Source organism: Zootoca vivipara, chromosome 12, assembly GCF_965207765.1.
Source record: "Zootoca vivipara chromosome 12, rZooViv2.hap1.1, whole genome shotgun sequence".
Taxonomy (NCBI): domain Eukaryota; kingdom Metazoa; phylum Chordata; class Lepidosauria; order Squamata; family Lacertidae; genus Zootoca; species Zootoca vivipara.
The window spans coordinates 30,186,681-30,303,807 of record NC_142595.1 but is presented as its reverse complement, the minus strand read 5'-3'; the positions used below and the strand labels follow the sequence as shown (position 1 = coordinate 30,303,807).

The window sequence follows — 117,127 nt, the reverse complement described above, 5'->3', positions numbered from 1 at the left end:
CCCTGACCACTGGTCCTGTTAGCTAGGTATCATGGGAGTTGTAGGCCAAAACATCTGGAGGGCCACAGTTTGGGGATGCCTGGTGTACATCATTAAAGCTCACAGCCCTGGTGGGTCTTCCTTGTAGCTGCCCTGAATGTTACCCACAGCTGCTGATCTTCCTGCCTCTGCAAAATCTTGCATTGTGATTCTGGTGGGGAGAACAGACATATGAAGTGCCATCTTGCTCATTTATATCACACTCGCTCCAGTCTGCCCAAAAGCTGCTTGGGGAAAGTGGGAAGCATAATTTACATAAGCAGGAGGGGGTGCAGGGAAGGGTCTATTCACATGCTGCCTTGTATGTGTAAATTGCACTCTTACTAACCAGGTGTGTGTGTTGGAATCTAGACAATAACATGGCATATAAAAGACAAACACAACAACAACAACAACAACAACAACAACAACAACAACAATTTTATTTATACCCCGCCCTTCCCAGTCAAGACCGGGCTCAGGGTGGCTAACAACAGGAATATCAAAGCAAGCATAAAAGAAACAATTCAATTAAAATGCAGATTAAATACAATGTTAAAATTCAATTATAAAATTAGGAATCTACAAGTGCAACCGGATAAAGCCTTAGGGGAGGGTAACACAGGGGTCAGACTGAGTCAGTCCAAATGGCAAGCGGAACAGTCAGTTCTGTCTTGCAGGCCCTACGAAAAGATGACAGCTCCCGCTGGGCCCTAGTCTCCTGAGAGAGAGCATTCCACCAGGTCGGGGCTAGTATTGAGAAGGCCCTGGTCCTGGTCGAGGCCAGTCTAACCACCTTGTGACTCAGGATCTCCAGTATGTTATTATTTGTGGACCTTAATGTCCTCTGCAGGGAGAGGCGGTCCCGTAGGTACAAGGATCCTAAGCCGCATAAGGCTTTAAAGGTCAAAACCAGCACCTTAAACCTGACCCTGTACTCCACCGGGAGCCAGTGCAGCTGGTAAAGCACTGGATGAATGTGATCTCGCGGTGAGGACCCCGTAAGGAGTCTCGCCGCGGCATTCTGCACCTGCTTGAGTTTCTGGGTCAGTTTCAAGGGCAGTCCCGCGTAGAGCGAGTTACAATAATCAAGGGATTTTGAGCACTGTAGGAAAGATCTGAATATATCTGCCCAGACACTGAGGTCCAGTGCCGAGGGCCTTCTGGCGGTTCCCTCACTGCGAGAAGCAAAGCTACAGGGAACCAGGCAGAGGGCCTTCTTGGTAGTGGCACCTGCCCTGTGGAACACCCTCCCATCAGATGTCAAAGAGATAAATAACTACCTGACATTTAGAAGACATCTGAAGGCAGCCCTGTTCAGGGAACTTTTTAATGTGTAACATTTTAATGTATTTTAAATCTTTGTTGGAAGCTGCCCAGAGTGGCTGGTGAAACCCAGGCAGATGGACGGGGTACTAATAAATAAATAAATGAATAAATAAATGAATAAATAAATAAATAAATAATTTAAGATGATGAAAACGAAACAAGATGATGAAAACGAATCCCAACTTCAACCAGGTAGACATTTGAGCAGGAAAGCTTCAGTAATGATGGGATTTAACAGAAGAACTGATTAACAGCATTAGAACAGAAGGTGCTCCCAATATGTAACATGGTACATAAAAGACAAATAATCCTCACAATCACTACCATGCATATACAGGCTCCTTTGCACATAATTGACTGATATTGAAATAGTTTGCAAATAGCAACCTAGTAATCATATGCCACTAGGAGGCCAAATATGAAGTTCCAAATAACATAAAATCGAAATTGTTTCAAGGTCCACAATAGCATTTTTTGTGCAGCTGCTTTAGGTTCCTTGGGTCATCTGAGAGTCTTCTAGCTTCACCATTGTCCATACTATCTGGGGATAAAAGGAATGAGAGTCCAACAACATCTGCAGAGTTAACATTTCCCTATCCCTGCATTATGAATTCATCCCCAGAACTAATGCTTCTGGATATATTTTCTTTCTCAATTCCACCCTAAGTCCTAGTGTTGCACCTGACTCCATAAACAAAAACTATGAGATTACAACTAATAAATAAGTTTTCTTCAGCTGCTCTGTTCTCTATGAGCAGAATGCAATGGGGACCTAATTATGAACCCTGCAATTATCTAAAATTATCTAAAATTATGGCAATCTTCTTCCTTGCCAAGATGGCATGCATTTTCAGTGACCACTCTCATAAAAAGCAATCATGGTGAAAACAGGTATGAAATGTGCCTGTGTTTTTCAGACTGCAGGGTGACAGACTGGACAAGCAATGCTGCTGGGAGTTTTATAGGATGCAAAGTGTCGCCACTGACCAGTAGAATGTAGAGACATTGTGACTGTGTGCTCTAAAGGGGGGACATTGTATACTAAAGAAGTAGGTTGGAGCAGTGGATATTGTTACAGAAGAAAGAGATTCACACCTACAGTTGTAATGCTGATCTTGTTGGTGTGCCTACTGATTGTATGGCTGGTGTTTCTTCCCCTAACTGATTGCAAGGCGCCTCCCTTTACTTGCAACATGAGAGATCCCCTCCGGATCCCACATGAGTATTATCAGCAAGGTGACCTCATCATTGGCAGTATATTTTCACAATTCTTCTCCTTTTTTGACACTATATCCTTCAAGCAACACCCCAATTTAATGTTTATTGAAGATGTCCTGTAAGGAAATTATCATTTTACTCCCAAAAATGTTCATGGTCACACTCTAACAATCACAGGTAGATAACAGAAAGACGGTGTTATATCCAGGTTTGGTCATACTCAGATAAGAATCACTGGAATCAATGCATTTGAGAAACTTTAGTACACTAATTCCAGTGTGTCTACTGTGAGTATAAGCAGTTGTTTAGGAGTCTACCAATTTCTCTGCCTTTCACATTTCTCTACAGATTTCTAAATATCCACCTGACCTTCTTATCAGCTATACTCTGTTATATATCATATACTCTTCTCCTTTTGGTTTTTGCTTCCCAGGTGGCGCTGTGGTTAAACCACTGAGCCTAGGGCTCGCTGATCAGAAGGTCGGCGGTTCGAATCCCTGTGACGGGGTGAGCTCCCGTTGCTTGGTCCCAGCTCCTGCCAACCTAGCAGTTCGAAAGCACATCAAAATGCAAGTAGATAAATAGGAACCGCTACAGCGGGAAGGTAAACGGCGTTTCCATGTGCTGCTCTGGTTTGCCAGAAGCGGCTTTGTAATGCTGGCCACATGACCTGGAAGCTATACGCCGGCTCCCTCGACCAATAATGCGAGATGAGCGCGCAACCCCAGAGTTGGTCACGACTGGACCTAATGGTCAGGGGTCCCTTTACCTTTACCTTTATATTTCAAGAATATATGAAATGGCACAAAATTATTATTAGTTCTTTCCATTTCTGAATTTCCCACAAGTCTTTATTTCGTGATTTATTTCATTGTCTTCTCTACAATCTGATTTTGAAATATGAACATTGAGACAGAACTGATTGAAGGATGCTTTGACCCAATTCCATCTTCGCAAAAGGTTGAGAAGCTCTGTCTTGCAGGGCATTGTCTCTACCATCTCCACAATTCTATGAGTCTAAATGTGCTTCCTTTTATCAGCCAAACAAAGCATCTTGTAATACTAAAAACAATTTAAAACTATTAAAACACCCCAAATATTTTTGTTTAAATTTTTATCTTTTTGAAGCTGTGTGTATAGATTGATTCTAAAGCTTTATATTCTACTGATGGGCATGCCAGAAAACAGATGCCTGTGGAAGAACAATGTGAACATGGCAGGCAGTTCATGATATCTGGAACATTATTGTGATGTGATGTGGCCTATGCTTTCTTTACAGCGTAGTGACAAAATACTACCAGCATGTCCTGGCCTTGCTGTTTGCAGTGAAGGAGATTAACGAGGATTCCAAGATCTTACCAAATGCTACATTAGGATTACACATCTATGACAGCTACTTCAATGATAAGATGACCTACCAGACTACACTTAACCTTCTCTTTAAAGTGAAAGAAATGGTACCCAACTACAAGTGTGATACAAAGAAAAATATAATAGCTGTCATTGGGGGACTTGACTCTGAAACCTCCCTTTGCATGGCTACCATCTTAAGCACATATAAGCTTCCACAGGTATGTATGTGAGGCATGGAGAAGCCTGTGAAGGAAAATTGAGTGCGGGGGGTGGAATGAGTCATGGTGGTATATCTTGCCTAATGATACAGTCATACCTCAGTTTAAGTACACCTCGGTTTGAGTACCGTGTTTCTCATATTTTAAGGCATCCCTACAAAATAAGGCATGGCAGGATTTTCCTGAGGTGGAAAAATATAAGGCATACCTCGAAAATAAGCCATGCCGGGTGGTGGGAGCAGGTCTGTGGCAAAGAAGGGTTGCTGCTGCCGCGTTAACCCCCGGGACCTGGCTGCAGCTTTTGCTTGTCGCGCACGCAGCCCCAGGACCCGGCTGCAGCCTTTGCCTGCCGCGCGCGAAGACCCGGTGGGAGCAGGTCTGTGGTCTGTACAGATACCAGTACTTAATTAAAAAATAAGACATCCCTTGAAAATAAGCCATGGTGTGTTTTTTTCAGGAAAAAATAAATATAAGACGTGTCTTATAATATGAGAAACACGGTACTTTCAGTTTAAGTACTCCACAGACCTGTCTGGAACAGATTAATCCACTTTCCATTACTTTCAATGTGAAAGTTCGCTTCAGGTTAAGTACGCTTCAGGTTAAATACGGACTTCCAGAACCAATTACTCTCATACTTCAGGTTAAGTACGCTTCAGGTTGAGTACTCTGCAGACCCGTCTGGAACAGATTAATCCACGTTCCATTACTTTCAATGGGAAAGTTCGCTTCAGGTTAAGTATGCTTCAGGTTAAGTACAGACTTCCGGAACCAATGGTGTACTTAAACCGAGGTACCACTGTACTTGGAATACACAAGTACCACACACATATAAGGTGGTAGACAATTTTGTCTACCTGAGTTCTACCATAACCAGAAGCTTATATAGGATAATTTGAGTGTATTGGTGTGTGTGTGTGTATTTATTGTTGTATATCTTGCCTGATGAGACAGTTCTTTGAATTTAAGTCCATTAAACTTGTTCCAGTGCTCTTTTTGTGGTAATATGTAAGAGAAAGGGGCAGACCAAAAGTAGAATATATTAGAAATTTCTATCTCACTGACAGAGTCTTCCCTGAGTCACTATAGAACAGCAACCTTTTTCAGCCGTGGGCTGGTCCACTGTCCCTCAGACCATGTGGTGGCCGGATTATATTTTTGGGGAAAAAATGAACGAATTCCTATGCCTCACAAATAACCCAGAGATGCATTTTAAATAAAAGGAAGCATTCTGCTCATGTAAAAACACGCTGATTCCTGGACCATTCGTGGGCCAGATTGAGAAGGCGACTGGGCCGCATCTGGCCCATGGGCCTTAGGTTGCCTACCCCTGATTTAGAACTTAGAAGTTAACAATCAGCATGATTTTCTCACTATGTAAACTGCAGAAAAAATGCCGAAAGCACAGGTGCCTCTTTTACATTACCTTCATAAACCTAATGAATGCCCTTGGCCTTGTCAGCCGAAAGGGACTCTTTACACTGCTCAGCAAGATAGGGTTCCCATCTAAGTTTCACAAGATGATTGTGTCCTTCCATCACCAGCAATTTCTTAATCGATGCTGAACTGAACAAGCATAGTGGCAAGGCAGCTACGGCTCACCTCCCCAAAAGGGAGAATGTGATTCTAACTACCAATATCAAGATGAAGGTCTACCAGGATTGTGTGTTGCTTTATAGAAGTGAGTTGTGGGCAATTTAAAACTTCCAGGAGTGATGCTTCAATTCCTTCCACATGTGCTGCATCAGGGGACTTTTGTTTTGTTTTGGGCATCACATGGCAGGACAGAGTCACAAACAAAAAACAAAAAACAAAACAAAACAGCTCTCCCAAACCTTGCAGAAGGAGTTGTTGTAGAGGTTTGACATGTTCTCAAGCCCTATCTGGATAGGAACAGACTTACTGTTCTAACTGATTTTAATACTGCATTTTCACAATGTCGTGATTTACCCAGGGACCTTACAGTGAAGAGAGGGTAAGAATACCAATCAGTGAATGATTGTCCAGTGCGCCTACCAACAAGAAGTCACAAATCCTGTATCTTTTTCACAGTTGTGTATTGACTTAGCTCAAGAAAGGCCTTCTCAGCATTTCTGCTTTTCACATCCTAGAGACATTTCTGCCTTTACGAAATACTTTGGGGACTGCTTGAAGGATGAGTTAGAGTGTCCTGTCCAATATTTGCCCTAGGGCAGGCATCCCCAAACTTCGGCCCTCCAGATGTTTTGGACTTCAATTCCCATCTTTCCCGACCACTGGTCCTGTTAGCTAGGGATCATGGGAGTTGTAGGCCAAAACATCTGGAGGGCCACAGTTTGGGGGTGCCTGCTCTAGGACTATAGAATGGAATGGAACCAATAATTTTCAGGGTCCTCAGCATTGCAAGATGCAGAGTCTGCTATTAATAGTCATAATATTTTAGAATACCATGAAGCAATGTGGACAAATCAGTTTCAAAATTCTTAAAAATTGGGAGAAATTGATGTGGCAGAGAAAAATAATAATTTTTCTCCAGTATGCCCTCTCAGAAAGCATACTACACTTCCAATCTGTTTTCAGCAATATATTTTTATTTTATTTTATTGCAGGTCTCTTATTTTTTATTTGGTCCTTCTCAGAGTATGAAAACCCAGTTCCCTTTCATCTACCGTGTGGTTCCCAATGAAGAGAATCAGTACCATTTGATTGTCCAATTACTTCTGCATTTCCACTGGACATGGGTCGGGATCGTTACATCAGGCAATGATAAAGGAGAGAATTTTGTGCAGACCTTGGTTCCAAAGCTTTCCCAGAATGGCATCTGTTTGGCTTTCACAGAAACAATGCCATCCCCGACAGACTTTTCCAACTTGCTTAATGAGTACCATATAGCAGGAGATATAGCCTGCTTTGTTAAAGACCACAAAGCAAAAGCAGTGATTGTATTTGCAGAAACTGCAGCTACATTTCGTTTTATATTCTTACTGTATCAAATACAAACAGTAAATATGGTAGAGACATCTCTAGGAAGAGTATGGATCTTGACAGCTCAATGGGACTTCCCAGCACTACAGTTTAACAGAAACTGGAGTATAGAAGTCTTTCGGGGAGCCCTGTCTTTTGCAGTTCACACCAATCAGATAGAGGAATTTCAACATTTCCTTCAGCCTTTAAATCCTTACTCACTCAGTGGAGACAGTTTTATCAAGGACTTCTGGCAGCAGGCCTTTGACTGCTTACTTTCAGATTCCCAGGAGCCTGTAGAGAGCAATGGAACTTGCACAGGTCAGGAAAAGCTGGAGAGCCTTCCAGGACCATTTTTTGAAATGAGGATGACTCCCCAAAGCTACAGTATATACAACGCTGCCTACGTGTTAGCCCATGCTTTACATGCAATGTATGCATTGAACCTGAAGCACAAAGCAGTGGCAGAACTTCCAAACTCACAACCATGGCAGGTAATTTTTAATTAAGCAAAGGATTTTGACAGTGATGAGAAAATGTGTAATACGTGGCTGGCCTGAAGCAGCCAACTCAGGAGGATGAATCCTATGGGGCAGCAGCCCTGCGGGCACCATACCCACTTTTACCACTGCTGCAAGACCCCAGTAAGTGAGGCTTTGGTGGGCCATGTGGTTGGGCGCCACTTGCTCATTTTGCTTCAGATGGTAAAACGAGATGGGCTGACCCTGGCTAATATATATTTATTAGAATTTTATATACTGCCCTTCATCACAATATCTCAGGGTGCTTCACATAATAAAACACAAGATAAAAACAGAAGTAAATACATAAAACAAAAATAATGAAACAATAACTGAAGCCCATCCCACAGACTTATTTAAAAGGCTGTGGAATTTCAATTAGCCAAGGCCTGGTTGAATGGGAAAAATACAGGTGAAACTCGGAAAATTAGAATATCGTCGAAAAGTGCATTTATTTCAGTAATACAACTTATTATTTTTTTCTTTTTCTTTTAATTTTTACAAATGCTTTCTTTTGGAAATTCCACAGTAATAAAACAAACAGTTACAATAATACAAAAATAAACATTGCTATTGTTTGTTTAGTCGTTTAGTCGTGTCCGACTCTTCGTGACCCCATGGACCATAGCACGCATAGCACGCAATTAATGAAATGTAATAGCAATAACATTGCTATTACATTTCATTAATTTCATCCCATTTATAATAGACCTGCCTAACGAGAAATAATTACAATTACAACAAATAAAGGCTTGACATATCTTGCTTTGCATGTCATGCATCTATCTCATCTATTGGTTTGACCTTATAAGTTGCATTACTGAAATAAATGCACTTTTCGACGATATTCTGATTTCCCGTGTTTCACCTGTATATAATGAAGTCATTAGATAAACCTCCCTGGGGAGAGCATTCCACAAATGGGGAGCCACGACAGAAAAGGTCAATTTTCATGTTGTCACCCTCTGGACCTCTCGTGGTGGAGGAGACACATGAAGAAGGTTCTCAGATTATGAACACATGGCCCAGGGTGGTTTATATCTTGGGGTAGTAGAGTCCTGAGCCATTTAAGTCTTTATAAGTAAAAATCAGCACTTTGACTTGGGCCTGGAAGACAAGCGGCAGCCAGCAGTCAGGTCAGGATTGGTATAATATATGCTCAAAGCATCTTGTCCTTGTGAGCAACGTGGTTGCTGAATTCTGCACCAGCGGAAGCTTCGGCACCATCTTCAGAGGCAGCCCTATGTCTAATGTGTTGCAGTAATCTAGCCTAGAGGTTACTGGAGCATAGACAATAGAAGTTAGGCTGGGCCACAAGCTGAAGCTGATGGAAGGCACTCTGCAGCACCACCTGAGCCTCAAGCGACAGCAGAGGATCCAGGAGTACCTCCAAGCTACGTACCTGCTCCTTCAAAAGGAATGTAACCCCATCAAGAGCAGGCAGCCTCCCAGCCATCTGCCTTTATGTTTAAATACTCTGTTAAGCACAGCACTAGACACCCAGCTTTAATTCCCCAGTTTTTCCCCAGATAGATATGTGGTTGGAATGGCTGCATGTCAGAATTCCTTGTTGTGAAGCTGATCTCTACAGAAAGCAGGACTGAAGTCGCTACCCATCAGCTTTGAGCATGTTAGACCCGTTGTGTGACTGAGTTCCCATTGGGGAACTCAAACATACAGCCAGTCTCTGCAGAAAGCAGGTTCAACATCATAGCTGATAAGCTGATAAATAATAACTGTAAGCCTCAAGTGATCAACAGTCCTTAAAAGTGCCACACGGGGCTCTTTGAATCCAGATCAGTTCAGACTGAATCAAACTACATTGCAAAACACTGATTCAGGGTCTCAGCTGAATCTTCTCATTGACACATACCGTACTTTTGATTGTAACTATTGTTTTTATATTGTTGTTAAATTGTCTTGTATAGCCTGCTGGTTAGAAAAGTGGACTATAGGTATGACCAAAATAAGCAAAAAAGAAAAAGAAAAAGAATGATGTTATAAAAATATTTTTATGGTTGTCTCTCTTCTTTTTTCTTTCTTTCTTTTCTTTAAAAAAAACTTATTTCACCTCTTCAAATTCAGCTTCACCATTTCTTGAGGAGCATCTCTTTTAATAACAGCATTGGGGATCAGGTGTCTCTGAATGAAAAAGGTGAATTAGAAGGTGGATTTGATATTATAAACTGGATTACTTTCCCAAATAGATCTTTCATGAAGGTGAAAGTAGGGAGGATGGGTCCATGGGGAGGCAGACAGTTCACCATCAATGAGAAGATCATCACATGGCACAAAGTGTTTAACCAGGTAGGGTCTGGTATTTGGTTTCAGGTACAAAATATCAGTAGATATTCTAGTACAAATCCTCAATGTATTTATTTATTTCCAAGATTTATATCCAATCATCTAAGGTAGGTCTTTAAGGTGGTTTACAAATATATTTGAAAATACTAACATATGGAAAATTTTCACTTTAAAACACATGGAAACACTCATTCATAGTTCTTTTACTTGAGAGATTTCCAAATAAGTAACTTTAACAATTTAAAGTAGATCTCTGTGGAGAGTACAGTGCACCTGCCATCAACTCAGCATAGGAAATGTTGTGAACTATTAGTATGTAATAAAGTAATATTTTGCAAACTGTTATGTCCTTTATTTAAACACTGTGTTGAAGCCTAGTGAAGTTATGTAGGACATGGAATCAATAAGGTTTTGGCTTGTTGGGAGTGTTAAAGAACACTCTTGCCTTATGAGATTATTGGGCCAAACTGAGTATGATGTTAATTGTTAGAATGCAATTAATACAAAAATCCTAAAAAATGTAAATAGAAAACATACGTGTCCTGAAGAGCAATGGGGCAGGGAGTTCAGCACAGTGAGGATCGTTATCAGTCCAGAGCATGACTGCTTATTTGTTCTGGCTGTTTTGGATTAATTTGCAATGTTAAAAAGCTTAAGGAACACATTTAAATGCATTTTCTCTTAAAATAAAAAATGGAAATGTATTTCCTTTAAGATATTCATTTATGACACATATTTTAGTTTTTAGGGGTTTTTAAAGATGTGAACTGTATTGGAATATTTATTAAGTGTCAAATCTAGAGATAACTAGAAGGGGGATGTATAGAATAGTTCATGTTTAATTTGTCCCTTGTCATATAAGCCACTAGCCTTCTATAACGCCTCAATGGAGCAAGCATTAGGACAGTGAAACTTTGTGTAATGTACATTGTAGGAGAACACATCTCTTGACCCAGAAAAGATGAACTTATTTTGCATCGAACCTGTATCCTCTCTTATGCCAATACTTCAATACTTTCAATGTGATTGCTTCATGGAGATAAGAATATACAACAGGTGTGCACCAGTCACAAGATTCATCTAGTATCTGTATTTTGCAGATACAGCCTCTTTACCATGGAAAAAAGTTATTGCTTCACTGAATCCCATAGGGGAAGGGATGGTGGTCAAAAGAGGTCATTGATCCCCATGAAAGAGTTGGGTGGGGGAAATGTCATGGCCCAATGAAAATCCTGTTATTCCAAGAATCATTGACTCCTACCCCATGGAGTTTTGGGAATACAGCTACTTTTTGCTGGGATAGATCTCTCCATGAGGAAGAGCCATGGCTTATCGGTAGGACATCTGTTTTGTATGCAGGCAGAAGACAATACTGAGCTACGTAGATGGATCAATGTATCCATCTGTAAATGGCAGCTTCCCATGATTTTTTTCCTATGTCCCCCCTGCAAGGAGATAATGATGGTGGTAAAAACAAATGCAAAATATATCCATGTGAAAAACAATGCAGCCCTTGCTTTAGAAATGTGGCAATTTTTATGCAACCTAGTACAGTGGTACCTCGGTTCACAAACACAATTGGTTCCCGAAGTCTGTACTTAACATGAAGCGTACTTAACCTGAAGCGAAATTTCCCATTGAAAGTCATGGAAAGTGGATTAATCCGTTCCAGATGGGTCCGCGGAGTACTTAAACTGAAAATACTCAAACCGAGGTGTACTTAAACCGAGGTATGACTGTACCAGATTGACTCAGACCATGAGAGAGTTCATGATCCAGCTCAATACACCCTAATTTGGGGCATGAGAAAAACTCAAACCACTCCAATTTGCCTTGTAATCTAGGTAGCACACAACCAATTAATGCACACCCTCAGTATACTAGCCCTTTCCTTCATTGCATTTCTGAATAGATACCACCTTCTTCCGTGTGTAATAACATGTGTCATCCAGGTTTTGTGAGAAAAAAGAAGGAGGGAGAGCCATTCTGTTGCTACGATTGTGACCCATGTGCAGAAGGGAAGATTTCTAATCCAGAAGGCAAGTGTTAACCATGTTATCATATGAACATGATTCCACCCTCAGCACCAGTGGCTCTGTAAAGTTTGTGTGGATTTAGATGATAAAGCTTGCAGTGCTAAACTTTATTTATAGATATGGGAATTTTGTAGGCATATGTACATGTCGAAGTCTCTTTCTGCATGATTGTGAACATTGCTTACCCAGTACTCTGTATAGTTCAGACATTTGCCCATGTCCATTGACTGAGTTGTGATCATGTCTTTTCCTCTCCAGATATGGACAATTGTATAATGTGCTCAGAAGATCAGTATCCAAATGAAGACCAAGATGGATGTCTCCCCAAGATGTTACACTTTCTGTCCCATGATGAAAATTTGAGCATCACTTTAGTTTTCATGGCATTTTCATTTTCTGTGATCACTGCTTTCGTGCTTAAAATATTCATTAAATACAAGGAAACTCCCCTTGTTAAAGCCAACAATCGGGGTCTCACGTACACTCTGCTCATCGCCCTCTTGCTTTGCTTCCTCTGCTCTTTGCTGTTCTTTGGAAGACCTCAGAAAGTGACCTGCCTCCTAAGGCAAACAGCTTTTGGCATCGTCTTCACTGTGGCTGTTTCTTCCGTGTTGGCAAAAACCACCACAGTGATTTTGGCATTCATGGCCACAAGGCCAGGATCCAGGATCAGGAACTGGGTGGGGAAAAGACTGGCAGCTTCTATTGTTTTCTCCTGCACCATCATTCAAGGAGCTCTTTGTACTGTGTGGCTCCTTACTGCTCCTCCATTCCCACATTTGGACATGGACACTTTGGATAAAGAAATTGTGGTTGAATGTAATGAAGGGTCTGTCCCTATGTTTTATTCTGTTCTTGGGTACCTGGGGTTTCTGGCTCTTGTCAGCTTTGCTGTGGCTTTTCTTGCTAGGGAGTTGCCAAGCACTTTCAATGAAGCCAAGTTCATCACTTTTAGCATGTTAGTGTTTTGCAGTGTGTGGGTCTCTTTTGTGCCAACTTACCTGAGCACAAAGGGAAAATACATGGTGGCTGTGGAGATCTTCTCCATCTTAGCCTCTACTGCTGGTTTATTGGGCTGTATCTTTGCTCCTAAATGTTATATAATTGTCATGCGGCCTGAACTGAACAGCAGGAAGTACTTAGGAAGGACAATGAAGTAGAAGTTTGTAGCTTGGGCCATATATTTCTTCCGAGATATTGATGTGAGTTCTTCTTTACTGGTTTGGAATTCTAAGCTGATATCTTTCATTCATTGAGCGTTAAAAACAGATGATCAGTGCTCAAGGATTTAGGAACTCATTTACAGATGTTGTTTGGTCTCCACTTTTGGAGTGTAGAAATAAATAGAAGCTATCAGAGGTACAGCTGTCTTACACCAACCCATAGTACACCACAACTATATTTCTCTTTTGGAATGGATTTTTGTTTTCCCCCCCCCGACTAGACAAAGGGGTAATGGCCAATTCGGTAATGCAATAACTTCTGTTTCCAAAGTGCAGATTGGGAAAAAATAATACATGTAATTGGCTCATTCATTCTGTTACTCACATATGAGAGACTACTTGTGCCAACGTGGATCTGACATTAAATAATATGAATGCTGGGGAAAATTATAGGCTTCATTTTCACTTATGAAATATCAATATTGATCTATATGTTTAAATTAGGGTTAGTGGAATATTCTTATTGTTAATATCAGCTGAGTTGCTTTTGGTCATTTTCTATTGATGATCATCAGGTTTCAAAATAAGCTTCTTTTTTTGTTAGGAGAGTTCTGTAGGATCTTAATACAATGCATTTTAATGAACTAACTGTCCTGATAGAATAGTAATGAAGTTGGGGTATATTAATTAATCCCACAGGGCTAAAACAAATACTTTGGTGCTTTGAATGAATGCAGAAAATATTTGAGGTTGTAGATAATAATGTTGGAGCCTCACTACTCTCAAGGGAGCTAGGAGACCAAATATCATCAAAATGAACTAAAATAGGCTAATAATACATTAATGTTTGGCTCCAATAAGGAAATCTGAAGTGGGCCGTGTGTGTTTGTCCTCATTCTTCCTTCCTGTATATAAAGGCAAAATGGAATGGATTTAGAACTATTTTTAAAAGTAGTTTTAAATTTTAGATTTTAAATGGGTTTCTTTTTCCCTTCCCCTATGTTTGCATACACATTATAAAAAAGAAATTTGATGAGAGTCAATGTAATTTAAATGAAATTTAAATGAATAAATTTAAATGAAAAAGTATGAAACCCCTGAAGAAATCTGTGAATGTCAGCTATTAGTGGGTCATGTTGCAATGTCCATCACATGTTTTGCGACAGAAGCATTCCTGACATTTAGTTAGTGACTATAACTCATCCTCCTACCCAGAAATCACATAACATTTTACAAAGAAGCAGAGCTACCAATAATGAACTGTTTTTTCACACTTTTTGCATATCATTTTTGTCATCATTTAACAGAATTTGAATAAAATATATTTCATTGTCATATATATATGGCTTCAGGAGGGGAGATGAGTGAGATGAGTGCATAAAGGAGAAAGAAACCAGAACAAAGGAGGGAGGGAACTGAAGCAGGATGAAACCCACCAACATTCAACCCATAGAATCATAGAGTTGGAAGAGACCACAAGGGCCATCCAGTCCAACCCCCTGCCAAGCAGGAAACACCATCAAAGCATTCATGACAGATGGCTGTCAAGCCTCTGCTTAAAGACCTCCAAAGGAGGAGACTCCACCACACTCCTTGGCAGCACTGTCCAACAGCTCTTACTGTCAGGAAGTTCTTCCTAATGTTTAGGTGGAATCTTCTTTCTTGTAGTTTGAATCCATTGCTCCGTGTCTGCTTCTCTGGAGCAGCAGAAAACAACCTTTCTCCCTCCTCTATATGGCATCCTTTTATATATTTGAACATGGCTATCATATCTCCCCTTAACTTTCTCTTCTCCAGGCTAAACATACCAGCTCCCTAAGCCATTCTTCATAAGGCATCGTTTCCAGGCCTTTGACCATTTTGGTTGCCCTCCTCTGGACACGTTCCAGCTTGTCAGTATCCTTCTTGAACTGTGGTGCCCAGAACTGGTGAGGTCGGAGAAATTCATAGATTTCTTCAGCGGTTTAATACTTTTTCATTTAAATTTATTCATTTAAATTCCATTTAAATTGAATTGAATGGACTTTTAAACTAGGCGTACAAATAATTGAAAACAGCAGCAATTTATTACTTTTACCCCACCCATCTAACTGGATTGCCTCAGTCACTCTGGGTTACTTCCAACATAATAAAAACACAGCAAAACGAATACATTGGCAGTATGTCTGCACATCATTTAGTGTATCCATTTTTGTACATTATTGTCTTCCTGTAATCAATTCATGGTTCTTAAATGGGTTGTTATGGGAGAAGGCTCCTATCTCAGCTTAACAGAAAATGAGGTTGGTGCTTTATCAATCTGTGTGACAGTAAGTTATACAGAAGTCAGACTAGAACACCCTATACTCAGATTTGTAGCTGTCTGGAAGAAAAAGCTGAGAGGTGATGTATTAAAGTTGATGCTGTATGCTATTGGGAGACCTGATATTGTGTTATAACCTTGTGCCATCTGATTCAGGTAGACAAATAGATAAATTCCACAGCTTCCCAATCATATTTTTAGTGTACAGTCATTAAACTGTGGTTTTGAACTGCAATCTACTGTATCTGTAAAATCCTATTCAAACTTTTGTGATGTAGATGAATCTCCAATACAGTGGTTTACAAACAGTCCCATTTACGAACACCTCCATTTACGAACGCCACGGACCCAGAAGTGTTTACATCTGGGTTCCGTGGCGTCGGATGCACAGACGTGATCTGCACAGTGTGGGCGTGCACAGAAGCGCACTATCGGTGCTTCGCGCACGTGCAAAAGCATGCCTTCAGGGAGCGAATGCCTCCATTTACGAATGCCTCCGTGGAACGGATCACATTCGTAAACCGAGGTTCCACTGTATTAAAAGAAATGGAAGGCTGTAAAGAAGCTCCAATTTAGGATGGTGCTATTTTTCTAGAAAAAGAGGTGCCGGAACGCACAAAAAAACGTGTTAGAAACTGAGATACGAAAGCTAGGAGCTAATGACACCATAAACCAGTGATGGCGAACCTATGACACGCGTGTCAGACGTGACACACAGAGCCCTCACTGCTGGCACGCGCCCCATCAGCCCATTCACACTGTTGTCCCCCCCCCAATTTGTTCTCCCGTTCCTCCTCACGCTACAGCTTGTCTCCACTGTGTTAAAACCCGGATCCCTTTTTTGTGTGTCTTTTGTTGCTGGTAGCCAGAGATTGGTTTTTAACCCTTTCTGTGCTGTTGTTTCTGGTGCTTTGGCAGACGATGATTGGGTGTAACAGCGTTCATTTTTAACCCGTTCTGTGCAGGTTTTTTTGGCGCTTTGGCAGACTATGTCAGTGCTTCGTGTTAGTTCCAGCAAAGGTATTATTTGTCATTTATTTCTGTTCTCTCCCCCCCCCAAAAAAGCGCAGCAGCTTTGGGGCACCACCCCCCCAAAAGCAAAGCAACTTTTGCACCCCCCCAAAAAACCTCCCAAACTTTAGTCAGCAGCGCCTCCCAAAAAGCTCAACAACTCTGGGCACTTTGTGATAAATAAGGGGTTTTTGGTTTGGTTTGGTTAAATAATTAGTTTTTGATTTATTAAAGACAGTTATATATTACAATTATACATTTTTGTTATTTAAACTATAAATATCGCAAATTATGGTTTTTTTCTTGAAGTGACACACCACCCGAGTTATGCTCTGTTTTTTGGCGAATTTTGACACACCAAGCTCAAAAGGTTGCCCATCACTGCCTTAAACCTAGGCACCATAAACCATAAACAGAATGTCTAGGCACACTTTTTAATAAGAAGAATACAAAGCTGAAAATGAATGAACTGCAGCTAAAATATTATGTTCATTTTTCACATGGTCTAGTCCTTCCCCATATATTCTGAATAAGGTCTCTTCTCCAGTCTTCAGAGAGTAGCTGGAAGTGGGAAGGCAGAAAAAGGGTTCTCATTTCCTCCCACTCTGCAGTTTTAATCAGAAATCTTAGGTGCAGTACTGCATCCAGAGATCAGAAACTGCTCATTCTAATGAAATTCCCTGTAGCAAAATGTGAGGGACGAGGGATACAGGGAAGTCCCTCCCATCTTAAGTTCCAGCCCATCCCCAAGCGCGGGAGAGAGTAAGGAGAGCTCTGCCTCCAGCGGAGAGTCAGGAAGTGGTGTCCGAGGCTCAGGCAAGGTTGTGGAGCCCAGGCCGCAGGTGGGACAGGAAGTAGGACGCACAGGGGGGAGGCCAATTCCCCCAACTCCCGAATTGCGACGCAAACGTAGGGGGAAGAGGTTGGGTCTGCCAAAGCTGTGGTGCTGGAAGAAAACGCGCCAATCGCCATTCGGGAGTTCAGACACCTCACCTTAAGGATGCATTTTTACTGCTCTGAACACTGTAAATAATCAGCACTTAATAAAAACCTTAAAAGACCATGCTGGAGTCGTTACTCTAGAGTAGCCATATCAGGCCCTCTGACAGCAACTCCCGAATCTTTTTTTTGGCTACTTTGGAGTGCAGCGATGAGCGCTCAAGAGGCTGAGCATTGGAGGCTGGAGGCCGAAGCAGCGAAGCAGGAGCTGCAGAACCTCACAGCGCACGCACAGCAGCAATTGCATGCCGCTCAGGAGGAAGCGAGAGGGGCGCAGGAGGAGCTGAACAAGCTGGTGGACCAGGTGAGGACAAAAGAGGAGACTGAGAAACAGCTAAGGGTGATGGTTTTGGACCTACAGAAGAAGTTGGAAGAGGAGAAAGCCGCTAGAGGTGGGGGGGTGCCCCAGCCGCAGCTAGTCCAAGTGAGAAGGGGACAGAGCCTAGTCACCAAGTTTAGCGGCGACCCTAGGGAGTACCTAGGATTCGAGACAGAAATAAATTATGCGCTGGAATTGCATGCAGCAGAATTCCCAGATGACGCGCACAGAGTCTCCTTTATCATAGAGCATTTGACGGGGGCCGCCCGAGAATGGGTAAGACCGCTCATCGCGCAAAAAAATCCTTGCATGAAGAACGCAAAATTATTTCTAGAAGCTTTAAAAATAATGTACGCTAGTGACAGTGAAATGGAGGCCACTAAAGAGGAGCTTCATAACTTAACACAAGGAAAATCGACAGTTAGGGACTACTGGGCGAGATTCACCATGCTGGTGCACAAACTGGGGTGGGATCTGCAAAGTGAGCCAGTGAAATCAGCCTTCTACATGGGTTTGCACGCAGACGTTAAGGATGAGCTGGCAAGAGGTCCCAAACCGCGAACTATGGATGAGTTAAGCAAAGCGGCGCTAGCGGTGGGGGTGAGACAGGAATCCAGATGGAATGACAAACAAGCGACGCGCGCAGCAAAACCTGGGTTCCCACGCTCCCAGGACAGACCACATCACCAAACCCCACCCCAGGGCCCGCCCCCACACCCGCCCAGGCCAAGCCCAGAGCCGGAACCGATGGAGATCGGAGGAGCGCGCGCGCGGGCTTTTCAAACCCCGGCGGCGCCAAGACGCAAGGAGGGAAGAGGCGGGAATTGCTTTCTCTGCAACTCCCCCAGGCATCGCGTCAAAGACTGCCCTCATCGCAGAGAGTGGCAAGGAAAGGCGGGAACGGTTGTACCTTCCCCAGCTGACGCAGCACCACAGCAGGGAAACGAGACAGCCTGGCTGCAGGAGACAAGGGGGAGCGGCCAGGCACAGTCAGCAGACAACAGCCCCCGCCCGCCCACCCGCACAGAGAGGAGCACAGCCAGCCCACCCCTCCCAGAGCAGGAGTGGTTCTAGAAGTCACGCTCACGCTCCCAAATGGCTATCCCCTGACAGTCCTCGCCTTAATTGACAGTGGTGCCTCAGCCAACTTCTTCTCGAGAAACTTTGCGGAAGAGCACCAGATCCAACTTCTGCAGCTGGATTTTCCCCTGCACGTGGCCACCATTGACGGCAGAGAGCTGCTGGGAGGGGCCATCACGCATCAAACCCCCCCCATGAGAATGACGGTGGGAAGGCACTCAGAGACACTGGCTTTCAACGTCACAACCATCTCAGACCCCCCCATCGTCTTGGGCATGAGCTGGCTGACGCGCCACGACCCCTCCATAAGTTGGCACCAGAGATGCATCACTTTTGGATCGGACTTTTGTCTGGAACATTGCATGCAGCACCAACCAGGGGAGGGGCCTCCGATAGCCACGGTGGCCACCATGCACGTCAAGGGGGGTGAGGCAATACCCAAGCCGTACTGGGACCTGCAGGAGGTCTTCAGCGAAGCGGAGTCCGACCACCTACCCCCACACAGGCCTTTTGACTGCCAGATCAACCTGATGCCAGGGGCAACCATACCCCCAGCCAAGCTGTACGCCATGTCAGATCAGGAACTGGAGGATCTGCGCGCTTTCATCGACAAGAACCTCAAGCGGGGGTTCATCAGAGAAAGCAAGGCAGCAGGGGGCAGCCCGGTCTTCTGGGTGGACAAGAAAGACACGCAACAGCGCCGTCTGGTGGTGGATTTTAGACGGCTGAATTCGGTGACAGAGCCAATGGCTTTCCCCATGCCCAGAGTGGATGATCTCCTGACAGCGGCACGCAGGGGCAAGATCTTCACCAAGCTCGACCTAAGAGGGGCGTACAACTTGATTAGGATCCGGGAGGGTGATGAATGGAAAACCACGATGTTCACGCCTCTGGGCTCTTTTGAATATCTGGTGATGCCCTTCGGGTTGCAAGGGGGCTCAGCATGCTTCCAGGCCTTCATGCACCACGTCCCGGGGTCCCTCCTCTTCAAGAACTGCTTGGTCTTTCTGGATGACATCCTTATCTACTCCAATGACCCAGTGCAGCATGTGAAGGATGTCAGGGAGGTGTTGCAGCGCCTGAAGGACAACCACCTGTATGTGAAGCTGGAGAAGTGCAAGTTTCACACCAAAGAAGTGGACTTCCTAGGCTACAAGCTGTCAGACAAGGGGCTGGCGATGGACAAGGACAAGGTGCAGGCCATCCTGGACTGGCACAGCCCCAGGACGCGCAAAGATGCCCAACGCCTACTAGGCTTCGCGAACTTCTACAGGAAGTTCATCAAGAACTTCTCTCGCGTCACGGCTCCTATCACCGACTGCCTGAGAGGCAAGCAGAAGTTCCGGTGGACACCAGAGGCGCAAGCAGCGTTCGAAAGCCTCAAGAGGGTATTCGCTTCAGACCAGCACCTGTTCCACGTGGTGCAGGATGCGCCCCTACGCCTGGAGACAGATGCTTCGGACAAGGCTCTGGGAGCGATTCTGTTGCAACTGGACGCCAACAGAGAGTGGAGACCCTGTGCCTTCTTCTCCAGGAAGCTGACCCAGCCGGAACGCAACTACACAGTGTTTGACAGGGAACTTCTCGCGATCCACGCTGCGTTCCAGCACTGGCGACACTTCCTGGTGGGCGCCAAGCACCCCATCCAGGTGTGCACAGACCACAAGAACCTGGAGTTCTGGAGAACTGCCAGGGTGCTCAACCAGAGGCAGATACGGTGGGCAGAGTTCTTCTCGAACTTCAACTTCTCCATCCACTACATCCCGGGAGAGCAGAATGTCAGGGCGGATGCCCTCTCCCGCAAGCCAGAGTACATGGAGGAGGAGTTGCCACCGGCACCCAGGCATATTTCCCCCCCATCAGCATGGTCCTGCGGAGCAACAGTGGTGAGCGAGGCAGAACTCACAGCACTGACAGCAGCTGATGAATTTGCCACCCGCATCTTCAGAGAACTGAGAGGGGGGGGGAGCAGGCCAAAGACTTTGAGGAAAGGAGGGGTTTGCTTTTTTACAAGGGAGCCCTGTACCTGCCAACCAAACAGCTGAGAGGTAAGGCCCTCAAGCAGATGCACGACAACCCAACGGCGGGTCATTTTGGAAGGGACAAAACCACTCGCCTAGTCATGAGACACTTCTGGTGGCCAGGGGTGCGGGAGGATGTTCGGGATTATGTAAGGGGATGTGACACCTGCCAGCGAGCAAAGGTGGTCAGAGCGCCACCAGCTGGTTTGCTGGAGCCCTTAGCCACACCGCACAGGCCGTGGGAAGTAGTGTCCATGGACTTCATCACAGACCTGCCGTCGTCCAGGGGCAAGACCGCAGTGTTGGTGGTGGTGGACCTCATGTCCAAAATGTGCCATTTTATACCGTGTGCCAGGGCGGTCTCGGCAGAAGAGACGGCCAAACTGTTTGTTGACCACGTATTCAGACTGCATGGATTGCCTTTAAGGGTTATTTCGGATCGTGGCCGCCAATTTGTTTCCAGGTTCTGGCGGCGGCTCATGAACCTCCTGCAGGTGGAGGTCAGCTTGTCGACGGCTAGGCACCCGCAAACCAATGGACAGGCGGAGCGGATCAACGCCATTCTGCAGCAGTACCTGAGATGTTACGTCAGCCAGAGGCAAACGGACTGGGTGGATCGCCTGCCACTGGCAGAATTTGCCTACAACAATGCGGTGCACGTCTCCACAGGGGTGTCGCCCTTTAAGGCCAACTACGGGCGCGACCTCAGATCTTTCCCGGAGAGGGAGGGGGAGGAGGAGGAAGAGGGCCCACAGGCAGAGGATTGGGCAGAGGACCTGGAGACGGTGCACCAGCAGCTCAGAGAACACTTGGAGAGGGCCAAGGAAGCGTACAAGAAGGGGGCAGATCGCCACAGGCGACCGGGAGAGGTCATCAGGGTGGGGGACAAGGTTTGGTTATCCTCGGAAGGTCTTCCCACCAGGGGGCGATGCAAGAAGTTAGCACCCAGGAGGCTGGGCCCCTTCACGGTCACGCAACAGGTCAACCCGGTAGCCTTCAGGCTAGCACTGCCGGAGGACATGAGAGTGCACCCAGTGTTTCATAGATCGCTGCTGTCGCCGTACAGGGAAAGTACCAGGTTCAGGGACAGCGATCAGCCTCCAGAGGGAGGGGGGGAGACGGGAGACGCCCGACAGCTCAATGAGGCAACTGAGATTTTAGACTCAAGGAGAGGGGTGAGAGGACTGGAGTACCTGATAGCATGGGAGGACACTCCGCCGTCCCACAATGAGTGGATACCGGCCACAGAAGTACCTGAGGAATTTTTAGTGGAAGAGTTCCACGCCCTGTTCCCCCACAGGCCCAAGCCCTGGCACATGGAAAGGGAGGGAGAGGGGGAGGGGCAGGAGGAAGGGATAGCAGGCAGCAGCTCTCCATGGAGATGGGAAGCGGAATTTGAGGACACGGAAGAAGAGGTGTGGGTTTCACCGAGGTCAACGACGTCAGAGGCAGGAGAGGACTGGCAGAACATTTTTACTCCCACCAGCTCTGACGCCACTGACTTCTTGGGATTCCCGTCTTCTCAGGGGGAAGGAGAAAGATCGCAGGATTGGGGGGAAATTTTTACACCCACAGGCTCGGATGCCACAGACTTCTTGGGGTTTCACTCGTCCCCAGCAAGCGGAGAGCCACTAGGAAGGGGGGGAGAGGAGCCTGGGAGGGGGATGGATGTGAGGGACGAGGGATACAGGGAAGTCCCTCCCATCTTAAGTTCCAGCCCATCCCCAAGCGCGGGAGAGAGTAAGGAGAGCTCTGCCTCCAGCGGAGAGTCAGGAAGTGGTGTCCGAGGCTCAGGCAAGGTTGTGGAGCCCAGGCCGCAGGTGGGACAGGAAGTAGGACGCACAGGGGGGAGGCCAATTCCCCCAACTCCCGAATTGCGACGCAAACGTAGGGGGAAGAGGTTGGGTCTGCCAAAGCTGTGGTGCTGGAAGAAAACGCGCCAATCGCCATTCGGGAGTTCAGACACCTCACCTTAAGGATGCATTTTTACTGCTCTGAACACTGTAAATAATCAGCACTTAATAAAAACCTTAAAAGACCATGCTGGAGTCGTTACTCTAGAGTAGCCATATCAGGCCCTCTGACACAAAATGCACCTAGAACAATGGGAGTTTCAAACACTGACCATAAACACCTAGCTGAATGAATGAATGAATGAATGAAAGCTTGTTCTCTTATAATGGCAAGGGCACACCCTTGAGAGATGCCAGAATGGAGTTCTCATGAAAAAAAGGTGCTGAATTCTGGGCAGGGTGCCATTTTACGAAAGATTACAGAAGTCTGCCTCTGGGGTACAGTTTGTTCATCCCCTCCATCAATATTCCACCAAAACACTCCTGTTTCCCCTATCCTGTTGACCCTGCCTGCTCAGTTTACAAATGAATTACTCATACACATTTGAGTTCCTACACTGCAGCCTACTCATTTTGCTGGTGCAGAATCTCTGTCTGGTTGAACAAGAAGAGAGAACTGAAGAAAGCAGCTACTGAACATATGATATTTATTGTCCAAAGGTCTTATCAATCTCTTCTAGCTGAATGAATACTTGGGAAGGCATGACAATGGAGAAGGCAGATCAGAAAGGTTACTATATTAAGATCAAGGGTGCTAAGGGGTCACGAGTTCAATCCAAATGCTTAATCAACTGTTTTCCTGAATATTGCACCAATTTTCTTCACTGCATCTTTCAGCACATCCTTGACCACTTTATTTCTAAAGCTATAGATAATTGGATTAAGTAAAGGAGTAACCACAGTGTTAAGAACAGTGGCCGCCTTATTAAAATCCATAGAAGAGTTTCCAGCTGGCCTGACATAGATGAATATGGAGCTGCCATAATAGAGGGAGGCCACAGTGATATGAGAGCTGCAGGTGCTGAAGGCTTTCCTCCAACTTGGGCTGAGGGCATCCTGATCACAGTAACAATGATGCAGAGGTAGGAGACAGCTGTCACAGAGACGGAGCTCAGGAGCGTAAAACAAGAAGAGGCAAATTCTATATTTTCAACCAGGGTGGTGTCTGCACAGATTAACAGTGTCAACGGGGCTGTGTCGCAGAAGAAATGATCAATGACATTGGGGCCACAGTAAGGTAGTCCCGACTTGAAGATCAGACCAAGAGCTATACAAATGAAGCTTCCAAACCAACAGAAGAGCACCATCAGCATGCAGACCTGGCTACTCATTATGGCCGTGTAGCGCAGTGGGTTACAGATGGCTAAGTAGCGATCCACAGACATGGCCCCAAGCAGGAGAACTTCTGTGGTCCCACAAAGAAAGTACAGTGTTATCTGGACAGCACATCCAAAAAAGGAGATGGTTTTATTCTTTGTGATGAGAAGGCTTAGCATCTTCGGTGTGACTGTGGTGGTGATGATAATCTCCAGCCAGGAGAGTTTGCTCAGAAAATAGTACATGGGGCTGTGAAGGCGGAAGTCAAGGCGGATTATGAGGATGACCAGAGCATTGCCAAATAATGATAATGTATACATGACCAGAAAGATGCAGAACAGTGGCAGCTGCATCCCCTGAAGACTAGAGAAGCCAAGCAACACAAACTCTGTCACGGCTGTTCCCGAGATATTTTCTTTTCCATTCAGGATCATTGTGCCATGGAACTGTAACCAGAAATCCCCCACAAAAGTGTGATGTTACTAAGGATTGTGCATAAGAGGCTGGACACAATAAAGAGTGTGAAAGAAGAAGAATGATATAAGAAATCTGGGACCAACATTTCTGATAAAGTAGTTTTTGTAAGATTCCTCTTTCAGAAAACAGAACATTGAATCTTACTTCAATGCACACAATCACCAACTAACTAAAGACTTGCTGCATGGAGGCTGTTTTTTGTTTTATTTTTGTTAGAGTGTTCAAGATCTTAGGACAGCTTTTAGTTAAAAGAGAAAATGCAACAAATTGCATACAAAATCCATACAATTTATATTCAAACTTTATTGTTTTAATTTTGGTTCCTCTGTTTTGTTTTTGCTGGATTGGAGTTGATTAAATTTTGGGGTTGGTGGTTATTTTAACTTAAAGGTAAAGGTAAAGGGACCCCTGACCATTAGGTCCAGTCGTGACCGACTCTGGGGTTGCGTGCTCATCTCGCATTATTGGCCGAGGGAGCCGGCGTATAGCTTCCAGGTCATGTGGCCAGCATGACAAAGCCACTTCTGGCGAACCAGAGCAGCACATGGAAACGCCGTTTACCTTCCCACTGTAGCGGTTCCTATTTATCTACTTGCATTTTGACGTGCTTTCGAACTGCTAGGTTGGCAGGAGCTGGGACCAAGCAACAGGAGCTCACCCCGTCACAGGGATTCGAACCGCCGACCTTCTGATCAGCAAGCCCTAGGCTCAGTAGTTTAACCACAGTGCCACCTGGGTCCCTATTTTAACTTGGGTATAACTATAAACTGGTTGTTGTTGTTGCTGCTGCTGCTGCTGCTGTTTTCTATTGATTTATTGGATTATTTGTAGTCTGTATATTCTGTCTTTTAAAGACAGAAGTGGCTGGGGAAACCCAGACACATGGATGGGATGTAAATATAAATATAAATATTGCACTGTTTCAGAAAAAAAATGGGGTAGGGCATACCTATGATTAAATGTCAGCAAAACTGAAATATGACAGAAATAAGCTGCTTTGTCCCCTCCTATTAAATTGAAAATGTCTTTGGAAACCTTTATAATGCCTCATGCTTTGTTAATGCTGGGTAAACATGTGCCCGCTGATATTGTTTCAGAATTTTTATGTAAATGTCATGGCAGATATGGAAGTTTATTTTCACTCCCCCGCCCCAAAGCCATACAATAAACTTCCACGAACCCAACATTTGTGGCTACTATCATCGTGCCCATCAATCATTTGCCATAATTTTTTTTCTAATGCACAAATCAAAGTAAATATGAGGATTCATATAGAAATTTGAAAGAAGAACAAAAGATCAATGAAATGCATTTTATCATTGGTTGTGAACAACCCCATAGCCAGCTAACCCACAGACTGCTTTTACTGTTGCTGAGTTAAAGTCAGGAAGATCCAATTGGCATGGAACCCATTAATCAAACATGCTATAAACCAGATATGGGGAATATTTGGTCCTCCAAATATTGCTGAACTACAACTCCCAGCAGCCCCAGCATGCATGGTCAATGGCCAGTAATGATCCAAGTTGTATTTCAGTAACACCTGGAGGGTGAAAGGTTCCCAATACCGTACCTGCTTTAAACACCTCCCCCCCCCCCAAAGAAAGAGCTTACTAAAATATTATTGATCATGGAAACCATTGCTCACCCCCGCCTTCCCCCCTTCCCCCCCTTTTCATTCATTGTTGCTAACATACAAAACAGAGAAGAGGCAGGGAATTAGCCTCGTGTTCTGAATGAATTCTAAAATGGATGACTATATGAAACCATCAATACTTACAGCACTGCAGTGACACAAGGCAGTTGGAGTGGAGCAACACCTGAAGGCAAGAAAATGTGTTCCAGATTTTCTAGATGAGAACCTCAAAAGCTGATCAAATCAGAAACAGTTTAGCTTATCTTTGCTGTTTAGCAGCTCTTGCCATGTCCTTTTCTGTATGGCTCCAACTTCAATACCATAAACCGAAAGCTATAAACTATGTTGAGCTATCTCATCATCACTATTTGCCTTTCAAGTCATAGCCTACCAAAGAAAATCCTGATTTAATTAGTGGGAATTACAAAATTATATGCAGCAAAAAGAGGATATATCCATATACACCCTGAACTGTTAATTAATCGCCCACTAGAGCAGCTTTTAAACACAACATACTGTACTTGCTTATAGTAGCCTATTTCATTCTCTTTGTAGATCATTAAAGTGAGGACAATCACATGGGGATTCCTATCACAACCCTTGAGATTCAGCTGTGTGAAAACCTTGATGTCTTATCTCACTGCCATGACCAGGGATAGACTGGGCTTCCCAGAGCCTCCAGGTGCCAGTGTTTTCCATTCACCACCACAGAGGCAAAAGTCTAAAGAACATGTGGGCTACTCACAGGCCAGTTGGGGTTGACCTGAAGGTTACCCACAGCTGCTGAATTCCCCGCCATTGCAAAATTTTGCATTGTGGCTGCGGTGGGGACAACACACACAGGAAGTGCCATCTTGCTCATTTATATCACACTAGCCCCAGTATGCCCCAAAACTCCTTGGTGGGTAGAGGGGAGCATAATTTACATGAACATGAAGGAGTGCAGGTAATCCCCTGTCTATATAAATTGCACTCTTGTTGGCCAGGTTTGTGTGTGTGCTTGTAAATGCTCTGCTTAGCCCAGGCACCCCCTCTGGCAGGTACTGTAGGTGCTTACTGACTCACCACCCCATGATGCAAAATCCTTGGAGCAAATAGCATTTTCCCTTTCATGGAGAAGTCACTGGGAGGGCATGTGCTCTTCTGCTCCCCTTCCAATCCTTGGTTCCTGTGGCAAGGAAGCAACTAAGCTACTCTCCAGTTATGCAAAGAGATGCTTAACATATTTTACTTCACAAATAAAATGGAAACAGGTTTGAACATTGTACTAGCAGTCTCCTTTTTCTGTTTTCACCACATTATGTGGTTCTTACTACTGTATAAAATGGGGGTGCATAGGTGTAATTGTTTGTAAATTATGGTGTTTATGAGCACTTTATAGAAAAACAGTGTTCAGCATCAGAATATTCTGACATAGCATCATAGAATTGCAGAATTGTTTGAAGGGACCCTGAGGGTCATCTAGTCCAATCACTTGCAATGATTGATGGCCATCAAACCTCTGCTCAAAACCTCCCAATGAGGGAATGGAATCCATTCCACTGTCTGCAATGGGAAGTTTGAAGGTCAAATAAGTGCCTTGACTAGTGATACAATTTATTCTTCAAGCCCATTACGTGTTTATACAGGAGAACATCAATTGTGTCCAGGAGGAAAAGGTTGTTGTCATTAATACAAGGAGTAGATGCACCTTTTACAAAAATCCTGAAGCAAAATGGGTTTCAAGAAAGGACACTTGTTATGTGCAGAAATACCTCTCGTACATAGTACTGGAAAAGTACTTTAGAGAAGAGGCTGTGTTTGTTGTGGGGGAGCTATGTTATATCCTCATGGACAATGCTGGTATCCTTATGCCAAGTCAATCCATTTTTCTCACCATTGTCTAGGTGAGGCTCTAACAGAGGCTCCCCAGGGATCTTTCCCAGTAATATTCAGAGATTGTATCTGGGACTTGTCCTATGAAAAGCATACGCTATACAAGTGGTTGTTGCATGTTTTATATTTGTATTTTGCATCCCTCTCATGTTGGAACACCAGGCATCCTAAATTGAGCTTCCATACACATAACTGGTTAGCTGCAGTGAAAGGCTGCTGCACTGCAGTGTCATTTTAAGGGATAAAACATCATTTTTGCAAATTTCTTCAGTGAGGGGTCTTAAAAATATGTTTTAAGGAGCAAGGAATTCAAATCCGCTATTATTTCAGTGATTGCACATTTTGCTTGGCAAACCTATGTTTGATGAAGAAGCACATAAACTGCTTTTAGAAAACCAAAGAATTTCCATTTTACCTTCTGAAAAAGTCAGCTAATGCTGAATAACAACAACAACAACAACAACAACAACAACAACAACAAACTGCAAGTATTTGACAATCTTTTTTAATGATTCCTATAGAATGTTACACACATTTTGCTCACCAAGCAAAACTAAATTATATCAATTTAATAAAAATACCGTTTGTATTCCCAAGTCATGTTACAACCTTTTAGCACCCCTCCTTTTTGGAATATGAAAGTTGAAAAATTCAACATGCCCGACTGCTGCATCATTCCCCTTTAAACCCCTTGAAGACAATTACTCCAATTGTCTTTACCTACATTTCTCAAAAGAATTTGCAGTCAAGAGGGTTGTGGAAAATCTTAATGAATGTATAAAGCAATGCATTTTAATGAAAAGCAGCGATAGAATTGAAACGAAGTTGTAGTAAATTAATGATTCTCATGGGGAGGGGAAGCAAATAAGTTGGAATGAATACAGAATGCAGAAACTATCAGAGATTCTAGACAACATTGGAACTCCAAGGTTCCCAAGGGTATTAGGAGACCATAAGTATTTGAATTAAACTAAAACAAACTGATAATATGCTGGTTATTTCTAGTTATTCTGTAACATTTGTTAAAAAGAAATTAACAATCAACATCACGATAACATTTTATATTTAGGATGCTATTGTTGGTGTGGATACCGTATTTTAGAATCTGCTGTTTTAGATATTAGCCCAGTATATTTTAAATTATAGGCCCAACAATTATATAATTGGAATTATCAAGCTTCCAATTGTTTCTACTGCATTTGTTCCTTGATAATTGAAATCTAGAACTTTAATTATTGTATAGGGGTAGGAAATCTGAAGTGGATGATAAGTGTTTTTAGCCATTCTCCTTTCCTTTACAGAGAGCTATTGTTCATGAACGGTTCACAGCTCTTATTGTTTTTCCCACATGTGGGAAATGTCCAAATTTGATGAGGGTTGGTATCAACATTTACATGCAATTCCCCCCTCCCAATTTCTATGAATGTCAAGGTTTTGGCTGCACACTTCCCTACTTGTCAGATACAGTATATGAATGCTCATATAAATTTAAATTGCCCCAGAAAGTGTTGATCCAATTTTACAGAAGCATCATTGAAACTGTTCTCTGTAATTCTATTACTGCTTGGTATGGTACAGCCTCCAAGACAGACAAGAAAAGGCTCCAACAAGCTGTAAGAATTGCAGAAATGGTAATTGGTGCTAGCTTGCCTACAATAGAGTCAATCTATGCTACCAGAGTTAAGAAGAGAGCAGAGAGAATTGCAGCAGATCCTTTACATCCCGGTCATCATCTACTAGATTTACTCCCATCTGGACATTGCTACAGGTCTTCATATACAAAATCGGCCAGGCACAGGAACAGTTTTTCCCCCTTGTGCCATTAAATTGTTAAATTTGTAGATGTGTAGCTGAAGGGGAGGTCAATTATGGGTGGGATTCTTTGCTTATTTGTATTGTGAGTGGAACTGTGTGTGTATGTTTACATTGCAATGTAGCTGAAACAAATTCCAAGTACGTTGGAAAATGTACTTGGCCAATAAATTATTATTATTATTATTATTATTATTATTATTATTATTATTATTATTTACTATAAACATTTTTAAAGAAAACTAGTATGGGTGACATTCAGCAGATTTTGGATATTAATTGTTAACATGTCATAAACCCAGTGAATATTGGCATTTAACAATAATTCATACAGTTAAACCTCATGGCCATCAAAGTCCTGTGGGAATGCCTGCCTGATTTACATCATTTACCAGATTACTGTTGCCTGGGTGCAATGTCTATTGCAAGCCTTCTGACATGAGTAGTTCTTATATTTATTGGGAAACCAAGTGCATTCATTAAGATATTTCACCCCATCTCCAGAACTTATAGGAATTGAAAAGAAGCTGTGAAGAAATGAACTATTTCAACATTTTTACATGGTTTATGGCTTTATTTAAGACTAAAACACCATGCCCTGCTATTAAAGAATGTTTTGGTACTCTGGATATTAAAAGGTGCAGAAGAAAGCAATTACAGTGGTACCTCGGTTTATGAACACAATTGGTTCCGGAAGTCTGTTCATAAACTGAAGCGTTCATAAACTGAAGCGAACTTTCCCATTGAAAGTAATGGAAAATGGATTAATCCGTTCCAGATGGGTCCACAGAGTACTTAAACTGAAGCGTTCATAAACTGAAGCATGGGTGTAATTGGTTCCGGATGTCTGTTCATAAACTGAAGCGTTCATAAATTGAAGCGAACTTTCCCATTGAAAGTAATGGAAAATGCATTAATCCGTTCCAGATGGGTCTGCGGTGTTCATAAACCGAAAATTCATAAACCGAGGTGTTCATAAACCGAGGTTCCACTGTACTGAAGAATGACAATGTCCATGAGAATGATAACTCAATCATAAATATTGGGCTTTCTGATGAGGTGTTATTGATCACAGTTGGGACTAAAACTCCAGTCTTCTCATTTTGTGAGGGCTAGGTCTCTGTCTGATGGTGCTAGTGACCCCAGAAGTGAGAGTTGGCTTGTACATGATGTGCTGCCATCAAAATGGTGCTCTGTTCGCAGCAGCTAAGGAAGCAGACACTAAAAATCTGATATTTATTATCCAAAGCACTTTTGCAGTTCCTTCTCCTCTAACAAGTACTTAAGAAAGGATGACATTTGACAAGGAAGGTTCTAAGTTAAGTTAGGAACATGAGTGATAAAGAAGCAGGAGATGTCTAATCGACTGTTTTCCTAAATATTGCACCAATTTTCTTCACTGCCTCTTTCAGCACATCCTTCACCACTTTGTTTCTAAAGCTATAGATAAGTGGATTAAGGAATGGAGTTACCACAGAGTTGAACACAGTGGCCACCTTATTAAAATCCATAGAAGAGCTTCCTGGTGGTCTGACATAGATGAATATGGAGCTGCCATAATAGAGGGTGGCCACAGTGATGTGGGAGCTGAATGTGCTGAAGGCTTTCCTCCTGCCTTGCGCTGAAGGCATCCTGATCACTGTGAAAATGATGCTCAGGTATGAGACAGCTGTCACAGAAACAGAACTCAGGAGTGTGAAACAGGATGAGGAAAATTCTACCGTTTCAACCAGAGTGGTGTCTGCACAGACCAACTTTAACAAGGGGCCAGTATCACAGAAGAAATGATCAATGACATTGGGGCCACAGTAGGGGAGGCCTGTCTTGAAAATGGCACTAATTGCAACACAAAAGAAACTTCCAAACCAGCAGGAAAGCATCATCAGCATGCAGACCTGGTTACTCATGATGGCCGTGTAGCGGAGTGGGTTGCAGATGGCCAAGTAGCGATCCACAGACATGATTCCTAGTAGGAGAACTTCTGTGGTCCCACAAAGGAAGTACAGTGTTAGCTGAACAGCACATCCAAAGAAGGAGATGGTTTTTTTCTTTGTGATGAGAAGGCTGAGCATCTTAGGTGTGACTGTGCTGGAGATGATCATCTCCAACCAGGCAAGGTTGCTGAGAAAATAGTACATAGGGGTATGGAGGCGGGCGTCGAGGCGGATTATGAGGATGATCAGACCATTGCCAATTATTGACAACACATATATGACCAGGAAGAGGCAGAACAATGGCAGCTGCATCATCTGCAGACTAGAGAATCCAATCAGCACGAACTCTGTCACAACTGTTCCTGAGATATTTTCTTTTTCATACAGGATCATTGTGCCATCATTGAACTGTAACCAAAAGACCCCGATGAAAGAAACAACAATTTGACATTACTGCTACGCATTATGAACTTGAGACTAAACCATTGTATATATTGAATGTGTCAATTTTAGCCTTCTGGTCTGATTTATAATAATAGTTCTAGCGCTGCTTTAGCTAATTATATCCTTGTTGATGGGGAATTTTAAATTGTTTAAGCATTTTGTTTTTGAAAATTGCCTGTAGAGCTATAGTTATGATGTGACTTAGGAATAGAGAAATACAATAAAAACAAACAAACAAGTAGAAAGGAGAAAAATGATTTAAACAACCTGAGCCAAAAAGTTGTGCCTAAAATAAATAAATAAATAAATAAATAAATAAATAAAACAAAACATTTTCTATAACATTCCAGATTTTTTTTAAAAAAAATTCTTTCCAGTAGCACCTTAGAGACCAACTAAGTGGTGGCACTGTGGGTTAAACCACTGAGCCCAGGGCTTGCTGATCAGAAGGTCGGCGGTTCGAGTCCCTGCGACGGGGTGAGCTCCCATTGCTCAGTCCCAGCTCCTGCCAATCTAGCAGTTCGAAAGCACATCAAAGTGCAAGTAGATAAATAGGTACCACTACATCGGGAAGGAAAACAGCGTATCTGTGTGCTGCTCTGGTTCGCCAGAAGTGGCTTTGTCATGCTGGCCACATGACCTGGAAGCTGTACGCCGGCTCCCTCGGCCAATAAAGTGAGATGAGCGCCGCAACCCCAGAGTCAGTCACGACTGGACCTAATGGTCAGGGGTTCCTTTACCTTAACCTAAGTTTGTCATTGGTATGAGCTTTCGTGTGCATGCATACTTCTTCAGATAAGAAGTGTCATTTGTGGGAATCCCCGCCCTGGTCTAGACTAGCATGTGAGTGCTAAACCAGAAAAAGGATTGTGACAAACATCTAATGGGAGTCTCTATACTGGTTGAATGGGCAACAAAATAGCAAATATGGTTCACTGTTAATAAGGGAGAGGTGATGCACTTTGAGACAAGAAGCCCTGACTGCACACATATACCCAATGGGGTCATAGTAGGCAATGACTGACCAATAAAGATAAGGGTTAAGGACCCCTGGATTGTTAGGTCCAGTCAAAGGTGGCTACGGGGTTGCGCCGCTCATCTCACTTTCTGGCCAAGGGAGCCGGCATTTGTCCACAGACAGCTTTCCGGGTCATGTGGCCAGCATGACTAAACCGCTTCTGTCACAACGGAACACCAGGATGGAAACCAGAGCGCATGGAAATGCCATTTACCTTCCTACCTATTTATCTACTTGCACTGGCATGCTTAAAAACTGCTAGTTTGGCAGGAGCTGGTACAGAACAATGGAAGCTCACTCCGTCGCAGGGATTCGAACCGCCAACCTTTGGATCAGCAAGCCCAAGATAACCTGCACTCATCATGATAGCTCAATGGATATGTTGACTTAGTGAGCAGCAGCTGAGAAAAAGCCAAATCCCATATGAGGGATCAGTTAGGAAATGGATTAAAAATAAAACCACCAATTTTGTAATGGTTCAAAAATATTTATAGTGCAACCACTTTTAGAATAGTGTGTACAGCTGTGTTTGCCACACTTCAAAAAGTATATTGTAGAGTTCAGAAAGGGGTGAGGGGGGGCAACCAAAATGAACAGAGAGCAGGAGCAAATTCCCTTCAAGGAAAGGTTACACTGCTGTGGCTTTTTAGTCAGGAAATTGAATGTGATCATAATACTAGATCTTGAGGCCAACCAATGAATGGTGGGAGAATCGGGACAGCTAAAAAGCTTTCACACAGAAAATTGTTAGTAATCTATGGAAGTTTGCAACCACAAAATGTGGTGGTGGTCACCAATTTGGATGGCTTTAAGGTGGTTAGACAAACTTTATAAACCGCTATGGTATCCCTCCCTACTCTTTGCTATAAAAACATAAGGTTAATGGCATTTAGTCATATGTTACTCCAGTTTGAAAAGGATGAACCCTACAAAGCTAAAACATTTCACACAAGATAATATTATTCACAGATGATTGGAACAAAATGGCATTAAATTCATACCATGCACACAGATGCCATGAACGGGTAACAAGAAAATGAAATCTTTTTTTTTTTGCTTGTACCTGATTTAAAGATGGAGAAAACGTTGATTCCCTCATTTGACAGCACTTATCTAGGTAGCCACTTTTGCAGTGTGTGTGTGTGTGTGTGTGTGTGAAGGAAACAAAAACAATTGTCTGAGTTTTAGGATTTTAAGCAGTTAATTAAATAGCACACTCTTAACTCCAGGCTATCAAGCTTCAGAAGATGTGATATGGGAGTTAGTAGGAATGTTGGTATTCATTTGGAGACTCCATCGAAGCAGAAATCTTTGAAGATTATAAAACCAAGGGAAAAGAGAAAGCAAAGGGGGAGAGAGAAATCTAAGTATTTCAGTCCTCATGTTCTCTTCTAGAGGAATAAATTTTGTCTATACAATTGTTATTTTGTGTGTGTGTGTGTGTGTGTGTGTGTGTGTGTGTGTGTGTGTGTTTTGGGGATGTCTGCAGTGTTTAGTATTATCTATAGAGGTAGAGCTTGGGGATAAGCACTCTTGGGGCATTGCTCCTTGCAACATAAGAAAACACAAGAATTCCAAAATAGAAAGTTACATTGTCTCATCAATATAATTTGGTTTCCACTGTGGTTTTCATTGTGAAACTGGCATTCTCCTTATTCACACACAGTTTACAACTAATTACATTGTGACAAATGCGTTTGTTTTTTTCCGGGGGGGGGGGGGTTTCAGCTCAGCACGACGAATTACCTTTGTAGTGCATATTGTCTTTTTGCTATTTGGGGGGGAAAGCATGCCCTCTCCAGCTAACTTCTTTAACAATTTAAATTAACTTCTGTTCCTCAAAATCACTGATACATTGCAAACTGAAGGAGGCACTGTGGGATTGCTAAACAACTTAAGTTATTTGAGTTCAGAAATAGTTACTGTTGGCAATATTCTGTGAGCTGTACGTGTTAAGTGTATGGCAATGTATATTTTGCAGTCAGTTGCTTTATTTTATTGTTCTACTCTTGTCACTTATCTTGTGGTGCAATTCAAATGTTTGATGCACATTTGTGTCTCCTGTACAAGGGGAAGCAGGTGAGCTTTTTCAAAAAGTTGAGTACTACTCATACTCTTCATCAAGTACTCTTCATCAAGAGCAAAAGAATGGAATTGTGTGCCAAGGCACCTGAACCACAAAGTTCCCAGGAGAACAATAAAGCAAACAGACACGAAGTATTTGGGCTTATGGGTTCAAATAGGACACAACTTTATTGGTTACAAATGTGAGTGGCTTAGGCCAGCGATGGAGAGAAAGAGAGGATGCCAGCCAGCCATGCTACAGTTAAATCACCTGTGGCCGCACCCACACAGAGTTCTGATTGGCTGGGGCTGTCCAACAAGAGCAGAACCCCAATGATGACAACACGGCTGGCATGACACAGGATGGAGGCAGCAACCCTCTGCCCCCTAAGCAGGCACACATTTGTGACCCAGCTGCCTGGTTACAAAGCTGCCCACCATGAAATGTGATCAGACTTGTGAGACATCACTCTGGGCAGTTCACAGTTACACAGCTTTTAAAATGTTCCAAGGAAGCAAACGGACATCATAATAGCCAGTCTCTACCTGAAGGGACGCAGGTGGCATTGTGGGTTAAACCACAGAGCCTAGGGCTTGCCGATCAAAAGGTCAGCGGTTCGAATCCCTGCGATGGGGTGATCTCCCGTTGCTCGGACCCAGCTCCTGCCAACCTAGCAGTTTGAAAGCATGCCAGTGCAATTAGATAAATAGGCACCGCTACAGCGGGAAGGTAAACGGTGTTTCCGTGTGCTGCTCTGCTTCGCCAGAAGTGGCTTTGTCATGCTGGCCACATGACCCAGAGGCTGTATGCTGGCTCCCTCGGCCAATAACGCGAGATGAGCACCGGAACCCCAGAGTTGGTCACGACTGGACCTAATGGTCAGGGGTCCCTTTACCTTTACCTTTACCTGAAGAAAGATGGCTGCCTACATTCATATGTATCTATAACTGATTGTTATGACATGTGGCCACTGGAAGCACTTTATATGACTTTTTTATCCACATGACAGTCACCTTACTATCTGCTTTGAACATTTTAAAAGAAATAAGTCAGACTCTGCATCATCTTATCAATACATAAATGTTTAGATATGCAAAGCAGATTCATCTCCATATCTCTGTTGCATTCTGCACATGGGACCCAGAGGGACAAAACGTTTCAGCTCACTCCAAAATGTAGAGTGAACCAAAATTTGGACACATGGGAGCAATTTGTCAAAGTACCAAGTGCACATCCAATTAACCTCCTTTCTACATGCACATCTTTAAAAACCAGTTTAGAAAGGAGCTGCTACACAATATTCAGTCAAATGTGAAAAGAAGATGAAAGACTCTCAGATGACCCAAAGGATGCATTGACCAGTCAGAACCTAAAGCAGCTACCCCCCAAAATGCAATTTATGCACATTGAGAGCCAACTGATCTTAAAGGGGCTAGGTAAGTTTTATTTTTATTTTTTTTAAAGTAAATTTAATAAAAGTCTGACACTTTTTCCCTCCTTATTCCTTGGCACACCATCCGCATTTCTCTCTTACACAGCAACACATTCCCTTTGAAATTTCCCATTCACTGAAGTCAATGTCATTAGAGTGGAATAACACAAGCACTATGCCTTGACTGGGGGCGGGGGCAGCACTATGTCTGTGGGAAACATCAAAGTGAGACTTCCAAGATGTGGAAGTAACATGTAAGCATCTTTGTACAGCTAACTGAGAAATCTGTCCAAAAGAAAAATAATGAAATTGCAAGCAATTGTTGTTGTTTCAGTTAGGGAAAAAGTGGTCTTACAACCAATTCAGCCTCCTACTTCTCCCTTGAGTAGACACTGATGTGATAAATTATTTGTTTGCATAAGCTGACGGCACCAGAACACAAATCCAGAGTAGGCTAGCAGGAGGACCAGCAAGTCAATTGGGGCTGATCCAAGGCATTTTTCTGGCTGAAGCAACAGATAAGTCGGCACTCAATTCCCTACTTAAAGACCAAGAATGAAGCAGCATCTAGTTTAGGCACCACAAAGCAGCTCACATGACACACACTTGGTTTATCCTCCAATAGTGTTTGCTCACTCTCCCAATTAGCAGCTATTTTTCTTATTTTCAAGCAAGTCACCTCCTCACCAAGGGGCTAACATTGGGTAAGACAGTACCATAATGATATCTTAACTACTAAGGCAGCTAAATAATAAAGGGGTACATGAAGTGTTAGGGGAGGGGCAGTATCTCTGGTGAGGGATATGTCATGCTCCTTTGTCAACCTTTGGCCCCCACCCTGCACTCAGCTCTCGCCTGTGGCTCCTAAGAGCTGTCAGCATGTGACAGTGGCCACAAACTGGGAAGAGCTTGGCCTGGCCAGCTAAACCAGGTGAGGGTAGCCAATGGGTCTCAATCCCTTGGTGAATTAAGGACTTTGCCTGCATGCAAAAATTTAGTGGATCTCAATCTGGTGGATTGAGCAAACAAGACCAATGGTGGGGTCAATGGTCAAGAAGGTGGTTTCTGCAGGTGCTGTAGAGGGAAGTGGGGCAGGTGGGGCTTGTCAACCTGGGAAGGTAGCCCATTCAGAAGAATAAAAACTCGAATCCTAAACCTCTGCTGCCTTGCAGGATTTCTTTGGGAGATGAAAAGGCTTAGAAGTAAACACTACACAAATCTGGAGTGCAGGCCCTCCGACAATTGGGTGGTGGCTTGTACGCTATTAATAATTGTGTGTACAGTGATATAGTGAGCCCCTGTATTAGTCTTCAGATATGTTTATGTGGGGCTATGATACTGTGGTGCTGCATTCATCTGAGGGTCCTCCATCTTCTAACGGGACCTGACAGAATATTGAGTAGCAGTTCCTTCTTTATTGGGGGGGGGGGCTGCTAACTGTGAAAAGGACCTGCTGTTATGGTGACTTTTCTGGGGCGGGCAGAGGAACTGGGGAAAATGTGTCCACACAGTTTGTGGGAAGGAAATGTATCTGTATCTGCATCACCAATGAAAATAGTTGACCCACCCTGTCTTCTCAGGATGCATTAAATTTCACATTCCTTTGCACATCCAGCCAAACACCCAAAATGAAGGCTATATTATATGCAGGCTATATTGTATGCAAATAGTCTGGTAGTTTAACTGTGAACCCTGAATCATTGGGACCTATAGCTTGGTGGTGAACTCCTATGACATAGATGTTCCTGCATGCTGGCTTCTCTTTCTGATGTCCCTCTGAATGCATAGATGTCATAGATGTCAGGCGAAGAGATTATTGATATAGTCAGACCTTGCCCTGAACACATTTGCAACAGATATAGAGGCTCAATGAGTGGACAAGAATACTCTCATGACAATACAGAGGGGTCAGACAGCCTTTCATACTATGTCTTCATTAAATATTTCAGCAAAGAAATATCAGCTTCATTGGATTATTGGAGTCCTGCTTAAATTAAACTGCTTACTCAACATTTCTTCTTCTCTTATTCTGGTATAGGTAATATGTGAATATTCCCAGTGGAAAAAATGAGCAATCTTACCTCTATGTCTACATTTCTGCTGCTGGGATTCTCGGACATCCGAGAACTGCAGATCTTGCACTTCTTTGTGTTCCTAGCATTGTACATTATAGCAATCATAGGGAATCTCCTCATTGTTGTTGCAATTGTCCTTGATCACCACCTTCAAACACCCATGTACTTCTTTCTACTGAATTTGGCTATGCTGGACATTGGAACACTTTCCGTCATTGTACCCAAATCAATAGTTCTTTCCTTCCTAAACAGCAGGTTTATTTCTTATTTTGGATGTGTTGCTCAAGTTTTCTTTTTTATTTTATTTGCAACATCAAGTTTTGCTCTCCTAACTATAATGGCACATGATCGCTATGTTGCTATTTGCAACCCACTCCACTATGAGACAATAATGCACAAAGCAGCCTGTATTCGTATGGTAGCGATTGTGTGGACTATTTGTATTTTATATGCTGTGTTGCATACTGGGAGCACCTTTGCAAATACCTTCTGTTCTAATGTTGTTAATCAGTTCTTCTGTGAAATCCCACCACTACTGAAGCTCTCCTGCTCTAACTTCTACCTGGTTGAAGTTGGGCTTCTTGTGCTAAGCTCTGGTATAGCACTAGGTTGTTTTGTTTTCATCATCTTAACATATATGCAGATCTTTTCAACAGTGCTAAAAATCCCCTCTGTTCGTGGAAAGAAAAAAGCCCTCTCCACTTGCCTTCCTCACCTCACTGTTGTCTCTCTTTTTCTTTTAAGTGGGGTGTTTGCCTATGTAATGCCTCCTAGTGATTCTTCATCTGATCTGGATATAGTTGTATCTGTGATGTACTCCATAATTCCTCCCACATTGAATCCATTCATCTACAGCATGAGAAACAAAGAAATCAAAACTGCTTTGAGCAAACTCTTAAATTTTGGGAGATCTTCTAAAGTTTTCTCCTGAGTTGTTCTGTGAAAATGGGATTCTGTGCTCTTCTGTATGTGAATGGTTTCCTATAAATAAAGTGCCATAAACATTTCATTAACCAGCATAGAATCATAGAATCATAGAGTTGGAAGAGACCACAAGGGCCATCCAGTCCAACCCCCTGTCAAGCAGGAAACACCACCAAAGCATTCCTGACAGGTGGCTGTCAAGCCTCCGCTTAAAGTCCTCCAAAGAAGGAGACTTCACCTTGACAGCAAATTCCACTGTTGAACAGCTCTTACTGTCAGGAAGTTCTTCCTAATGTTTAAGTGAAATCTGCTTTCTTGTGGCTTGAATCCATTGCTCCGTGTTTGCTTCTCTGGAGCAGCAGAAAACAACCTTTCACCCTCTTCTATATGACATCCTTTTATATATTTGAACATGGCTATCATATCACCGCTTAACCTTCTCTTCTCCAGGCTAAACATACCCAGCTCCCTAAGCCGTTCCTCATAAGGCATTGTTTCCAGGCCTTTGACCATTTTGGCTGCCCTCCTCTGGACATGTTCCAGCTTGTCAGCATCCTTCTTGAACTGTGGTGACCAGAACTGGACACAGTATTCCAGGTGAGGTCTGACCGGAGCGGAATACAGTGGTTCTATTACTTCCCTTGATCTAGATGCTATACTCCTATTGATGCAGCCCAGAATTGCATTGCCTTTTTAAGCTGCTGCATCACAATGTTGACTCATGTCAAGTTTGTGGTCTACCAAGACCCCTAGATCCTTTTCACATGTACTGCTCTCAAGCCAGGTATCTCCCATCCTGTATTTGTGCCTTTCATTTTCATTTTTGCCCAAGTGTAGTACTTTACATTTCTCCCTGTTAAAGTTCATCTTGTTTGCTTTGGCCCAGTTGTCTAATCTGTTAAGGTCATTTTGAAGTGTGATCCTGTCCTCTGGGGTATTAGCCACCCCTCCCAATTTGGTGTCATCTGCAAACTTGCTCAGGATGCCCTCAAGCCCATCATCCAAGTCATTGATAAAGATGTTGAATAAGACTGGGCCCAAGACAGAACCCGGTGGCACCCCACTAGTCACTTCTCTCCAGGATGAAGAGGAGCCATTGATGAGCACACATTACTTCTATCCTCTAGCTTACATTGAGTTTTTTCATCCATTATTTTTCATATCCATAGCTCAGCTACATTCGATCTAATATCAGCTGAGTTCTAATCTATACAGAAATCAACATGGCATTCTAATATTGTCTAAACTTTATTGATTGGTTTCCTTTTCTAAACACTGTTGTAGGCCTTGTCCCTTGCTACTACCAATAGCAATGGGTGAGAATTTCACCTCAACTCTCAATTTCATCTGAATCTATCAAATTCACACTTTCAATATGTGAACTTAACCACAAATTCAGTTCTCTGAATTTTCCTATGAAGTTTGCCCATAAACCAATGTTTAGAAAAATCCATATATTCAGGGAATTTATGTAAATAAATGGATATATTAGGGAAACTAACACAAAAATGCTTGAAAAATGTGTGCATTAGTAAAAACTGCACATAAAACATATTTATTAGAAGGTATGCACACTAAAATGCTGATGAAATGTCATGAGATGTTTATTTTTAATAGCAAATTGCTGCAAAAAATATATATGGAGAAGTAAATTTATGGTTAGAAAAATGCACAACTGAGATAGGATTTTTCTCTGGGACCAGAGCGAGAATGGTTTTTGGACAATGTCAAGGTTTTAAAGAAGTCTGTAATTTATTGCTAGTTTGTTTAGAGAAATGTGTTACTTTGCATTTTGTAACGTTTTATTTTGTAACTAGTTTTAAACAGTTTTGCAGTAAAACTTTTTGGAATTCATTCTTGCGGTGGAGCTTATTCACTTCTAATGTTGCACAAGATCCAGATCAGGGAATTCCACTCTAATAGCTCTAACAAGAGGTGCTGAGGAAAAGGGAAGGCACATTCCTTTCTGTTTGTGGAGCTTTCTGAATGCCAGCAATTGCAGTGTGGAACAGCAGGAAGGCCATGCTTTGACTTGGGAAGCATCATACAGATCCCATGTCAACTTGAGGAAGTCCAGAACCCACCCTGCTGCCTCCCTCAAGACACCCTACTTTGGCTCAGGATGACTTTGATATTTGTCTGAATTCACTGCACACATCTTTAATATGAAGTAATCCATGCTCTGTTACAAGACAAATATCACATAAATTGCAGGTCTCCAGGAGGATGGAGGACCCAGAGTGTTTCTACATAATATGGTGGGATTTTATTTCTTATTTCTTGGACAATAGCACAATTGGAGGTTACCAGAGTGTGAGTGATGGTAGCCAAGCTATCCCTGTCCATTAAAGACAATAGTTGTGCACCAGTTGAAGCTTGGCATAAGTTGTGCACCAGTTGAAGCTTGGTTATGAACCTGCTCATTTAAGGAGAGTGGAACACTAGACAGGACATATTGTTCTTCCAACTCCCAGACTTAGGAACCACATGCCCAGAACAACTCCATCTTGCCTTGATTTCATTTCATTGTCTGGGCCCACATCAAGAGTCTGGACACCAGTTCAGTACTTTACATGCCTCTCCTTGTACCAATGGAGCAGAGAGCATTATGTGTCATCACTACATATTATCTGGGGGCTATTTACGGTGGGCCAGGAGCTGGCAATACCTGTTTTGCCTCAATAACCCCCATATCAATACAGCCTTAGTTCCTTTAACCCAACTCCAATCATAATAGTACAGTGTGGTGTTGGGGGGGTTGTGCGGGGGGGGGGGCAGGGATAGATCCAGCCATCCCAGCCAGAAACTCCCCCCCCATCTCTAAACAAGGGGCCCTGACAAATTTATGACATAATCTCTTATAGAAGTTTTTTGCATTAATTTAATTGCAACATATTGTTTAAAAATATCAGCACATCCTTTGCTGAATTTTTGACATTAATGAGATCAGATAAAATCTCAAGATCTTTCCCAAGATGTCCCTCTGAAGTGCCATATCTATGACAACATGTTTTGATTCAAGGAGCACACGGAACAGCCTGCTGGACCTACCATGGAGGAATGTACAGTGGTACCTCGGGTTACAGACACTTCAGGTTACAGACTCTGCAAACCCAGAAATAGTACCTGGGGTTAAGAACTTTGGTTCAGGATGAGAGCAGAAATGGTGTGGTGGTGGCACGGTGGCAGTGGGAGTCACCATTAGCTAAAGTGGTGCCTCAGGTTAAGAACAGTTTCAGGTTAGGAACGGGCCTCCGGAACAAATTAAGTTCTTAACCAGAGGGACCACTGTACTTAATTACAGTCACATAAGGCAGGCGCACGCACGCATGCACACGCGCGCGCACACACACACGCACACACATCTTGACTGCATTCTTATCTGCCTGTTGTTGTTTTAATGTCCTGGAACCTGTGAGCTGAGAGGGTTAATAGCTCAGCAGTCGTCCTGGATCATGGGGTCTGTGACGTGTCATGTAAACAGGATACAGGAAGTATCTGTATGATTGCTGTCGTGTTCTGTAATATATGACATTGTCTGTTTCTGTTTCTGTTCTGTTCGTTCGTGTCGCAGTTTCCAGTCGAGATGGACCTGAACTCCCCCGGCTGGAGGTAGCCTTAATAAATCTTCTTTGTTTTAATGAACAAGGAGTTGACGTCAGTTATTTTTCACAGGCACGAAGAGGCACAGAAAGCTAGATAAAAGTTTCCGCTACTACAGACTGTTATCTGAACTCAGGAGGAAAAGTTTCTAGGCGTTTAGAAACAAGGCTTGATATTTGGAAGCGTACTGGGCTGAGTTTAAGCAACGCTTCTACAACACAGCTAATAGTTGTTGTAGGCAGATCAATTTCTCTGCTATCCTTCTGCCTCACAAAGTTGTGTTTATTGTTGTTTCCCAATTGGATAAATGGACAACATTCTACAGGTATAGAACTACAGGTATAGAACACCCTAGTGACTTCAGCTTTGTCTTTACAGGCAGAGACACAATGAGTACTACTCACATAATGATATTTTTCTTTGTTTTAAATATTTATAGTGCAACCACATTTAGAATAGTGTGTACAGTTCTGTTTGCCACACTTCAAAAAGTATATTGTAGAGTTCAGAAAGGGATGAGGGGGGGGGGCAACCAAAATGAACAGAGAGCAGGAGCAAATTCCCTTCAAGGAAAGGTTACACTGCTGTGGCTTTTTTGTCAGGAAATGGGGTAAAAAAGAGAATTCTTCTCCCTCCCTCATAATACTAGATCTTGAGGCCAACCAATGAATGGTGGGAGAATCGGGACAGCTAAAAAGCTTTCACACAGAAAATTGTTAGTAATCTATGGAAGTTTGCAATCACAAAATGTGGTGGTGGTCACCAATTTGGATGGCTTTAAGGTGGTTAGACAAACTTTATAAACCGCTAGTGTATCCCTCCCTACTCTTTGCTCATAAAAACATAAGGTTAATGGCATTTAGACATATGTTACTCCAGTTTGAAAAGGATGAACCCTACAAAACTAAAACATTTCACACAAGATAATATTATTCACAAAATGGCATTAAATTCATACCATGCACACAGATGCCATGAACGGATAACAAGAAAATGAAATCTTTTTGTTGTTGTTGCTTGTACCTGATTTAAAGATGGAGAAAACGTTGATTCCCTCATTTGACAGCACTTATCTAGGTAGCCACTTTTGCGCAGCCAGGCGGAGTCCCCCCCCCCCCAGTCCCCGGGGCAGCCCTGAGCGGAATAATGACACAGGACAACGTATTTATGGGATTAAAATTGGCCACAACTTTATTAAAATTCAGATGTAGGAAGACCTTGGCACAGGCATTGGGCATATATCCCTCTCAGCCTCCAGCCAGGGGTGGGGTTATCTTCAGGGTTGTCCAGCATGAGTGGGGGTTGGGCTAACTCTGGAGAACATATGTTCAAGCAGATAGCCCGCCCCCCCCGATTGCCGCCGCTGGAAGGGGAGGGCAATAATCAGCCAAGTGGCATCGCCAAATGCCCCCCCCTTGAGGCCCGTTTACGGGAACCCTGTTATCGCCGCCGCAATAGGGCGGGGGTCACTGCCCCCACGCCCCTCCCCTTTATGTAAATGACTAAAGGATTCCGCCCAAGGCCTGCATCCACCAAACTTGTGACGAATTGCTACGGGAAAGGCGAAACCTGCCAATGCAGGGAAAGTCCTTTCCAGCCCTTTAACAGCGACCGGTCGTAGCAGCGCCTGCGTGTGTGTACGCCTGTGGAAGAAAAACCTGAAAAGCAAGAAGCCTGTGGAAGTAAATAACCTATAAAGGAAGCATAAAGTTAGGGAGTGGAGGGTGGGAAAGCTCTGAATCCGTCGGCTGCTTCCGAAGAATGGCTCCTCTTCTTTGTGTGCAGGTAAGCCTACCTGATCCTACCTGGCCGATCCCCCTGGCACGCCTCCCCTCGGCTGGATTGGTCGGCTGACTGAGTGGGCGGTGACTCCAGCCTCCAGCCTCAGGTAGGCAGTGCCAGCCTCCAAACTTCCAGGTCTGCCTCAGGGATCCGGGGGGGGGGGGGGCTGCACGCGGCTGCGCAAAATGCGCCTCCCCTTTATGTTGGGGAAGCGGTCATTGCAGTATGTGTGTTTGGAGGAAACAAAAAGAATTGTCTGAGTTTTAGGATTTTAAGCAGTTATTTAAATAGCAGAATCTTAACTCCGGGCTATCAGGCTTCAGAAGATGTGATATGGGAGTTGGTAGGAATGTTGGTATTCATTTGGAGACTCCATCGAAGCAGAAATCTTTGAAGATTATAAAACCAAGGAAAAAGAGAAAGCAAAGGGGGGGGGAGAGAGAAATCTAAGTATTTCAGTCCTCATGTTCTCTTCTAGAGGAATAAATTTTGTCTGTACAATTGTTATTTTGTGTGTGTGTGTGTGTGTGTGTGTGTGTGTGTGTGTGTGTGTGTGTGTGTGTTTTGGGGATGTCTGCAGTGTTTAGTATTATCTATAGAGGTAGAACTTGGGGATAAGCACTCTTGGAGCATTGCTCCTTGCAACATAAGAAAACACAAGAATTCCAAAATAGAAAGTTATCAGCCAGGGGTCCTAGCAGCTTGGAGTGTAGCAGCAAGGCTTGTTACAAAGTAACAGCCAGCTGCTAACAGCCAGATGTAGCAGCAAAGGGTATAGCACCGAGGCTTATTACAAGTGGTAGGCTCTCGTGAAGGAAGACAGACAACTGATAGAATCAACCAGCCGTGGGACGAGAGCCCCGAGCTCTCTCGTGACCACATATTTATTAGGTATAGTAAATGCATATGCAATAGTCATAAACCAATCATTACAGCACACCTATCTAGCATTATCCAATAATATCAGCAGAATACACTTATGCCCATTCATGCTCAGACCTATTGTTCTCCATAGTATGCATGTTTCCCATGGGAAGTTTGAGCTCCTGGGGAATGAATAACTAAAGATGGATGAAGACGTTCCCCAGGACTGGCATGACCTGAGGAATGGATAACTTGTGATGTATGTGAGATGTTCCTCATGGCTGGCTTGGCCTCCTAGGACCATCTATCTTGTGGTATGGGGAGAAGTACAGACTCTACATCCGACTCGTTACACCTAGCCGATGTTGCCATGGTGCCCACATACCTCTTGAGAGAGGACCGTGGAGGCACCATTTCATGGCTTTGGGATGTGGCTGCATTATTCCCACACATTGTCTCATCAATATACAGTAATTTGGTTTTTACTGTGGCTTTCACTGTGAATCAGGCATTCTCCTTATTCACACACAGTTTATAACTAATTACATTGTGACAAATGCGTTTGATTTTTCCCGGTTCAGCTCAGCACTACTAATTACCTTTGTAGTGCATATTGTCTTTTTGCTATTTAGGGGGGAAAGCATGCCCTCTCCAGCTAACTTCTTTAAGAATTTAAATTAACTTCTGTTCCTTAAAATCACTGATACATTGCAAACTGAAGGAGGCACTGTGGGATTGCTAAGCAACTTAAGTTATTTGAGTTCAGAAATAGCTACTGTTGGCAATATTCTGTGAGCTGTACGTGTTAAGTGTATGGCAATGTATATTTTGCAGTCAGTTGCTTTATTTTATTGTTCTACACTTGTCACTTATCTTGTGGTGGAATTCAAATGTTTGGATGCACATTTGTGTCTCCTGTACAAGGGGAAGCAGGTGAGCTTTGTGTGGAGAAACCCCGACCAAATAAAAACTCAGGACACAATGACATAAGGTTAATGGGCATGAAAAGGCCACAGCTTTATTGATTACGGATTGTAGAGAGGTATTGGCATTAGGCATTGGATTTAACCGACTATATCCGACTCCAGCCCGTTGTGCTGGCAGTCTGAGAAGGGTTAACCACCGTTGGGTGAGACCTGTGATGCGGATCCACTAGGAACTCACCCTGGGGTCACCGGCATTTTGGGGGAAGTGATGGCAACAAACACCCCCACCTGAGACCTTTCTGAGATAATCCAATGCCTAACCGCCAAAACCAAAGTTGTGACGGGTTGCTACGAGGTAGGCGAAAACCACAAGGCCAGAGCCAATTTGCCAGGTGGAAAAAGTCCTACCAGGCCCCTCAACGGCGACCAACTGAAGTCCATAGCAAAGTCAACAGAGAAGCCTGCCTAAAGGGAGGGTGGGCGGGAGAAGATCCAAAGCGGCTGGTGGCAGGAACAAAGAGACTGAGCCCCGGCCGTGCGCTTGCATTTAAGGACGCAAGCCACGCCCCCGACGCGTCCGGATTGGATGCGCCGGGGGTGACGCGTCCGGGACTCGGCCTATAGCCGGAGGGATGGCAACCATCCCCCTGGCATGTGAAAGGGTCGTGGCGCCTGCAACCTCCCTCTCCGGTGATGCCGGAAGGGCTCTTTTCAAAAAGTTGAGTACTACTCATACTCTTCATCAAGTACTCTTCATCAAGAGCAAAATAATGGAATTGCGTACCAAGGCACCTAAACCACAAAGTTCCCAGGAGAACAATAAAGCACACAGAAACAAAGTATTTTGGCTTATGGGTTCAAATAGGACACAACTTTATTGGTTACAATTGTGAGTGGCTTAGGCCAGCGATGGAGAGAAAGTGAGGATGCCAGCCAGCCAGCCAGCCATGCCACAGTTAAATCACCTGTGGCCGCACCCACACAGAGTTCTGATTGGCTGGGACTGCCCAACAAGGGCAGAACCCCAATGATGACAACACGGCTGGCATGACACAGGGTGGAGGCAGCAACCCTCTGCCCCCTAAGCAGGCACACATTTGTGACCCAGCTGCCTGGTTACAAAGCTGCCCACCATGAAATGTGATCAGACTTGTGAGACATCACTCTGGGCAGTTCACAGTTACACAGCTTTTAAAATGTTCCAAGGAAGCAAACGGACATCATAATAGCTAGTCTCTACCTGAAGGATCGCGGGTGGCATTGTGGGTTAAACCACAGAGCCTAGGGCTTGCCGATCAGAAGGTCGTTGGTTCGAATCCCTGCGATGGAGTGAGCTCCCGTTGCTCGGTCCCAGCTCCTGCCAACCTAGCAGTTTGAAAGCATGCCAGTGCAAGTAGATAAATAGGTACCGCTACAGCGGGAAGGTAAACGGTGTTTCCGTGTGCTGCTCTGCTTCGCCAGAAGTGGCTTTGTCATGCTGGCCACATGACCCGGAAGCTGTATGCTGGCTCCCTCAGCCAATAACGCGAGATGAGCAGCGGAAACCCAAAGTTGGTCACGACTGGACCTAATGGTCAGGGGTCCCTTTACCATTACCTGAAGAAAGATGGCTGCCTACATTCATATGTATCTATAACTTATTGTTATGACATGTGGCCACTGGAAGCATTTTATATGACTTTTTTATCCACATGACAGTCACCTTACTATCAGCTTTGAACATTTTAAAAGAAATAAGACAGACTCTGCATCATCTTATCAATACATAAATGTTTAGATATGCAAAGCAGATTCATCTCCATATCTCTGTTGCATTCTGCACATGGGACCCAGAGGGACAAAATGTTTAAGCTCCCTCCAAAATGTAGAGTGAACCAAAATTCTCTGCCATTGCTAATTCAGACAAAATGTGCTTGTAATATTTATTTGATTACATTTCTGACAAAATCAGAAGAAGCAATAATGAGGGTGAAACTTATTGTTATGAAAGTTATTGTTTGGACACATGGGAGCAATTTGTCAAAGTACCAAGTGCACATCCAATTAACCTCCTTTCTACATGCACATCTTTAAAAACCAGTTTAGAAAGGAGCTGCTACACAATATTCAGTCAAATGTGAAAAGAAGACTCTCAGATGACCCAAAGGATGCATGACCAAAATGCAATTTATGCACATTGAGAGCCAACTGCTCTTAAAGGGGCTAGGTAAGTTTTATTTTTATTTTTTAAAAAGTAAATTTAATAAAAGTCTGACACTTTCCCCCTCCTTATTCCTTGGCACACCATCCGCATTTCTCTCTTACACAGCAACACATTCCCTTTGAAATTTCCCATTCACTGAAGTCAATGTCATTAGAGTGGAATAACACAAGCACTATGCCTTGACTGGGGGTGGGGGCACAACTATGTCTGTGGGAAACATCAAAGTGAGACTTCCAAGATGTGGAAGTAACATGTAAGCATCTTTGTACAGCTAACTGAGAAATCTGTCCAAAAGAAAAATAATGAAATTGCAAGCAATTGTTGTTGTTTCAGTTAGGGAAAAAGTGGTCTTACATCCAATTCAGCCTCCCACCATTATACTTCTCCCTTGAGTAGACACTGATGTGTTAAATTATTTGTTTGCATAAGCTGACTGCACCAGAACACAAATCCAGAGTAGGCTAGCAGGAGGACCAGCAAGTCAATTGGGGCTGATCCAAGGCATTTTTCTGGCTGAAGCAACAGATAAGTCGGCACTCCCTGCCCCACTCAATTCCCGACTTAAAGACCAAGAACGAGGCAGCATCTTATGCCACACCAAAGGCTAGTTAAGGCACCACAAAGCAGGTCACACGACACACACTTGGTTTATCCTCCAATAGTGTTTGCTCACTCTCCCAATTAGCAGCTATTTTTCTTATTTTCAAGCAAGTCACCTCCTCACCAAGGGGCTAACATTGGGTAAGACAGTACCATAATGATTTCTTAACTACTAAGGCAGCTAAATACTAATGGGGTGCATGAGGTGTTAGGGGAGGGGCAGTATCTCTGGTGAGGGACATGTCATGCTCCTTTGTCAACCTTTGGCCCCCACCCTGCACTCAGCTCTCGCGTGTGGCTCCTAGGAGCTGTCAGCATGTCACAGTGGCCACAAAGTGGGAAGAGCTTAGCCTGGCCAGCTAAACCAGGTGAGGGTAGCCAATGGGTCTCAAACCCTTGGTGAATTAAGGACTTTGCCTGCATGCAAAAATTTAGTGGATCTCAATCTGGTGGATTGAGCAAACAAGACCAATGGTGGGGTCAATGGTCAAGAAGGTGGTTTCTGCAGGTGCTGTAGAGGGAAGTGGGGCAGGTGGGGCTTGTCAACCTGGGAAGGTAGCCCATTCAGAAGAATAAAAACTCGAATCCTAAACCTCTGCTGCCTTGCAGGATTTCTTTGGGAGATGAAAAGGCTTAGAAGTAAACACTACACAAATCTGGAGTGCAGGCCCTCCGACAATTGGGTGGTGGCTTGTACGCTATTAATAATTGTGTGTACAGTGATATAGTGAGCCCCTGTATTAGTCTTCAGATATGTTTATGTGGGGCTATGATACTGTGGTGCTGCATTCATCTGAGGGTCCTCCATCTTCTAACGGGACCTGACAGAATATTGAGTAGCAGTTCCTTCTTTATTGGGGGGGGGGGCTGCTAACTGTGAAAAGGACCTGCTGTTATGGTGACTTTTCTGGGGCGGGCAGAGGAACTGGGGAAAATGTGTCCACACAGTTTGTGGGAAGGAAATGTATCTGTATCTGCATCACCAATGAAAATAGTTGACCCACCCTGTCTTCTCAGGATGCATTAAATTTCACATTCCTTTGCACATCCAGCCAAACACCCCAAATGAAGGCTATATTATATGCAGGCTATATTGTATGCAAATAGTCTGGTAGTTTAACTGTGAACCCTGAATCATTGGGACCTATAGCTTGTTGGTGAACTCCTATGTAATGGATGTTCCTGCATGCTGGCTTCTCTTTCTGATGTCCCTCTGAATGCATAGATGTCATAGATGTCAGGCGAAGAGATTATTGATATAGTCAGACCTTGCCCTGAACACATTTGCAACAGATATAGAGGCTCAATGAGTGGACAAGAATACTCTCATGACAATACAGAGGCGTCAGACAGCCTATCATCCTATGTCTTCATTACATATTTCAGCAAAGAAATATCAGCTTCATTTGATTATTACACAGAAGGAGTCCTGCTTAAATTAAACTGCTTACTCAACATTTCTTCTTCTCTTATTCTGGTATAGGTAATATGTGAATATTCCCAGTGGAAAAAATGCACAATCTTACCTCTATGTCTACATTTCTGCTGCTGGGATTCTCAGACATCCGAGAACTGCAGATCTTGCACTTCTTTGTGTTCCTAGCATTGTACATCATAGCAATCATAGGGAATCTCCTCATTGTTGTTGCAATTGTCCTTGATCACCACCTTCAAACACCCATGTACTTCTTTCTACTGAATTTGGCTATGCTGGACATTGGAACAATTTCCGTCATTGTACCCAAATCAATAGCTCTTTCCTTCCTAAACAGCAGGTTTATTTCTTATTTTGGATGTGTTGCTCAAGTTTTCTTTTTTATGTTATTTGGAACATCAAGTTTTGCTCTCCTAACTATAATGGCCTATGATCGCTATGTTGCTATTTGCAACCCACTCTACTATGAGACAATAATGCACAAAGCAGCCTGTATTCGTATGGTAGTGATTGTGTGGACTATTTGTATTTTATATGCTGTGTTACATACTGGGAGCACCTTTGCGAATACCTTCTGTTCTAATGCTGTTAATCAGTTCTTCTGTGAAATCCCACCACTACTGAAGCTCTCCTGCTCTAACTTCTACCTGGTTGAAGTTGGGCTTCTTGTGCTAAGCTCTGGTATAGCACTAGGTTGTTTTGTTTTCATCATCTTAACATATATGCAGATCTTTTCTACAGTGCTAAAAACCCCCTCTGTTCGTGGAAAGAAAAAAGCCCTCTCCACTTGCCTTCCTCACCTCACTGTTGTCTCTTTTTTTCTTTTAAGTGGGGTGTTTGCCTATGGAAGGCCTCCTAGTGATTCTTCATCTGATCTGGATATAGTTGTATCTGTGATGTACTCCATAATTCCTGCCACACTGAATCCATTCATCTACAGCATGAGAAACAAAGAAATCAAAACTGCTTTGAGGAAACTCTTAAATTTTGGGAAATATTCTAAAGTTTTCTCCTGAGTTGTTCTGTGAAAATGGGATTCTGTGCTCTTCTGTATGTGAATGGTTTCCTATAAATAAAGTGCCATAAACATTTCATTAACCAGCATAGAATCATAGAATCATAGAGTTGGAAGAGACCACAAGGGCCATCCAGTCCAACCCCCTGTCAAGCAGGAAACACCATCAAAGCATTCCTGACAGGTGGCTGTCAAGCTTCCACTTAAAGTCCTCCAAAGAAGGAGACTCCACCTTGGCAGCAAATTCCACTGTTGAACAGCTCTTACTGTCAGGAAGTTCTTCCTAATGTTTAGGCGAAATATGCTTTCTTGTGGCTTGAATCCATTGCTCCGTGTCCACTTCTCTGGAGCAGCAGAAAACAAACTTTCACCCTCTTCTATATGACATCCTTTTATATATTTGAACATGGCTATCATATCACCGCTTAACCTTCTCTTCTCCAGGCTAAACATACCCAGCTCCCTAAGCCGTTCTTCATAAGGCATTGTTTCCAGGCCTTTGACCATTTTGGTTGCCCTCCTCTGGACACGTTCCAGCTTGTCAGTATCCTTCTTGAACTGTGGTGCCCAGAACTGGACACAGTATTCCAGGTGAGGTCTGACCAGAGCGGAATACAGTGGTTCTATTACTTCCCTTGATCTAGATGCTATACTCCTATTGATGCAGCCCAGAATTGCATTGCCTTTTTTAGCTGCTGCATCACACTGTTGACTCATGTCAAGTTTGTGGTCTACCAAGACTCCTAGATCCTTTTCACATGTACTGCTCTCGAGCCAGGTGTCACCCATCCTGTATTTGTGCCTTTCATTTTTTATTTTATTTTTGCCCAAGTGTAGTACTTTACATTTCTCCCTGTTAAAATTCATCTTGTTTGCTTTGACCCCGTTGTCTAATCTGTTAAGGTCATTTTGAAGTGTGATCCTGTCCTCTGGACAGGATCCTCCCAATTTGGTGTCATCTGCAAACTTGCTCAGGATGCCACCCCTCCCAATTTGGTGTCATCTGCAAACTTGCTCAGGATGCCCTCAAGCCCATCATCCAAGTCATTGATAAAGATGTTGAATAAGACTGGGCCCAAGACAGAACCCGGTGGCACCCCACTAGTCACTTCTCTCCAGGATGAAGAGGAGCCATTGATGAGCACACATTACTTCTATCCTCTAGCTTACATTGAGTTTTTTCATCCATTATTTTTCATATCCATAGCTCAGCTACATTCGATCTAATATCAGCTGAGTTCTAATCTATACAGAAATCAACATGGCATTCTAATATTGTCTAAACTTTATTGATTGGTTTCCTTTTCTAAACACTGTTGTAGGCCTTGTCCCTTGCTACTACCAATAGCAATGGGTGAGAATTTCACCTCAACTCTCAATTTCATCTGAAGTATCAAATTCACACTTTCAATATGTGAACTTAACCACAAATTCAGTTCTCTGAATTTTCCTATGAAGTTTGCCCATAAACCAATGTTTAGAAAAATCCATATATTCAGGGAATTTATGTAAATAAATGGATATATTAGGGAAACTAACACAAAAATGCTTGAAAAATGTGTACATTAGTAAAAACTGCACATAAAACATATTTATTAGAAGGTATGCACAATAAAATGCTGATGAAATGTCATGAGATGTTTATTTTTAATAGCAAATTGCTGCAAAAAATATATATGGAGAAGTAAATTTATGGTTAGAAAAATGCACAACTGAGATAGGATTTTTCTCTGGGACCAGAGCGAGAATGGTTTTTGGACAATGTCAAGGTTTTAAAGAAGACTGTAACTTATTGCTAGTTTGTTTAGAGAAATGTGTTACTTTGCATTTTGTAACGTTTTATTTTGTAACTAGTTTTAAACAGTGTTGCAGTAAAACTTTTTGGAATTCATTCTTGCGGTGGAGCTTATTCACTTCTAATGTTGCACAAGATCCAGATCAGGGAATTCCACTCTAATAGCTCTAACAAGAGGTGCTGAGGAAACGGGAAGGCACATTCCTTTCTGTTTGTGGAGCTTTCTGACTGCCAGCAATTGCAGTGTGGAACAGCAGGAAGGCCATGCTTTGACTTGGGAAGCATCATACAGATCCCATGTCAACTTGAGGAAGTCCAGAACCCATCCTGCTGCCTCCCTCAAGACACCCTACTTTGGCTCAGGATGACTTTGATATTTGTCTGAATTCACTGCACACATCTTTAATATGAAGTAATCCATGCTCTGTTACAAGACAAATATCACATAAATTGCAGGTCTCCAGGAGGATGGAGGACCCAGAGTGTTTCTACATAATATGGTGGGATTTTATTTCTTATTTCTTGGACAATAGCACAATTGGAGGTTACCAGAGTGTGAGTGATGGTAGCCAAGCTATCCCTGTCCATTAAGGACAATAGTTGTGCACCAGTTGAAGCTTGGCATAAGTTGTGCACCAGTTGAAGCTTGGTTATGAACCTGCTCATTTAAGGAGAGTGGAACACTAGACAGGACATATTGTTTTTCCAACTCCCAGACTTAGGAACCACATGCCCAGAACAACTCCATCTTGCCTTGATTTCATTTCATTGTCTGGGCCCACATCAAGAGTCTGGACACCACTTCAGTACTTTACATGCCTCTCCTTGTACCAATGGAGCAGAGAGCATTATGTGTCATCACTACATATTATCTGGGGGCTATTCACGGTGGGCCAGGAGCTGGCAATACCTGTTTTGCCTCAATAACCCCCATATCAATACAGCCTTAGTTCCTTTAACCCAACTCCAATCATAATAGTACAGTGTGGTGTTGGGGGGGTTGTGCGGGGGGGGGGCAGGGATAGATCCAGCCATCCCAGCCAGAAACTCCCCCCCCCATCTCTAAACAAGGGGCACTGACAAATTTATGACATAATCTCTTATAGACGTTTTTTGCGTTAATGTAATTGCAACATATTGTTTAAAAATATCAGCACATCCTTTGCTGAATTTTTTGACATTAATGAGATCAGATAGAATCTCAAGATCTTTCCCAAGATGTCCCTCTGAAGTGCCAGATCTATGACAACATGTTTTGATTCAAGGAGCACACGGAACAGCCTGCTGGACCTACTATGGAGGAATGTACAGTGGTACCTCGGGTTACAGACGCTTCAGGTTACAGACTCTGCAAACCCAGAAATAGTACTTGGGGTTAAGAACTTTGGTTCAGGATGAGAACAGAAATTGTGTGGCGGTGGCACGGTGGTAGCGGGAGTCCCCAATTAGCTAAAGTGGTACCTCAGGTTAAGAACAGTTTCAGGTTAAGAACGGACCTCCGGAACAAGTTAAGTTCTTACCCAGAGGTACCACTGCACTTAATTGCAGGCACATAAGGCGCACGCACGCACGCACACACATGCTTAAGTCTTGACTGCATTCTTATCTGCCTGATTTAATGTCCTGGAAACATCTACAGGTATAGAACACCCTAGTGACTTCAGCTTTGTCTTTACAGGCAGAGACACTTCTCTTTATTATTATTAACACTGCATTTTGCAAGGAGAAAACAACCAACATTGCAGTCAGCTAGGGGACCTTTCAATCAAATACACTCACAGTTCAATCCTGTGCGTGTCTTATTGGAAGCCAACCCTACTGACCTCAAAGAGATTGCCTCCAAAGTAAGTATATATAAAATTGCAAACTTCAGATGAACTGTGTCTTAGACTTGCAGCAACATAAAATTTATGAGGGCATAATAGACTAAATTATGTAGTTTGACTTTAAAGACTTATGTGCGGTCCTTCTCTGGGTACTTGGATACACTACATAGCTTTTAGACACTTTCCAAGTATAAATCAAAATGCTGAATGCATAGAGTAGATATATTTTAAACCCTGTATTATAATAATAATAATAATAATAATAATAATAATAATAATAATAATATATTATTTTTACCCCACCCATCTGACTGGGTTTCCCCAGCCACTCTGGGCGGCTTCCAACCGAAAAATAAAATAAAATAATCTATTAAACATTAAAAGCCTCCCTAAACAGGGCTGCCTTCAGATTTCTTCTAAAAATCTGGTAGCTGTTTTTCTCTTTGACATCTGATGGGAGCACGTTCCACAGGTATGGGGGGTCGGGAGCTTAAATGTGCATTTATTCCAAGCACAGCCAAGCAGGACTGGATCTTCCATTATCCAACTTCAATTGACCCTCTGGGGAGCAGCGGGCTCCTTTGTCATTGTGCTCCTTTGCTTGTAAAGATGTCCTGCATAATCCAAACTCTGACCCCTAGCTTTCTCACAGCCCATTTCCAAGGCACAATTGACACGGGAACCACCTGGTCCTACCAACAGACATTGCTCTACTGCAGGTGGCCAGCCGGTCAGATGATGACTGAAAGCACGCTGGGAGCCACAGCTAGCAGAGTCCTTCTGTAGAGAGTGTACTATGCCTGGATGTAAGCCTGGGTGGTTTCCATGGCAATGGGACTCAGGGAATTGGTCATGAGGAGGTCTGCTTGCGAGATATTTGGGATTCATTTCTGTGGGACGCTCCTTTGCAAACACATTCCCTGGAGGGAAGACACTTGCATGAGAATGCCTTGTATCGCACAGGAATGAACCCTCCTCCAGTGGAGTTCCTAGCCCAGCTGGTACCGGGTGTGGCACCTGTGCGGCACCCCGTACGGACTGTGCTCATGCGGCATTCCACGCGTGTGCAGTCTGCACGGGGCACCGCATAGACGCAGTCCGTACGGACCACCAATGGCACACGGCAGCCCGTAACGGGGTACTGTGCAAGAGCGGCAGCCCTTAATGGGGTGCTGCTCGCGTGGCACCCTGCAAACTACCACGCGCCAGTGGCAGCTTGTACGGACTGCGCCTGTGTGGGCGGAAGCCAGGGGCAAGCCAGGGGAGGGGTGCGCCGAGTGTCACCCCCCAGGGTGGCACCCGGGGCGGACCGCCCCCATCGCCCCCCTTGCTACGCCCCTGCCCTGCTCCTCTCATTCTCAGTGCGCCCATATTAGTTATTTGTTTATGTTTGTGACACAGATTAAGTAATAATTGAGGTGAGGGAGTTCTGGGTCTGATAAGTTGTTTTGGACTCATGGGAGCAATTTGCCAAAATGCCAAAGTAGATATACAATTAACTTCCTTTCTACACAGAGAGCTTGAAAAATCAGTTTGGATATAAAACTGCTAGACAATATTCTGGAAAGTGCTTGTGCAGCAGCTAAATGAAATACTTCATTTACCCACACTGAAACCCAACTGCTTTCAAAGGAGCAAGGTAAATTTTATTTTATTTTTTAAATTGTGAATCTAACACTACCCATGATGGGGGGGGGGGAACAACTATGACTATTTTTTCTTTCTTCTCATCAATCCCTTTCTCTCAGCTTACAACCCTCTCTGACTGTTACTCTTACACTACATTTCTCCGTTAGAAATTTTTCTCGCAGTGAAGTCAATGAATTGAAAGTATAATAATAAACAGCATGTTGCATTAACTGGGACATTATTATATCTGTGGAAAACACCAGGATTAGAATTCCAAGATGTGGAAGTACACCTGACCAAGAAACATGACAAACAGAAGAAGAAAAAAGAAAGGTAAGAAGTCACCTCACATTACATTCAGTCCTGCTCACAGGAGTAGACACTCTGGTAATGAATTATTTTGGGGACTTAATTGACTGAAGAAATGTTATTGGATCAGTTTATTTCTGTTGTATTTGAGGGACACAAATCCAGATCAGGCTACAATTGCAACCCATCCAACCAGGGTTGATCCAAAACATTTTGATGGCTGAGGTGAAAGCTGAGTTGTCCCCATCCCCATTAACCACTTAAAGTGCGGATGGGACAGCTTCTTACAACAAACATGAAAGTGGAAAGGGAAAATGAAAGAACAGTAGTACTCTCGTGACAATACCAAGGGAACAAAGAGCCCATAATAACATTTGCCTATCTGGTATATGTGACTGCTAGATTAAAGGAATCTTGGTTAAATTAAACCATGAATCAAACATTTGTATATTAATAGTGATTTCCTTCTTATTTGCACAGCAAGCATCTGAACGCATCCTGTGAGCATAATGCACAATCTTACCTCCATGCCTGCATTTCTCCTGCTAGGATTCTCGGACATTCGAGAACTGCAGATCTTGCACTTCTTTGTGTTCCTAGCCTTGTACTTGATGGCAATAATAGGAAATCTTCTCATTGTCATTGCATTTGTCCTTGATTACCACCTTCACACACCCATGTACTTCTTTCTGATGAATTTAGCCATGATGGACATTGGAACAATTTCAGTCGTCGTACCCAAATCTATGGCTATTTCCCTCCTAAACAGCAGGTCAATTTCTTACTCCGGGTGTGTTGCTCAAGTTTTCTTTTATTTCTTATTTGGAACGTCAGATTTTTTTCTCCTAACAATAATGGCACATGACCGCAATGTTGCTATTTGCAACCCACTCCACTATGAGACAATTATGCACAAAGGAGCCTGTATTCAGATGGTAGCCATTCTGTGGATTGCGAGCCTTCTTTTTGCCATGTTACATACAGGTAGCATCTTTGCAAACACTTTCTGTTCTAATGCTGTCAATCAGTTCTTTTGTGAAGTCCCAACATTACTGAAGCTCTCCTGCTCTGATTACTACTTAGTTGAAGTTGGATTCCTGGTACTAAGCTGGAGTATGGGACTAGGTTGTTTCATTTTCATCATCATAACATACATTCAGATTTTTTCTACAGTGCTCAGAATCCCTTCAGTTCATGGTCAGAAAAAAGCCCTCTCCACTTGCCTTCCCCACCTCACTGTTGTCTCTGTGGTTCTGTTCAGTGGAGTCTTTGCCTATTCAAGGCCTCCCAGTGATGCTTCTTCTTATACAGATATCTCTTTTGCTGTGATATATACCATCATTCCTCCCACATTGAATCCATTCATCTACAGTATGAGAAACAAGGAAATCAAGGCTGCTTTGTGGAAACTCTTAGATCTTGGACATTCCTTTAAAACGTTTTCCAGAGTTATTATTTAAAAGTAAGTTTGCATGCTTTTATGTATGTGGATGTACTTTTTAACATAGTGCTATACACAGTTCACTTTTCAGCAAACATTTTTATAAATGAATTTCTCTCTGTTCTCCTTCAGTGTCGTTTGTTGCTTTCCTGTGCATCTTGAGTATTTTGACTACATAAAACCTAAAATTATTCAATCCCAATTTCTAATGCAGAAATAGAATCTTTTTTCCTTATTTCCCCCCTTTTAAGAACAATAATATTTCAATGATTTATTGATTAGCATCATTTTTGTACCGCTGAAAATGATCCTGGTAAAGCTTTCCCCATAGTGCCTTATTCCAGCATTGTGAAGTCTCATAGCTCACCTGCAAATTCCAGCCATGCACACTTCCCACAATATTAATGTGGAGGACGGTTGCATGAATTACTGCTGCTCTTTAAATTCATTGTAGCAGATCTTTCAACTAGGCTGTTAAACTGAGAATGGTGAAGGTATAATGAGCAGGAGAAGAAGGAATGAATTTTGCAAGCAAACCTGACATGTAAATGGTGCCAGACCCATCTTCTCAGAGGGAATTCATGAGAAACATATGATCATGGAAAAGAAGAGGAATAACATGTTGACTAGAATGATTCCTTATCACTTGGCTTTCATTCCAAGGTTACAGGTATGCATAGAAATAAAATGACCCTAAACAAAAAAAAGTGTATTGCTATTCATACAATGCTGTTCCCACCATTTTTGGAAGGGGCATATTTGCGAGTCAAGGCCCTGCCTCCTGCTTCCTGATGAAATAAGACATGTGGACACCAGTAATTTCGGTTAATGGGCTAAAAATGGCCACAACTTTATTGGTTACAGAATGTGAATAGTATTGGTATTGGCATAGGCATAGGCACTGGATCCGAACCAACTATATCTGACTCCTGCCTGCCATGCAGGGAGTCTCACAAGGGTTAACCACCTATAGGGGGAGCTTGTTGATGCACATGAATGGAAGCTCCCCCTAGAGTCATCAGATGGTTGTGCTATGGCCCTAGCCACCACCTGGGCTTCAGACAGGAACCACAACCACCAGATTCCTTTAACGGAATACACTTCAAGGGGAGGGGTAGGTGATGGCCACAACCTCCCCTCCAACACACAATGCATTTTCCAATGCCTAACTGCCAAATCTTATAAAGTTGTGATGATTTGCTATGAAGTAGGAGAAAAACTAATCTGCCAAGTGGAAAAAAATCCTACCAGGCCCCTTCAGAGACCAACTGAGGTCCATAGCAAGGTCAGGTGATGAATGCATGAAAATAGAGGGGGGGGAGGGAGGGAGATCCATGTGTGCAGGAAGCAAACAGGCTGAGTGCCGGTCCCGTGGCCGCTTAAATGTGGCAAACCACACACCCCCAGCCAGCCCAATTGGCTGGCTGAAGGCGTGATGCGGGACCGAGATCCCTATGATGCAGGGGGCCTAACCGCGCCTCCCCCTGTGAACTGCGGGAAAGTGAGTCTCGCTCATTACCCCTCCCTCCAGGGAAGAGGAGAGGCTTTGCCACACCCCTCCTCCCCTGGAAGAAGAGGAGAGGTTCTATCTGCCTAGGGGAGAATGTTATGGCCTGATGGGCGATTTTGTCCAATGGGGTGAGGTGGTGACAGGCTATTTAAGTTTGCTCTGCCCTGCACTATTACCTCTTCTTTATTCAGCACTCATCCTCCTGCCCTTTTGCAGTGTGGGCCGACAGGCTAGTCGTCTGTTTTCCCGAGGCTGAGATGGTGATGGACTATTCTTCATTGGAGGCGAGGTTGGATGGCTCCCTGTCAGGGATTTGCAAGAAGTTGGGCTATGTGGCCATTGGGGGTCCTTCCAACTATTCAATTCTATGTATAATTCAATGCAACAATCCAAGCAAGAGGTAACCAGAACATGGATTGCTATGAAAGGCTATCTCTATACATAAATGGCCAGAGCTGAGGAATCAGTCAAAGCTGGAAGAATACATTCCATGTCACCAAGTGACATTGGTGAATCAAAGATCGCCTTCAAAGTTGCGCAGTTGGCCCTTTGTGTGGGGGCATCAGACTGTAAAAATAAAAGGTTGAACCCCATGGTTGGAAGCTTCATAATGACGATGAAGATGATTTTACTGAACTTTTCTCAGTGAGGTCAGGAAAAGCTGTGTGTAGTGGACAGTCCTTTGATCACCCTCCTGGGTACCCTCCAGGAGCCAATCACAGCTACGTGAAGTGTCAGACAATCAGGAGGGAGTGGAAAGGTAAAGAGTAAAACCAGGCTTGGATGGGAGATTAGCTGGCCAGCTAGGGGTTTGCTAGGCAGGGTAAACCAGATTATTTCATAAAACAATTATAACATATTATATCATATAAGGGGGGTGAATGTGTTTTATTACATGGTAGGACAAAGAGCCATTCTAGGATAAATCAGTTTATTTAGGAACACTGTTAAAGTCATAAGTAAAGTTCTTAAACTCATCAAGCTTGTACTTTACTGAAATGATCATTAGGTTGTAACTGTCATTGGGTGTGTATAAATAAAATACCAGTTTTGTTTAAAACATGTCTTGAATTTAATTTATTCCCACTTTAAGGGATAAGTGGTCACAGATCCTGAGTGAATGCCTGGAATCGCATGGGCTCCTGCCACCGCTCAGCAGAGATAGAGAGGGAGGCACCCAACTTTTCTAACAATAAGTTTTATCTGTATGGTGGGTAATTTACTAGGCAATCCAATAAACTTTTTAAAAAAACATGGAAAGAAAGAAGGCAGTCCTCTGACATCTTCCTAAGTACTGTTGTGGAACCCATGTATGGATTGATTCATAGATATGCAGATAACTCCACATATTCATGTTCCAATGTGCACATAGGTCTGCAAGGGGCAAAATGGAAAAAATTTCTGTAAACGCAGTGCGATCTGGAATCCTCTGCAAGACAGTGAACATATATTAGTTGCTTATGTTTGTGACAGAGACAGAGAAAACAATAATTGGGGAGTTCTGGTTCTGATAAACTGTTTTGGACTCATGGGAGCAATTTGCCACGCCAAAGCACATATCCAATTAAGTTCCTTCTAACTCACACATCTTTTAAAAACCGGTTTATAAATACATCTGTTATACAATATTCTGGCATGTGCCAGAAGAAGAAGAAATCATCTCAGATGTCTCAATGAATGTCTGACCAGTCATGGCCTATAGTAGTGAAATGAAAAACTTCACTTAGCCAAGCTGAAACTGTTTTAAAAGGAATAGGTAAGTGGTTGGGCTTTTTTTTAAGCTGTGAACTTAACGGTACCTGTGGTGAGAAAACTGTAACTCCTTATTTCTTCTCATCATTATTCATCACCACACCTATATATTTCTGCATGTTACTCTTACACTCCATGCTTTTGGGGGGGGTCGGGGGTACGCATACCCCTAAACATTTTGCGAATCTAAGTTTGGCCTCATTGAGGGACAGTATTTCAATATGAGCAGGAAAATGAGAGTACCCAAACATTTTTTTTAAGAAAAATGCACTGCTTACACTGCATTTTGACCTAAACAATTTCTCAGACATTGAGGTTAATAAATTGAAAAGGGGAAAAAAACAAAGCATGTTACATTAACCGGCATTTCTATATCTGTGGAACGTATCAGAATCAGACTCGGAAGATAAGGTGGTAACACTAAAGTATCTTTGTACATTTAAACTGGAAACATGACAAATCTAAGAATACTGCAAATTGTTATTCCACCTACCCACCCAGGGAAGAAGTGGTCTCAGATTAACTTCAGTCTCCCAACAGTATATTGCTCACAGGGCATAGGCAGATTTGTGGAAATTAGCTGGCTGGAGAAATGTTTGCACCAGTTGTTGTTTTTTTAATCCAGATTAAACTAGGACTTCCACCCAGTCAAAATATATTGTGTACATTGTGTGTCTTTAGTCTGTCCACCTTATCTGGCACCCTGCATAATTGGGGCCAGCAACAGATTGTTGAGCTCCTATGTACATATAAATGTAACTCCCCTTTCTGGTGCTTCACCAAATACATAGATGCCAGGGGAAGAATTTTAGGGAGCATAGACTCACCACACCTTGCCCACATTTGCAAGAGGTGTAGGGAGCACAAGTGGACAGGGATTATCTGATGAGAAAACAGAGGGGACAAAGAGCTCATCACAAGATTGCTGACTATGCAAAGGAATATTTGGTGGATTTGTGTGGAGCCAGTGTGGTGTAGTGGTTAAGAGCTGTAGACTCGTAATCTAGGGAACCAGGTTCGCGTCTCCGCTCCTCCACTTGCAGCTGCTGGGTGACCTTGGGCTAGTCACACTCAGGCCCAGCTCTAGGCGGGGCCGGCAGGGTGGGCACTGTGCGGCAAAGCCGTGCGGAAGCCATGCGGTAGCGATCTCTGCGCCTCGGCACCAGGGCGCCTGACCTGCTTGAGACGGCCCTGGTCACACTTCTTTGAAGTCTCTCAGCCCCACTCACCTCACAGAGTGTTTGTTGCTCCTCTTCTCTCTTCTTCCTCTTCTTCCTCTTCTTCTTCTTCTTCTTCTTCTTCTTCTTCTTCTTCTTCTTCTTCTTCTTCTTCTTCTTCTTCTTCTTCTTCTTGATTTCTAGATCAAAGGAGCTCAGTTGAAATTAAATTGATGAATCAATAATTGTACACTAATGCTCATTTTCTCTTACTTGTACAGGTAACATGTGGATAAGTGCAGTGACCATAATGCACAATCTTACCTCCATGCCTGCATTTCTGCTGCTGGGATTCTCAGATATTCGAGAACTACAGATCTTGCACTTCTTTGTGTTCCTAACCTTGTACTTGATGGCAATAATAGGGAATCTTCTAATTGTCATTGTGATTGTCTTTGATCACCACCTTCACACCCCTATGTATCTCTTTCTAATGAATTTGGCCATCATGGATCTTGGAACAGTTTCAGTGATGGTGCCCAAGTCAATGGCTATTTCCCTTTACAACAACAGGTTAATTTCTTATTTTGGATGTGTTGCTCAGGTTTTCTTTTTACATTTCTTTGGAATATCAGATTTTGCTCTCCTAACTATAATGGCACATGACCGTTATGTTGCTATTTGCAGACCACTGCAATATGAGACAATTATGCACAAAGGAGCGTGTATAAGGATGGTAGCCATTGGGTGGATCACAGGCTTTCTTGCTGCCGTGGTACATACTGGGAGCACCTTTGGCAATACCTTCTGTGCTAATTCTGTCAATCAGTTCTTCTGTGAAATCTCAAAATTACTGAAGATCTCTTGCTCTGACTTTTACTTAGTTGAAGTTCGGGTTCTTGTGATAGCCTTTATTATATCAGTAGGATGCTTTGTTTTCATCATCATAACATACATGCAGATCTTTTCTACAGTGCTCAGAATACCTTCTTTAGATGGTCAGAAAAAAGCCCTCTCCACTTGCATTCCCCACCTCACTGTTGTCTCTTTGCTTATGTTCACTGGTGCCTTTGCCTACGCGAGGCCTCCCACTGATTCTTCTTCTGATCTAGATATAGTTTTTGCTGTGATTTATACCATAATTCCTCCCACATTAAATCCATTTATTTACAGTATGAGAAACAAAGAAATTAAGACTGCTTTGTGGAAACTGTTCTATAAAAATTGTGTTGTATACTCTTCTATATGTTAAAGTTTGGCAATGCCATTTTTAACCCAGCAACATAACTTTTTGTAGACCATCTGCTTTCCATACAGGAGGTTCCTGCCTTTACCCTTGGCATCTCCTGGCTGGGGGAGAATGATTCCATGTCTGAAGTCATAGAGGGTTACTGCCAGTCAGTGCTGACAATACTGAACTAAATGGATCCAGTGAAATAAGTGTGACCCAGCTTGTTCTGTTCCTGAATTTGGGATACAAATCATTCCATAATTCCTCAACCTTATTTTTCATATCATTCATCGTGATCATGCATTGATTTCACCATCTTTTCAAGGCAGTGTATTTCACTTACAAACGATACATTTATACAACAATGTATGTAACCATATTAACAAATATTCGATGGAAACATTTGCTTAGAAAAAGGAAGTTGAAGAACATAAAATGTATCATTTTCCCCAAATGTTCTGAACAGAACATGACATTGTGGGGCATTTTGTACTTGATCATTCTACAAAATTATAAAACTTGTGCGGAGCAAATTTTCACACATCACAGCGCAGGACTGGGAGGAGATTAATCTTGCACTACTTTGAAATTGGGATGGCATGTGGCAATGTGATAAAATTTATACATTCAGAAATTACTAAGCATAATATTATATTATTATAGGCTATTATGACAGAGATATGCATAACATTTACAACCAACCAGAACATTAACACAACAATTCTTTAGCATCTCCACTCTTTTCATTTATACATTTAAATTTATACATTTATAGCCATTCCACATGTACTATAGTCCAGGGGTCAGCAAACCTTTTCAGCAGGGGGCCGGTCCACTGTCCCTCAGACCTTGTGAGGGGCCGGACTATATTTTGGAAAAAAATATGAACGAATTCCTATGCCCCACAAATAACCCAGAGATGCATTTTAAAGAAAAGCACACATTCCACTCATGTAAAAACACGCTGATTCCTGGACTATCCACAGGCCAGATTTAGAAGGCGATTTGGCCGGATCCAGCCCCTGGGGCTTAGTTTGCCTACCCATGGACTATACTGTGAAGGCAGTTTACTTGTAGGCTTGGTATACCCCTTTTATGCCCATCTGACTGTTTTTGTCTGTGGAACTGGCAATGTTACAGGTGCCACATAATTTAGGACTTAAAAACTTAAAACTTAAAAAAAGAGAGCTCAATTGTTTTAAACTGTTTTTATTTTATTAATATTTATATATTTCTTGTTAGCCGTGTGGAGGCTTTATTACAATCAAGTGGTATATAAACTTTGTTAAATGAAACCAATAAACAGAGGTTATTCCCACAGCAACCGTGTCAGATAGGACAGTCTGGGAGACAATGACTATCCCAAAGACACACAGTATGTTTTATGACTGATTTTAACCATGGTCTCTCAGGTCCTACTCCACTTAATATTCCTCCATTTCCCCCACATTCTGTAATGGAAACAATCTTTTCTGATAGGTCTGGGAATGTACTGCAGATAGAGGCACGTGACCCTTTAAAACATGAGGGCAAACAAACAAACAAACAAACAAACAATAAAAATGGAATGGTAGTTAGAATTCTCTTCAGTTAGAATGATTGCAGCCAGGTTCTGCACTAAAGGAGTCATATTGAAGGGCACCATGTACAGTGGACGCTCGGGTTGCGAAAGTGATCTGTGCAGAAGGCACGCTCACACCCACAGTGTTCACAACCCACGTCTGCGCACGCGTGGGTCATGATTCGGCACTTCTGCGCATGTGCAAAGCATGATTTAGCACTTCTGTGCATGTGTGCGCACCGAAACCTGGAAATACTTCCAAGTTCAGCCGGGAGCGCAACCCGAAAAGACACAACCTGAAGCGGCTGTAACCCAAGGCATGACTGTATAATATAGGAATTCAGCCAGGATCTTACCAGGAAATGGATAGTTTGTGAGAGCCAGTGTGGTGTAGTGGTTAAGAGCTGTGGATTTGTAATCTGGGGAACCGGGTTCGTGTCTCCGCTCCTCCACATGCAGCTGCTGGGTGACCTTGGGCTAGTCACACTTCTTTGAAGTCTCTCGGCCTCACTCACCTCACAGAGTGTTTGTTGTGGGGGAGGAAGGGAAAGGAGAATGTTAGCCGCTTTGAGACTCCTTAGGGCAGGGATAAAGTGGGATATCAAATCCAAACTATTCTTCTGTCTCTATCTTGAAATGGCTGCAGTATTTGGATATAACTAAATAAATAGCCATATAGTGATCATTTTTCATTTACTGAAGCACATGTTGTATCTGTTGTTGTTGTTGTTCATTTCTGCTACCAAAGTCGAAGCAGCAAAATTGCCTTGAGGATTCAGTTCAGCTCTGCTGCATTCTTGGGAGTAGGATCCCAAGATGCCTATACAGAATTAACTAACACTTCCTCCCTTGCCTGCTGGCACTAACAAGCTGATGCTACATTTAGTGACTATTTCCTTTAAATATGCTATCTTTTAAAAGGGGGGGAAATTACTCGGTTACATGTTTGGGCATGAGTGCAAAGGTAAGGTTGAACGTGCTTGGCTGAGAAGGTGCATGGGATTTCGCATCTGAAGCATATCATCTGCTATGAATCTTACAATTGAAGGTATTTCAATTGCTTGCCAGCTTTTCCTAACTGGATTATAATTTCTAACTGGATTATAATTTTGTTCGATTAAATCCAGACTTGGTGATGCTATTAGTAGACCCATTGATTGCAGAGGGTCTGTTGCAAGTATATGCCTAAATGTGAGTCCAGCCCAAGCCCAATATGTTTGATCATAGTTGTATCATTGCGAAATCTGGTACACCACATTGAAAGGGAAATTATGACAAAAATGGAAGTGCACAAACCAAGTTATAAAAGTTGATATAAGTATTTTATTATTCATGTGGCAGTAATAACAGCAAAACCAATACTGTGTGGTGAGTTCTTATGTACATGTAAAGTATGTGCATATAGGCTTCTTCTTTGGATGTTCCATCAAATGCACAGATGTTAGAAGGATTGTGGGGATATAGCCTATACCCTCCAAAATTCCTCACATGAAAATAGGGACATTCTATTCTACATCAGTGTCATTCCTCCCTACCCCACATGCCCATTAGGCCAAGTCAAGTGACCATAGGGTTGCCAGACTCAATAGAGGACAGGACTTCTGTGCCTTTAATTGCCCTGCTCTCTTTTGAGTCTGGAAACCTTAAAGAGAAACCAGCAGACCCTTTGTTTAATTTCCAAGCAAAGGGTCTGCTGGTTTCTCTTTAAGGTTTCCAGACTCAAAAGAGAGCAGGGCAATTAAAGGCACAGAAGTCCTGTCATCTATTGAGCCTGGAAACCCTAAGTGACCACCTCAGGCAGCAAATGCTGGGGGTTGGGGAAGTGGCAGTGAGGTTGGGAGGTTAGGGCTGTGTGTACAAGGTGCCTTGCCCTCTATTAATTTGTTGTATTCTTAGAAGCTGTTTAGGACCATGCCCTCAAAATATGACATACAAACAAGAGCAAGGCAAGATATGAAGGTAGAATAGCTACCGGTACATAAGCAAATATACAACATACTTTAAGAAGAAGTAAAACCCAATTATGATCTCAGTTAAAGGTAGCATTAAACACAACGGTCTTCACTGCTTGCATAAATGACTGTACACACAGGACAAGGCACAAGTCAATAGAAAGGGAGGGTATGAGCTCATGGATATAATAAGCCAGAAAATTAACAGTGAAATATTTGAGTTTCCCACCCATTATTTTTGCAGTCCCAAGCAGAAACCGGCCTACAAAACCTTTAGGGAGCCTCTGTTCATACTAAGTGTGCTGTCTTCAATTTACTGAGGTTACCCAACTTGTGCAGGCCTGCTGCAAATTATCCCAAATTAAAAGCATGTGCATGTGTGCATAGTGATAACAGTCAGTTTATACGACCTCCAGTTCCAGCATAGAATGTATGGCGGATTTGATTGTTTAAAGGAACTGTGTTTAAATTAAGCTGATTGATCAATATTGGTACACAAACAATCCTATCTTCTTCCTTGTACAGTTACCGTAATGTGTGAAGACGTCCTGTGAATAAAATGTCCAATCTTACCTCCATGTCTACATTTCTGCTGTTGGGATTCTCAGACATCCGAGAACTACAGATCTTGCATTTTGTTGTTTTCCTGGTGTTGTACTTGATGGCAATAATGGGGAATTTTCTCATTATTGTAGTAGTTGTCTGCGATCACCACCTCCACACCCCCATGTACTTCTTTCTCATGAATTTGGCCATGATGGACCTTGGAACAATTTCTGTCATGGTACCCAAATCGATGGCCGTTTCCCTTTTAAACAGTAGGTTCATGTCTTATTCTGGATGCGTTGCTCAAGTCTTTTTTTCATATTTTTTTGGAACATCAGATCTTGCCCTCCTAACTATAATGGCACATGACCGCTATGTTGCTATTTGCAACCCACTCCAATATGAGTTAATTATGAACAGAGGAGCCTGTATGCGGATGGTAGCCATTGTATGGATTATCAGCCTCCTTAATGCCACTTTACATGCTGGTTGCACCTTTGCAAACACCTTCTGTTCAAATGCTGTCAATCAATTCTTCTGTGAAATCCCAAGGTTACTGAAGCTTTCCTGCACAGACTTTTACTTAGTTGAAGTTGGGTTTCTTGTGCTAGGATGGAGTATAGGGCTTGGTTGTTTCATTTTCATCATCATAACATACGTTCAAATCTTTTCTACAGTGCGTAGAATCCCTTCTGTTCATGGTCAGAAAAAGGCCCTTTCTACTTGCCTTCCCCACCTCATGGTTGTCTCTGTGTTTATGTTCACTGGAGTATTTGCTTATGCAAAGCCCCCCACAGATGCTGCTTCTAATGTGGACATAGCTTTTGCTGTGGTCTATACCATCATTCCTCCCACACTGAATCCATTCATCTACAGTATGAGAAACAAAGAAATAAAAACTGCTATGTGGAAACTATTAGATTATGGGCATTATTCTAAAAATGTATTTTGAGATTTTTAAAAATGGGATTGTATTTTCAATGTGAATCTTTGGGTATACAATTTTTAACCTAGCACTAGAACCTTGGGGTGGACATTTGCTTTGCATGTAGGAAGTTCCTGCTGTAGAAGTTCCCTGGCATCTTCAGGTAGAGGAATGAAAGATTCCATATCTGAAGCTATAGGAAGCCACTACCAATCAGTGTCAACAATACTGAGTTAAATGGACCAATGGGCTGATTCAGTGTAAAGTAACTTCCTGTGATCCTCACTCTGCAATGCAAATAGTCTTACAATTTATTCACCTTATTCTTCATACTATTCATTGCCATTTATTCATCCTCTTCACCCATCTCCTCCCAAACAATGTGTTTTACTTGCTACTGATACAAGTAGAGTACAATTAGATATAACTGTATCAGCAAATACTATTTCCAATGCCTTTAGTGAGAAAATGAAAGTTCAAAAGCATAAAATGTATGACCCCAAAACAATTATCAATTTTATTATATTTTTGCTTGCCACTCCAATCTCTGGGTGGTGTGAGATTCCAGGGGTTCCAGAAATTTACTCAAGGTTTGTGTTTCCTTTGGAATGAGGGACAACAGAGACTGTGGTGTCTTTATGATATATGCTTTATTTACACATATATACAACTTGAGCCTACATTGGAGGGTTTCAAAGCATTAAGACTCCAAAAAGATTGGGGGTGTCACTATCCGTCATACCACTTCAGTTATAAATACTGCAGACAGTTTCTGCGCTAACTGAGGCTTCTGAAGGGCAGCCCTATGTATAATGCAATACCACAATTCAACATGGATTGCTATGGAAATCTATCTCTATCTAGAAATGGATACAGTATTTGAATATTGCGAAATAAATTAGCCATGGATTTCACCACATGTGTGATCATTTTTCATGCACTGAAGTACATGTTGTATCTGCTATTTCTTTGTGTCTGCTACCAAAGCACTACTAACATGTACCTGAGGAGTGTGATCAGTTGTGCTTACTCTGGGGAGTAAGATCTCAAGATGGCAAAACAGGCTTAAAATAACTCTCCCTGCCATGTCTGCTGGCACTAATACCTGATGCAACCTTTAGTGACCATTATTCTCACATATGCAACCTTTTTAAAATGGGGAAAACAGCTACATATTCAGTGGTAAGTTCCACAGAAAGATTGAAAGAAGATGCATGGGCTCTCACATATGAACTGTATCTTACCTTAAAACAGCTGGAGGGGAAACCGAATCTCCCAATTAAAGGTATTTCAAATTGATGTAAGGGGTTAAGTAGTGTCCTATTACTTTTATGCAATCTCTACGTGTTTGCCATTTTTTTTTGTCTTTTGGTCATCTATCAGTTTTCAAGGGGTCTCATCCATACATACTTGAAACAATGAAGCCATCATTACACTGCTCTACTTTTTAAAAAATGTCTAGTTTCTTTCTAACTGGATCATCATTTTGTGAGGCTGGGTCCAGACGGTGACATTTGGAATAGACCCATTGATTTCAGCAGGTCTCCTAAATATGGATCCAACCCAGTATGTTTCATATTTGTGAATTCTGGTGCACCATATTTAATGAGAACTGTGGCTAAAAAGGCAGTGCATAAACGAGGTTATAAATGATGGCTTAAATATTTTATCATTCCTGTAACAGCAACAACCAAAACGAAATCCCCTACCACGTTGAAACCCAACTCTATCCTCCACTAAATGACTGAGAATAGGACAGAATCTTACTACACAAGAGGGTGGTAGACTAGCTCTTAGGAGGTCCAGGGCAGATCACATAGCACAAAGCCCGCTCTGTGATCAGAGCAAGCAGCCCCAAGCATTGATTTTCACGATTACATATCTTTGGAAAACTGTTCATGAAAGGAGCCAATTGAAGTGGGGTTGTGGGAATAAAGGCTGCTTACTGAAAAGTCACCACCCAGCTGAAAAACAGCCCATTCATTTCCTTCACAACAAAAATGTGCTTAGGAGTTTCCACACCAGCATTGAAAGCAGATGCACAATGAGTTATTTTTTTTAGACCTTAGCGCAGATAATCCAGGTTAAAGGAAGAAAAAGTATAGGCTGGAATTTTGATGATGACAAAATTGTGTGGATGATGTGAGAACTTACTGAGTATGAGCAGCACCAAGACCACTATAAACTGCCATGTGGAAGCCCACCTTGTGATATGCATCAAACAAGGGTGTGAGTAGTTGTTTTGTTCCTCCTCCTGCACTACTGTTCCCTTACTCCTGTGTAGGTCTGAGCAAAAATGGTACAAATCTCTCTCTCTCTCTCTCTCTCTCTCTCTCTCTCTCTCTCTCCCCCCCCCCCCCATGAAACTTGCTGTAAAAATGATATAGTGTATCTGAGGATGGAAACTGGAGCCAGTGCATCCAAATCAGTTTGTGGGCAGGGTTGGAGGAAGGTGACATCTCTCTGCATCATGGAGGCAGGTGGCTGATGTGTTGTCATTTCCTATGCTGCACTCTGTTGCATAAGTTTTAGAAAGAAACCTAGGGTTGTCCAGTTGCACTGTTTTCTGTCTATCCCAATGGGGACAATGGGGGAGGTGGATTACTCCACCTTATTCTTAGAAAAGGACTGCAAGGTAGGTTAGGCTTCATGGAGAATGCAGATTCTCCCCCTCTGCAGAATTACCTTTGAACCAGTGTTCTCCTTTAACCATAGTTACAGGTAGGTGGCTGTGTTTGTCTGACGTAGTCGAAACAAAATAAAAAAATCCCTTCCAGCAGCACCTTAGAGACCAACTAAGTTTGTCATAGGTATGAGGTTTTGTGTGCATGTACACTTCTTCGGATACACTGAAACAGAAGTCACCAGATGCTTATATATGGTGAGAGGGTGGGGAGGGGTATAACTCCCTCCTTGTGGTGGGAGTGGGTGATTGACTGACTGATAGCTGTTGACGACTGTTAACGACTGCAAATCGTCTTACAGGAAAAAGCAAGGGGTGAGATGGCTAAAGATAGCTTTATCATGTATAATGAGATAAGAATCCAATGTCTTTATTCAGACCTGGTCTCTCCATGGTTTTTAGCTTGGTAATAAGTTGCAGTTCAGCAACTTCTCTTTTCAGTCTATTTCTGAAATTCTGTTGAAATAAGACAGCTACTTTGAGATCTTGTATAGAATGCCCTGGGAGACTGAAGTGTTCTCCTACTGGTTTCTCTGTCTTGTGATTCCTGATGTCAGATTTATGTCATCAAAGTAGCTGTCTTATTACAAAAGAATTTCAGAAATAGATTGGAAAGAGAAGTTGCTGAATGACAATGATCAATGACAAACTTAGTTGGTCTCTAAGGTGCTGCTGGAAGGAATTTTTTTATTTTGTTTCTCCTTTAACCATTTTAGCCATGGCCATTCATTATTTCATTAGAACTATTGAACTAAAGCAGTGGTTCTCAAACTTTTTTCTTTGGGCTCCCTTTTAAACTACATCTGTTCCACACCCCTACAATGAGTAACTTCTGTGCATATCTTCCATCCTTCTCCCCGACATCTGCATGTCCAACCCAAACATCAGAAAAGAAGCATGTAGTTTTGTGCATGTAGTTTAATCAGAACCCTTCATGATTGGGGCCAACAACTGTGTGGTGAGCTCTTACACACATATAAATGTGTGAACATAGGTTTCCCTTTCTGATGTTCCATTGAATGCATAACTGTAAGCAAAGCGTGGAGGGGGATAATCTCACACCATTCTGCACACATTTGAGAGATGTAGAGGCAGATGTAGAGATGTAGAGGCAGGACCGGCAGCAACAGCAGCAGATATGTTCTATGCCTATGATAATGTTTTATTCTCTTGTTAATTATGTTGTTTTAAAGGTGCATTTTATATTTGACTTCATTTAGCAATGTTTTCTTTTGAAATGTTAAAGCTTTTTTGTTAACTTGGTTTGTGTTAAATACTGATATGTATTCTGTAGTTGGAGTTTTCTTGGCAGGGATACTGGAGTGGCTTGCCAGTTCCTTCTCCAGGTGGATCACATTTAGTCAAAACTCTCCACTATGACCTGTCCATCTTGGGTGGCCCTGCATGGCATAGCTCATAGCTTCTCTGAGTTATTCAAGCCCCTTCGCCACGACAAGGCATTGATCCATGAAACCTAGACAGCATCTTAAAAAGCAGAGACATCACCTTGCCGACAAAGGTCCGTATAGTTAAAGCTATGGTTTTCCCAGTAGTGATGTATGGAAGTGAGAGTTGGACCATAAAGAAGGCTGATCGCCGAAGAATTGATGCTTTTGAATTATGGTGCTGGAGGAGACTCTTGAGAGTCCCATGGACTGCAAGAAGATCAAACCTATCCATTCTTAAGGAAATCAGCCCTGAGTGCTCCCTGGAAGGACAGATCGTGAAGCTGAGGCTCCAATACTTTGGCCACCTCATGAGAAGAGAAGAATCCTTGGAAAAGACCCTGATGTTGGGAAAGATTGAGGGCACTAGGAGAAGGGGACGACAGAGGACAAGATGGTTGGACAGTGTTCTCGAAGCTACGAACATGAGTTTGACCAAACTGCGGGAGGCAGTGCAAGACAGGAGTGCCTGGCGTGCTATGGTCCATGGGGTCACGAAGAGTCGGACACGACTAAACGACTAAACAACAACAAATTCTGTAGTTGACTTCCTTTGTAATGTTATATTTTGAAAGCTTTAAGCTAATATTTCAGTTTCCTGTTAATCATGTTGCCTTGACTATATACTTTATATTTGACATTCTTTAAAAATGTTTTATTCTTGATTGTTTTATTTGATGTTTGATGTGCTGTACACCACTCTGAGATTTTTTCTCAGGATAATAATAATAATAATAATAATAATAATAATAATATATGAATGGACAGAGATACTCTCAGGACAATATCCATGCAGGGATAGATCAGTTGGTAGACCTTGAGACTCTTAACCTTGGTCATGGGTTTGAGCTCCATGTTGGGTAAAAGATACTTGCATTGCAGGAGGTTGGGGTCCCTTCCAACTCTACAATTATATTGTTCTATGGTTCTAAAACCGAGGGGGCAAAAGGGCCGTCACAACATTTGCCCATTAATCAATTAAGCAAAGAAGATTCCACTAGATGCAATTATTAGATAAAAGGCACTGTGCTTAAATCTATCCGGTAAATCAATATTTGTACCCTAACAAGTCTTATATTCTTCCTTTTACAGGGAGCATGTTAATAAGGCCTATGAACAAAATGCACAATCTTACTTTTCTGCTGCTGGGATTCTCAGATATTCGAGAAATACAGATCTTACACTTTTTTGTGTTCCTAGCATTATACATGATAGCAATCATAGGGAATCTCCTCATTGTTGCTGCAATTCTCCTTGATCACCACCTTCACACACCCATGTACTTCTTTCTACTGAATTTGGCTATGCTGGATGTTGGAACAATTTCCGTCATGGTACCCAAATCGATGGCTATTTCCCTCTCAGGCAGCAGGTATATTTCATATTTTGGATGTGTTGCTCAAGTTTTCTTTTTATATTTATTTGGACTATCAGATTTTGCTCTGCTAACTATCATGGCACATGATCGCTATGTTGCTATTTGCAACCCACTCCACTATGAGACCATTATGCACAAAGGAGCTTGCCTACAGATGGTAGCCATTGGGTGGGTTGTAGGCCTTTTTGCAGCCATATTGCATGCTAGCAGCACCTTTGCCAACACCTTCTGTTCTAATGATGTCAATCAGTTCTTCTGTGAAATCCCAAAATTACTGAAGATCTCCTGCTCTGACTTTTACTTAGTTGAGGTTTGGCTTCTTGTTCTAACCTTTAGTATAGGAACAGGTTGTTTCATATTCATTATCATAACATACATGCAGATATTTTCCGCAGTGCTCAGAATCCCTTCTGTTCAGGGTCAGAAAAAACTCCTCTCCACTTGCCTTCCCCACCTCACGGTTGTATCTATGCTTATATTCACTGGGATCTTTGCTTATGCAAAGCCTCCAAATGACGCTTCTTCTGATCTTGATATTGCTTTTGCTGGAATATATACCATAATTCCTCCCACACTGAATCCATTCATCTACAGCATGAGAAACAAAGAAATCAAGACTGCATTGTGGAAACTCTTAGATTTGGGGCCTTCTAAAACTCTATTTAGAGTTCGATAAAACTGCAATTCTATACCCTTCAATGTGCGAATGTTTTAATATGCAATTGTTTTAACCCAGAATTATAACATTTGACAAAATAAATAATTTGAATTCAAAAGGCATGGGAAGGAATTGTTTCCTGTCTCAAGCACTAGAGAGCCACTGAAAGCCATTGTAGGCATTACAGAGCTAAATGGACAAATATTCTCATTCAGAATATTGCAGTTTTGGTGTGTTAATATTTGGCTCTGCAATATTTTACCTTGCACTATAAGCTTTTGGTAGGACATCTGCTTTGCATGTTGATAATCCCTGACATCTCCATGGATGGATCATCTGCTGTGGATGCAGAAGGTTCTCAATTTAACCCTGGCAACTCCAGATAGAGGCAGGAATGATACCCTGTCTGAAGACAATTTACCGTGCTCCTAATTCTGTGATACAGAATCCCTCCCCCGGGTTTCCCCACAAAATTCTCCATGTCATTCATTGTCATTTCACCCTTTTTAAAAAATTGTTTATTTCACTTACAACTGACATAAATACAGCCAACCTGCCATTGAACCCAGAAGTGACCTAAAAATGTCACAGAAAGGGGTGCAACGAGGTGTTTCAAATACACATTATTTCACTTAAAATTGCAGTGCCTTGGAATGTAACCCCCACTTAATGGGGGTTGCCTATATAGAACAATCAAATGTAACAAATATTCATTCTAAAAAGAAAAAGTGTTGAAAAATGTGTCATTTTCCCATCAGTATTTTCAGTTTTACTGTAGACAGAACCAGGCATTTTGATTGTGACCATTCTAAATTACAAAACTTACTTTTGATTAAAAAAATCTATGATGTTTCAGTCTTCCTTCTCTTACTTTGATAATATTAATTGCTAGAAACATTTCCCTTGCCATATTCCATCTTCCCATCAGTCACCCTGGAGACTGCCTCTACCTCTGGAGTTCTTAGGATCCACCTCTGGCTCAGTCTATTGGGATTTCTTCCCACTAAATAGTGCCATTCCCCACTCTAAGAGATACTGCTGTCAAAAACCCTTGCAGTTACTTTCAGGCTAACATAATTAACAGGAAACTAAAATATCATCTTAAAGATTTCAAAATAAAACATTACCAAAGGAAATCAAATGCAAAATGCACATTTAAAACAGCACAATTAGGAAGATAATGAAATATTATCATAGACCAGCGGTGGCCAACTCCCAAGAGACTGCAATCTACTTTCAAAATTAAAATCTGGCAGTGATCTACCCCCATTTTTTAGGGGTTCAGGCCAAAGTGTTGAGCTTTTTTTAGGGAGGGGAAATGCCCTGTTTTATAGGAATTCACTGTCCCCTATTTGGGGGAGGAACGGAAGCAGCCACTAACATTACAATTGCTGGCCAGATAACAGCCTCAGGTTCTAAGCTCCGGCTTCCCTTCTGCAACAAGGGCCAGAAGGGGGCCAGCAACATTGCAGGGATCGACCAGTAGATCATGATCGACATGTTGGACATCCCTGTCATAGACCATGCTCTCTGTATCCAGTATCCAGTAACTAGTTGTAATTCCACACTCTAACCACATATGCAACAAAATAAAAAAAATTCCTTCCAGAAGCACCTTAGAGACCAACTAAGTTTGCCATTGGTATGAGCTTTCGTGTGCATGCACACTTCTTCAGATACCAAAGAAAGCTCACACGGAAGCTCATACCAATGACAAACTCAGTTGGTCTCTAAGGTGCTTCTGGAATGAATTTTTTTATTTTTTTACTACGGCAGACCAGCATGGCTACCTACCTGTAACAAGACACATATGTAACCAATTTATCATAGTTCATTCTTCCATGAAAGAATCCATCATGGAATGTGATATTCTGCCCCCACTTCCCGTTCACACACACTCTCACCTTTGCATTTTTTCCAGCACTTTTAATACAGGTAATCCTAATATCCAGTTTGCACATCATGGTCAAATATGCAAACGTTATCAACTAACTAACTAACTAAATCAATCAATCAATCATACCCTCACAGCAATGTACATTAGACCGAGAGAATGTGACTGGCCCAAAACCACTCATTGAGTTTCATGGCTGAGTCCAATGGACATTGAGTTTCATGACCTTGGTCTCTTGGGTTGTAGTCCACTTAATATCTCTAGACCCCTTTACACATTTTGGAAAAAAGATGTAGAAGTCAATAAGCTGGGTGAAGGGGATAATCTTTCCTTATAGGTCTGGAAATTTATTGGGTTTCTTGTTAGCAGTCCTATGTAGCACTTTTAAGATTCACCCATTCAGTTTGCTACCCTGTACATACTTATCACAGCTACATTGCTCTTTGGTCACTCCTTCATGACCTTCTGCCAGCCTCACCAGGTCCTGTGAGCACCAACGGCCACTGTCAGAGGCTGTTATATTCAAAACTATATTATGTACGGGATGAGGCCAGGTGTGAGGGGGAGGGGGTTGTCCTGAAGCTGAGCAAGAAAATGTCAAACCTGCAATATGGAAGAAAGCAAATGGATCATAGAGAGGCAAGTCCTATCTGTAGCTGGTTTCCACAGTAGATATAGCACATTTGATCATTGTGTTGTTTTTCCTTATCTTATTCAAAAGTGTTTTAGCAACAAACCAAAAAACAGCAACAACCTGGGTGCTGTATTAATTGGTCTCACTCTCATTTGCCTTTGACTCCATTAACCAACAATGTCTATGGCTGTGATTGGAGGACTAGTTGTGTGCCCAGCCACGGAGTCCCTGTCCCCAGGGAGCCTAGCTGACTGGTGGGAAGAATGAATAGACATGGCAACTGTAATGGGATTAAAAGGCCACAACTTTATTAATTTCAGACCTTGGCATAGGCATGTATCCCTCTCAGCCCCTGGTGGGAAACCGAGGCATGATAGGGTATGCATGGGAGGAAGGGTCCATAGCAAAACACTCCTCCTCCTCCTCCTATTCTGTGAAATTAGAAGCAGTAACTTTCAACAATGTTTTCAGATCAGCTGTGCTGGACTCTTGGGAGTAAGATCCCAAGATGACAAATAAGATTTAAAAGAATGATTCTTCCCATGTCTACTGGTGCTAATTTAGTGACTATTATCCTCATATATGCAGTCTATTTAAAGGCGGGGAGAACAGTTACATGTCCTGTGGCAAGTGCTGCAAGAAGGCTGAAAGAGCTTGGTTGAGAAGATGCTTGGATTCTGACATCTTTATCATATCATACCCTAAAGTAGCTGGAGAGGAAATTGAATCTTATCATCAAAGGTATTTAAAAACAATTTAAGGTGGTTTGGTAGTTTCCTTTTACTATGATGTAATCTAGATGTGTCTATCAGCATTTTATTTTCTTCTCATCTATCAATTTTAAAGGGGTCTTACATACTCTTGAATGCTAATACAAGTCCTTATTAGAGTGCTCAACTTTAAAATGAACAATGACCACCTGGTATGTTAAACAGAGTCCTAATTAAAGTTCTAAAGGCAAATAGATGTAGCTGATGGAGCTATATTGTATAATTCAACTGTGTGGTCCGTTTGTGATGCGTGTATGATGGAACTGGGCTGTGTTCAGTTCCATTCAGTCTGTGTGCTAGAAGAAAGATCCCATTCAAGGCCACAGCTCTCTCTCCCCACCCCCACCCCCACGCCCCAAAGTAACTGGATAATTTGCAGTAGGTTTTTCCCCCCATGTCAGAAGAATAAAAGAGTGATGACATGAAAATTCATGCTGGTAGAACTAGATTTGTGTTACATTTCATGGGGACACAAATCCACACCATATCATTATCACCCACTGAAGTATTAGAGACATAGATTGGCACAAACAGTAGCACTACTGGCTTGTGAAATTCATCAGGAGATTTTATGTCAGGGGTCAGCAAACATTTTCAGCAGGGGGCCGGTCCACTGTCCCTCAGACCTTGTGGGGGGACGGACTATATTTTGAAAATAAAAGAAAATTGAATGAATTCCTATGCCCCACAAATAACCCAGAGATGCATTTTAAATAAAAGGGCACATTCTATTCATGTAAAAACACCAGGCAGGGACCACAAATAACCCAGAGATGCATTTTAATTAAAAGGACACATTCTACTCCTGTAAAAACACACTGATTCCCGGACGGTCCGCGGGCCAGATTTATAAGGTGATTGGGCCAGGTGCAGCCCCCAGGCCTTAGTTTGCCCACCCATGTTTTATGTCAATATAATGCATTCAATTTACTATTTATTAGTAGCAGACTACATTCAAAATAGGCTGTTGCCTTAGAATTCTGTCTTATTCGCAAACACATGTATACTCTATTACTTAGTTTTGAAAAACCAAGAGTACCTTTACCTCAGGATAGGAGTATGTTATAGTTTCCAATTTCAATACCTGACATTTCCAAATATATATTGACAGATGGTTTCAGGTTTGGGAGCTGCCAGTCCAACACTGTCTTCTTCAAGTGATAGGCTATCTAAATGCCTTATAAAATTATATGTTTAATATCATGCTTATCTCTTCAAAGATTACTATAGCAGATGAGGGTTTGAATTAGGCCGCAGGACATGGGTCAGCTTTCCAAGTGACATGAATAGCAGCTTCCTTTGTGGGGCAAGGTAACTAAAGGAAGCAGTTAAAAAGCCCCCAGATAGCTTCATGTTACTGTAAGATTACTTAGAGTTCCCCAAGGATGCAGACTGAACAGAAATAGAAAATATGAGTTAATATATAAATTTTGGAGTGAAGTCAGTGTTTGAGATACTTTAGATACTTTATATAATAACAGATATGCAAGCTTCAATTTACAAATGGGCTATTTTGGCATAATATTTAATCTCAATTGTTTTTACACTACTTGATTAGCAAAATAATGTGGAATATATAATGAAATTTCAGGAAGCATTAAAAAAAATGTTTGATGCTTTATTCTGTTTTTAATCTGTTGGGAGCCTCCCAGAGTGGCTGGGGAAACCTAGCCGGATGGGTGGGGTATAAATAATATAATATAATATAATATAATATAATATAATATAATATAAATCTCATTAATCAGTATTAACACTTTTTAGCGTCTTCCTCCAACAGAGAGAATGCAAATACTGAAGAAAAAAATGAGCAATCTTACTTCCATGCCTACATTTCTGCTGTGGGAATTCTCAGATGTACGAGAACTACAGATCTTACATTTCTTTCTGTTCCTAGGATTGTACTTGACCACCATGACTGGGAATCTTCTCATTATTGCTGCAATAGTGCTAGACCATCACCTCCATACACCAATGTACTTTTTTCTGACTAATTTGGCAATGATGGACATGGGCTCTGCTTCTATCATAATGCCCAAATCATTAGCCAATTCCATCATGAACAGCAGGTCTATTTCTTACTCTGGGTGTGTGGCCCAGGTTTTCTTCTATATGTTCTTTGTAGCAGCAGATTTTGCCATTCTAACAGTAATGGCACATGATCGCTATGTCGCCATCTGCAACCCATTACAGTATGAGACAATTATGCACAAAGGAGCTTGTATTCAGATAACCGTCATTGTGTTGATTGCTAGTCTTCTCTATGCCACGTTACACGCTTGTAGCACTTTTGCAATCACCTTCTGTTCAAATTACGTCCAACAGTTCTTCTGCGAAGTTCCAACATTACTGAAGCTCTCCTGCTCTGATATCTACCTTGTCGAAGTAGGGGTTATTGTGTTAGGGTGTTGCCTGGGACTAGGATGCTTCATGTTCATTATTATAACATACATGCAGCTGTTTGCTACAGTGCGCAGAATTCCTTCAGTACATGGTCAGAAAAAAGCCCTCTCCACCTGCCTTCCCCACCTCACTGTTGTCTCTTTGTTTATGGGCACTGCACTCTTTGCCTATGCAAGGCCTCCCACGAATGCTTCTTCTGATCTGGATATAGCTTTTGCTGTGATCTATACTGTAATTCCTCCCATGTTGAATCCATTCATCTATAGCATGAGAAACAAAGAAATCAAGACTGCTTTGTGGAAACTCTTAGATTTTGGGCATTCCTCTAAAAATAGATAAATAGATATTTATATCATCTATAAAAACGGCATATGCACTTCTTCCTGTGAATGGCTGGCCCTGTGATGCCATTGTTCTGTGACCCTCTCACCTTATTATTCATGGAATTCACCCATTTGCTTTTCTTCACCCACTTTTAAAATTGTATCTTTCATCTGCAACTGTTTCAATGATCAGATCTACAGTAATTCACCACATATCGCGTTAGACATGATACCTAAAGAAGAGAGATTAAGAGTGAGGCAGGGTGGGAAACCAGGAGGGCTCAGAACTCCCCCTCCCTCCCTTCCACCCCACCCCTCCCCTCCCCATTTCTATTTTCCAATGCAACTGATTTTAAATTATAGATCAAGTTTACTGATCAGTAAAGGTGGATGGGTAGGAAAATTCCAGCCTGATGTTTACACAAGTCCTTGATAGGGTGTTTTACATTTCATGGTATATATTGTATGCCATCCTATGATAATATATGAAAAAAACATTGTTCTGGAGTAAAAATATCGTTATGTAATGAGTGAAGTTCTGCAGGATCAAAGAAATGAAGAAATGGTTGTAATAAGTATAAAGCTAGAAGCAATATAAATATAATACAACAATTAAGAAGTCTGAAAATTTGAAGTCCCAAAACAGTGGAAGGAAGTCAAAGTCTATGTATGTTTTGTTATGTATTGTGAATGTTACGGTTTTTCTTTGTTTTTTTTGTTTTTTCTTTTTGGTTTTATATGTATAATTTATGTTGTAATTTTTCAATGATTTTTTTTTAAAACAGAAGATAATATATGAATTAGTGGTATAGATATTTGATATTAAAAACAAATAAACCAAATTTGTGAGAATATCAAGACAGTGGGTGGCTCATAGACAGCAAGCCAGCTGTGTGGGTATAGATCTGAGTAATCCAAATAGATGGTACTTAGAGAAGAATTGTTTCAGATGTGGAGCCAGTGTTCATGTCTTCCCTATGTTGATTGTATTGGCTCCTCTGTAACTCTCTCAAGGTGGTGGGGAGAATGGGGTCAAGTCAACATGTGCACAGAGCAGTAAGACAGGATAGCAAGTCTTTCAATACTGGGGCATGACTGCTGCCATGGCTGGTCATGGCTGTGGCCAATGCCCAGACACCAGCAAAGGAACTCCCCAAGACCTGGGGCCCATATTGGCCCATTTCAACCTGGCCTTTGACTGGGAGGTAACACCCCCATGGTTGCCATGACCAAGGGAAATTCACCGCTGGCCAGAGACCAGGCAGGTCTGGCTGGCCAAGAAGGAGGCTGAGGGTTAGGATCTGCGACAAATGCCCACCAGGGAAGTGGTGAGAATTCATTATAGTAATCATATTCAGGCCAAGGAATACAATATAGCAAGTCACTATTTGCTATCAGCAATTCTTAAGAAGGCCTGCAGGTACACCAAATGGGGTTTATATCTTTTGATCTTTTGAATTCACAGACAAATCTCTTTAGTATTTCACTGTAAAACTCTCTTGTCAGACATAGCACATAACTCCAATTCTAGCCAAAGTTTATTGATGTTCCAAGTTAAAAGTTACATATGTATGTTGGAACTGCTGAATAGCTTTGATTTTCCTTATGGGTTTTAGGTACCTGATCCCCTTAGGACAGCCAAGGGTTGATCTACAGTTTTGGGCATGTGAAAAACTTCCCTGTACCCACAAATTTAGAAACAAAGTATACAGGGTTGTGTTTTTTTTTAGTTAAATGCAACATTCTACATCATGGCAATCAACAATAAATAATTGCAAAAGGAATACTTTTGCATCCATAATTAATTATTAGCTAAGTAATACATTTTGTATCCCAACCTACATTACTGAAACAAAAACATACATCATGTCTTTCAACCATTAAACTTTGTGTGGGGTGTGTGTGTGTTTAATTTCCAAGCAAAGGGTCTGCTGGTTTCTCTTTAAGATTTCCAGACTCAAAAGAGAGCAGGGCAATTAAAGGCACAGAGGTCCTGTCCTCTATTGAGTCTGGCAACCCTAAGTGACCACCTCAGGCAGCAAATGCTGGGGGTTGGGGAAGTGGCAGTGAGCTCGGGAGGTTAGGACTGTGTGTACAAGGTGCCCTTCCCTCTATTAATTTATTGTCTTCTTAGAAGGTGTTTAGGACCATGCCCTCAAAATATGACCTGCAAACAAGAGCAAGGCAAGATATAAAGGTATAATAGCTACCTCTAAAAGTTCATCATCAATAACCTTTATTAGGCATGACAAATTCAGAAGCTTCAGAACAAAGTTATGAATAAAACATTCGCATTATAAACTTCATGAAATAAAATACATATTAATTGAATTAATATTTTAGAACAATATATCAATTTTCAATTAGCATCCCCTGGTCCTCTCCACAGTGGTCCAATCTCTCTGCGTGAACCGAGCACAAAAACTCAGCCACCACTAAAGTAACTCCATCATTATTATCTGACAATAACCCCTGAATAGTTGGCATTGCTGCGATCGATGCATCCACCTGCAAAGCATCCAGCAATCGTCTTCTCGCATTAATACCGCAATTACAGGAAAAGAAAATGTGGTCCAATGTATCTGGTTCATTCTTCCCGCATTTACATAAACGTTCAGCTTTTGGGAGAGCTAGATATCTTCCTTCTGTCTCCATAGAGGGGAACACGTTGAATCTAGCCAACATGAAGAGCCTGCACCATTCCTGACTCTTCAAGTTTGCCATATATCCCCCTTTAAAGTCTCTACACATTGGGAGGTTCAGGTGTAATGGGGAGCAGGTGCTGCGCCCCGCCATCTCAAGTAAGTAGAGAGTGCTTTTCCCTATAAGAGTCTTTCTAATAATTTTCCAGACGTCTTTGGGGTCAACGTTTTCAAAATCAGTTATCTTTAGTCCTATTGAGTTCAACTTTCTCCTGCAAGTCAGTGATAGGTTATAGCTTATATTATCACTTAGAAGGTCGTAAAGGAGAGAGTTAGGAGATAGGGCTCTATTATGAAGGAAGATCCAGTATTTCAAAGTCCTCAGCCATGCTCTTATTGATAGAGGTAGTATTCCTAGCTCGCAGCATATTGACTCATATTTAACAGAGTTTGTAAGTCCAAATAATGACCTCAAGAGGGATGCATGGAATTTGTCCAACTTCTTGAGGTCACCTGAAATCCATAGTGGGGCGCCATATAAAAGTTGTGGGCAAAGTTTCATATCAATTACTTGCAATGCCGCTGGAATATATCTATTTCCTTCAGGGGAGAAAAAATGAGATTTGATATGATGGGCTGTCCCTTTGGCCTTGGCTATTGCCACAGAGATATGTGCATTCCAGTTCATGTTATTTTTAAATAGAATCCCCAGATAATTAATCTGCTTCACTTCCTGTATTAGATGTCCACTAATTACATAGTCTTTTGGGTTTCCTCTCTTTTTAAACTGCATAATTTTGGTCTTCCCGTAATTGATTTTTAGACTATTAGAGAAGCAATAGTTTGAAAAACTCTTAAGTAATTTTTTAAAACCCAGCGCAGAAAGTGAAATAATTACTGTATCATCTGCATATAGCAAAAGAAAAACTGGAATATTATTTAAATGAGGAATATGAGAAGTTACATTCTGAAGAAAGATTGGTAAATCGGATAAAAATAGGTTAAATAGGGTAGGGGCGAGGACACATCCTTGCCTAACTCCTCGATTATTCAAGATTGGACCAGCAAGTCTACCGTCTTTTGAGACTTTAACATATATTTGGTTATTAGAATGTAGGCTTTGAATCAGGGCAAGTAGATTCTGGTCTATGCCAAGGTGTTTCATTTTAGTCCACAGTTTGTTACGATCGATAGTGTCAAAAGCACTTTTTAAGTCTACAAATGCCACAAAGAGTCTTCGCTTATTTCTCACGACGTATTTGTCTTTTTTAAATCTATTTTTATTAATTTTCCAATTAAAACACAATTATATCACATCCATTATTTCAAATTATACAAATACATATCAATTAAACCAAATGTTATGCCAAATCATATAAAATTTTCGGAGTTCCCATGCTTCAAAAATTGGGGGTTCCTCGCAACTGTCCACTGCCGTCTTTTTCTGAAGTCCAAATCGTCACTCAAAGTCCATAATAATCCCGATCTTTCCCCAACAGTCACTAAGATATTTTCTTCTTTCATCCGATTTTTCCACAGCTGCTGAGATAAGTATCAAACGAGATTTCACATATATTCTTTCTCCTGTGTGAGTTTTAATCAGTCCGGCCTCCCCATAAATCTTCTTCATCTGGAGTGTCCCCTGTTGCGTCGGTCTTTCAACACGGAGCAGCGCCATCTTAGAAAGCTCAGATCACTTTCGCTTCTTCTCAAAACTTTTTTAGACTAACGATCTTTGTAAAATTTACAGCTTTTCCAGGCAAAAGACACCGCCGTCACATTATGCATAAACTCTTGATAAATTTGTGGCTCTCCTTGCCCTATAGCTGAACTTAGCTTCAGATCGCTGTTCAAATTCAAAGTGCGTCACACCCCATAAATCCACCGGACGCTTTCCAGGCACTCCGACTATCCAGTTGGAGGGGGGCTTCTCTCTTCAGCAGTTTTACAACTTCAAAAAATATGCTCAATATCAATAGTTTATAAAATTCATTACTCACACAGGTATCCTTTATTTCTCGTTTGTTCCAAACAAGCAAGGACATCGCGTCCGGGAAGGTATGAAGTAACTTGTAGAGCATATGAAAAAAAATAAAAAAGCTCACTTCCCTTCTCGTTCTGTCCCCATCAATCTTTCTTCCAGGTAAAATACAGCCTCGACTTCTCACCCTCAGCAGCGCAAAATCCTTGGCAGTAAACAGAGCTTCTGCCCCTCCTTCTGAAGCATGTCCATGAATTTAAACCTGATTATCTTCTTTAATCATGGAGATCCCGCCATGCAGGTTAGCGTCCGGGAGTTCCGACTCCCCATGAGTGCTCTCGGCCCAAGCCCCCCCACCCCTTGAATAGTCGGAGTGGGTTTGGGGGCATCGCGGGCCCGCAGCCCCTCTCCGTAACTCCCGGAGAGGTAAGGGGGCTGCCATTTACTCCCCTAGCAACCGCCGAATTCCTCATGAAGGTCGGAGGGATGGAACAAGGGTCAGCCATTCCTGCAGGCGGAATCGGAACTCCCCACGACGTATTTGTCTACTAGATGGCTTAGGACTAGGCAATGGTCGAGGGTTGAAGAGCCTGTCTTAAATCCAACTTGTTCCTTGCCAGGCAGACCTTTAGTTGACATCCATTGATCCAATTTGATAAGGAGGGATTCGGCTTAGATTTTACTTATACATGGTAACAGGCTGATAGGCCTGTAATTCTCTTGGGAGTTCTTATCGCCTTTTTTAAAGATCAGAACCACTATTGAGTTATTCCATGATTTGGGTACAAGGCCTGTGCAGTAAATAGAATTGAAAAGTGGGACAAGAGTGATGGCCCACCATTCTAAGTTTAGTTTCAGCACGTCTATTGAAATGCCATCCATACCAGGGGATTTTCCTTGCTTAAAGGAGAGGATTATCCTTTTCATCTCTTCGACAGTAATTTGAAGTTGGTTAGTTCTTGGCACAAGTGATTCCAGGTTCTTTGAAGAAGCTTGGTGATCATAAAAGATGGAAGTAAAATACGCATAGCTGCCAAGTTATCCCTTTTTTACAGGGATTTTCCCTTATGCTGAATAGGCTTCCTTGCGAGAAAAGCGAAAACTTGGCAGCTATGAAAATACGTGATGGAGGCTTCATCCTTTATGTTGGGGAATTCAGTAGTAGTTTTTATTGAAAGGAGTGACCAAAAAGTTTTTGAATCTTTAATTTCTAATGCTGCCACAATTTTGGCCCATTTGGCTTGCGCAAACATGGATTTTTTCCCCCAGTAGCATGTTCTTGAAATCATTTTTCATTTCAAAATAAGTATTCCAAATATCTTGAAAATTAATAATAGAGGCTTTCTTTAAACAAGTTCTGAGTTGTTTCTTATATTTGATGCAGTCTTTGTCAAACCAATTATATTTGTTTAAGGGTTTATTGCTAAGTTGGCGGTTTATAAAGGGAGCAAATAATTCCTGGATAGTGTTGTAATAATAATCAATGTCTTGCACTAGAGGCAGGTTTTGGTTAATCAAAGGTTCAAGAATAGCTGGATTATTTTCAAATAATGCTAATAGATCACCCCTGTTTTTTTCTCCTATATGAATTCTTTTGGCGTAAATACGTTTGTCGGTATTGATAGGGGCCTACTGGTACATGAACAAACATACAACATACTTTAAGAAGAAGTAAAACCCAATAATGATCTCAGTTAAAGGTAGCATTAAACACAACTGTCTTCACTGCTTGCCTAAATGCCTGTACACATAGGACAAGCCACAAGTCAATAGGAAGGGAGGGTATGAGCTCATGGATATAATAAGCCAGAAAATTAACAGTGAAATATTTGAGTTTCCCACCCCTTATTTTTGCAGTCCCAAGCAGAAACTGGCCTACAAAACTTTTAGGGAGCCTCTGTTCATACTACGTGTGCTGTCTTCAATTTACTGAGGTTACCCAACTTGTGCAGGCCTGCTGCAAATTATCCCAAATTAAAAGCATGTGCATGTGTGCATAGTGATAACAGACAGTTTATATGACCTCCAGTTCCAGTTCTTACCCAGGTGCTGCTGCAAGCCACTGCCAGACTCAGGAGCAGACTCTTAATATTGTACAGGTCACATGCAAGGACATGCAGATCATTCTGTGTAAACAAAACTGCTCTGCAAGAAGCTCACAATGCAAGTTGCAAATCAGTGATTGGCGGGAGGAATTAGGACAATCCTGGATAAAACGAGAAGCCAAAATGGCTTCTGTAATTCCAGGAGTGTCCTGGGAAAATTGCGACACTTGAAGGCTATGCTTCCCCACATCATGGACACATTTGAAATAGGTGCAAGGGGGTGGGGATGGGAATGTGTGGGCAGTGAATTTTCAGTGACAATACTGAGAAGGAAAGCATAGAATGTATGGTGGATTTGATTGTTTAAAGGAACTGTGTTTAAATTAAGCTGGTTGATCAATATTGGTACGCAAACAATCCTATCTTCTTCCTTGTACAGTTATCGTAATGTGTGAAGACGTCCTGTGAATAAAATGTCCAATCTTACCTCCATGTCTACATTTCTGCTGTTGGGATTCTCAGACATCAGAGAACTACAGATCTTGCATTTCGTTGTTTACCTGGTGTTGTACTTGATGGCAATAATGGGGAATTTTCTCATTATTGTAGTAGTTGTCTGCGATCATCACCTCCACACCCCCATGTACTTCTTTCTCATGAATTTGGCCATGATGGACCTTGGAACAATTTCTGTCATGGTACCCAAATCGATGGCCGTTTCCCTTTTAAACAGCAGGTTCATGACTTATTCTGGATGCGTTGCTCAAGTCTTTTTTCATATTTTTTTGGAACATCAGATCTTGCCCTCCTAACTATAATGGCACATGACCGCTACGTTGCTATTTGCAACCTACTCCAATATGAGTTAATTATGAACAGAGGAGCCTGTATGCGGATGGTAGCCATTGTATGGATTATCAGCCTCCTTAATGCCACTTTACATGCTGGTTGCACCTTTGCAAATACCTTCTGTTCAAATGCTGTCAATCAATTCTTCTGTGAAATCCCAAGGTTACTGAAGCTTTCCTGCACAGACTTTTACTTAGTTGAAGTTGGGTTTCTTGTGCTAGGATGGAGTATAGGGCTTGGTTGTTTCATTTTCATCATCATAACATACGTTCAAATCTTTTCTACAGTGCGTAGAATCCCTTCTGTTCATGGTCAGAAAAAGGCCCTTTCTACTTGCCTTCCCCACCTCATGGTTGTCTCTGTGTTTATGTTCACTGGAGTATTTGCTTATGCAAAGCCCCCCACAGATGCTGCTTCTAATGTGGACATAGCTTTTGCTGTGGTCTATACCATCATTCCTCCCACACTGAATCCATTCATCTACAGTATGAGAAACAAAGAAATAAAAACTGCTATGTGGAAACTCTTAGATTATCGGCATTCATCTAAAAATGTATTTTGAGATTTTTAAAAATGGGATTGTATATTCAATGTGAATCTTTGGGTATACAATTTTTAACCTAGCACTAGAACCTTGGGTGGACATTTGCTTTGCATGTAGGAAGTTCCTGCTGTAGAAGTTCCCTGGCATCTTCAGGTAGAGGAATGAAAGATTCCATATCTGAAGCTATAGGAAGCCACTACCAATCAGTGTCAACAATACTGAGTTAAATGGACCAATGGGCTGATTCAGTGTAAAGTAACTTCCTGTGATCCTCACTCTGCAATGCAAATAGTCTTACAATTTATTCACCTTATTCTTCATACTATTCATTGCCATTTATTCATCCTCTTCACCCATCTCCTCCCAAACAATGTGTTTTACTTGCTACTGATACAAGTAGAGTACAATTAGATATAACTGTATCAGCAAATACTATTTCCAATGCCTTTAGTGAGAAAATGAAAGTTCAAAAGCATAAAATGTATGTCCCCAAAATAATTATCAATTTTATCATATTTTTGCTTGCCACCCCAATCTCTGGGTGGTGTGAGATTCCAGGGGTTCCAGGATTTTACCCAGGGTTCGCGTTTCCTTTGGAATGAGGGACAACAGAGACTGTGGTGTCTTTATGATATATGCTTCATTTACACATATATACAACTTGAGCCTACATTGGAGGGTTTCAAAGCATTAAGACTCCAAAAAGGTTGGGGGTGTCAGTATCCCTCATACCACTTCAGATATAAATACTGCAGTCAGTTTCTGCACTAACTGAGGCTTCTGAAGGGCAGCCCTATGTATAATGCAATACCACAATTCAACATGGATTGCTATGGAAATCTATCTCTATCTAGAAATGGCTACAGTATTTGAATATTGCGAAATAAATTAGCCATGGATTTCACCACATGTGTGATCATTTTTCATGCACTGAAGTACATGTTGTATCTGCTATTTCTTTGTGTCTGCTACCAAAGCACTACCAACATGTACCTGAGGAGTGTGATCAGTTGTGCTTACTCTGGGGAGTAAGATCTCAAGACGGCAAAACAGGCTTAAAATAATTCTCCCAGCCCATATGCAATCTTTTTAAATGGGGGAAACAGCTACATATTCAGGGGTAAGTTCCGCAGAAAGATTGAAAGAAGATGCATGGACTCTCACATATAAACGGCATTTTACCTTAAAACAGCTGGAGGGGAAACTGAATCTCCCAATTAAAGGTATTTCAAATTGATGTAAGGGGTTCAGTAGTTTCCTATTACATTTATGCAATCTCAAGGTGTTTGCCATTTTTTTTTGTCTTCTGGGCATCTATCAGTTTTCAAGGGGTCTCATACATACTTGAAACAATGAAGCCATCATTACACTGCTCTACTTTTTAAAATGTCTAGTTTCCTTCTAACTGGATCATCATTTTGTTAGGCTGGGTCCAGACTTGGTGACATTTGGAATAGACCCATTGATTTCAGCAGGTCTCCTGCAAGCAAGACTAAATATGGATCCAACCCAGTATGTTTCATATTTGTGAATTCTGGTACACCACATTTAATGGGGAACTGTGGCTAAAAAGGCAGTGCATAAACCAAGTTATAAATGATGGTATAAATATTTTATTATTCCTGTAACATCAACAACCAAAACGAAATCCCCTACCACATTGAAACCCAACTCTATCCCCCACTAAATGACTGAGAATAGGACAGAATCTTACTACACAAGAGGGTGATAGACTAGCTCTTAGGAGGTCCAGGGCAGATCACATAGCACAAAGCCAGCTCTGTGATCAGAGCAAGCAGCCCCAAGCATTGATTTTCACGATTTCATATCTTTGGAAAACTGTTCATGAAAGGAGCCAATTGAAGTGGGGTTGTGGGAATAAAGGCTGCTTACTGAAAAGTCACCATCCAGCTGAAAAACAGCCCATTCATTTCCTTCACAACAAAAATGTGCTTAGGAGTTTCCACACCAGCATTGAAAGCAGATGCACAATGAGTTATTTTTTTTAGACCTTAGCGCAGATAATCCAGGTTAAAGGAAGAAAAAGTATAGGCTGGAATTTTGATGATTACAAAATTGTGTGGATGATGTGAGAACTTACTGAGTATGAGCAGCACCAAGTCCACTATAAACTGCCATGTGGAAGCCCACCTTGTGATATGCATCAAACAAGGGTGTGAGTAGTTGTTTTGTTCCTCCTCCTGCACTACTGTTCCCTTACTCCTGTGTGTTGTTGTTTAGTCGTTTAGTCGTGTCCGACTCTTCGTGACCCCATGGACCATAGCACGCCAGGCACTCCTGTCTTGCACTGCCTCCCGTAGTTTGGTCAAACTTATGTTCGTAGCTTCGAGAACACTGTCCAACCATCTTGTCCTCTGTCGTCCCCTTCTCCTAGTGCCCTCAATCTTTCCCAACATCAGGGTCTTTTCCAAGGATTCTTCTCTTCTCATGAGGTGGCCAAAGTATTGGAGCCTTAGCTTCACGATCTGTCCTTCCAGGGAGCACTCAGGGCTGATTTCCTTAAGAATTGATAGGTTTGATCTTCTAGCAGTCCATGGGACTCTCAAGAGTCTCCTCCAGCACCATAATTCAAAAGCATCAATTCTTCGGCGATCAGCCTTCTTTATGGTCCAGCTCTCACTTCCATACATCACTACTGGGAAAACCATAGCTTTAACTATACGGACCTTTGTCGGCAAGGTGATGTCTCTGCTTTTTAAGATGCTGTCTAGGTTTGTCATTGCTTTTCTCCCAAGAAGCAAGGGTCTTTTAATTTCGTGACTGCTGTCACCATCTGCAGTGATCAAGGAGCCCAAGAAAGTAAAATCTCTCACTGCCTCCATTTCTTCCCCTTCTATTTGCCAGGAGGTGATGGGACCAGTGGCCATGATCTTGGTTTTTTTGATGTTGAGCTTCAGACCATATTTTGCGCTCTCCTCTTTCACCCTCATTAAAAGGTTCTTTAATTCCTCCTCACTTTCTGCCATCAAGGTTGTGTCATCTGCATATCTGAGGTTGTTGATATTTCTTCCGGCAATCTTAATTCCTGCTTGGGATTCATCTAGTCCAGCCTTTCGCATGATGAATTCTGCATATAAGTTAAATAAGCAGGGAGACAATATACAACCTTGTCGTACTGCTTTCCCAATTTTGAACCAATCAGTTGTTCCATATCCAGTTCTAACTATAGCTTCTTGTCCCACATAGAGATTTCTCAGGAGACAGATGAGGTGATCAGGCACTCCCATTTCTTTAAGAACTTGCCATAGTTTGCTGTGGTCGACACAGTCAAAGGCTTTTGCATAGTCAATGAAGCAGAAGTAGACGTTTTTCTGGAACTCTCTAGCTTTCTCCATAATCCAGCGCATGTTTGCTATTTGGTCTCTGGTTCCTCTGCCCTTTCGAAATCCAGCTTGCACTTCTGGGAGTTCTCGGTCCACATACTGCCTAAGCCTGCCTTGTAGAATTTTAAGCATAACCTTGCTAGCGTGTGAAATGAGCGCAATTGTGCGGTAGTTGGAGCATTCTTTGGCACTGCCCTTCTTTGGAATTGGGACGTAAACTGATCTTCTCCAATCCTCTGGCCATTGCTGAGTTTTCCAAACTTGCTGGCATATTGGGTGTAGCACCTTAACAGCATCATCTTTTAAAATTTTAAATAGTTCAGCTGGAATATCATCACTTCCACTGGCTTTGTTATTAGCAGTGCTTTCTAAGGCCCATTTGACTTCACTCTCCAAGATGTCTGGCTCAAGGTCAGCAAACACACTACCTGGGGTGTACGAGACCTCCATATCTTTCTGGTATAATTCCTCTGTGTATTCTTGCCATCTCTTCTTGATGTCTTCTGCTTCTGTTAGGTCCTTACCACTTTTGTCCTTGATTATGGTAATCTTTGTACGAAATGTTCCTTTCATATCTCCAATTTTCTTGAACAGATCTCTGGTTTTCCCCATTCTATTGTTTTCCTCTATTTCTTTGCATTGCTCATTTAAGAAGACCCTCTTATCTCTCCTTGCTGTTTTTTGGAAATCTGCATTCAGTTTCCTGTATCTTTCCCTATCTCCCTTGCATTTTGCTTGCCTCCTCTCCTCCGCTATTCGTAAGGCCTCGTTGGACAGCCATTTTGCCTTCTTGCATTTCCTTTTCCTTGGGATGGTTTTCGTTGCTGCCTCCTGTATAATGTTACGAGCCTCCATCCATAGTTCTTCAGGCACTCTGTCCACCAAATCTAAATCCTTAAACCTGTTCCTCACTTCCACTGTGTATTCATAAGGGATTTGATTCAGATTGTATCTTACTGGCCCAGTGGTTTTTCCTACTTTCTTCAGTTTAAGCTGGAATTTTGCTATAAGAAGCTGATGATCTGAGTTACAGTCCTGTGTAGGTCTGAGCAAAAATGGTACTCCTGTGTAGGTCTGAGCAAAAATGGTACAAATCTCTCTCTCTCTCTCTCTCTCTCTCCCCCCCCCCCATGAAACTTGCTGTAAAAATGATATAGTGTATCTGAGGATGGAAACTGGAGCCAGTGCATCCAAATCAGTTTGTGGGCAGGGTTGGAGGAAGGTGACATCTCTCTGCATCATGGAGGCAGGTGGCTGATGTGTTGTCATTTCCTATGCTGCACTCTGTTGCATAAGTTTTAGAAAGAAACCTACGGTTGCCCAGTTGCACTGTTTTCCGTCTATCCCAATGAGGACAATGGGGGAGGTGGATTACTCCACCTTATTCTTAGAAATGGCGTGCAAGGTAAGTTAAGATTCATGGAGAATGCAGATTCTCCCCCTCTGCAGAATTACCTTTCAACCAGTGTTCTTCTTTAACCATATTTACAGGTAGGTGGCTGTGTTGGTCTGAGGTAGTCGAAACAAAATAAATAAAAATAAAAAGCATCCCATCCAGCAGCACCTTAGAGACCAACTAAGTTTGTCATAGGTATGAGCTTTCGTGTGTGAACATAGGTTTGCCTTTCTGATGTTCCATTGAATGCATAACTGTAAGCAAAGCGTGGAGGGGGATAATCTCACACCATTCTGCACACATTTGAGAGATGTAGAGGCAGATGTAGAGATGTAGAGGCAGGACCGGCAGCAACAGCAGCAGATATGTTCTATGCCTATGATAATGTTTTATTCTCTTGTTAATTATGTTGTTTTAAAGGTGCATTTTATATTTGACATCATTTAGCAATGTTTTCTTTTGAAATGTTTAAGTTTTTTTTAACTTGGTTTGTGTTAAATACTGATATGTATTCTGTGGTTGACTTCCTTTTGCAATGTTTTATTTTTAAAGCTTTAAGATTTTAGTTTCCTGTTAATCATGTTGCCTTGAAGATATACTTTATATTTAACATTCTTTAAAAATATTTTATTCTTGATTGTTTTATTTGATGTTTAATGTGCTGTACACCACTCTGAGATTTTTTCTTTAAACTATAAAGCGGTAAATAATAATAATAATAATAATAATAATAATAATAATAATAATAATAAATGAATGGACACAGATACTCTCAGGACAATATCCATGCAGGGATAGCTCAGTTGGTAGACCTTGAGACTCTTAACTTCGGTCATGGGTTTGAGCTCCATGTTGGGTAAAAGATAATTGCATTGCAGGGGGTTGGGGTCCCTTCCAACTCTACAATTCTATTGTTCTATGGTTCTAAAACCGAGGGAGGGGGGGGGAAAGGGCTATCACAACATTTGCCCATTAATTAATTAAGCAAAAAATACCACTAGATTTGATTGTTAGATAAAAGGCACTGTGCTTAAATCTATCCAGTAAATCAACATTTGTACCCTAACAATCCTTATCTTCTTCCTTTTACAGGTAGCATGTTAATAAGCCCTATAAACAAAATGCACAATCTTACTTTTCTGCTGTTGGGATTCTCAGAGATTCGAGAACTACAGATCTTACACTTCTTTGTGTTCCTAGCATTATACATGATAGCAATCATAGGGAATCTCCTCATTGTTGCTGCAATTCTCCTTGATCACCACCTTCACACACCCATGTACTTCTTTCTACTGAATTTGGCTATGCTGGATGTTGGAACAATTTCCGTCATGGTACCCAAATCAATGGCTATTTCCCTCTCAGGCAGCAGGTATATTTCATATTTTGGATGCGTTGCTCAAGTTTTCTTTTTATATTTATTTGGAACATCAGATTTTGCTCTGCTAACTATCATGGCACATGATCGCTATGTTGCTATTTGCAACCCACTCCACTATGAGACCATTATGCACAAAGGAGCCTGCCTACAGATGGTAGCCATTGGGTGGGTTGTAGGCCTTTTTGCGGCCATATTGCATGCTGGCAGCACCTTTGCCAACACCTTCTGTTCTAATGATGTCAATCAGTTCTTCTGTGAAATCCCAAAATTACTGAAGCTCTCCTGCTCTGACTTTTACTTAGTTGAGGTTGGGCTTCTTGTTCTAACCTTTAGTATAGGAACAGGTTGTTTCATATTCATTATCATAACATACATGCAGATATTTTCCGCAGTGCTCAGAATCCCTTCTGTTCAGGGTCAGAAAAAGCTCCTCTCCACTTGCCTTCCCCACCTCACGGTTGTATCTGTGCTTATATTCACTGGGATCTTTGCTTATGCAAAGCCTCCAAATGACGCTTCTTCTGATCTTGATATTGCTTTTGCTGGAATATATACCATAATTCCTCCCACACTGAATCCATTCATCTACAGCATGAGAAACAAAGAAATCAAGACTGCATTGTGGAAACTCTTAGATTTGGGGACTTCTAAAACTCTATTTAGAGTTCTATAAAACTGCAATTCTATACCCTTCAATGTGCGAATGTTTTAATATGCAATTGATTTAACCCAGAATTATAACATTTGATAAAATAAATCATTTGAATTCAAAAGGCATGGGAAGGAATTGTTTCCTGTCTCAAGCATTAGAGAGCCACTGAAAGCCATTGTAGGCATTACAGAGCTAAATGGACAAATATTCTCATTCAGACTATTGCCGTTTCGATGTGTTAATATTTGGCTCTGCAATTTTTTACCTTGCACTATAAGCTTTTGGTAGAACATCTGCTTTGCATGTTGATAATCCCTGACATCTCCAGAGATGGATCGTCTGATTTGGATGCAGAAGGTTCTCAATTTAACCCTAGCATCTCCAGACAGTGGCAGGAATGATACCCTATCTGAAGACAGTTTACCGTGCTCCTAATTCTGTGATACAGAATCCCTCCCCCAGGTTTCCCCACAAAATTCTCCATGTCATTCATCGTCATTTCACCCTATTTTTAAAATTGTTTATTCCACTTACAACTGACATAAATACAGCCAACCTGCCATTTACAGATTTTCAATATGTGTGCAATTGCACAAAAGTGCATCACACTGAACCCAGAAGTGACCTAAAAATGTCACAGAAAGGGGTGCAACGAGGTGTTTCAAATACACATTACTTCACTTAAACGTGCAGTGCCTTGGAATGTAACCCCCACTTAATGGGGGTTGCCTATATAGAACAATCAAATGTAACAAATATTCATTCTAAAAAGAAAAAGTGTTGAAAAATGTGTAAATTTCCCATCAGAATTTTCAGTTTTACTGTAGTGTTCCTCAGACAGAATCAGACATTTTGATTGTGACCATTCTAAATTACAAAACTTATTTTTGATTAAAAAATCTATGATGTTGCAATCTTCCTTCTCTTATTTTGATAATATTCATTGCTAGAAACATTTCCCTTGCCATATTCCATCTTCCCATCAGTCACCCTGGAGACTGCCTCTACCTCTGGAGTTCTTAGGATCCACCTCTGGCTCAGTCTATTGGGATTTCTTCCCACTAAATAGTGCCATTCCCCACTTTAAGAGATACTGCTGTCAAAAACCCTTGCAGTTACTTTCAGGCTAACATAATTAACAGGAAACTAAATTATTATCTTAATGATTTCAAAATAAAACATATGGGAATTCACTGACTTTTTTGCAGCTCTTCTGAAGGAGTGGGAAAGTCCCCTATTTGGGGGAGGAACGGAAGCAGCCACTAACATTACAATTGCTGGCCATATAACAGCCTCAGTTTCTAAGCTCCGGCTTCCCTTCTGCAACAAGGGCCAGAAGGGGGCCAGCAATCCACCGCGATCTACAAACACATTGCAGGGATCGACCAGTAGATCACAATCGGCGTGTTGGACATCCCTGTCATAGACCATGCTCTCTGTATCCAGTATCCAGTAACTAGTTGTAATTCCACACTCTAACCACATATGCAACAAAATAAAAAAAAATTCCTTCCAGAAGCACCTTAGAGACCAACTAAGTTTGCCATTGGTATGAGCTTTTAATACAGGTAATCCTAATGTCCAGTTTGCACATCATGGTCAAATATGCAAACGTTATCAACTAACTAACTAACTAAATCAATCAATCAATCATACCCTCACAGCAATGTACATTAGACCGAGAGAATGTGACTGGCCCAAAACCACTCATTGAGTTTCATGGCTGAGTCCAATGGACATTGAGTTTCATGACCTTGGTCTCTTGGGTTGTAGTCCACTTAATATCTCTAGACCCCTTTACACATTTTGGAAAAAAGATGTAGAAGTCAATAAGCTGGGTGAAGGGGATAATCTTTCCTTATAGGTCTGGAAATTTATTGGGTTTCTTGTTAGCAGTCCTATGTAGCACTTTTAAGATTCACCCAATCAGTTTGCTACCCTGTACATACTTATCACAGCTACATTGCTCTTTGGTCACTCCTTCATGACCTTCTGCCAGCCTCACCAGGTCCTGTGAGCACCAACGGCCACTGTCAGAGGCTGTTATATTCAAAACTATATTATGTACGGGATGAGGCCAGGTGTGAGGGGGAGGGGGTTGTCCTGAAGCTGAGCAAGAAAATGTCAAACCTGCAATATGGAAGAAAGCAAATGGATCATAGAGAGGCAAGTCCTATCTGTAGCTGGTTTCCACAGTAGATATAGCACATTTGATCAATGTGTTGTTTTTCCTTATCTTATTCAAAAGTGTTTTAGCAACAAACCAAAAAACAACAACAGCCTGGGTGCTGTATTAATTGGTCTCACTCTCATTTGCCTTTGACTCCATTAACCAACAATGTCTATGGCTGTGATTGGAGGACTAGTTGTGTGCCCAGCCACGGAGTCCCTGTCCCCAGGGAGCCTAGCTGACTGGTGGGAAGAATGAATAGACATGGCAACTGTAATGGGATTAAAAGGCCACAACCTTATTAATTTCAGATGTAGGTAAACCTTGGCATAGGCATTGGGCGTGTATCCCTCTCAGCCCCCGGTGGGGAACCGAGGCATGACAGGGTATGCATGGGAGGAAGGGTCCATAGCAAAACACTCCTCCTCCTCCTCCTCCTCCTCCTCCTCCTCCTCCTCCTCCTCCTCCTCCTCCTCCTCCTCCTCCTCCTCCTCCTCCTCCTCCTTTATATACCACTCTATACCCAGATATCTCAGGGCAGTTCAGAGATGGAGCAACCCAAACGTTGGGGGGAGCTCTATGGCCCGCTGGCCAACCGCTTCTGGCTCTTTTAACAGGGTCCCCTGTAAGTCCTGCTGCTGGTGGGGGGGGGTGGACCACCACTCCACCCCCAAGTCAGAAGCTAGACTAAAGGATCCTGCCCAAGGACTAACCCGCCAAAATTGCGACTAGTGCTATCGGGAAGGCAAAACCTGACAATCAGGGGAAATTCCTCGAAAAACAGCAACTGTTAAGGAATCATAGGAAAGCCCACTAAGCTGGAAAGGAAAATGTTAGAAGAAAAGCAGAAAAATAACAGCAATGCTAAAGGGTGGGCAGGGTGGGTGACACTACAAGGCTGACAGTGAGTTGCTTCAGCCTAATTATAAGTCCGGGGAGCAGACCTGAGTGAAGTCTGCAAAAGTCAGGTTTGCTCCTCCAAGCTCCACCCCCCCCCCAGCCACCGCAGATTGGCAGAATTCAAATGGAGGGCCTGACAGTGCCCAAGATGCTCCGCAGTGGCTGGGGAGGAACCCAACAGTCAGGTCAAGCTGGCAAGTCTCCAGGGGCTTATGGAGGCACCGTGGCAGGCCGCAACCGCCATTTGCCGTGGAAGAAGGGTAAGTGGCCATTGTCACTTCGCTGGTTAAATGTTTGTTATACTCTAGCTCTCCTCCGATCCTTGCACTAAAATTTTGCATGGACTTGTGGGCTTCCTTTCAGATTCAATAGTTTTCCCAAGGGGTGTAAAACAAGATTGATTTTGGGCCCCACTCTTGTATAATTTCTACATAAATTCTTCTTCTTCTTCTTCTTCTTCTTCTTCTTCTTCTTCTTCTTCTTCTTCTTCTTCTTCTTCTTCATCTTCATCTCCTCCTCCTCCTCCTCCTCCTCCTCCTCCTCCTCCTCCTCCTCCTCCTCCACCTCCTCCTCCTCCTCCTCTTCCTCCTCCTCCTCTTCTGTGAAATTAGAAGCAGTAACTTTCAACAATGTTTTCAGATCAGCTGTGCTGGACCCTTGGGAGTAAGATCCCAAGATGACTAATAAGACTTAAAAGAATGATTCTTCCCATGTCTACTGGTGCTAATTTAGTGACTATTATCCTCATATATGCAGTGTATTTAAAGGCTGGGGAAACAGTTACATGCCCTGTGGCAAGTGCTGCAAGAAGGCTGAAAGAGCTTGGTTGAGAAGATGCTTGGATTCTGACATCTTTATCATATCATATCCAAAGTAGCTGGAGAGGAAATTGAATCTTATCATCAAAGGTTGTTGTTGTTTAGTTGTTTAGTCGTGTCCGACTCTTCGTGACCCCATGGACCATAGCACGCCAGGCACTCCTGTCTTGCACTGCCTCCCGCAATTTGGTCAAACTCATGTTCGTAGCTTCGAGAACACTGTCCAACCATCTTGTCCTCTGTCGTCCCCTTCTCCTAGTGCCCTCAATCTTTCCCAACATCAGGGTCTTTTCCAAGGATTCTTCTCTTCTCATGAGGTGGCCAAAGTATTGGAGCCTCAGCTTCACGATACTCATCAAAGGTATTTTAAAGCAATTTAAGGTGGTTTGGTAGTTTCCTTTTACTCTGATGTAATCTAGATGTGTCTATCAGCATTTTATTTTCTTCTCATCTATCAATTTTAAAGGGGTCTTACATACTCTTGAATGCTAATACCAGTCCTTATTAGAGTGCTCAACTTTAAAATGAACAATGACCACCCGGTATGTTAAACACATTCCTAATTAATGTTCCAAAGGCAAATAGATGTAGCTGATGGAGCTATATTGTATAATTTGTTTGTGATGTGTGTATGATGGAACTGGGCTGTGTTCAAATCCATTCAGTCTGTGTGCTGGAAGAAAGATCCCATTTAAGGCCAGAGGCCCCCCCCCCAAAGTAACTGGATAATTTGCAGTAGGTTTTTTCCCCCATGCCAGAAGAATTAAAGAGTGATGACATGAAAATCCATGCTGGCAGAAGTAGATTTGTGTTACATTTCATAGGGACACAAATCCACCCCAAAGCATTATCACCCACTGAAGTATTAGAGACATATATTGGCACAAACAGTAGCACTACTGGCTTGTGAAATTCATCAGGAAATTTTATGTCAGGGGTCAGCAAACATTTTCAGCAGGGGGCCGGTCCACTGTCCCTCAGACCTTGTGGGGGGCCGGACTGTATGAATGAATTCCTATGCCCCACAAATAACCCAGAGATGCATTTTAATTAAAAGGACACATTCTACTCATGTAAAAACACACTGATTCCCGGACCGTCCGTAGGCCAGATTTATAAGGTGATTGGGCCAGATCCAGCCCCCGGGCCTTAATTTGCCCACCCATGTTTTATGTCAATATAATGCATTCAATTTACTATTTATCAGTAGCAGACTACATTCAAAATAGGCTGTTGCCTTAGAATTCTGTCTTATTCGCAAACACATGTATACTGTATTACTTAGTTTTGAAAAACCAAGAGCACCTTTACCTCAGGATAGGAGTATGTTATAGTTTCCAATTTCAATACCTGACATTTCCAAATATATATTGACAGATGGTTTCAGGTTTGGGAGCTGCCAGTCCAACACTGTCTTCTTCAAGTGATAGGCTATCTAAATGCCATATAAAATTATATGTTTAATATCATGCTTATCTCTTCAAAGATTACTATAGCAGACGAGGGTTTGAATTAGGCCAAAGATCTGGTCAGCTTTCTAAGTGAAATTAATACGGTAGCAGCTTCCTTTGTGGGGCAAGGTAACTAAAGGAAGTAGTTAAAAAGCCCCCAGATAGCTTCAAGTTACTGTAAGATTACTTAGAGTCCCCCAAGCATGCAGACTGAACAGAAATAGAAAATATGAGTTAATATATAAATTTTGTAGTGAAGTCAGTGTTTGAGATACTTTAGATACTTTATATAATAACAGATATGCAAGCTTCAATTTACAAATGGACTATTTTGGCATAATATTTAATCTCAATTGTTTTTACACTACTTGATTAGCAAAATAATGTGGAATACATAATGAAATTTCAGGGAGCATTAAAAAAATGTTTGCTGCTTTATTCTTTTTTTAATCTGTTGGGAGCCTCCCAGAGTGGCTGGGGAAACCTAGCCAGATGGATGGGGTATAAATAATATATAATATAATATAATGTAATATAATGTAATGTAATATAATATACAGTAATATAAATCTCATTAACCAATATTAACACTTTTTAGCATCTTCCTCCAACAGAGAGAATGCAAATACTGAAGAAAAAAAATGAGCAATCTTACTTCCATGTCTACATTTCTGCTGTGGGAATTCTCAGATGTACGAGAACTACAGATCTTACATTTCTTTCTGTTCCTAGGATTGTACTTGACCACCATGACTGGGAATCTTCTCATTATTGCTGCAATAGTGCTAGACCATCACCTCCATACACCAATGTACTTTTTCCTAACTAATTTGGCAATGATGGACATGGGCTCTGCTTCTGTCATGATGCCCAAATCAATAGCCAATTCCATCATGAACAGCAGGTCTATTTCTTATTCTGGGTGTGTGGCCCAGGTTTTCTTCTATATGTTCTTTGTAGCAGCAGATTTTGCCATTCTAACAGTAATGGCACATGATCGCTATGTCGCCATCTGCAACCCATTACAGTATGAGGCAATTATGCACAAAGGAGCTTGTATTCAGATAACCGTCATTGTGTTGATTGCTAGTCTTCTTTTTGCCATGTTACACACTTGTAGCACTTTTGCAATCACCTTCTGTTCAAATGACGTCCAACAGTTCTTCTGCGAAGTTCCAACATTACTGAAGCTCTCATGCTCTAATATCTACCGTGTCGAAATAGGGGTTATTGTGTTAGGGTGTTGCCTGGGACTAGGATGCTTCATGTTCATTATCATAACATACATGCAGCTGTTTGCTACAGTGCGCAGAATTCCTTCAGTACATGGTCAGAAAAAAGCCCTCTCCACCTGCCTTCCCCACCTCACTGTTGTCTCTTTGTTTATGGGCACTGCACTCTGCCTATGCAAGGCCTCCCACGAATGCTTCTTCTGATCTAGATATAGCTTTTGCTGTGATCTATACTGTAATTCCTCCCATGTTGAATCCATTCATCTATAGCATGAGAAACAAAGAAATCAAGACTGCTTTGTGGAAACTCTTAGATTTTGGGCATTCCTCTAAAAAATAGATAAATATTTTCTTTGACTATCAAACCTTTATTAGGCATTTTACAAATAGAACCACAAGAAAAAGAGTCACATACAAAAGTATTTAAAATGCATACAAAGAGGCAACAGTAAACTGCATACACTAATTGTATGTATGTATATATATATTCTCAGGGACCCAGGTGGCGCTGTGGGCTAAACCACTGAGCCTAGGGCTTGCTGATCAGAAGGTCGGCGGTTCGAATCCCTGTGATGGGGTGAGCTCCCATTGCTTGGTCCCAGCTCCTGCCAATCTAGCAGTTCGAAAGCACATCAAAATGCAATTAGATAAATAGGAACCGCTATAGCAGGAAGGTAAATGGCGTTTCCATGTTTGGAAACCAAATTTGTGAGAATATCAAGACAGTGGGTGGCTCATAGACAGCAAGCCAGCTGTGTGGGTATAGATCTGAGTAATCCAAATAGATGGTACTTAGAGAAGAATTGTTTCAGATGTGGAGCCAGTGTTCATGTCTTCCCTATGTTGATTGTATTGGCTCCTCTGTAACTCTCTCAAGGTGGTGGGGAGAATGGGGTCAAGTCAACATGTGCACAGAGCAGTAAGACAGGATAGCAAGTCTTTCAATACTGGGGCATGACTGATGCCATGGCTGGTCATGGTTGTGGCCAATGCCCAGACACCAGCAAAGGAACTCCCCAAGACCTGGGCCCATATTGGCCCATTTCAACCTGGCCTTTGACTGGGAGGTAACACCCCCCATGGTTGCCATGACCAAGGGAAATTCACCACTGGCCAGAGACCAGGCAGGTCTGGCTGGCCAAGAAGGAGGCTGAGGGTTAGGATCTGTGACAAATGCTCACCAGGGAAGTGGTGAGAATTCATTATAGTAATCATATTCAGGCCAAGGAATACAATATAGCAAGTCACTATTTGCTATCAGCAATTCTTAAGAAGGCCTGCAGGTACACCAAATGGGGTTTATATCTTTTGATCTTTTGACAAATCTCTTTAGTAAGGTAAAGGGACCCCTGACCATTAGGTTCAGTCGTGACCAACTCTGGGGTTGCGCGCTCATCTCACATTATTGGCCGAGGGAACCGGCGTATAGCTTCCAGGTCATGTGGCCAGCATGACAAAGCCGCTTCTGGCAAACCAGAGCAGCACATGGAAACGCCGTTTACCTTCCGGCTGTAGCGGTTCCTATTTATCTACTTGTATTTTGACGTGCTTTCGAACTGCTAGGTTGGCAGGAGGTGGGACCAAGCAACGGGAGCTCACCCCGTCACAGGGATTCGAACCGCCGACCTTCTGATCAGCAAGCCCTAGGCTCAGTGGTTTAACTCTCTTGTCAGACATAGCACATAACTCCAATTCTAGCCAAAGTTAAAAGTTACATACGTATATTGGAACTGCTGTTTAGCTTTGATTTTCCTTATGGGTTTTAGGTACCTGATCCCCTTAGGACAGCCAAGGGTTGATCTACAGTTTTGGGCATGTGAAAAACTTCCCTGTATCCACAAATTTAGAAACAAAGTATACAGTTTTTTTAGTTAAATGCAACAATCTACATCATGGCAATCAACAATAAATAATTGCAAAAGGAATACATTTGCATCCACAATTAATTATTAGCTAATTAAAACAATTTGTATCTCAACCTACATCACTGAAACAAAAACATACATCATGCCTTTCAACCATTAATCTTTGTGTGTGTGTGTGTGTGTGTGGTTGAGGTGTGCTTTGTCTAGGGCTCCCCCCCCCCCCAGGCGGAACTAAGTTCTGGCCATAGCTGCCAAGTTATCCCTTTTTTTAAGGGATTTTCCCTTATGCTGAATAGGCTTCCTCACGAGAAAAGGGAAAACTTGGCAGCTATGGTTCTGGCACTTCTCAGGTCAGTGTCTTTGCCATTATAAGTGTAAAAGGTGAGTTCATGATGCGTTCCAGCCCCTTGTTATCTAGAAAAAGCGTGTTCTCCTATCAGGGAGAGCGAGGGTTGCGGCCGGGCCAAAAGATATTCCTCTGGATGGGGGAGGGTCTAGTGTATGTAAGAGCGTAAGTGATTGGGGGCTTTTTGGTTGCTGGGGCGAAAGTATGTTGCCATTTTGGATTGACAGGAGGTGCCCATTATATTCTCAGCATCTTGCAGTTCAGTTTCACTTTTGCAAAGTGTTTGAATCTCCTGCCCGCCCGCCACTTTTTCTGAAGGTTTAGCCTGACATTGCTGTGCCTCTCATGGGGTCGCCTTTTGCAGGGGCCCAGTAGGAATTTTGCCATTTGGTTGATTGGCTGTTGCCATTTGGTTTTTGCCTACTGCTTAGCAAATCATCACAACTTGTTAGGTTGGCAGTTAGTCATTGGTTAATAATTCCTGGTTGGTGGAGGGGTATGGTATGGAGATACCTACCCCTCAATAAAATGCTCCTCATAGAAGTATTCCGTTAAAGGAATCCTGTGGCTACGGCTCTAGTCCGTACACCCCCGCAACGGTATGGGGGCTAGGGCCATTACAGAGCACGAGCCTTGGGGAACATTTCTGGTCGAGGGGAGAGTGCCTGGAAAACAGCTACCTTCTCTCCCATGAGGTGTTTACTTGACTTCCCTATACGGATAGGGAAGTCGGAGCTGGTCCTGTCCCAAGCGGGGGGCAGAAGATTAACCAATGCCTAAGCCAACACTCACATTTTAAAATTGTATTTAAATAAAGTTGTGGCCAAAAAATTAATGCCAAAAACCCAAACAAAAATTATGTGAGTTATTTAGGGAAGATGTCTGATGGCCTTGGCAGGCAAATAGCACTACCTTTGCCTATTACTTCCAGATGTGAAACAAAAGAAAAAGACATGCTATGGGGTGGGGAACCTATGGACAGTCATTGTTAACATCCAGAGGGCATCACACGGCCTACTGGCTTGACTCCAGCTGGCCCGGGCCCTCCAGCCCACACGCTGGCTGGTCCTCTGGAGCATCGCTGATTATGGCTCTGCTTCTCTGAAGCAGGAACACATTAGCAGAGTGTCCGATGCAACGAAAAATGCACTGAGATTGTGTGTGGAAGGATATTTGCAGCAGTTTATTCAGACAAAGGAATAACATGTCTTCTCTCTGCAAGAGAGAACAACAGAAGCAAAATCAAACGCTATACAGCAGTTTCCCAGCAATTTGTGCTGGTACGTACACAGACATGTGACATGCAACAGTAACATGTCTGCAAACCCTTAAGGTGGAATGGAAATCACAACAGTCATGTGTTGTTGGAGTCCATGCCCCAGATAGCATGACCTATGGATAGGAATCATGAGAACCGTACCAGAACATCTAGAGGGCACAGGTTCATCACTTCTAGAGAGACAAATAACTTAGGAGAGAGAGAAAAATCAGTCTCAAAGGAAAACTGTGGCAAACTCTGGGATAGTCATGGGATAAGCAGAACTATATCATTGTGAATGGGACACTTGAACTTTGCACAATAATATTTAATACACATAACACATTCATTTGGTATAGCCTTTTGTTCCATTGAACTGAAAATTCTTAGAAAACTGGTTTCATTGCTGTGACCCAAAAGATGATGCATTTACTGCCTTCCTGGCAGTAACCAGAGAATAAAAATCTAGAAACAATTCTCACATTACAAAGCAGTTTCAGAAGAGCTTGTTAAACATAATATATCTTCCAGATGGTGGCCAAAGCAGGGTGTTCGTATATGGTGCAGTTCAGTGGCAGAGAGTATGCTTTGTAGGCAAAAAATAAATAAAATGCTGATGGTTGAATTTCTGGAACCTTAGGTGAAAAGATCCTAAAAATCAGGTTAGTCAGTACAGTGGTACCTCAGGTTACAGACGCTTCAGGTTACAGACTCTGCTAACCCAGAAATAGTACCTCAGGTTAAGAACTTTGCTTCATGATGAGAACAGAAACTGCACGGCACAGCGGCAGCGGGAAACCCCATTAGCTAAAGTGGTACCTCAGCTCTCGGGGGCTCCGAAAGGGAGAGCCCGCTCTTGACGTCTGCCAAGCGTCTGCCTCCAAAATGCTCGATTTGGAGTTTTTTGTGGGGGTCTGTCTCGCTGGGACAGTGTCCCCCTCCTTAAGAGCGCTGAGACTCTCTCTGCTGAGAGAATCTCCGACTTCTATGGCGCCACGACCAACCGCTGCGATTCCAAACCGGAATGTTTTAACAGATTTTACCACAGAAATATTAGAGGAGGGAAAAGTGCAGACTGGCATTTTGATGAGGACAACATTGTGCGGATATTATAAAAAGACACATTTCCAATTTCCAAGGAAGCATGGCCAGTACCAAGTCAATAATAAATTGAAACATGGAAGCAATTGTGATATTTTGATTTGATTGATTGTAATTCTATGCTACAAGATCCATCTGAAGAATGTAATAAATGTTTTCCGATCATCTGTGCTGCACTCTTGGGAGTAAGATCCCAAGATGGAAAAACAGATTTAAAATAACACACCTTCCCATGTCTGTTGTCGTTAGCTGATGCAACATTTAGTGGCTATTAAAGGTAAAAATCAGTTGCTTCTTCTGCATACAGAAGTGCCACAGGAAGGTTAAAAGTATTTAGTTGGGAAAATGCATAGACTTTCAATTTTTCAATACTTTGTACCCCAATGCAGCTGGACGGAAATTAGTTCTTACAAGTAAATGTATTTTAAAATGATTTAAAGCGGGGGTTGAGTAATTTTCTGTTGCTTTGAAGTAATCTAGGAATGCTGGTCACCATTTTCATATCCAGTCGTCTATTGAGTTACAAGTAAAGGTAAAGGTAAAGGAACCCCTGACCATTAGATCCAGCCGTGACTGAATCTGGGGTAGCAGCGCTCATCTCGCTTTATTGGCCAAGGTCTATTGAGTTACAAGTAGTCTCATGTATAAGAATAATGACACAGAGATCCTTACACTGTTCTACTTTACAGAATGTCTAACTTGTCAATTTATTTTTTAAAACCCTAATTGAACTAGCCTACCCCCCAAAATTTATTTGGAACTGGATCTGGGAAAGACAATAAGCTATTCAGCATGTTAAATCTAGATTTAAGACAGGTATGACTGGTCAGAGTTAACAATATTAATGTATTGTCAATAATTGGTGAATTGTATGGAGGAAAAGATTGCTGTTCACTAGGCAGTTCTTTAAAATGTTTGTTGAAAGTGACTGTACATTGTAACGTAAAGTCTATTCTTGAATAATTGTCCAGTGGGGAAATGTGGCAACCTGTTTAGGATGTATTGTCACCTCCTGGAAGAATTTTCAGATGACTCTGTGAATGTATGACTAGTCATGATCAACGGCTGTTTAGGGAAGTTTTTAATGTGTGTCATTTTAATGTATTTTAATCTTTGTTGGAAGCCGCCCAGAGTGGCTGGGGAAATCCAGCCGGATAACCTCACCTACTCACAAAGAACTGCAGCTGTTCTTAAAGAGCCAAGGTATGTTTTAATTTTTGAACAGTGAATACAAAGCAACATATGGTCATAAATCTATTATTCTTCATATTGATATTCATCATTCCCTATTTCTCCCCCAACATTGCTCTTGGGCTGATACTCTTTCGCCACTTTTTTGTTGCTTTTGGGAATAGAAACCCAGATGAGCCAGTCAGGGTTGATCCAAGATCTTTTGCTGGCTGAGATGAAGGATGACTTCCTCCCCACACTCCATTCCCTTCTTAAAGTCTAGATATCTTAAACCATATGATGGCAGCAGATTAGCAAAGAGGCAGGTCACATAGCACAAATCCACCTCTGTGCTCTTAGTACTTTGCTGCTGTTTGCTCTGTGTTCTACCTAGCTTTTGGTCAGTGCATGGGTTATTTTTTTTTTTGTAGATTTTGCTAGAGATCTTCTGTGGAAAATGTGGATTAAAAGGGGGGGCAGGCTATATGTGTACTTTGTATGCATGTTTTTCCCCAGCTGCTGCAAAAGCCTGCATAATAAGGACCCATAACTGAGTAGTGAGACCCTATGCAACACATATAAGTGTGTGCAAGTAGCTTCTCTTTCTGATGCTCCATCTAATGCACAGGTGCCAAGGGATGGCTTGAGGAATATAGAATCATGTTGCAATGCAAACATTTGTGAGTCGATGCCCAGTCCCCCGCTTTATGCTAAAATAAGACAAATTGACACAAGCATTTTAGGTTAATAAGCTTAAAAATGCCACAACTTTATTGGTTACATAATGTGAGTGGTGTTGGCTTAGGCATTGGATCCGAACTGACTATATTTGACAACTGCCCGCTCTGCAGGAAGTCACACAAGGGTTAACAAGCTGTAGGAGGAGCTGGTTGATGTAAATCAACTCGAAGCTTTCTCCTAGAGTCACCGGAGGGTCATGCCATGGCCCTAGCCACCACCTGGGCATCAGACAGGAACCACGACCACTAGTCCCCTTCAACAGGTCCATAGCAAGGTCCATAGCAAGGTCAGGTGTTGAATGCATGAAAATAAGAGGGAAGGAGGGAGATCCGTGTGTCCAGGAAACAAACAGGCTGAGCCACAGTCCTGCACTCATTTAAGAGTGGCAAACCACGCCCCCCCCAGCCAGCCATATTGGCTGACTGCGGGCATGACACAGGCCAGGGACTCTGTGACACAGTGGGCTATCCAGACCCCCTGTGAAGCGTGGGAAGCGAGATCCACTCACAACCCCTCCCCTCGGGGAAGATGAGAGGCTTTGCAAAAGGTGTAGAAGGGGAATGAGCGGACATAGTGAGTGGACAAAGAACCATCATATTGTTTTCCCAATGGGAATTAAACAAAGGAAAATGAGATGCATTTGAATGTTAAATTAAAGTAGCTATGTTTAAATCAAACTGGTTAATCAATATTTATATGTTACAAATTCTTGATTTCTTCCTTGTACAGGCAGCATGTGAACAATATGCACAATCTTACATCCATGTCTGCCTTTCTGCTGCTGGAATTTTCAGACGTTCGAGATCTGCAAATCTTACACTTCTTTGTATTTCTGGTATTGTACTTAACGGCAATAATAGGGAATCTTCTTATTGCTACTGCTATTGCTCTTGATCATCATCTTCACACACCCATGTATTTCTTTCTACTGAATTTGGCCATCATGGATCTTGGAACAGTTTCAGTCCTGGTACCCAAATCAATGGCGATTTCTCTCCAAAATTGCAGATTTATTTCGTATTTTGGATGTGTTGCTCAAGTTTTCTTTCATCTCTTATTTGGAGCATCTGACTATGCTCTGCTAACTATAATGGCACATGACCGATATGTGGCCATTTGCAACCCACTCCACTATGAGACAATTATGCACAAAGGAGCCTGCATTCGAATGGTAGCCATTGTGTGGATTGTAGGTCTTCTTTATGCCACATTACATACTGGGATCACCTTTGCCAACACATTTTGTTCTAATGCTGTCAATCAATTATTCTGTGAAATCCCAAAGTTATTGAAGCTCTCCTGTTCTAACTTTTACTTAGTGGAAGTTGGAGTTATTGTGCTAAGCTGTAGTATAGGATTTGGATGTTTCGTTTTCATCATCATAACTTACATGGAGATCTTTTCTACAGTGCGCAAAATCCCTTCTGTCCATGGTAAGAAAAAAGCCCTTTCCACTTGCCTCCCCCACCTCACTGTTGTCTCTGTCTTACTGTTCACTGGCGTGTTTGCTTATACAAGGCCTCCCAGTGAAGCTTCTTCTGATCTAGATATAGCTTTTGCTGTGGTGTACTCCATAATTCCTCCCACATTGAATCCATTCATCTACAGCATGAGAAACAAAGAGATCAAGACCGCCTTATGGAAACTCTTAGATGTGCGGCATTCTTCTAAAACTATATCCAGAATTATATAAGAAGGGATGTGGGTGCTTTACGGTCAACTTCTGTATGTGAATTTCCCCCTATTATCTGTTGTGGAATATCTGTTTTGCATGAAGGCAGCTCCTAGTTTAAAACTTGGCATCTCCGAGCAGGGCAAGGAATGATGACCTGTCTGAAGGCCCAGAGAGCCACTGGAAGTCCATGCATATAATACAGAGCAAAATGGAACAATGGCTCTATGCATTTCAGGCAACTTTGACACAAATTCTTCCTAATGCGTCAATTTTATTCTGCATGTCTCTGTAATTTGTTCACCTGTGTCCTGTGATGGAGCCATATATCACATGATCGACCCCTTCAAGCCTTAGTCCTCCAACAGGGGGCTGAGAGGGATATATGTCCAATGCCTATGCTAAATCCTACCTACATCTGAAATCAATAAAGTTGTGGCCATTTTTTTTTAATATAAAAATCCCAGAACATTTTCTTGTTCACTTTGTTCACCTTCTTAAATTGGGCCTTGTTCCCAGAGGTGGGGGCAATACTATCATCTCATCCACACCATACATTTAAAGCACTCTTAACACCCTTCAAGACCCATGGCTTTCCTCCACAGAATCCTGGAAAGTCTGATTTACTGAACAATATGAGAGCTGTTAGGAGACCTCAACAAACCAAGTTTCTGGGAAATATCTCTTTATTGCATCCTCTCTCTTTACGGAATACAAAATGCACCTCCATTTAGGTAGCACTTGGCAACAGGCTATCATCAAAATTATTTCGGGGTCGAGAGAATGATATGGGAAGTGGGAATTCAAAGGTAGGTTTCAGTGCCATCCTCTTATAAATTATGGCGGCCTTGTTCTGCACTAACTGAGGCTCCTAGGTCATATTCATGGGCAGTCCTATGTATAAACCAGGCACCCCCAAACTTCGACCCTCCAGATGTTTTGGACTACTATTCCCATCTTCCCCGACCACTGGTCTTGTTAGCTAGGGATCATGGGAGTTGTAGGCCAAAACATCTGGAGGTCCGCAGTTTGGGGATGCCTGGTATAATCCAATATATGATTCGACCAGGAGTTAACCACAGCATGGATTGCTATGGAAGTCTATCTTTATCTAGAAATGGCAACAATATTTGAATGACTGCTCCCCGCATTATACGGGGGGCAATTTTTGCGTGGTTGTGGGCTGCCCCTTGGACCACAGAGCGGCTACCTGGTACTTCAGATCTGGTCACCACCTCTCCAGGCAGGCTCCCTGGGGTCTCCGCCTACCCCAGCCAATTGTCCAATCCTGCCTGGGGAGGTGTTGCCAGGGGACAGGCCAGGTAAGGGGGAGGGACTGTCCAGCTCACACAATAGGATTTGAATCTTTCCTGCAAGCAGCAGTTGGCTCCAGAGCTTCTCCCACCCTCCACACCCTAACTGAAGTTTTCTTTTGCAGGTTAACCTTTTCTCCCATGGGTGCATGGGCGCTGCTATGTCAGGGTCGCTGTCGAAGGGCCGGGAAGGAATTTTCCTGCATTGCCTTTCCTGTAGCAATACGTCACGACTGTGCTGGTTTCAGGCCTTGGGCAAATTCCTTTGGGCTATCTTCCTAGAGGGGAGGGGTGTGATGCGGTGACCTTACCCCCTTTGCGGCATCAATATCAGGGTCCCCCCCAATAAAGGAGTCTTGGGGGGAGGCAATGGCCCATACACCGAGTGGTTGTCCTTGCTTTCCCCCTTCCAGTGGCAGCAAACAGGGGCGGGCTCTCTCTTCTTGAACATATGTTCTCCAGAGCCAGCCCAACACCCCATACATTCTGGATAACCCTGGCTGGGGACAGGGGAAGCATAACACCCAATGTCTGAGCCAAGGTCTTCCTACATCTGAATCTTAATAAAGTTGTGGCCAATTTTAATCCCATAACATGTTGTCTTGAGTCATTATTCTGCTTAGGGGTCACCTGGGGTTTGGGGGGACTCCGCCTGTCCACACAATATAATCAAACAAATCTGAAATAATGCTAGTCATAGATTCCCCATGTGCGCTGTCATTTTCATTCATTGAGGAACATATTGTAGATGTTGTAGAAACATAGTGTAGGAACATATTGTAGATGTTACTTCTTTTCATCTGCAACTAACGTGGAAGAAGAAACATTACTTTGATGAGTTTAAACAAGGTTTTCAGATCAGCAATGCTACACTCTTGAGAGTATGATCCCAAGATGGCAAAAGAAACTCAGAATAACTCACTTTCCCATGTGTGCTGTCCCTATTAGTTGATGCAACATTAGGTGAATTTTATTGTAACATTGGCAGTCTTTATAAAGGCAAATAAATAAATAAATCAGTAACATATTCCATAGTAAGGACCACAGCAAAGGCAAAGTGATTGGCTGGGAAGATGCAGGGACTCTCATATCATCAGAAAATTGAACCCTAAAGCAGTTAGAGGGTTAACTAATTCTTAAATATAAATGTATGTCAAAATGATTAAGGGGGTTGAGTAGTTTTCTATTATTTTGATATAAATCTGGAGGTGCTGGTCACTTTTTTCATTTCCAGTCACACTCTGCACACGGGTCTGCAATAGGCAGAAGGGAAGAGCTCTCTACAAAATGCAGTTTGGTCTGGAATGCTGCATCAGCCACAGAGTGCTTATATTAACTATTTTCTTCTGTTTGTGACAAAAACAGAGGCAGTTTTAATTGGGGCGGAGGAGTTTTGAAATCGAATCAGCTGTTTTGGATGAATGGGAGCAATTTCCCACAATGTCAAAGCACTTTTCCAATTATTGTCCTGCATATGCACCTTTTAAAAACCAATTTAGAAATGAAACTGCTGCAGAATAGAAAAGTTCCAATTTTAATGTACACGGATGACGCTGTACTTCTTTCTCAAACCAAAGTTGGCTTGAAACGAGCGTTAGAGAAATTCAGTGACCTGTCACCTCCGGAATGTGCGATTGTATCATCTTTAAATAGAGGGTCTCGGAGCGCTGCTTTCTCTTCTCTTTCTCAGCTTTTCTTCTCATTGGGATTTCTTGGGGAGGTGGGGAGAGTACTTGCCATTTCTTCCTTTTCCCATTTATGTCCTCTCTTACTGTGACATCACTCCCCTACCCAGTCACCTTGGCAACCTCTGCTTTGCACAGTTCCAGCAGTCTCTCCCTCTTTGTTGTGCTAATGACCAGCAATCAACACCTTTGTTAATGACTTATCCTTGGCTAGCTGGACTTGCGATCCCAAACTTTAAAGCAACAGTGCTTTAAACACGGCTACCTACCTGTAACTAGAACTGTTATGTACTGAGCTGAATCCTAGAACAATAGGATTCAGAATCAGCGGGAGCTACCCAATGCAACTCCAGGTGGAAGTGAATCCGCAACCTGATTGGCCTCCTGGAGCAGCCAATCAGGCGGCTGGCAGAAGTGAATCTGCTACCTGATTGGCCTGTAGGAGCAGCCAATCAGGCTGCAGGCAGAAGTCAATCCACAATATAATTGGCCCACAGGTGTAGCCCTGAAGTAGCCAATCACGCAAGGCCCATTGTGTAAATAATGTATATAAGCAGATGGTTTTGGGAAAAGAGCGATTCGTCTTCTCTTCTCCTCCTTGATGACTATGAGCTGAATAAAGAGCATGAAATTCACTCTCGACTCCGAGTATATTTCACTGGCGACGAAGGTGGGATCCTGCTGAGCTGACCGCCACCACGCACTGCACCGCAGCACCGCCACCTGCTGCACCGCTGCATCGCACCGTGCATCCAGGCTTCAGCTCCAGGACCCAAGGAACCCAGAATGGCAACCGACAGCAGCTTCTCGCCATTCAAACCAGCATCAGGAGACTGGGAAGGGTACGCCGCCCATTTCAACTTCCTCCTGCAAGCGAAAGAAGTCACCAACGATGCCATGAAGAGGGCGACATTCTTCAGCGTCTGTGGAGAGGAGACGTTTGAAATCGCCCGGGCTCTCCTTGCACCTAGAGATGTCGCTACCGTCTCTTACAAAACAATAATGGAACGGCTGAAGGAGCACTTCTCACCACAGCCCTCGGTGGTAGCTTGCCGAAATGCCTTCTACGCAAAGCGGCAAGCCCCGGGGGAAACCATAACTGGGTTTGTGACCTCCCTCCGCCAAGCCGCCCGGTTATGCAACTTCTCAGAATTGGAGAACATGCTTCGTGACCGCCTCGTCGGTGGCCTGAGGGACGAGATGTTGCAACGACGCCTCTACGCCAAAAAAGACCTCACGTTCCAGATTGCTCTGGAGGAAGCCCTGGCAACCGAAGCCGCCGAGAGGTCAACGCAAGAGGCACGACCGGCCCCGCCATCCCAACCGAGGGTCTACCACGAAGACCTCACCGACGAATCCGAATCTGATAGGGAGGAAGTACACCGAGTACAGCGGCGCACTCAAGCAGCACACACACCACAGCAGCCTCGACGAGAAGGAGGGAACTGTGCAAGCTGCGGGGAGAACCACGAGAGGAGGACCTGTCGTTTCCGCAACGCAGAGTGCAGGCAGTGCAGAAAATTGGGACACATCGCCCGGGTGTGTCGGGCTCGACTCACCCGTCGACAAGCATCAGATGACCGACCCAGGAGCCCCAGGTCACACGGCACCATGCACCAAGGCAACTCAACGGAGATCACGGACTACCAGGTATTCCAGTTGCCCCATCCCAGCACAGAGAAAATTTATATAGAGGTACAGATAGAGGGAGCCCCATGCCGCATGGAGCTGGACACGGGTTCAACTCTATCCATAATCTCGGCCCGAACATTAAGGGAACTGTGCCCTAATGGGGGTCCCAAACTAAGGCCGGCCCCATTCACCCTCCGGGACTTCCAGAAACGTAAGGTCCCTACTATGGGGGTGGGGACCTTCAGGGTGCAATATCGAGGGCGAAAGCAACAATTGGACTTGCTGGTAGTTAAGGGCCCCTACGTTAGCTTACTGGGACTGGCATGGTTTGGACCTCTGGGGCTAGCCGTTACCGGGGTGAACCGCACTAGCTTACAAGTGGACGTGGACGCCATATGCAAAGAGTTTCCAGGGGTTTTCGATGGGGCATTGGGACGATATACAGGACCCCCCATTGCCCTACAGCTAGACCCCGCTGTACGACCCATCAGACACAAGGCCCGCCGGGTCCCGTTCGCCCTGAAACCCCGCATAGACGAGGAATTGGACCGGCTCGTGGAGCAAGGAGTGCTGGAGCCGGTGCCCAACGCCCCCTGGGAAACTCCAATTGTCACACCCGTCAAGCCTAACGGTTCGGTCCGCATCTGTGCAGACTACAAATGCACCATAAACAAGGCTCTCACGGCCCATGCATACCCAGTGCCAGTGGTCAGCCATGTCCTCGCCACCCTGGCTGGGTCAAAAATCTTTGGCAAACTGGACTTGGCCCAAGTGTATCAACAGTTGCCTGTGGACGAAGCCACAGCAGAGGCTCAGACGATTGTGACGCACAGAGGGGCATTCAGAGTAAAGCGGCTGCAATTTGGCGTTAGCGTGGCACCAGGCATATTCCAGAATCTAATGGACTCTCTCCTTAAAGGGATTCCTGGCGTCACCCCCTTCTTCGATGATGTACTGATCACCGGGCCCACACCAGAGGAATTTGAGGACCG

At 42.6% G+C, this 117,127-nt stretch overlaps 11 protein-coding genes, 1 long non-coding RNA gene and 3 pseudogenes across 12 annotated transcripts; 13 read left to right on the top strand and 2 right to left on the bottom strand.

The window, feature by feature from the left end:
• The first annotated feature begins 2,540 nt into the window (after window positions 1–2,540).
• Window positions 2,541–13,100, top strand: LOC148683912 (vomeronasal type-2 receptor 26-like). The gene is made up of 6 exons (XM_088654653.1): window positions 2,541–2,683; window positions 3,845–4,136; window positions 6,725–7,573; window positions 9,686–9,907; window positions 11,817–11,943; window positions 12,199–13,100. The coding sequence occupies exons 1-6, from the start codon at window positions 2,541–2,543 to the stop codon at window positions 13,098–13,100; spliced, it is 2,535 nt and encodes an 844-aa protein (XP_088510779.1).
• Window positions 13,101–23,471: 10,371 nt separating this feature from the next.
• On the bottom strand, window positions 23,472–24,439 carry LOC118094705 (olfactory receptor 6M1-like; annotated as a pseudogene).
• A 6,724-nt stretch (window positions 24,440–31,163) lies between these two features.
• On the bottom strand, window positions 31,164–32,132 carry LOC118094707 (olfactory receptor 6M1-like). Its single transcript, XM_035135313.3, has one exon. The coding sequence runs from the start codon at window positions 32,130–32,132 to the stop codon at window positions 31,164–31,166; it is 969 nt and encodes a 322-aa protein (XP_034991204.3).
• A 6,633-nt stretch (window positions 32,133–38,765) lies between these two features.
• LOC118077616 (olfactory receptor 14J1-like) lies at window positions 38,766–39,704 on the top strand. The gene has a single exon (XM_035101261.3). It carries the CDS (start codon window positions 38,766–38,768, stop codon window positions 39,702–39,704), a length of 939 nt encoding a protein of 312 aa, XP_034957152.3.
• A 3,514-nt stretch (window positions 39,705–43,218) lies between these two features.
• Window positions 43,219–49,576, top strand: LOC148683911 (uncharacterized). Its single transcript, XR_015946605.1, has 3 exons — window positions 43,219–43,309; window positions 45,086–45,188; window positions 49,505–49,576. It is a non-coding gene; the product is annotated as an uncharacterized LOC148683911 (long non-coding RNA).
• A 1,595-nt stretch (window positions 49,577–51,171) lies between these two features.
• LOC148683910 (olfactory receptor 14J1-like) lies at window positions 51,172–53,615 on the top strand. The gene has a single exon (XM_088654930.1). It carries the CDS (start codon window positions 51,188–51,190, stop codon window positions 52,124–52,126), a length of 939 nt encoding a protein of 312 aa, XP_088511056.1. The 5' UTR covers window positions 51,172–51,187; the 3' UTR covers window positions 52,127–53,615.
• A 3,780-nt stretch (window positions 53,616–57,395) lies between these two features.
• On the top strand, window positions 57,396–60,415 carry LOC118095409 (olfactory receptor 14A16-like). Its single transcript, XM_088654899.1, has 2 exons — window positions 57,396–57,708; window positions 58,165–60,415. The coding sequence occupies exon 2, from the start codon at window positions 58,194–58,196 to the stop codon at window positions 59,142–59,144; it is 951 nt and encodes a 316-aa protein (XP_088511025.1). The 5' UTR covers window positions 57,396–57,708; window positions 58,165–58,193; the 3' UTR covers window positions 59,145–60,415.
• Window positions 60,416–63,854: 3,439 nt separating this feature from the next.
• On the top strand, window positions 63,855–64,796 carry LOC118094710 (olfactory receptor 14A16-like). Its single transcript, XM_035135317.3, has one exon. It carries the CDS (start codon window positions 63,855–63,857, stop codon window positions 64,794–64,796), a length of 942 nt encoding a protein of 313 aa, XP_034991208.3.
• A 2,569-nt stretch (window positions 64,797–67,365) lies between these two features.
• On the top strand, window positions 67,366–69,786 carry LOC118094711 (olfactory receptor 14A16-like). The gene is made up of 2 exons (XM_035135319.3): window positions 67,366–67,405; window positions 68,843–69,786. The coding sequence occupies exons 1-2, from the start codon at window positions 67,366–67,368 to the stop codon at window positions 69,784–69,786; spliced, it is 984 nt and encodes a 327-aa protein (XP_034991210.3).
• Window positions 69,787–74,999: 5,213 nt separating this feature from the next.
• Window positions 75,000–75,941, top strand: LOC132592942 (olfactory receptor 14A16-like). The gene has a single exon (XM_060281187.2). The coding sequence runs from the start codon at window positions 75,000–75,002 to the stop codon at window positions 75,939–75,941; it is 942 nt and encodes a 313-aa protein (XP_060137170.2).
• A 5,080-nt stretch (window positions 75,942–81,021) lies between these two features.
• On the top strand, window positions 81,022–85,848 carry LOC118094713 (olfactory receptor 14I1-like). Its single transcript, XM_088654900.1, has 2 exons — window positions 81,022–81,938; window positions 84,813–85,848. Exons 1-2 carry the CDS (start codon window positions 81,028–81,030, stop codon window positions 84,883–84,885), a joined length of 984 nt encoding a protein of 327 aa, XP_088511026.1. The 5' UTR covers window positions 81,022–81,027; the 3' UTR covers window positions 84,886–85,848.
• Window positions 85,849–89,088: 3,240 nt separating this feature from the next.
• Window positions 89,089–90,026, top strand: LOC148683909 (olfactory receptor 14A16-like; annotated as a pseudogene).
• Window positions 90,027–95,869: 5,843 nt separating this feature from the next.
• On the top strand, window positions 95,870–96,802 carry LOC118079227 (olfactory receptor 14A16-like). Its single transcript, XM_060281190.2, has one exon. It carries the CDS (start codon window positions 95,870–95,872, stop codon window positions 96,800–96,802), a length of 933 nt encoding a protein of 310 aa, XP_060137173.2.
• Window positions 96,803–102,761: 5,959 nt separating this feature from the next.
• On the top strand, window positions 102,762–103,692 carry LOC132592943 (olfactory receptor 14I1-like; annotated as a pseudogene).
• A 6,886-nt stretch (window positions 103,693–110,578) lies between these two features.
• Window positions 110,579–111,742, top strand: LOC132593135 (olfactory receptor 14A16-like). The gene has a single exon (XM_060282204.2). The coding sequence runs from the start codon at window positions 110,579–110,581 to the stop codon at window positions 111,524–111,526; it is 948 nt and encodes a 315-aa protein (XP_060138187.2). The 3' UTR covers window positions 111,527–111,742.
• The last annotated feature ends 5,385 nt before the right edge of the window (window positions 111,743–117,127 follow it).

What these genes read in the sequence shown, in the direction of transcription:
- LOC132593135 (XM_060282204.2), top strand. Translation starts at nt 110,579, where the DNA reads ATGCACAATCTTACATCCATGTCTGCCTTTCTGCTGCTGGAATTTTCA.
- LOC118077616 (XM_035101261.3), top strand. Translation starts at nt 38,766, where the DNA reads ATGAGCAATCTTACCTCTATGTCTACATTTCTGCTGCTGGGATTCTCG.
- LOC148683910 (XM_088654930.1), top strand. Translation starts at nt 51,188, where the DNA reads ATGCACAATCTTACCTCTATGTCTACATTTCTGCTGCTGGGATTCTCA.
- LOC118079227 (XM_060281190.2), top strand. Translation starts at nt 95,870, where the DNA reads ATGCACAATCTTACTTTTCTGCTGTTGGGATTCTCAGAGATTCGAGAA.
- LOC118094713 (XM_088654900.1), top strand. Translation starts at nt 81,028, where the DNA reads ATGAGCAATCTTACTTCCATGCCTACATTTCTGCTGTGGGAATTCTCA. An exon ending in TTGTGGAAACTCTTAGATTT is followed by an intron (nt 81,939 to 84,812) that starts TGGGCATTCCTC and finishes GTCTTTGGGGTC; the next exon opens with AACGTTTTCAAAATCAGTTA.
- LOC132592942 (XM_060281187.2), top strand. Translation starts at nt 75,000, where the DNA reads ATGAACAAAATGCACAATCTTACTTTTCTGCTGCTGGGATTCTCAGAT.
- LOC118095409 (XM_088654899.1), top strand. Translation starts at nt 58,194, where the DNA reads ATGCACAATCTTACCTCCATGCCTGCATTTCTCCTGCTAGGATTCTCG.
- LOC118094711 (XM_035135319.3), top strand. Translation starts at nt 67,366, where the DNA reads ATGAATCTTACAATTGAAGGTATTTCAATTGCTTGCCAGC. An exon ending in TATTTCAATTGCTTGCCAGC is followed by an intron (nt 67,406 to 68,842) that starts TTTTCCTAACTG and finishes GACGTCCTGTGA; the next exon opens with ATAAAATGTCCAATCTTACC.
- LOC118094707 (XM_035135313.3), bottom strand. Translation starts at nt 32,132, where the DNA reads ATGATCCTGTATGAAAAAGAAAATATCTCAGGAACAGTTGTGACAGAG.
- LOC148683912 (XM_088654653.1), top strand. Translation starts at nt 2,541, where the DNA reads ATGAGAGATCCCCTCCGGATCCCACATGAGTATTATCAGCAAGGTGAC. An exon ending in ATGTTTATTGAAGATGTCCT is followed by an intron (nt 2,684 to 3,844) that starts GTAAGGAAATTA and finishes CTTTCTTTACAG; the next exon opens with CGTAGTGACAAAATACTACC. An exon ending in GGCACAAAGTGTTTAACCAG is followed by an intron (nt 9,908 to 11,816) that starts GTAGGGTCTGGT and finishes ATTTCTGAATAG; the next exon opens with ATACCACCTTCTTCCGTGTG.
- LOC118094710 (XM_035135317.3), top strand. Translation starts at nt 63,855, where the DNA reads ATGCACAATCTTACCTCCATGCCTGCATTTCTGCTGCTGGGATTCTCA.